Below are 117,808 nucleotides of genomic sequence, written 5' to 3'. Positions count from 1 at the left end.
TCTTCCTCCTCATGTGGCTTCGCGTCCTCAAGCCGGAGATGAAGAGCTGGTGTGGGACCCGGGGACCAGGGCCAGCCCCTCCCACCGTGTCTCAGCTCGGTCCCTCTGCTCTTCATTTTGGCTCTGATGCCTTACTTTGAAATTCTCCCTTGGTGCGGTCTTTGCGGCGGCGGTTAGCGAGTGAGCTCTGCATACAGAACGCGCCTGTGCATTCGGCACCGGAAGAAAGTGCAGAGTCCACGCGGGGCCAGAGACAGAGGCTGGACTCGGTTCTGGTCCTCAGGAGCCCGGTGGCTTTGCATCTCCAGGCTCTCCCTCACCACTTCCCCTTCCCTGTGAGGTTTAGGCAGGAGCTCGCACTCCGAACATCCCAGACAATCAGAGGCTTCCTTCCCTGTGACTCCCCCTGGGACTACGTGAACTCCAAGTTGGGCCTCTCGCTCCACCCAGGCTCCCCATCCTGCCCCCAGCCCCCAGCCCACCAGGCAGAGGCAGGTGGTTTCCTGGGGTTTTGTCTTGATTCTTGGAACTTACACCGGCTGCACGCCTGGTGGCCAAGCCGGGGTCAGGAATGCAGGTCGGGGACCTCAGGAGACACCTGGGCTGATTCAGGACATACAGGGGAGCGCTGGCTCCTCGGACCTTACCTACCCCAGGGGCCGTCCAGGATGAGAGAGCAGGAGTTCAGGCAGGACCACATGATATAAAAGGGAAGGAGAGCAAACACGTCGAAATGACGTCAACCCAAGCGATGAGCAGCAATGAAAGATGTGAGCAACCTCCCAACTGGGTGCGGAATCCAGCCACTTCTCACCGCTGTGGTCCACGACCGCCAGGGTTGTTTGCAAAAGCGACAGCAGCAGTGTCTTTGCAGCTCTCCATGCTGCAGCCCTGCCACCCAGCAGCGGGATGATCCTGTCAAAACACCAGCAGGCGAGTAGGCCACATGCCTCCTCCTCCACATGCCATGAGGCTGGCATCCAGAAGAGTGGCATCGGGTCACTTGCATGGTCCACACGGGGGCCTGCCACTCGCTCCCCATTGCAGCCCCCCTGCCCCCTCCCCTCCCCCCCCCCCAGCTACATCGGGCACCCCCCCACCCCCCGGCCCATGCATGAAAGTTCTTCACCCTTTGCTAGAAGGTTCTTTCCTCCTGGACTCCTGGCTCCCCGACTCCTGTGCACTGTGCCTGGCTCACTCTTTAATACGTCAAGTCCCCACGTGCCACATTTGGAATCTCCTTCCTCGAGTGACTTTTCTCCTTTGCACTCATGACGATCCAACACGCGACATGCTCCATTTATTTGTCCCACCTTGTGTGTCTCGCAGTGAAACGCCAGCTCCTCCAGCCCGAGATTTTAGTGTATTCCCTCCCGAACGCCGGCACCAGCACCAGGGGAGGCGCGGCCGCACAGCGGTGCTGATGCACGCTGGAACCACTGCCCCACGCGGGCATGAGGCAAAGGCAAGGACTCCTCTCGGGGGCGACAGCTAAGTCTCTCTGAACGGGGACCCACGGCATCCTAGCTCCTCACATGCTGACGAGAGAGATCATTATTCTGGCTACAGACCAGGCAGCCAGGAGGCCCCGGCGCCCCACGGGATGCCGGACGGAGATGTGCACGCTCCTCAGAGCCGCACACGGCATTCGGACACCCGTCCTTCCAGGGCACCAGAAGGAGATGACTGGAGAGGGTCAGGTCAGGTGACCAGGACACATGGGGAATAAATAAGTATCGGGCTAATGAGCCATCTGCTGGGCGGTGAGGTCTCCACGCCAGGCGGCACACCGGCCCACAGGTCCATCACTGGATTAGCCCAAATAACATCCGACCGTTCAACGACAAAACTGAACTATAATAATCGCGCTCGTTCCAATTTTCTGGGGACACGTTATCCTGAACATGAGTCAGGTGGCCAACTCTAACCAGCCAAGCGAGGCTACCCCCAGCTCAAAGGTCTCCCACGGCCCCGATCTCTCCCTTCTAGCCACTTCTAAAGCAAGTCTCATGGTGCCCGGGCTCCGATGCGGTCCCTTCACTGGGCTGGAGGCAAGGCCAAAGCCATCATCATTCTTTGACAGCCAGCAAGGGACACGAAGTGACACCTGCGAGACTGTCCAAAGGCTGGGGAAGAATGCTTCCTTAAAGGGCACGAGCCCCGCCGCCCCCAGGGCTCCACCTGGCCAGTGTTCCGGGTGGAGGCCGGAGGGCCAGACAAGGGAAAGGCAATGACCGCGGGCCGGGTCGCACGCTGGAGCAGGCCCCGAGGGCGGCAGGAGCCCGTGGGCACCAGGCGCTCTCTCAATAAGCAAAACCCAGACATTCAACAGATGGAAGGCAGTGGCTTGGAATCCACATAGAATGGAACAATAAGTGCATTCTCTGGCTGCTTTGACACCCGCTTCCAAAAGCAACAGGCACTTGGAGCCGCTCAGCACTCACCAGCCCTCCCCCCACTGGTTCCCACTGGGAGCTCTCAGAGACTTGGGAGCCAGGAGGAAGCCCCCAGTGTGATCTCCAGGTCACTAACTGCCTGAAATCCCTCCTGCCTTTCCCACGCTCCCCCGTAGCAATTAGGGAGGTGGGGGGGGCGGTGGCGGTGGGCAGAGCAGCGCTGAATCGAGCAAGAGCCCGTGGCTGGGTAATCCTCTCTCTGGCTCCATTAAGGACAGAAATAAAATTGCCATTTCAGCTCTGGGTGCAGCTGGAAGAGGCTGTCACTCCCAAGAATGTACAGAGAACTTAGGAGAAGGATGCGCATGAATGAGAAGCAACTTTTCCCATTTCCTAGGCGAATTACAGGAGGGTGGCAGCCACGGCAGGGAGAGGCTGAGCCTCGGGGAGTTGCCTGATGCTAAGCGTTGCCAGGATGACAGTAATGACCGCCGAGGCTCAGGGCCCCAGGTCCCTAATGTGCTTGATTAGCCACCTGGGGCAAAGGAATCGCTAAGGGCAACTGTCCATGTGGGGAGCTGCCCAGCCTGCAGCCAGAGGGGGTCGCTCTGGGAATTTCTGGAATAGGGGAGGTGACCAGGCTGCAGCCAGAGGGGGTCGCTCTGGGAATTTCTGGAACCTGGGAGGTGACCAGGCTGCAGCCAGAGGGGGTCGCTCTGGGAATTTCTGGCACACGGGAGGTGGCCAGCACCGCAGCCAGAGGGGTCACTCACTATGGGCACCTGTCCAGAGGTCACCTGGAGAGAGTCTTCCCGTTTGGCCCTGTCCCCAAGGCAGCCAGAGTCAAACGGAAGAAGAGGGGGTGTGCCTTAATATGGGAAGGGAGGGAAGGGGGAGGAGGGAAGGGAAGGGAAAGGGGAGGAGGGAAGGGAAGGGGAGGAGAGAAGGGAAGGGGAGGAGGGATGGGGAGGAAGGGGGAGGAGGAGGAGAAGGAGGAGGAGGGCAGGAGGGGGCGGGAGGGAAATGAGGGAAGGAGGAGGGGGGAGGCAGGCAGAGGGAGGAGGAGGGAGGCCGGGCCGGAGGCGGAGCAGAGCCTAGACGCGGCCCGAGGCGGCTGCCGACCCGCACCGGTGGCGGTGGCGGCGCCCTGGTTGGCTGGTCCCCGCCGTCCTCCCGCCGCCGCCCCCTCCTCCCTCCCACTCCCGCCCTCCCCGCGGCGGCTGGCGTCGAGAAAGTACAGTCAAAAGTCCCAGTGCCGCCGCTGGGCGCAAGATGGGATCCGGCTCCTCCAGCTACCGGCCCAAGGCCATCTACTTGGACATTGATGGGCGCATTCAGAAGGTAGCCCCCCTCCCCCGTGCTCACCCCCCGCCCCCGTGGAGACCCCTTCCCTGGGGCAGCTCCGGGGTCCCACGGTCGCGGGGTCCAGGCTCAGCCTCCGACAACTTGGGCTGGGGGCGGGCGCTGCGGGGCTGCTGTGCACCCCCCTCTGGGTCTCATCGCGCTGAGTTTGTAGGTTCAGGGGCTGGTGCAGGAAGTGCGCCCCGTCCCTCCCAAGGACCCCAGAGCGGCCGAGCCCCTGGGCTGCCCTGCGGGACACGGTCCGGGTGCAGGGGTGGCGACTGGGGCGGGAGGGTGACCCGGGACCCGCGACCCCCCCAACCCCACCCCAGGCAGTGGAGGGGAGCAGGTGCGGGGGGCGGGGCTTGCGGGGAGCAGGGGCTGCTCCTGCCCCCCACCCGGACCCGCAGATGGACAGCTCTGACAGCAGAGGGGCTCCTTGAGGCTGGCCCTGCCCCTGGGCCCAGGGAGAGGCCGGGTGCCAGGCTGGACCAACCCTGTGGTCCCTCTGCCCTTCCCCAGATACCCAAAGCCCTCCCAGGGTCCAGCGGCCCTAACCGGCTCCACTGTCCAGAGCAGACCCCCTTTGTTCCCGGCGCCTCCCTTTCTAAGCCCCTGGCCTGAGTCCAGAGCCCTGGGCCCCTGCTTCTGATTGGCAGAGAGGAACAATAAGAGAGCTGGCTTGGAGGGGGGATCTTTAGCTCCTCCTGAAGCCCCCCCAACCCCAGGGGTGGGGGGAAGCCACGTGAGGAATCACTCCCAAACTTCAGCTGGACGGTTCAGGGAAGCCCTGCAGCTGCCACCTCTCACCTTGCTCTTCTCAAGGACCAACCCCCCCCCCCCGGGGGCAGGGCCCCCCAGCCAGTCGGCCAGTAGGCGTGGGCAGAACGGGGGGTCTCTCCGGAGGTCTCCGGAGTGCCTCTGCCAGCTGACGGACTGGCCGGCAAGCCACCCGCACCCTCGCCATCCCCATCTCCATCCCAGGGAAGTGGAACTCCCCTTCCCCCACCACCACCCGCTTTAATAGAATCAGAGAGCCGGGAACAGGAAGCCTCCGCAAGGCCAGGTTGTCAACACTCTCACTTCATCGGTGCTGGGCAGTCGGGCAGTGGCGGGGGCAGGACCGCACCCCGGCCCCCCGGCTTCCAGGACTAGGCCCCTGGGACTGAACCGGGATTTAACAGCCCCCTCAAAGGAAGACAGGCCCCTCGGCTGAATACTTCTCTGCTTCAGTGTACACACGCACGCACAAGCATGCCCACGCGTGCACATACACATGTGCACATGCGTGTCCACGCACAACATGCACACAGGCGTACACGGATATGCACGCCCGCGCACGAACCGCACACACGCCCCTACCCCACCAGATGAGAATTCTCAAAGACTGGCCCTTTTTATCTTTTGTAAGAGAGGAGATGAGATGTTGTCACCAGGTCAGAAGTGGCAGCTTGCTCCCCAGAACTTCCCAAAGGCCTCCCCGGAAGCTCGATTGGAAGTGGCTAAAAAGTGGAAGCGAGGTGCCGGAGGGTGGGAGGTGAGCGTGGTCTGGCGAGCTCTGCCGGCATCGCGGGCTGGCTGGTTTTCGGAAGTTGACACACCTGAGGTTGGGGTGACCTGCGGGAAGAACCGCCGTGTGGGCGCACCTGCATTCAGGAGGGAGGCTGTGCCTTGGGAGGGGCCGCACCTGCTGCTCAGTGCTCGCCCCACCACGCCCCGTGGCCCGGAGCAAGTCCCTGGGCAGCTGTGAGCCACCTGCTCCCGTGTCCGCTTGATGGACGGTCGTGAGAAGCCCCCCCGACGGTGCGAGCGGAGAGGCTGGGGCCCTGTGGGAACAGGAGGCCCCACGCACGAGTGTCTCTGTCCACAAGTGGCCTTCGCTGATCCAACAGGGGAGGGGGCAGCCCAGGTGGCTGTGCCCCTTGCACCTCTCCCGTGTCCCCAACGTCCCTTACTGGCTCTTGACCTTGCTCTGCGCCCTCTGCCTTTGCTGTTGACGCCGTTGAAGGGTCATCGCTGGGCTTCTAGGCCTGGCTGAGAGCTGAGACCTGAAGCATTTGGGGTTTTCATGCTTGTGCTGCAAAATGACACTGGGCCCCTCACCTCACACCCTGCGGTATCATGGGGACCTCAGACGTCTCCGCTGAGAGTGTTTGCAGCAAACGCTCTTTCCTTAAGGCCCCAAGCACTGGATTGGGGGGGTGCTCTGTCTCCCTTTTATCCTTCAGAGCTCTTCCCCCCCCCACCCGGAAGGTCATGGACACAGACCCCTACCCCCACCGGTGAGTCCTCGGGGAGGGCATGCTGGGGGGGTTGCTTGCTGGGTCTGCGCTGCTGTGCGCCCCCCAGTCCTGTGGCCCCGCCTCATTTCTGCCCTCTGCTGCTCCAGTCACCCAGCTCTTGGGCACCCCACGCTCCCTGCCGAGAGGGCACAAACGTGGGGGGAGAGCCGTCACAGCAGTGACTCCTGCCGGTGCAACCTGCCCCAGCAAAGCTGAGGGGGACCGGTCTCCAGTTGTCTGAGGGGAGGCCGCCTGCCTTGTCTGAGGATGCACCTGGGGTGATGACACTGCAGGCGTTTCGGGCACTTGAAGAAACCCTGCAGCCCTCGCTCAGACAGCTGGTTCAGAGCTTTCTGACATGTAGAGAATTCTAGACGCACAGCTCCCCCACCAGCCCGGGGTGATACAGCATGAGACCAGCAGTGGGAATCTGGGGGTCTGGGTGGCCTTGGGGGGACCGATCTTCCATCTTTGGCCCTTCCTCAGCGGCTGTGCGGAGGGGGCTCGGAGGGCAGGGGTGGCTGGTGAGGGTGGCAGGGAGCTGTGCAGGCTGCTCCCAGGGCCTCGCCTCCCTCCCCGCGGCCAGGTGAGGTCCTCAACCTCTGCATCAGGTGGGGATACCCGTCGTGGAATCGGCCTGACGAGGCCAGTCCCTTAGCCCGCTCTGCAGACTATCAATCAGCCACCCTGAGCCGAGGCCTGGGTCCTGTGTGAACGTGACGCCCGCGACTTGGTTCCACCAGGCCATGGCCTCACAGAGAGTAAACCACAGCTGTCGCAGGGCGCCCAGGGACGGACGGGAGGACACAGCGGGCCCCGCCGGTGAGGCAGGGCTGTGGTGCCAGCAGTGGGGGGGCCTGATGAACAGGCTCCCTCCCTTGGTGAAGACTGGCTTGGGGGGGCCCTGCAGGTGGGGGTGGTTTGCAGACTGGGAAGCCTTAGGGAGACCCAGGTTAGGAACAGCTGGATGGCCGAGGGAACAGCCTCACTCCATGCACCTGTCCCCTACATCCCTCCTCCTCTGCTCCTGTTGGAGGTGAGAGCTGGGAGCCAGGGTCCCCAGACCTGCATAGCTGGGGACCCCGTCTCCAGAGGACTCTTCTCTAGAAGCTGCTGTTTCTCTGCTTTGCTCAGAGGGTTTGCTTTTTTCTTTCGTCTGCTGCCCCTGTTCCTTTCTCGCCCACGGTACATCCAGAGAGGGTGTGCTCAGCTGGGATGTCCTGGGGGTGCCAGGATGATGCCCTTGGCGTTGGGGAAGGGGGGGGGGCCGCCTGGTAGCAGGTCCAAGCGTGAGTTCCATGATCTCATGCATGAAGAGGAGTGAGGCGTCCGTGCGACCCTGGGGCCTGGCTTTGGGCTGCGGCTGCTGAGAACCCTCCTCTGGGCCCGAATGGCCATTCCGGAGCTCCTACCGCCTCTGGAAGGGACACCTCCGTTGGTGCATTGCCCTGGCCTGGTGGCTCCCTCAGGAACAGTGCCCCGGTCATGGCACTCAGCCCGGACCACCCTCGGCCACGCGGAGCCCTTGTGTCCTCGTCCCGGCCTCACTGCCGCGGGGACCCCAGCCTCATTCTGCAGCTGGAACCCATGTCGGAAAAAAAAACAAAGAGCCACTTGACTTTGGTAAGTGGTTTCTGCTCTGAAACAAGGAAACAAATGAGAAAAAACCCAAAGGGAAGAGTAGCCTTGGAAGGCTGTTAAAATATCTACAGAAGACGGTTCCCGGCTCACCGTTTGCGGGTGGGCCCCGTGGCGGACTGCTGTCCCCTCCCCGGGCCCAGTGCGCTCGGCTGTCCCGCCTCCTCCCAGGGAGCCAGCGTCCACACAGCCCAGGGCCCGCTGTGCAGGGGTTCCGGGATCCCAGGAGGTGCAAGGTTCCTCCCCCGGGAACCTGCAGGGCCCTAACCCGGTTTTCCTCGTGGCCAGGCCCTCCTCCCTGCCCTTGGAGTTGAGGCCTCCGCAGCCCGGCCAGCCCCCCCCCTCCCTGTGCCCCCCAAGGGGCTTCAGGCTCCTCCACTCTTGTTTCTGGCCTTGGTGCAAACGCGGGCCGGCCTCGCTCCTTCAGAGCCGTCCCCTCTTCTCTTCTTTGAAGGGTGCAGCTGAGCCGCCCCCGCCTTGTCCCGTGTGGTCAGCACGGCAGGGCCCTCCGGGCCCCGGGCTCCTGGGCACCTTTCCCCCTCCTGGAAAGCACGTCTGTCCTGCCACCTGGCAAAGCCCAGCGAACACTTCCTTTCACTTTAAGATGTGCGACCTGCTCTGCCCTCGCTCAGGGCCAGCGGGGCCCGGCCGCAGAGGGGCCGCTCTCGGTTGGCGCAGGGCTGTGTGCACCGGCCGGGCAGACGAGTCCTCCGGGCGCGGGCGCTGCTCTTGGTTCGCCCCGCACCCCCGCCGGGTGACGGGGACTCCCCTCGGCCACCCTCGGCGCCTCGAGCACCGTCTGTGTACCTTCCGTTGAGTGTTTATGGCTCAGGATATTTCTGCAGACACTGAAATGGTGACAGAAGCGAATTGCAACGCGGGGATGTTTGGAGACTCCAAGCTGGGAGATGGGGGTCGTCCCACACCGTCTTGGTTTGCAGCGTAGAACGGAGATGGTCTGGCAGCGATGGGGGCCACGTTTTGCCTCCAGGCCTGCCCCCCAGCTGGCGATGACCCCTCTGTCTCCAGCTGCGTCACAGCTGGGAGGTGGGACTGAACAAGAACACCGTGTGTGTTGAGCCTCTTCCTCAACGAGTAGATGGGCCTGCCGGCCCGCGGTGCCCCCACGGGCATTGTGCAAACGGAAACTCTTAGAAACGCAGCGTCTCTGAATTCTATCCAGCCAGGGGGGTGGGGGGACCGAGGGCAGTCACCTTCTCCTTGGAAAAGTGGGCACAGCAGTGGTGGCCCCGTTGGGTGGCCACAGATGGTGCTAAGCAGTAAGCGAAGGGCCTAGGGCGAGCCGGCCACGCGGGGAGGCTCAGTGAGCACGTCCTGCATGAAGACCCAGGCTCCCGCCTCCCCCAGGACGCTCCTGTCACTGGTTCGTATCCCCACGAGCCCACTGTGAGCCTGAGCCAAGGCCCCGGGCCCCCTGCATCCCCCTGTCCGGGACACCTTCAACTCCAACTTGCTGGAAACAGAGCCGGGAGGGCCGGCAGCCTGGGCTCAGGCCCGCCTGGCCTCAGAAACGTGCAGAGCACAGCTCCAGCCGTCAGGGAGGAGAAGCAAGAGCAGACCAAGGGCATGGTGTCCCCGTCAGACAGCTCACGTGAACTGACGTGCAGATGAAAGATGAAACAGGGACTGGGCCGAGCAGCTGATGCAGAGCCACGGGGAGCCCAGGACACGGCCCCGCGGTCAGACAGCGGGACTGGGTGCACAGGTAGCCTTGGTCACGGGAGCCCCTGTCCTGGCTCTGCAGGCTGGGGGTGGTGGGCATGCCCCCGACGCCCTTCCCACAGCGGAGGGCACAGGCTGAGCCATCCACACCCAGTCACCTGCCCCCGAGCTGCTGATGACCGAGCAGACCTCGCTTACTGGGAGCTGACGGAGGTCTTTGGCTGGAAGGATTAAGAAGGTACCCGGCAGATGCAAAGGGACCCCCAGGTATCCTCCTCGACAAGACAGCAGCAGCCCACCAGCTGGCCCCACCCCAGGGAAGGAGGCCCCCTGCGTCTGAACTTCCCCGTCGGCCACTAGGACGCTAAGGTGAAAGGTGACCACCGGGCTGGCACGTGCCGGCCCAGCATTACCTGCCATCCTCCCCGGAAGCACGAGCCCCAGCCTGGGGACCCGGCTCCAAGCCCGGTGCAGTTTGCAAGCTCGTGGCCCTGCTTCGAACGGCTCGAGATAGAACCACAGCCTCTTGCTCAGCTCGTGGGGCTGTTTCCTCCCCATTTTGAGTTGAGTTTAGCGTGTGCACTTCCAGCGTTCTGAATCCTTATTAGAAAAAAATCTTCTGGGACGCCCGGGTGGCTCGGCGGTTGGGCGCCTGCCTGCGGCCCAGGGCGTGATCCTGGAGTCCCGGAATTGAATCCCGCATCAGGCTCTGTGCAGGGAGCCTGCTTCTCCCTCTGCCTGTGTCTCTACCTCTCTCTGTGTGTCTCTCATGAATAAATAAATAAAATCTTAAAAAAAAAATCTTCTAAGAATGCATGCGTAAAGACGCACCTGCAGGAATAAAAGAGGCTCATGCACTGTCCTGTCCTGTCCAAGCGCCCTGTCCCCGGCACATTCGCTGTGTGGTCACCTGGGGGGCCCACTGCACAAACGGCGCTCAGCTCTTTGGAGATGGCCCCGGACATTTGCAACCTCAAAAAAATCTCTGTAGTTGACAGCGTGGTTTATTTGCCTTGACTGCACCCACCCCTGTACACCCGTCCCCCCTCACCTCCAGCACGGTGCCACATCTGCTCCCCGGGTCCCCGAGCTGATCCCCTGGTGGGACCATTTGCCAGAAGTGAAGCTCACGGCACCCCCCAAAGCCCGGTCTAGAAGGTTAACCGAGAGCCGGGACGTCTCAGGAGCGCGTTTGCTTTACACGCCCTGCAGGACTTTTCTTTTTTTTAAGTGATAGCAAACTACGGATCTAAAATTTACCATCCTAACCGTTGCCGGGTGCACAGCTCTGTGGCGTGGTGCGCACTCACGTCCTTGTGCGGCTGTGCCCGCCACCCGTCGTGAACTTTTCCGTCTTCCCGGACTGGAGCTCCGTCCCCAACTAACTCCCCGAGCCGCTGGTGCCCACCTTCTCCCCCTGGATCCCACTGCTCCGGGTCCCCCGGGACCATCCCTCCATGCCTGGCTCGTTTCCCTGAGCGCGGCGTCCTCCAGGCCCGTCCACGTCGTGGCACAGGTCGGCTCTCTTCCCTTCCTAAGACTATGTGTCCCTCGTTCCGCTTATCGGTTCCACCCCCAGTGAACCCGCCTGGTGACCGTCAACGGTCTCATTTCCTCAGTGTGCAAAGCCTAGGTCTATTGCAATGGGCGTATTACTGTGTTTTCTGGAAAATGCCATTCTACTGAAAGCCCTCCCCCCAGTCGTGTTCATCGGTGTTGCATGCGGCGTGGTCCGTGAGGGGTGACATGTAAGAGGCGGGGAAGGAAACCACTCGGGGAAGGTGGGTGCCTCCCAGATGCAGTGACATCCCGTCCGTCTCTTGGCCGCGTGGTGTCGGGGTCGAGAGCGAGGGTTCTGGGGCGAGTGCGTCCGCCTTGGACCTGGCTCCTGCCAGAGCCCTGGGCACGTGAGTGACTTCCATGCCTCGGTGACTCCACCTGTGAAGTGGGGTGAAGGGAGCATCTGCCGCACGCGGTTGCTCTGATGAAAGGGGTAAATGTGTGTCAGGCGCTAAAGCACGGCCGAGCGCCACAGAAAAGGCCTTGTCCTTTGTATCTATTTGTTCTATTTATTCGCGTTGTGGATGGAAGGCAGTCAGATCTCCGTGTCTAGTTGGGAGAGTCTAACCGAGACCCCCGGCTTCGGGCTCCAGGGTTGGCAGATGGCCCCCGTCCCTGTGTGCATGGGGTCCGTGTCCAGGCGCGCTCGGTGACATGCGGGGCCCGTCCAGCCCCGAGGTCCTTCCAGCTCGGTGGTACCATGCTTCCTGACCACAGATGCCTTTGGTTTACCCTCCCACCATGCCTGCTCGGAGGTGGAGCTGCAGGGCCTGCAGTGAGGGGGCCGGGCGCGCGGGTGAGCACTCAGGCAGGCGGGCCCAGATGAACTAGGACAACCAGCCCTGAGTGCACGCCAGCTCTCCAGTTGCATTAGGGTTCCAGGCTTCAGCTGCATTTATTTTGCTGGAGGGGGTGGTTGTGATGCCCACAGCACTTAACAGTAAGTAATTCTGCTGCTGAAAGGAGCTGTGCTGGCAGAGTGTGTGGCTGGGCGCTGGCCGTGGCGGCCCCGGGGTTGCTCCGCCAGCTTTGCCACCACTGGGCTGCTGGCCTCGCCTCCCCCACAGGCCCTCGGCCCCCCACCCCGCACCGTGTGCAGCCTGGGGCAGCTGCTCAGCCCTGGGGGAGACGAGGCGCAGGTGCTTTGGGGAAACAAAGTCAGAGCCCACCGTGGAATGGCAGGAGTTGGCAGGATTTGGCACGACGTCTCTCCGTTTAGCCCAGAACACCGCCATAAGGAAAAGCCGCCACCCTGTCCCGCAATCAACACCACCAAAGAGCGGCGTAGGGTGGCCAGGAGGGCGTCCAGATGGCGTCCGGTCATTCTGGGGGTCAGCTGCACACCGGATTGATTTATTTTGCAAACAGAACAGTTAACGGAGCCCAGTGATTCAGGCTCTTTATCCTCACAGCTTCTGCCTTTAGAGAATTGTTGTGGTTTTGTTTTTTGTTTTTTGTTTTTTTTTTTAACTTTTATAGCCTTACAAATAACAGAAAAAGAGGCAGTGCGGTTGACATTATCATCTAGAGATCTTTAATAATGTTGAATTTGCATCTGCCAGAGCAGATGGGAGAGCTGGCGGTGGATGGAAGCCGCAGGGCGAGGCGGGCAAGCCAGGCTGTCACTGGGCCATCCCCAGAGCGCGTGGGGAGCGGCCCCCAAAGTGATTCTGCTCAGAGTGGAGCTCTGTAAACTTCACGCGGGGCAAAGTTGAGATGTGAGCAGTGGTTCGAGGCTCATGCACACCCTGAAATCTCTCAGTGAAGCCCCTCAAGCCCCCCGACCTCATCTTGCCGGCGCCACGGATCACAGAGCATCCGGGGCTCAGAACAGACCCCAGAAGGGCTGGAAAATGTGACCCCAGGGATGGCCAATGAGGCCTGGCCATTTGGAGTCCCTAGAGCTGAAGATTCCTCCCGCCCCCAAACCTCCTGGAGCTGCCCAGATGCATGGCTGTGGTCCCAGCACACATTTGAACTCATTTTGCATGTGTTGTTTGGAAGGCTGTGCCCCAAGTAGCAGAGGTGGGAGATGGCATCCGTGTCCCGCTGGCAAAGCCGGCCCCAGGTATTCCAAGGAGCCCGGGGTCCAGAGAGGAGCTCCCCGTAGCAAAGGAGTGCATGGGAGAAGTGTAGGAGCGATGGATTTCCCCCCACAGATGTTTCTTGAAGCTGTGCTGGTGGCACCGTGCAGAACAGGTGAAGGAAAAGGGTGCCAGGCTCAGGGAGCTGCGTGGACGCAGGTGCAGGTAGTGTCTGGAGGCCGGCGGGACGGGCGGCCCTTGCAGGGGAGGCGCTGAGAAGTGACGGGTCTCCAGGGATGGGGGACCCTGGGTCCCCCCCGGGTATTAGTGCAGGAGCAGCTGAGGCCACAGGCTGCATGCCAGGCCTCCTGGGACACTCGGCCCCTCCCGGCCCCCCCCACCCCGCCCCACCGGTCTGGATTTCTGATTCGGCCTCAGCCCCTGTGGCGAGCCCTCTGCACGTCCTCCAGAGAGAGAGAGCAGACAGCCTGAGAGGCCACCCCGGAGCCGACGGGGGTCCGGCCACCAACGGGGCCCCTCGAGGTGCCTCCACCCCCCACCTGCCCCTCCTAAGGGCCGAGGCTTGGCTTCCGGAAGAAAGAGCCGGGGGGCTGGCGGCTCTCAGCCACTGCGAGCTCCAGGCATCAAACGGAAGAGGGAGCCCGCACGCAGGTCTTTGGCCCACATGGCTGGGGAGACACAGGCCGCAGCTGAGGTCACATCACGGTGACACGCCACCCCCAGAAGTCCAGCGGCACTGAGCAGAAACCCTAACCTTGGAGCGAGGTGTGGCAGCTCCGCAGGAGGCCCGAGGCTTCAGCCGGCAGGTGGAGGCCAGCAGCCTCTGAAGGACAAGGAAGGGCCGGGGGAGGCCTGAGACCCCTTCGCACACACGCTCAGACACGCTTCCCTTCGGGACGCAAAGCCGCGTGCAGTTTTCCTAATGAAATTTCAAGGCCATATAAAGAAAAGGGGACCGAGGAGGCCCAGAGGCAGACAGGAAAGACCTCTCTTCCACGCCCCGAGGCCGCTGAGCTTCCCACTTTGCCCCACGTCTCGGATTTCCATGCCCCTGGCCTCGGCTCGCACCCGTCCCCAGCTCACGCGACTGTCGACTGTTGCAGGATGAGGTGTCCCCGCCCTCACCGCCCTCACCGCCCCGCCGTCCTTCTGGGGGGTTTACAATTATTTCAAAGGTGATGTGAAGTGGTTTTATTTGAGGAGCATCACGAAAAAGAACTTTGAATAAAAACAGACCCCTCCTTCCGTGCGCCTGCCTCATGCACTTGAAACAACGTGGCCTTGTAACGGGAGGAGGGTCCCCGTGGTTCCCGTGGGGTCTCTAAGTGGAGGGACTGGGCTTTGCTTCCCAGGCCAGCCAAGCGGGGGTGGACGGAAGGACGTGAGAACTTGACCCGCTTCTGCCTCTCGTCCTGGGCTGTCTCTGCTCTGGATTCTGGGTTTCAAGCAAATGCAGAGCCCAGCATGGGTCTCGGGAAGGTCGGGGGTGGTGAATGATTACTGGAGAATACTTGGGTGAGGTCGCGGTCCCCCGTGTACCTCCCGGGAAGGAGGCTGGAGCAGGAAGATGCGTCAGCCCTCCTCCCAAAGCCTTCACAGGTTCCCCTGAAAAGGCCCCAAGGCCTGGGCCGCCTGGAGTTCTCAGGGTTTGCGCCCCACTCCTAACAGCGGCCAAGGCTCTGCGGCCACCTGTCACCCACCACAAGGACACCCAGGCAGGGCCAGCTCCCGCGCCAGCAGCCCCTCTGCCGCACACTCCTGGCGCCCCTACGTCCTCCCTGCTGGGAAAGAGGGTGGGAGCCAGGATGCTCACCCTCCCAGGTGCCCGAGCTCGGGGTCCCAGGTGAGGAGGGTTTTCCTGCCTCCCAGGCTAGGTCTCCCCGTGTCTTTTCATCCTGCCCCGCTGCCACTGCCACCCCCTTAGCCCTGCCCGACGCAGCTGAGGGCTGCATGCTGGGGGTGTCCCATGGGTGATCCTCCCCAGCGCCCCGGAGCATGAAGGAGCCCAGACCCTGGGGTGGGTCGCACTGTCCCACACTCGGCACCCTGAGACAGCAGAGCTGGACAGAGACCCTGGAAGGAGGGGTGCAGATTAGACGGGCAAGCGGGTGGGGGCCCAGTGCAGGGGGGTGTGGGGAATGCAAGGGTCGGGCCCCAAGAGCCGCCTCCTATTCGAACGGGAACTCAGGAAGTAAAGCAAACTGAAAGCAGAGAGACACCTTCCGAAACGTCCTGGCTGAAAGCAGTCCTTGGGGGGGCGCCATCTCCGCACAGCTCTTAGCCTTTCGGCTCTCTGCTTTTTGCACCTCCAGTCCCCTGTGATCCATTATTTATAACCGGGGAGACTGACCTCAGATGCCAGAAGTAGAAAAGCAAGAGAGCGACCCAGAAGAGTGACAGAAGCCATGAACGGATGGGCCGTGACAGACGGGTTCGGTGCAGAGGGGGTCTCGGCCCCTGGTGGACGCAGGCGCGGGGACACGGGCCCTGAGACGCCCCGGGAGCCCGAGCCGGAGGGGTGTTCAGACGGCCTGCCAGCTGTGTCCTGCTCATGGACATCGCCAGCCCGGGCAGGAGCTGCCCCGCCTTGCCAGGCCGTTCCTCTCCCGCCCGCCCCTGCTCCAGCTGAGCCTACAGCAGCTCTTCTGGGCGGCAAGGGGACAGGCCTCCCCCTGGAACCCGCACCCCACCCCCGGGCTCTCCAGGGGTTTGCTCCCACTTGTCATAGGCAGGCTCCGCTCCTCCCACAGCTGCAGGGGCTCCTGTCCCCAGTGCAGCCTGAGAGCAGAGGCCGGGGGCCGGGGGCACCAGCTCCTAGGGCTGCTGCGGCCCCCTCCCACTCATCGGCAGAACCGAGACAGCACAGATTTATGGTCTCGCGGTTCTGGAGGCCGGAGTCCGGGCTCCGCATCCCCGGCCCCGAAATCAGGGCCCTGCGGGGCTCCAGCGGGAAGCCAGTCCTTGCTTCCCCCACCTCCGGGGGCTGTCAGCACATCCCCGGCCCCAGCGTCTTCGGGACTCTTATCCCATCTTCACACCACCCGTCGTCTTGTGTGTCACCTCCCCCTCTGCCGCCTTACCAGTTTGTGACTTCATTTAAGCCCCCGCCCCCCTCCATAATCTGGGCTAATCTCCTCCCGGGATCCTTCATCTGATCCTGTCTGCAGAGACTTTCCCACGTAAGGTGGGGAAGGGGGCTACAGGGCCTGAGACACGCAGATCTGTGGGTTTCTGGCCTCTGGGCCTCACTCCCTGTCCCCAAGGCTCCTCGCGTAGTGGCTGTCCCCTCGCGGTGTCATGGGTCTGGAGGTGGCAAGGGGTGCAGAGAGCCCATCGCGCCGTCCCTTCACCTGCAGCCCCGTGCACCTTGCTGCTGGCCTCCGGTGGCCCAGTGCGTGTTGACGTCACCGCGTCCCCTGCCTGCCGGCTGGCTGCACACAAACCAAAGCTTCCATGTCTCTCGACTCCCACACCAAGTTTTGCTTCATCTCATTGGAGTTAAGTCATGCCGTGCTGAGCAACGGTGCCCCCCAAGGCCTTTCCCCTCATAGACGTTTCCTGAGGGCCTCCCGCGTGCCCGAGCAGAGAGAGGATGCTTGATAAAGGGACGGGTCTTGGGAGGCCGTGGCGTGCCGCAGGTCACTAGCTGAACCCCCTGCCCCCCACTCCCTCCTCCGCCATCGCCCTGGTTGCTTACCCAGCAGCCCTAGGCCAGGCAGACCAGGGTTTGCATCTGGCACTGCTGTAGGGCCAGCTGCATGATCCTGACGCCCAGATTCCACATCTAAAATGGGGGCGGCACCTGCCTAGCAGACACCTGTACAGCGCCCACAACATAGCACACACCTTTGTAAGGACTCTATAGAGCCGCCCGGCGTCTGCCGCACGTTGCGGATGCGGGGAGTGTGCAATACAGAATTGCCCGCGGCCCCAGGGTGCGCGAGTACCAGAGCTGGGGGTGGGGCCAGGAAGGCTGGCTTTGGGTTCCGTGCCCCACAGCGCAGACTTCAGGGGAAGGGGGGTGTGATGGTCACTCCAGCCGCTCGGGCTCAGTGCAGACACCGCCCCGTGGGGGCTCACGGTGCCTCCAAGCAGGTGGGGCTGACATTACCCCCAGCTTGAGGAGGGATGGGCTCTGCAAGGGCCTCCCCCCGCCTTGTGTTTGCCCCCAAACTAACTCTCCTACAATTCCAGGAGGCTTTGTACGTGTGCTGCATCCGAGCTCCGCACGGTGGCCTCCACGTCTCACGGCGGTCACCCCCCGCCGTCAGTTCCTCCCTGCTCCCTCGCTGACCATCAATCACCTCCCTGCTGGATGCTCACGCGCACGCTCCCTGCTCATCGCCGTCACTCGCTGTGTGACTTTGGAAACCCTCTGAGCCTTAACATCTGCAGAATGGGAAGAATGATACCCACCTTCACGGCATGCTTTGACGTTCAAAGATCGTGTGCGTCCTTCACCAAATGATGGCCAAGAAAGGAAAGGGGAATATCACACACACACACACACACACACACACACGTGCGTGCGTTTTCAAGTCAGGATCCAACGCAGGCCCAGGCACCGTGTGTGTTTGTTGTCTTCTTAAGTCTCTTTCTACCCACGTGTTTCGTCCCCTTTCCATTCCTTCCATTTATTTGGTGAAGCATACGTACTATTTCTGATCCTCAAAGCATGCCCTGGAGACCCCGATACAGACATACGGAGATAGAGAGATGATCCAGGGATAGAGAGGTGTGGGTGTACACGTAGAAGGGTGGGGGGAGCTGGGATGCAGACCCGCTTCTGGGTGGGCAGGTGGGAGGTGTGGCTCTGCTGTTGCTGACGCTCGAGCATTTCCAACATATGGGACTTCTCTTCTTGAAGATTCTGTTTATTTATCTATTTGAGAGAGAGAGAGCGAGAGAGAGAGATTGCATGCACCTGCTGTGGGGAGGGGCAGAGTGAGAGAGAGAGAGAGACTCCTCAAGCAGGCTCCACGCCCAGTGTGGAGCCCAACGTGGGCCTCGGTGTTACAACCCTGACATCATGACCTGAGCCAGAGTCATGAGTCAGGAGCTTAACAGCCTGAGCCACCCAGGCGCCCCTGGCACCTCTCTTCTTTAGAAGAATGTATGCAGCGAGTCTGGCCCATGGTAATAAAGGGTACTTTCTGCTATTATTTCATATTCTTTGCAAACGCAATGACCAGAAAAATACCTCCTGACTCGGAAGGGGAAATGAGGCCTAATGCAGAGTTTATTTTAGCGATTGCCTGCCTGGCGATTAACTGTAATCCATTCTGACTGTGACGTTTTCCTTAAGTGTTCCTAAAACAAGGAGCAAAACAGGGTGATTAATGTGCTCAAGTTTGTGTGTCTCTGAAATTTATAATTAGAGGTGAATTGCAGATGGATTGCAGTTGCACGTAGACGGAGAGGTAGATAGCCTAGAATCTTTTCCTCAGTGTCACGCATTTATTTCTTGAGTATTTAAAAACATAAAATGTGGGATGTTGGTCTCGGTCCCTTTTTAGCCTGTCTTCTATATTAAACATTTGTGATTCTTGGGCACTAATAAGCCAATGGAAATTTCCCTTTTAACTTCCCCTAAGATAGAAAAGTTGCAATTCCACAGATGGGTTGTAATTTGACTGTTCTCTGGGCTGGTCGGGTGAAGTTCTAACTCCTGGAGCTGGGGCGTGAGATCCAGACTGAAATGCTCTGGTTTGCTTCGAGGGCAGACAAAGCCTTATAAGAGTTTATAGAAGTGTATGTAAAACCCTGGTAGATTATAAAAGCCAGAGAAAATGAATCACGGCTTGATAGACGAAAGATAAGGAATTTGAATTGGCTTATTTTCCTCTGGGAGGGGAGCCTAAGTCAATATTTGTTCCAAGCATGCCATCGGAAATACCAGCGATTGGAAAACAAGGCAAACAGAGAATGCACATGCCATTACGGGCCAGTGACGGCAGCAGAGAGGCCTAGAGACCACCCCTGCCACCCTTGCAGACCTCCACCAGGGCTCTCCTGCCAGCCCGTCTCTGGGCTTAGACCGGGGGGGGGGGGGGGGGGGGCGAGGGTCTGAGTTTGCATATGCGGGACCACACTGGCCAGGCCAGCTTCTTCTCTCTGTGGCTTAGAGTCCTCATCCATGACAGGGTGATGATGACACCAAGCTTATGCGGTTCTTATGAGGAACCGGGCTCACAGGGCTTATAAGGCACCTGGCTTAGGTTCTGGCCCAGGCATAGGCCCAATCCTATTAGGTGGTGGTGATGACAGAAGTGGTGGTGCTGTGGTGATGTTGGTGATGGTGGAGATGGTGGTGGAGGTGGTGGTGGTGTATTGGTGTTGATGATGGTAGAGGTGATGGTGGTGGTGGAGGTGGTGGTGGAGGTGGTGGTGGTGTATTGGTGTTGATGATGGTAGAGGTGGTGGTGGTGGAGGTGGTGGTGGAGGTGGTGGTGGTGTATTGGTGTTGATGATGGTAGAGGTGATGATGGTGGTGGAGGTGGTGGTGGAGGTGGTGGTGGTGTATTGGTGTTGATGATGGTAGAGGTGATGGTGGTGGTGGAGGAGGTCATGGTGGAGGTTGTGGTAGAGATGGTGGTGACAGTGTATTGGTGTTGATGATGGCGGAGGTGATGCTGGTGGTGGAGGAGGTTGTGGTGGAGGTTGTGGTGGAGATGGTGGTGATGTGATGGTGGTGGTGGAGGTGGTGGTGGAGGTGGTGGTGGTGTATTGGTGTTGATGATGGTAGAGGTGATGGTGGTGGTGGAGGTGGTAGTGGTGTATTGGTGTTGATGATGGTAGAGGTGATGGTGGTGGTGGAGGAGGTCATGGTGGAGGTTGTGGTAGAGATGGTGGTGACAGTGTATTGGTGTTGATGATGGCGGAGGTGATGCTGGTGGTGGAGGAGGTTGTGGTGGAGGTGGTGGTGGAGATGGTGGTGATGTGATGGTGGTGGTGGAGGTGGTGGTGGTGTATTGGTGTTGATGATGGTAGAGGTGATGGTGGTGGTGGAGGTGGTGGTGGTGTATTGGTGTTGATGATGGTAGAGGTGATGGTGGTGGTGGAGGAGGTCATGGTGGAGGTGGTGGTGGAGATGGTGGTGACAGTGTATTGGTGTTGATGATGGCGGAGGTGATGCTGGTGGTGGAGGAGGTTGTGGTGGAGGTGGTGGTGGAGATGGTGGTGATGTGGTGGTGGTGGAGGAGGTTGTGGTGGAGGTGGTGGTGGAGATGGTGGTGATGTGGTGGTGGTGGTGGAGGTGGTGGTGGAGGTGGTGACAGTGTATTGGTGTTGATGGTAGAGGTGATGGTGGTGGTGGAGGAGGTCATGGTGGAGGTGGTGGTGGAGATGGTGGTGATGTGTTGATGCTGGTGATGGTAGAGGCCATGGTGGGTGTGGTGGTAGAGGTGATGACAGAGGTGACAGTGGTGTGGTGACACTGTGTAGTGGAGGAGATCATGGTGGAGGCGGTGTGGTGGCCCTGGCATCGGTAGTGGTGTAATATAAACCAGCAGATGCAAATTTCAGCCTCAGCTCCTCTGGACAGGAGGATGGTTGGGCACTGGTGCTCCCCTGATGGGCACATCCTGTGCCCAGTGGGATGAGAAGGTTCTGCCCATGGGGACCTCATCTTCCAGAGACCGCATGTTCACTGGAAGAGAAAATGAACACTAAACAAGAGCGAGGTCCAGCTGATCATTGAGTCTATCAAAGTTTTGTTTTGTTTTGAACTCCTACCTGGTGATTCTATTAACGAATCAACACATACTTGAGTTGATGTGGCCCCAGTTTGTGTCACAGCTTGGATAGAGTTGAATGTGATTGACAATTGGTACGGGGCTAGCAGAGCAATAGAGTGTGCGTTGTGACAGATTCCCAAGATAACTCGTCCTTCCGGCCCACGCTCTACTGAAACGGGAACGCCGACACGTGGACGTCAAAGCTGGTGCCCTCGATGCACCACTCTGGTTAGTGAAAACGGCCTTAGAGGGGGTCGAGAGAAGCCTCCCCATCCCCAGCCCAGGAAGGGGCTTCAGGGGGCCCCTCCTGTAATCACAGGAGCCACAGGACTTAGCACTTAGCGTGTAGCGGGCCCTCTGTGTGTCCTGATGACCCCTCCTAACATTGCCCCCGTAGGCAAAGGAGAATTGCCCTCATCCTGCAGGAGAGTCAGAGCCTCGGAGCAGCTAAGAAATGGGCTCTGAGTTGAGCTGGTAAGGGGAGAGGCTGGAACTGAACTCACATCTCTGATTCCTCCCATCCTGCATGCGCCTAGAGCAGTGCACAACACCAGCGGCCGGCCAGGGGTGATCCAGGGGACGTGAGACAGCTGGAATGGCACAGGCTCCGGACAGACTGGGACCTGCTGGTTCAGACAGAGCCAGCTCGGAGCAGCGGCTCACTCAGCTGACGGTCCTCGTTGCCAGCCCTCCTCTGCCCTCAGGGCCGAAGAGGCAGTGCTGCGATTTGCACAATGTTAGCAGCCAAACGCCTCCCCGCCTCACCCAAATCTCACACGCAGCCCTAACATGTGAAGGTTATATGAAGAGTTCAGCGACGTGTGTCAGTACCCGTTTGTTCTACAGGTTCAGATCCATAGTGCCCACTGCAGAATTAATGGGAACAGAATAGGGTCCTTGCGTGGACACCACAGTTGGAACCTGGGAGCTCGGGGTGGCTCCTGCGGGCTCCCAGCCTGAGCCTCAGTTAGGTTCACTGCATTTTCTTGGCCCCCAAGAACGCTGCCTGAGGAGCGCGGCCTGCGTGGACAGGCCCGCATGCCTGGGCTGTGGGGCCCTACAAATCGGGGGCCAGGACTGGGTCTTAGGACAGTGGTCCTGGGCAGCCTCTCCGGTACCACCCAAGTGGGCCTGACCCCAAAGCTAACGTGTCCCCCCTCAAATCATTGATATTTAGGTCATTAGAGCCGAGGGTTTGCTCTGTAATTATGTCTAAAGGAATTTAAGCCGATCTACTCACAAAAAGGAAATCTGAGCCTGGGGCTGCACCCCCAGGTCCCAGCACAGCTCTGGTCGACCAGGATGCCCCCCTTCGGAAGTCGGCCGTGGCTCCCCCACCTGAGCAGCGCTCAGCCGGCCTGCTGGCCCCGACCCCCCGGGGCCCCTGCCCAGCCTCCTGACAAACAGGCCCGGGCCCCCACACCCTTCCTGGTCCCCAGAAACCCCACATCAGCAGGGTCTGAGGGGTGCTCAGATAAGCTCTGGAGCTGAGAAACTCTTTACCTGGAAAGCCTGGCCCGTGGGGAGCGAGGCCTGGCTTGGTCTCAGGCACTCAGAACACCTGCCGAGGGCAGGAGCACCTCCCGGCCAGTCCCCCCCAGCCCCCGGGAATGGGGAGCTGCATGGGGTCACTCCAGGCCTTGAGTTTCTTTCATTTGCTGGGCCCGTGTACCCGTGGCCAGCTCAGAGGCACGGACCCCCTCCTTGCTCCATCCCCGGAGGCACCTGGCCTCGTTCTCTGCTCTGGATTCCTCGTCTGCCACCCCCTGGCTGTCTCTGCGACCCCCCACTTCTCCTATGCTCTCCTGAGGCCACCCCCTCACCACCCTGTCCCCCCTCCCCTTGCTGGGAGCTATTTAAATCCTGGGTTTTGTCCTCTGGTTAATTTCCTCATCTGCTTGGCTTGATGCCAAAGAATATTCTTTCCAAATAAAAAAACGGCGAAGACTGTTTTCTCCCTCATAAGAATTCCATGGACATGCCGTGCAGCGTGCTACCGGGAGGGGAGGTTCGGAAGCGAGTTCTGTTATCAATTATGAACCTCGGCTTCTAGATCTGGATCTCTCTCTTCTTGCTTATAAAAGTCCTGCATATTCATCATCGAATATTTGAGAAATGTGGAACGTATAAAAAGAAAATAAAAGAATCCATCATCACGCCCGCAGACGTTTCGGAACCTCTCCTGGTTTCTCGTGTGTGTGTGTGTGTGTGTGTGTGTGTGTGTGTGTGTGTGTGTTTTACATAATTTATTTTATCCTGATCACTTCACTCAGCATCACATCAGCAGTACTTTCCCATGTAGCATTAGGGAGTCTTCAAAAAACACGATTTTAATGCCAGGATAATGTTCCGTCATGGAGATGTCCTAAAATGCAACCGTTCTATCGTCGATGGGATGTTTAGCTTAATTTTATTTCTGGGCGAACAGTCATGCAAGGGGACCCGTCCCCCCGTGGCCGTGCATCTTTGCTTATGGAGCAGCAGCGTGGTCCAGGGGTTTGGCTCGCTGCAAACAAGAGCTCACTGGTGGAAAGTGCCCGAATGGAGCCCGGCACTTGGTAAATGCTCTTATTATTATGTTTGCTCTTATTATTTCCTGAAGAGCGATTCCTGGAAAAGGGATTCTGGTTCAGAGGCCTTGCACCGGGGCCGTGTGGACGAGCATTCTGGGCGGCGCACCCCCTCGCCTCCCCCACCCCGCCACCCAGAGCTATATCACGTAAACGCTTGGAGATAATTATAGATTCCCGTGGGGTTGTAAGAAATAACGGAGACAGAACAACGTACCCTTTGCTCAGTGTAACGTCTTGCAAAATTATGGTATCTTGACAGCGAGACAAGCCACCAGCTTACTCAGATCTCACCCGCTGGACTGTGCGTGTCTGAGTGTGGATATCATCACACGAACGGGGCCCCGCAGCCCCCACCACAGTCACAGGATGGAACAGTCCTTGCCCATCTGGAACCCTCCCACCTGCTTCCCCCACCCTCCTGCCCTCACTCACCCCGTCCCTGACCCCCGGCTAGCGCTAACCTCCATTTCTCCAGTTTTGTCATTTCGGGAATGTCATTATAAATGGCATCGCCCGGTATGGAACGTTTTGGGGTCAGTCAGCATTTATTCACGTGGCGTCGATCCCTTGAGAGCCATCGGTTGTCGTGCGGATCGATCATTTCTCTCCCTTTCCCTTGCTGAGTGGTGTTCTGGGACGTGCACAGACCCCCGCGTGTTTGACACTCCCCCGTTGAAGGGCATCGGTTGCTTCCAGATTTGGGCCGCCCATCACTTTTCCACTACTGTCCCTTTGCTTTCCTCCTCCCGTCTTCTGAGAGGCCCGAATGGCTGTTTGCAGAAGTCGTACCCTGGTTTTGGTTGGGCGGAGATTTCCGACGTCAGCGCGACATTCGTAACTAACAGCGTCATCATCCATGACAAGAGCAAACGCACGTATGGTGAAGCGTTCACGCCGAGGCGGGAGACGTCGGGGGCGGGGGGCTGAGATCAGGAGCCGGGGTGGACAGAGCAAGGAGGGGGCCGGCAGGGAACATCCTGGAAGCGTCCGGTTCTGATGGACCAGAGGAAGGAGCACGGGGCGGGGTCCCCGCGTGGCGGAGCAGAGCTCGCCGGTCGCCCTGCGGGAAGGGCAGCTTGATGCACGGGACAGCACCCTCTTCCCTTCTTCCCTTCCGTCCCCAGCAGTGTGGTGTCTACAGACCTGGCTCCGCTTCCTCAGCGGGAGCCACGTAAAATCACTCGGTGGGGGCCACGCTACGGAAGAATTATAACGAGGACAATTTTGCTTGAGATTCGTCACTCCGAGCGCCAAGCAGCCCTGTGAAAATTGTTGCTAAGGCAATTGAGTGAGGAGCTCGCAGGCGGCGAGCCCAGTAACGGCGAGACAATGAACGTGAGTCTTGTTTTACAACAGCCGGCCCCAAACGCGCCACCCGTCTGACACAGCTGGTTTCCTGATGATTTTGAGAGCTGCGGCAGACGAGCCCTGTGATTTCCGAAGATAACCGGTGCCATCCCGGGCCGCCGGCTTCGTGAGATGGTCCCCGTGGTGGTGAAGGTGGTGGCCGGCCTCGCGGAGGAGGTGCCCGGGACGCCTGCACGGAGCCCCCCACCCCCTGCCCGGTCCCTAGTCCCCTCCTGGCATTTTCGTCTTCCTCAGCTTGCACAACGCGACCCGAACCTCAATTACCACTTGGTTATTCGTCCAGGGAGCAGCGGGTGTCTTTCCCCCTGGGGCTCCAAGGTGGCCCTTCCCAGCGGAGTCGCGGGCTGGCCCGTAGCTGGTGGCAGAGGCTCAGGCAGGTGTCCGGGGCGAACAGAGCCCTCTGTCCCCGTTCCTGCCTGTTCCACAGAAGAGCAGCTTGAAACAGAAAGAAGCTTGCCTGGGGTCGTGGAGGCGAGAGGCAGAGCGTCGGGGGCCCCCAGGCCCCGGGTCCCACACAGTCACCCCAACTGCTACAGCTGAGAGCCTGCACCCTGGAGCAGGCCTCCTGCCATCAGGCCTCCCAGAGCCGCGGGGAAGCCGCGGTGCCCGAAGACACTGGAGAGTAATAACCTCAGAGGTGACCGCCCCCCATGGCCACCGCAAGCTGGCACAGGACCCCCACTAGCCGTGGGGAGCCGCTGGGCACGCGAGCCCCTCAGGAGCAGCGACCTCTATAAGCCGGGGTGCCCCCTCTCCTGGTGCGAGCGGGCCCACCCAGGGGCAGGACCGAGAGGGACCTTCTGCGGCCAGGCAGGGAGGAGCTCGGTGCTCGCCACAGCCACCCCGCTCTGCTGGGGGGACCCCACACCTCTCAGTGCCAGCTGCTAACCGGGGAGCCTGGGAAACACCGGATGCAGGTTCCCAGGCCCCAGCCCAGGCTCTCGGCATCCCCGAGCCGGGTCCGGAAGTCGGCCTTCTTGCACCCAGACCCACACTCCGGCCTTCTTGCACCCAGACCCACACTCCAAGGAGCGTCCTCTCAGCAGGGCTCCTGGAGACTCCACTCCCCCCTGCAAACCCTCTGCCTCCACCCGCCGCCGCCCTTCCCTGGGGTCGGCAAGGAGCCCAGTCAACCTGCACTATGTGGAAATGAGCTTCCCAGAGGCTCAGGAGGAGAAAGTCCAAAGCAGAGCCATGCGGGGGTGGGGGTGAACGGCCAAGACCCCAGACCCAGCCCGCCCGCCCCTCCCCTCCCCCAGTGCAGCCAGAGAAGCCGAGGCACCAACTACGGCGCTCAGGCCTGCACCGGGCCCCTGGGGAGGCGCCGTCCTCAGTACACGGGCCAGGCACATGGTTAGGGGAAAGCGGGGCTCTGGGCGCCCGCCCTCCCCAGGCCTGCTGCTCACCCACGCAGGGACGAGGGTGGGCAGTCAGCCAGGGAAACGTGAAAGGCAGCCGTCTCCCAGGGTGGAAACGGGGGGCCTTGGTGTGGACTGCCCAGGCCCCGTCAGAGGGGAGATCAGATCCCTCACTGCACGTGAGGCCCCTCCCAGGGAGGGATCCCGAGCAGAGATGCACGGTCGGGACCCCTGGACGGAAGACGCTGACGTAGTCGCATTTCTCTTGCGTCCCCCGCGCTGGATCCCCAGGCGCCGTGCACCTGCCCCCCCAAGGTTGCTTTACTGTGGATACCACCGGCCACTTCGGGCTTTCCCATTGTGATGCGTCCTGGATTTAGTCCTACAGCCTCAGCCCGGCCCCCCCAAGCCCAAAACGGCGATCTTTCCTCTTAAACCAATGATCTTTGAAGAGATTTGGGTGGGGGGAGGGGCCTGGGCGGCTCAATCAGTCCAACTCTGGATTTCGGCTCAGGTCGTGATCTCGGGGTCGTGGGGCTCTGCGCTCCCGGGGAGTCTGCTTGGGATTCTCTCTCTCTCCCTCTGCCCCTCGCCCCACTTGCACACTCGCTCTCTCACTCTCTCTCTAAAGTAAATAAAGATACATCTTTAAAATAAATAAATAAAAAGATTTTGTTGTTGTTGTTTTTTCACATAACGGCCCCCAAGAGTCATTAGAGACTCTCCGTGATGGGGGGTCATGAAGCCAAGGGTGTCGATCTGTGCGTCAGACGCCTCCGATGTGGCTCTGCGGCAGCACCGTCACGGGCAGGTGTGTTTCCTGGAGTCTCCGCGAATGGACTAAATGAAAAGATGGACATAAAATTTTTAAAAAAAGATGGACATGTGGCATTCCTGTGCCCACAGCTACGTCGTCTCCTTTTTATGATAAACCTACAGGTTGGGCTGGAGAGAAAGCTCGCAGACCCTGACGTCCCCATGGAAACCACATACCCCCTCTCGCCCGCCCCTCACCGCCCTTCGCGCGTGTCTTGCAGGTGGTCTTCAGCAAGTACTGCAACTCCAGTGACATCATGGACCTGTTCTGCATCGCCACCGGCCTGCCTCGGTGAGTGGGCCAGCAGGGCACCCCCGTCCCCGCCCCCGCCGCCGCCGCTGCCGGGCCTCCAGGGCCGGTTCCCCTGGAGGGGAAGGTGCCAGGGAAGGCAGGGGGAGCCCCGGGTCGGAGGGATGACGGGTGTGCCAGGGCGCGGTGGGCTCCCCTCGCACGTGGGAGCCCTTTCCCATCAGTGAACGAGAGCCCGCAGGTTTGTGCCCCAGCCGTCCCCCTACCTGCCGACAGGTACCGCTCTGTGCGTGCGGGAATCCCAGGGGCGGAATTAGGCAGAAACCACCGTCTTAAAAGCATTCCCCCCCGCCCTTGTATTAATTTTTTTTACTTTTGAAGAAAAGGCCAAAGGAGGGTGGTTGTGTTTTGGCTTTGGACCCCCCCCCCCCCAGGCCCAAACGATCCAGCAGGTGAGATTTTCTATCTCAGGAGCGTGGTGGGGGAGGGGGCCCCGCAGAGCAACGTCTGGGAAGACGGACGTTCAGAAAGTAGTTGAAAAGGCCCGTAACCCCCTCACAGAATCGTCACGATTCCAGAAGAGTTATTTCCCCAAATCAGTAGCCTGTTCGAGTGCGGGATTCGGGGGTCACCCCCAGTGCACGCCGCCGGAGACCTGACAGGCTTCAGTGATGTGGCCAAGGCCGCCCTGCTCAGCGGAGGCCCTGGGGATGAGAGGCCGGGGGAGACTCAGTTTCCCTGCTCGAAACTGCTTCCTAGGAGACGTCCCCGCTTCCCAGGCTCCCACGGGCAGCAAGCCCAGGGCAGGCCCAGCTCACCGCTGGCCGTTGGCCGACATCAGCCCTCCTCCGTCCATCCCAACTCCGCAGCTTGACTTCCTCCGATTTCCATTTTAAACTACTTGAAAATGGACAAATCCCTTGGCATGACGCACGGCCACCTGTGTGCGTGCGCATGCGGTGCCGGGTCCTGGGGCTGGCGGGCCCGGTACCGGTGCTGTGGTCCCCTCGGGCGCAGGGACGCTGACGCCGTGTGTCTTCCAGGAACACGACCATCTCCCTGCTGACCGCGGACGATGCCATGGTGTCCATCGACCCTACCATGCCCGCCAATTCCGAACGGTAAGGGGGGCCTCGCCGACACCTTTCTGCACACGCGGGACGGGCTCCTCTCGGTTTACTGCTGTAGGGAAATCTGAATTTAAACCAAAGGTGGGGGGAGGGTGGGAGAGGCCGTGAGGGAGGCTTGTTCCTCCGTGACCGGTCACTTCCCAAGAGAATCACAAGTGCAGGTGTGCTCGGGGGCCCCTCTGAGGGCTCGCTCTCAACAAGAGTCCTCTGGGGAGGGACGGAGGGGAAACTGAGGCCCAGGAGGCCAGTGAGGAGCAGTGGAGCAAGGCCCCAGGGCCGCACGCTGACTGCCCTGCTGCCCTCGCCGGGAGGCTCCCTGACCACAGCCCGGGGGTGGTGTGCTGAGCACTGGGCCAGGGCCCCCTCCCCAGGTCACGTCCTAGCGGCCCCCAGCAAGGCCTCATCTGCTCTGACCTCTCCAATCCTACTGCCTGAGGTTGTCCGTTCCAGTACAATCAGTCCCTCTAACCCAGCGACTTCCAGCGCCACCTCGGATTAAAACCACCAGTTCAAGGAGTTTCCGGGAGAGTTTAGAGCTCACCAGGTGATGATTCCAGTGTGCAGCCGGGGCGAGGGCCACTGATGGAAGGTGTAGAAACTATAAGGAAATGCTCTTGCCCCCGGGCTGGTGCTCACCAGAAGGTCATGTCCACCAAACATGGGGTATTTCCTTCTTGGGAGGTGCCGGATAAATCTTGTTTCTTCCCAGCAAACAGCAGCCAAGTCGCCGCCCATGCGTGCGGTCAGCCTGTCTCTCCAGCCTCCACTTCTGGAGGAGACGTTCGTGGCCTCAGCAGGGCCTCGTGCCCTGCTTGTCTCCCTGGCCGCAGACTTGGGAGCCAGCTCACGGGAAGGGGGTGGTGCTGGTATCCTCTGCCACACACTCACAGGAGAGGCTCTCAGGGTCCCTGCTCCAAATTCCAAGGGCTCATGCCTGAGCCCCTGGGTGCTGATCGGAGGCGGGGTCCCAGGGGCCCATCTCTGAGGCCTGTACTTCTGGGCTCATTTCAAACCAAGTGTCATGACCTCCTGATTCTCCCTTCAAAATACTTCTCCCCCACCCCCACCCCTTTTTTTAAAAAAGATTTTGTTTATTTATTCATGAGAGACCCAGAAAGAGAGGCAGAGACACAGGCAGAGGGAGAAGCAGGCTCCATGCAGGGGGCCCGATGTGGGACTCGATCCCGGGGATCACGACCTGAGCTGAAGGCAGACGCTCAACCCCTGAGCCACCCAGGTGTCCCAAAACACTTCTCCCCTTCACGCCTTCTCAGATGGTCCCAGCCAGCGTCTAGTTCAGACCGTATCTTCTTGTCTGGGCTTCTTGGTGCCCTCCTGGTTTGACTCTAGGTGCCCCCCGGCCTCCAGCACAGCTTCAGCCCAGGGCTCCCCGGCACAGCGTTCTTCAGGGGCCCAGTGGCCATGAGATGTTGTCCAGACTCCCCCCCCCCCCCCCCCCCGCCCAGAACATCTGGCCCCAATCCACCTTAACACACGTCTCCAAGTCCCCACACCAGTCCAAGCGCTCCCCACTGCCATGCACCGTCTGAATTTCTATCCTTTTCCGTCAGAGGGGCTCTCGTCAAGCCACCTGCCAGATGGCTTCTGCTCTTTCGGAGCTGGTAGGAAAGCTGTGATTGCTGCCCAACCCTGAGCCCTTGTGACCGACAAATATGCAGAGACACGGCCCACCCGTGTTCAGGGAATGCCAGCTGGAACCCTGAGCTGCTGGTCCGAGTGCCTCTTTCTGGGCGGGGGAACATTCTGGATCCCACGGTGTCCACCCTGTGACAGTCCTATCCCTTCCATTTCCACCACGACTGCGTCAAAACTCTCCTCTAAGGAGACAAACAGACGTTTCAAGGAGACAAACAGATGCTTCAATAGCGTGAGAAAGCGTCAGGAGCTCAGCAAGTTGATGAGGCTGACGTGCTGGGAGGACTTCCCTGCTCGGCACTCAGCACTGCGCTTGGGGCTGTGAGAACTGCTGCTCGCCGACTGCCTTCCCTCAACCCCCACAGGCCCTCTGCTCCAGCCCAGGCCGGTGACGCCACCGTGCGTCCCCTGCTCTCCACGTAGGGCCACACTTCAAACCCACACAGATTCGAAATAAGGTGTTGCTGGATCTGCCAGTGTGACAAAGTCTCCAGGGGGAGGAACCCCTACTTCCAAATAACCAACTTCCAGAAGACCTTTGGAAGCAGGGCCTTTTTCCTGAGGGGCAGCAGGGTCCTCACAGGTGTGGACTCACTGCTGGACACTATGCCAGGGGGGAAATCCCTGGGGGGACTTGTGTACCCATCACCCAGGATCACCAGGCCATCACCCAGATCACCAAGCCATCACCCGGGATCATCAGGCCATCACCCGGGATCACCAAGACATCACCCGGGATCACCAAGACATCACCCGGGATCACCAGGCCATCACCCGGATCACCAAGCCATCACCCAGGATCACCAGGCCATCACCCGGGATCACCAAGCCATCACCCGGATCACCAAGACATCACCCAGGATCACCAAGACATCACCCGGGATCACCGGGCCATCACCCAGGATCACCGGGCTGTGTGTTTCTTACTCTACACTTTCCTAGCGTTTGCAGCTGTCAGAGTTTTCCCCGTGCCCAAGCCTGTTACAGCACAGGTATCCCATGGATCCCTGTGAACAGTCTGGTATGTACCGGCCTCTCCGGACTTTCTGTGCTCGTCCTCTCGGTGTCACTTAGACTGTAACTTGCACTGTCTGCCTACCGGGGGGGTCGTGGGCATCGCCTCAGGCCAATACTTGCACGTCGATCTCGTCTTTGACAACCGAGTGACCATCCGTGGCACAGCTGATTGATCCTCAGCACCCAGTTGAGGGGGCCAGGGAAATTCTAGAGCTCCGCTGCTCAACCACTGCACCTGTACCCGCCCTTTCATTGCGTATTTGAACGTGGAATGTCAGTTCCGTGAGGACAGGAGCACTTTTGTCTTGTTTGATCACCTGAACCTAGTTCCGCTCAGTGACCAATTTATTGAATGAATGAACAAATGGATGACGAGGACACATGGCAGCGTGAGGGCATCTCCGTGTGCCAGCGTTTCATCCGATAGCTTGGTTCGTAAGTTCGTGTGCTGAGTCAAAGCACTGTGTGTCTTCATTTTTTTCAACTACTTTTTTTTAAGATTTTATTTATTTATTTGAGGGAGAGAGATGGTGAGAGAGAAAACACGAGTAGGGGGCAGAAGGAGAAGCAGGCTCCCCGCTGAGCAGGGAGCCCGACGTGGGGCTGGGTCCCAGGACCCTGAGCCGAAGGCAGACGCTTCCCCGATGGAGTCCCCCCTCACCAGGCACCCCGGATTATGCATCTTCACGTTAACTAGTCCTGCCGAGATGACTTTCCCCAAGACCGATGCCGTAGCATCGCCGTCTCCCTGTGAGCAGTCTTCGAAATTTGGCTGAACTGCTTGGGGAAAAAAAAAGGGATTTCTCTTGAGGCACCTTTCTTTGAACCTGTCACCAACAATTGCGTATTCTGTTCTTTGCCCACTTTCCATGGGCCCCACTGTCTCTCCCCCACCTCTGGTCCCTGGTGTGCCGGGGGGGGGGCAGACATTCCCTCCCCATCCCCTCCAGGCCTCGGATTCCTGTGATGGCATCACCAAGATGCCAGTGCGTCCTCAGCTGAGCGGCCCCCTCTTCTCTCGTGCGCTCGGGAGATGCGGTTGCCATGAGTTCGAACCAGGCCGGGGCAGGAGCCTCCTCCATCAGTCGGGTATTGGGTCGGACGTGGGCGGCTCTGGCGCTCTTTGCCATTCCACACCGGAGGGGCCGCAGTACTGATCACAAAATTTGTCCAATTCACCCACTATGAAACATGATAAAGGAAGTTCATCCTTTAAATGATATATTTAAAGTCTTTGGAATGCTTCTGAATGAGGAAGCTCCGAACAGCCAAAGAAACTAATTTCAGGGGGAAAAAAAAAAACCCTAATCCACTGAATTCTAATTTATCCCGAGCGGCTTATCTCTCGAAGCAGACGCACCAAGAACACCTTTGACGGCATCTCACGGTGGGACCCTCTTCTCTCTTGCAGCACTCCCTACAAAGTGAGACCCGTGGCCGTCAAGCAACTGTCTGGTAAGGCCCTGCTATCATTTTTAAAATTAAAAGAAAAAAAGAAGGCTCCAGGCTGCCCCTGTGATTGAATATATATTAGGTAAGCATTTGAACCTAAAACCCTGTGCTATTACGGAATCCATGGCCCCGTCTGACACTCTACCCTTGACGATCCCTCGAGGGGCCTCCCCCCGTGCTGTCCCTACCGACTTAGACACTGGGTGACATTGTCCTTATCTTCCCGGGCGCGGTGCCTGCACCGCTCACCCAGACCATGAGCTGCAAAGGTGGGCCGTCTGCAGTCCCCCAGCCTCCCTGGATGCTTCCTGCAGTCACTGGTGTTGTTTTGGTAAAATCCCATTTCCTTTTGGATCTTCTCTCCCTCTTATTTATGTACAATTCATGCTTCATAAAATATACTCCCATCTTAGTGTATATTTTGATGAGCTTTGAAAAAAACGTATGCCCCCTTGTAGCCGTTAACCAAAATCAAGGCCCAGAACATTTATACTCCCTGAAAAAGTCCTCCTGTGCCCCTTGCCGGTTAACGCCCGCCCTCGACCCCTACTGTCTTATCAGCCACTGACCTGCTTCCTGACACCGTAGATTTGTCTTTTCTAGAGCTTTGTATGAAAGAAACCACACGGTGTGCACGCTCCTTTAGGACTCAGCCTCACGCATTTGAGGCTCGTCCGTGGGTTGGGTGTCACTCCATGGTGTGGCGGGACCTCAGCGTGACTACCCCGTCCACCTGTTGAAGGACACCCGGGTCATTTCCAGTCTGGGGGCTTTTACGAACACAGCTGCTAGGAGCATTCAAGTGCATGGTTTTGTGGGGACACGTGTTCTCATTTCTCATGGACCAAACCGGATTATATTGGTTTCACCGTTTTTTGTTTTTGTTTTTGTTTTTTGTTTTTTTTGAGAAACCATCAATCCGCTTTTCCAAAGGGGCAGCACCGTTTTGCAGTCCCACCCACAGTGCGCGAGCTTTCCCACCTGCACTTGGAATTGTCGGCGCTTTCCGTGCTAACCATTCTCCTGGGTGTGCGGCGATATTGCATTAGTTTGAGTTCATGCTTCCCTAGTGGCCCATGACGGGGAAAGTATTTACTAACCGGTCATAAATCTTCTTCCGGAATCTGCTGCAGTAGTTGAGACTTGCTTCCCGTAACCGTGGGGTAGTGAGCCCTCCTGATCCGTCAGACGCACCCCGTTCGTCAGATATGTCTTGTGAACAATTTCTCCCCGCCCGCGACTCGCTGTTTCATTTTCTTGTTATGCCTTTCAGGGAGTAGAAGTATTAAATTCTGATGAGGCCCGGATTACGAATTTTGTTCTTTTATGGTTTGTACTTTGGATGCCCTGAGAAACCTCAGCTCATCCCCTATCTGTGGGGTCTTCTGCTGGGCTTTCTTCTCAAATTTTATTTTATTTTTTGAGCTTCTACGTTGAGGTCTGTGATCCGTGTCTCAGGGTGACTTTCGTGTATGGCCTGAGACAGAAGTTGAGGCTGATTTCCCTTTTTAAACTCTGCAGTTCATTTAATTTTTGATTTTTTTGGTAAGATTGAAGGCTACAGAACAGAATTCTGAAGCCACCTGTCAGGTGCTGGGCGGTGTGTGATGAGACACTGGTGTGTCTGGGCCTTTCCTCCTCTTGGAAGTGACAGCGTTTACACATAGATACTGATTGCTTTAAATCTTCTTTAATGCTTTTGTAGCTCTTCAAAAACCCTTAACTCAATCCTCTTGATGGGAGATGTTAGAATAAAGTAGGAGTTCTAACTTTTTCTAGGATAAAATTCCTTTTTAACATAGAAGATAATTGAGCCCTTGACTTGGTAATAAATGTGATTTTTTTTTACACCGTTATTAACTAAACCCCATATTTTATTCCGATTTCACCTGTTTTTCTCCTGATGTCATTTTTCTGCTCCAGCATCCGAGCCGTGGTGCAGTCCATGGTCCATTCATCACGGGGGCTCCTCCTCTGTCGGCCCTGGTCTCACAGGTGCTCACGCTCTCCGTGCTTGTGACAACCAACCATGGGGGCCTCGGAGCATCTATAGAACGTCCCCCAGGCTGGGTTTGTCTGATGTTTTCCTCAGGGTCAGCCCAGGGGTATGGATTTGGGGAAAGAATGGGGGGGTCCATGATATCCTCTTGATTCACTGGCTTCTCCGCTGGGAAATTACTGTTTTTCCCCTTCCTTACTCTGTTCTTTGGAAGGAATAGCTCAGTCTAGCCCATCTTCAAGAGGGAGAGAAAAGGGCTGACGTTCATTCTCTCTATATGGATATCCACTTGCTCTAGAATGTTTGCTAAAAACATTTCCCCCAGTAAATTATCATGACATCCCTGTCAAAAATCAGTTGACCAAGTTTGCAACTCGCCGTCCTGTTGCATCAACATACCTGCCCGTCCTTCAATCGCTGCCTCGCTGTCTTGATTACCGCGCATTTACAGTAAGTCATGAAGCCGGGAAGTACAAGTCCTCTGATTTCTTTTTTTTCAAAAATGTTTTACTTGTCCCAGGTCCCTTTTATTTTCAGATAAATTTTAGAATCAGTCTGTCAGTTGCTACCAAAAAAAAAAAAAAAAAGTGTCTGCTGAGACACTGAACTTATACTAAGTACATAGAACAACTTGAAAAAAATTATTATCTATAATGTTGACTATAATGTTGAGTCTTCTGATTCGTGAATGTGGTATCTCTCAATTTATTTGGGTTCCTCTTAATATCTTTCAATATATCGTAGTTGTCAGGGTAGAGTTGTTGAATAGATGTTGATAAATTTATCATTAAGTATTTAATATTTGTGATGCTATTGTCAATGGATTTTTTAGGTCAATTTCCAATTATAAAAATATAATCGGTTTTGTGTACTGACTTAGCTAAATTCATTTAGTAGACCTAGTGCCTTTTTGTGGATTTCCTGTGCTTTTCTACATCTGCGAATAGAGACTTGCTACTTCCTTTTAGGTCTGGATGTCTTTGGGTTCTTTTATTTCTTTTTCTTGACTTGTCGCGCTACCTAGGGTATCTAATACAAGAGAAGTGCGAGATTTTTGTGAGAGTGTGAGAATCCAGATTTTTGCTCTGTTCTCATCTTAGAGAGAACGTGAAGTTTTGCACCATCAGTTATGATGTTACCTGTAGGGTTTTTTTTATAGATACCCTTTATCAGGTTGAAAGTCTTCTTTTCTTAATTGCTAATTGGTTGAAAGTTTTAATTATAAATTCGTGTTGGACTTTGTCAAATCTGTATCCTGCCTCTATTGAGATGATCATGTTTTTTACTCCTCTGTTCTACTAATGGTGGATTTATTAGTTGTTTTTAAAACTTTAACCTTGAATTCCTAGTGCATTTAGGGCACTTCTGGCCTCATGAGATGAGTGGGGAAGTACTCCACCCTCCTGCTTTCTGAAAGAGTTTGTATACAGGTGGCACTATTTCTACCTTAAATGTTTCATAGAATTCACCAGTGAATGCTCTGTGTTTGGAGTTTCTTTATGGGAAGTTTTTAAACTATGAGTTCAGTGTCTTTAAGAGATAAGCATGTCAAGGTTTTCTGTGTACTTGCGATTGACCTTGGGAAGGTGCCCATTCCAATGAAGATTCATCTGAGAATTTGCTGGCATGATGGAGTTTGGAAAGTCCTTGCCATCCCTTTTATTTATGTCTCTGGGATTGGAGTGAGACCCCACTCTTTCATTCAAGATACTAGTAATGTATATCTTCTCCCTTTCTAAGCTAATCAGCCTGATTTATATTTTTTATTGATTTCTTTTTTCTAAGAGCCAGCTTTGAGCTTCATTGGTTTTCTCCATTGTGTGGTTTCTATTTCGATAATTTCTCCTCTTATCCTTTTATTTCCTTCCTTCTACCCACCTCACCTCTAGTTTGCTCCTCTTTTTCTGGCTCCCGAAGATGGAAAATTCGATCATTAATTTTAGATCTTTCTCTTTTTCATATAACAATTTAAAGCTAAAGATATCCCTCTAAGTATAATTGTGTTGCATCTGGAAGGTTTTGATGTGTCGTGTTTTCATTTTCATCCAGCTCAAAATATTTTCTGATTTACCTTGTGGTTCCTGCTTGGACCCACTTGTTATTTAGAAGTGTACTGTTTAATTTTCAAATGGTTGCATATTTTCCTGCTATCTTTCAGTTATGGATTTCTAAGTTAGTTCCACTGTGCTTTGAAGTGGACCTTGTATGACCTCTGTCTTTTTTAATTTATTGAGAGACATAGTATATCTTAGTGACTGTTCCAGATACACTTGGAAAGAATGTGTATTCTGCTGTTATTGGGTGGACTATTCCACCCATATCAATTAGGTCAAGCTGGTTGATAGTGTAGTATGAGTTTCCTATATCTTTATTTTTCTGTCTACTTGTTCTATCAATTACTAGATGATGCATGTTGAAATCCCCAAGTCCCTTGTGACGTGTTCCTTGCTTCTCAGTTTGTCAGGTTATGCTTTGCGCATTTTCAATTCTTGTTATTGGGTGCATACTTATTTAGATTGTTGTACCTTCTGATGAATCAATCCCTTTAGCCTTAAGAAAATGTGGCCTTTATCCTTGGTTCCATTCTTTGTTTGAATGTCTTCCTTATCTCTCTCGCATTAATACAGCTACCCAGACTTTCTTAGGCTTAGTGCTCACATGTTATGCTCTTCCCATCCTTTAACTTTTAATGTATCTGTGTCTCTATATTTGAAGCAGGTTTGTCATTGGCAATATTTATCAATTTTGGCAATTTCGGCCTTTCAACTAGTGCTGTTAAGCCATTTACAATAAACATCATCATAGATACAGTTGGGTTAAATCTACTACTCATTTTGTTTTTTGTTTGTTTGTTTGTTTGTTTGTTTTTGTTGTTGTTGTTGTTTTTTATTTTTATTTATTTATGATAGTCACAGAGAGATAGAGAGAGAGGCAGAGACACAGGCAGAGGGAGAAGCAGGCTCCATGCACCGGGAGCCCGATGTGGGATTCGATCCCGGGTCTCCAGGATCACGCCCTGGGCCAAAGGCAGGCGCCAAACCGTTGCGCCACCCAGGGATCCCTCTACTACTCATTTTGTTTATTTCATTCATTCTTTTTTACTTTTTTTCTCTCCTTTCCTATGTCTTTTGGATACTGACCATTATTTCTCCACTCTCAGTCTCAGAGCTGTCCTTCTCTGTTTTATTTCTTCTGGGCTGCTCTGGGTTTCACACTCTGTATCATTGACATATCACAAATTATATTATGCTACCTCTTGATGATGTGGGTCTGAGAGCAGTGCACGTGCATTTCCCCCATCCTGTGTTCTATGTCATACTTTGTACTTCTATGCTGCATATGTTTTAAGTCCCATAATCCACTGTTAGTCATTTTTTGCTTTGAATAATTGTATTTCTTCTACATTTCTTTGTAAAGATCCATGTGTGCATTTTTTACTATACTGTTGATCATCTGGATTTTGTTTTCTCCCGTTAGAGTGTGGGCTCTGTGCTGGCAGGCAGTTAACTTACAAATCAGCTCAACATCTTTGAGACCCGTTTTTAGGCTTTGCTATGACCGTTGTAGAGGACACTAACTCCAGGGATAGTTCAGTCCTGTTGCTAGGGCGTGATGTGATGCCTCTGGAGTCCCCCTTGACTGGAGATGAGGTTGGGAGCTCTCAGAGGTTCATCACGTGGGACCTTGAAGGCCCACCAGGGAGCTGCTGCTCTAATTCAGGAGGCAAAGGGGAGTGTAGAGGATGTGGGGGTGGTAAGGAGTGGTCAGATTCTGGCATATTCTGAGGGAAGAGCCCAGCTTATTTCCTCACTGAGCGGATGTGGCATATGAAAGAAAGGGGAGTCAGAGCAGAAGCCTCCAGGGTCACTGCGAGGGTGGAACAGCACCTCCCACAAGGGAACAAGCCGAGGGTATCTCAGCTTCTGGAAGGACGCGGGAGCTTGCTTTGGGACGTATCAGTGCGTATGGCCGTGGGCGCCAATGCTGAGTAGATGTGTCTGGAGGAGGCCGAGGCTCCCTCTGAGCTGCAGACGTGCCCTGGAACTGGTGGCGGTGATGGATGACGGGAGTGTTTGCAGCCAGGGCTTGGTGAGCTCCCAGGGGAAAGAGGGAGCCCTGTGACCCAGCGCTCGGGCACAGGATTCCATCAGAAGGCCTCTCATCAGCCTCTGGAACAGAAGGGCCAGAATAACGAAGCCTTTGAGGAGCAGAGAAGCAAAAGCAGGCTGAGTGTGGGACAGACCGGGCAGGACGGAGCTCCAGGAAGGGAGACTGGGGACAGGGCAACTGGGCACAGCTGTGTACCAGACCGTCTCTGGGGGAAGAACGGGCGGGATTTTTGTGTGACTTCGGGGCCCAGCTTGGACCAGCAGAAGTGGGTTTGTGCTGCTCAAGGGAAAGAATGTAGCAAAAGCTAGAGCCGCGGGGAGCGCACCTGGCTGCCTGCAGCACTCGGCCTCCTGCTCCAGAGACTCACGTTCCCTGCAGTGTAAGAAGTGGATCTCCTCCCAAGGGTGCATCCCCCTGCACCTGAACCGCCACCTAGGGCAGCCCCACTCCGGTCAGCCCAGCCCTGCCTCTCCCTGGCTCTGGTGCACACAGACCCCTGGCATTCTAGGTTTTTCCTTCAAGGACAGACCCCCATGGCCTGAGCCTTCCTGAGAAAAGTAAGAAAATGGAGCTCCGTCTTTCCACCTGGAACTTTTTCTCCACATGTGAACTCCCGGCTCTCTGCGGGGAAATGCCCCTTCCTCGCCCGTGCATCAGCGCCCAGCCCCACCCAGCCTAGCCCGGGAGCCTCGGAGCCTTTCCCCAGGTCGGTAACCAGCCCGGGCCCTGCAGCCCTGAGTGTGGCGGAAAGAGGCACCCCCGCGGCCCGTGAGTCAACAGGCCACACGTGCCACGGCAGGAAAAAGCAGCTCAGCAAAGGAAGCAGGTGCCTGGGGTCCAGACTTGCACGCAGCTGCCGAGGTCCCTGGCCCTGGCCTTTCCTGGGGCCCCCGTCCTTCCCGCTGACCCCACGTTTCAATAAATGCTCCAGACTCGTCCTGGCAGAGATACCCAGGGTCTGGCTGTCCCGTGACTTAACTATTTGGAAACAGGAAAGTGAAGAGTAGTGTGGAAAACATGACTTTTCATAGAAAATAATGGTCAAGATGTCCTGGCCTGGGCCCCACACCTGTGACAGCTGTGGGGACATGCTTCAAAGGAAGGAACAGCCGCGGTGGACAAGGGCCTCGGAACAGGAATCCTAATGTCCCCGTGAATGGGGAGGTTCTGTGTTTACCAAGCACCTTGTTAGAAAAATACCCTTTGCTGGGACACCTGGGCGGCTCATCGCTTTAGCGCCTGCCTTCGGCTCAGGGCGTGACCCAGGGGTCCCAGGATCGAGTCCCGCCTCGGGCTCCCCGCAGGGAGCCTGCTTCTCCCTCTGCCTGTGTCTTTGCCTCTCTCTCTGGGTCTCTCAGGAATAAATAAATTTTTAAAATCTTTAAAAAAGAAAGAAAGAAAAATACTCTTTGCCTCAGCAAGGGAGACAACCACGTGGATAGCCTGGTTTCCTCTTTTACGGCTGAAAGGAAATTAACAGCAACTGCGAAGACCACAGGATGGATTTTACTCATCTTCTGAGAACAGTGGTGTGGAGTCTTGAACACCCAGTGATCGTGTGCCCGCCCCCGTGCCCTCTGCCCGCAGGAGCCCATGGAGGAGAACAAGGGAGGAACAGCCTCACCCTTGGTTAACCACCGTGACCGGAGCTGGAGGGGAAGGGGGGTCCTTGGAGCTGAAGGCGGGACCCCACCTGGGCTGAGCCTCCCCAAGCCCGGCAGGTGGTGTGAGGCTCCGTCTGGGGCACTTTGGTGTCAAGGATCACTTGTGCCCCCTCACCTCGCCGTACTTCGGGGGGTCGTGCAGAAGCGCCCAGGGCCAGCGGGCACCGGCCCCCTCCGCAGCTAGGCCCCGCGTTACCCTTCTCCAACAGAGCGAATTCAGCTTTAGGATGGACACAGGCCCTGCTGTAGGGACACAGGTGCTGCCGATTTCCCTCCGTTCCTGCCCGTCCCTGGGACCACGACACGGCACGCTGCCCGGACGCCTCTGCTGGCCGCTCGTCCAGCAGGCCGGTGGGGAGGCCCCGTGGAGGCTGCGGCCCAGCCTGGCTCTAGCTTCGGTCACCCTGGGCAGAGATCATGGGTGACTCGAGGACTTCCTGCCGCCAACAGCATCTTTGTCCTCGTTCCCAAGGACAGAAAATGAAAGTGAATCATAAACACACCAGGAGCCACCGTGGAGCAGAGACGGGTGGCTGGACGGGAGTGACGGACGAGCAGGCCTCAAGCAGCCCCATCCGTGGGGCACACACCTGCCTCGTTCCCCACGGGGAGGCTCGCAGCTTTAGTGCTGGTGTTTCCATCTCGAGACACGGGGAGGCCAGGCCAGAAGGGCCCGCCTGGAGGGGCCACGCGCGCTTGTCTGCTTGGGTGTCTTAGAGAAACTGAGCCCCCCAAACTGGGTCTCCGGAGCTTACAAAACAGGAGTCACAGTTAATGACCGGGACTCGCCAAGTCTCAATGCTACAGAGCCGGGCGGCCGACGAGGCTCCTTCTGAGCCGTCGCACCAGGAGGGGACCCAGCGTATCGAAGGGTCACCACGTGTGGTGCGTGTGGAATACGCACCAGACTGCAAAGACTCTGCACATATAAAAGGATGCAAAATACCTCGTTGATCGTTTTCAGATTGATTTCGTGTTTTCTTAGTGACATAACTCACAAACATAAAATGCACCATCTTAACGTGACAGTTCCGTGGCTTTCAATATATTCACTTTGTTATGCAACCACCACCACCACCGTCTAAATCCAGAGCATTTCCATCACACAACCCCCCACCCCCCCGAAAAAAAATCCCACACCTATTGGCATTTACTCCCCTTGCCTTCCTGCCCTGGTCCTTGGCAACCACTGTCGCTATGGAGATGCCTGTTCTGGATGTCTCCCGTGATGGAGTATGTGGCCTTGTGTGTCTGGCCTCGTTCACGGAGCACAGCGTTTACAGGGCTCCTCTGTGAGGCAGCGTGTTCAGTGCTTCATTCCTGTTTGTGACCAAACCATGTCCCATCAAGAGGACAAGTCACATTTTGTCTAAGCACACATCGGCTGATGACATTTGGGTGGCTTCCTCTCTGGCCTCTACGAGGGATGCAGTGGTGACCGAGGGTCTGCACATTTTCATGTGATACGTGTTGAAACGAAGTGTTTGGAGATATATTGGGTCAAATAAAATATTAAAATGTTTTCAAAGTCTGGCACGTGCTCGGCAGCGCAGACCAGAGGTTGCAGGTGCCACCAGCTGGACAGTCTCCTCTGACCCGAGTCCCAGGCCCTCCCACCCCACAGCCTGCAGACCTCCCAAGTGCAAAGTCACCGGAGGTGTTGAGGGCTCACCGCCCTGGGAATAATCCCAGAGAGAGAGAGAGAGAGAGAGAGAGAGAGAAGGAGCGCCAAGGGACAAATGCACGGCATCCTTGCCGGTGCTGGGCAGGTGTCTGAGGTCGCCAGCACCCAGCACCGTTGCTCAGGGGAGCCCCCGCCCCATGATGGGCTGCCCGCCCCTGTGCACTGACCTGAGCTCCATGGGTCCATCTCTTCCCTCGCTCACTTCAGGCCCACAGCACGCGCCCCAGGGTCTCCAGGGTCACAGCTGCACGCAGCTCCCCGTCCATGGGTCTGCTTTCAAGCGCCAGCCTGACAGCTGCCTCCAGGCACTTGTCAGCTGGCGAAGCAGCTCGGGACAGCTTCCCACCACACTGCCCTTCAACTTCCCTACAGAACAGGAAGCAGAAAACACACCCACCCGGTGGGGTCCTCACCGAGACAAATGATGCAATTCGTGCAAAATGCTTCGGCCAGAGCCTGCCAAGTGGTAAGAGCTCAGTAAACCGTAGCCGTCATGGGTAACGACCCAGAGCGTGGCTGAGCGGCTGAAGTCATGGCTCTGTGGCACTGCTGGCTTTAACAGGACGGGGACGGCCCTGAGCTGACCACGCGGGGTTCTGCCTGCAGTCACTCGCCGGTCAGGGGCGCGCTTGCAATGTGAGCACGAATGTTTCGCTTACAAGAGAAAATAATGCTCCTTAATAGTGTTTTCTAGTCTCAGTACAGCTTCCTGGGGAAGAGCTTCATGATCAGCCTCAGTCGTCCTGACTCTCGTGATTTTTGAAACAGAAGGGAGGCGGCGGGGCCGTGAAAATGAACCCTGGTGCTGGGTTGCCTCGAGGGGCTTACCCCTTCCCGCTGTCTTGTCTCTGGGGGATCGCGCATCCTGCTCCCTCCGGGGTGGTCCCGCCAACGACGGCTGCGGCGGCACCTCGCTGTGCTGGCCGACACCCGGGTGGTGCACAGTCGTTCAAGGCCTTGGGAATCTTCGTCCTGACCACAGACTTTGGTGACACGGAAATGGTAGTGCCCAAACATGACTGGGGGGACCTCAGCTGGAGCCACCGTCTGCCTCTGGGCACCTGGAGGGCTGGGCAGAGCCACACGCGCCCGCGACCCCTCCAGCCTCCTGGGACCTGTGCACATTTTGATGAAAGCTCCCACGTGTGTAACCACCTCTCCATCAAGGTGGAGAGCGGTTGTGTCACCCTGAAACATCCCCCCGGCCCTCCTTCCCCGTGCATCCCCACATACCCTATGAAGCCACGGCTCCGACTTGCCTGTCCTGGAACCTCCCGCAAGTGCAGGGTCTGGATTCCATCAGCATCGTGACTTTAAGATGCATGCGTGTAGCTTATTCACTTCCACGTGCAGTTCCATCGCACAAGTTCCATCGCACAAGTACTCGGTGCCGGTTCACCGCTGCTCCTGTCAGGCCTCCATGGGTGGTCTCAGCGTAAGGCACTGTGAACTGCGCACAGATCTTCCCGTGACAGTATCCGTCGGTTATCTTGGGTCATGACCCTGGGGTGATGTCACTGGTTCAAATGATAAATGTAAGCTTAATTCTCTAAGAATCTGCCCGCTGTTTTCCCAAGTGGTTGTGCGGTTTTACAGTCCCACCAGCCATGTGGGAGTGACCGGGTGCTCCACAAACAACCCAGTGTGACCTTCTCAGTGTTTTAAATTTTTAGAACTCCATAAGGTGTAAAACTGTATTTCCTTATCGCCTTAATTTCTATTTCTTAGATCACATAATGATTGTTGAGCATGTTTTTATGTGCTTGTTGACTATTTGAATGTCTTATTTTGTGAAGTGTCTGTTCTATGTGTTTCGCTCATTTTGTAAGTGGGTGTGTTTTTTTTTAAATCACTAGTTTGTAGGAAATTCCATATATTCTGGATATAATTCATCTGCCAGATATATGTATAACAAGTGTTTTTTCCTATTTCATGGCTTATCTTTTTCATTTTCTTTTTTTGTTTTTTCTTTTTTAAAGATTTATTTATTTATTCATGAGAGACACAGAGAGAGAGAGGCAGAGACACAGGCAGAAGGGGAAGTAGTCTCCCTGTTGGGGAGCCTGATGTGGGACTCGATCCTGGGACCCCGAGGTCACACCCTGAGCCAAAGGCAGACACTCAATCACTGTGCTACCCAGGAAACCCCTTTTTTTATTATCTTAATGAGGGCATTTAATGAACAAAAGTTTCTAATTTGATAAAGTCTAAATTAACAAGTTACTCTTTTATGAATTGTATTTTCTGTGTCTTCTCTAAGAATCCTTTTTCTGCCCCCCAGGTAGAAAGATAACATACATTTTTAGAAGATTTGGAGTTATAGCTGTTATGTTTTAGTCTAGGATGCAATTATCCAATTTAAATTGATGTTTGTCTGTGGTGTGAGGTAGGGGTTGACCATCTTTTTTCTTTTTGATACATCTTTTTTCTTATTCGATTGTTATAACACAATGTGTTAAAAAGACTTCCCTTGTTCCATTGAATCACTTAGACGCCTTTCTTGAAAATTACTTGTCGGGATCCCTGGGTGGCGCAGCAGTTTAGCACCTGCCTTTGGCCCAGGGTGCGATCCTGGAGACCCGGGATCGAGTCCCATGTCAGGCTCCCGGTGCATGGAGCCTGCTTCTCCCTCTGCCTGTGTCTCTGCCTCTCTCTCTCTCTCTCTCTCTGTGACTATCATAAATTAAAAAAAAAAAAAAAAGAAAATTACTTGTCTTTCTAAGTGTGGGCCTCTTTGTAGTGTTTCTGTTCTGTTTCTCTGATCTCTGTGTCTGTCTTGACACCAATAATACACTGGCTTAATTGCTAGAACTTGAAATCAGGAAGTTTTCCATATTTGTGCTTTTTTTTTTGCAGTTACACGGATCTTTTCTTTTCCCTATAAATTTCAGAATTAAGAATCAGCACATCAATTTCTTTTTAAAAAGCCATCTATGACTTCAATTGGGAATGCATCCTATTAGAGATTGATTTGGGAACGTTAACATCTTAATTACATTGAGTGTCCCAGCCCATGGACGCGATACATCCCTTCACTTACTCAGATCTTCCTTAACTTCTCTCAACAAAGTCTTATAGCGTTCAAGATAAAGGTCCTGCATATCTTTTGTTAAATTTATTCCTTGGCATTTTCCGTTTTCTGGTGTTATTGTCAAGGGGATCTGAATTTAATTTTCCATTTGTCTGCTGCTAGTTTATAAAAATACAGCAGATTTATGTATATTGACATAGTCTCTTCTGACATTGCTTATTAATTCATTTATTATTTCGGGTACTTATTTTCTAGATTCCTAGGATTTCCTATAGAGGCAGTCATATCTTCTGATAATAAAGAGACTTTTGCTTCTAGCATTCCAGTCTTTTTGGTTTTTATCTCTTTCACTTGTCTGTTGCCCTGGTTGAAACTCCAATACTGCTAAGTAAAAGTGAGAGCTTATCCCTGGCTCAGGGAGATGCATTCTCTCACTGCTAAGCATGACATGAGCCACAGGTGTGTTGTACGTGCCCCTTATTGGGTTGAGGGAGTCTTCTCCTAGTTTGCTAAAATTTCTTTGTCAAATGTTCTTTGACACAATTCTCTGTTGAATTGCATCAGGTGTTTATCTGCATCTGTTGAGATGGGTTGATGCAATCTCCTTTTATTCCTGGGTTTCTAGTGGCTTTTATCATAAACAGGTGTTGGATGCTGTCACTCTCTTCATTTAGAGATGATCATATGATTTTTCTCCTTTTGTCTGCTCAGATAGTGAGTTATGTTGACTGATTTCCAGATGTTAAAACCACTCTGCTTTTCCAGAATAACCCCACTTGTATTCCTAGAAAAATACTTAGGAATGAGTTTTTAAAAGGGGGCATAGGCCCTCTGCCCTGATGTAAGATGTATTCTCTTTTATATACTGCTGAATTTTATTTGCTAATAATATTAGGAATTTGTAAGAATTTTTGTGTCAGTGTTCAAGTGGGATATTGGTTCATAACCTATTTCTCATAATGTCTTTGTTATGTTTGTATGGTGAGGTGTTGGTGGCCTTATGGAACATGTTGCGAGGTTTGCTTCCTTCTCTCTATTTTCTGAAAGATTGTATGTGATTTTGCCATTATTTCTTCCTCTGTCCATTTATATGTAATGTATTTATTGATATGGTTGAGGTTAGGTTTACCATGTTGCTATTTGCCTTTTATTGATCTTGGGCTTCATCTCCGGTTCCTCTTCTTCTGCCTTTTTTGGCTTAATTGGATTAATTTTTGCATTCCATTTTATTCCTTCTATTGGCTCGTTAGCCAATACTATGCTTTTTAGCATTATTTTCAGTTGATTGTTCTAGGTATTACACTATGCACCCTTAGCTTTTTAAACTGTAGACTCTTTTTAATTTTTTTAAAGGTTTTATTTGTTTATTTATTTGAGAGAGAGAAAGAGCTCACAAGCAGGGGGACTGACAGAGGAAGAGGGAGAAGTAGACTTCCCTGCCGAGCAGGGAGACTGACACAGGCCTCAAAACCACCCCAAGATCATGACCTAAGTGGAAGGCAGATGCTTAACCAACCAAGCCACCTAGGCACCCCTAGACTTTATTTTTTAGAGAAGTTTTAGATTCATAGCAAAATGGAATAAAAGGTATGGAGAGTTCCCGTGTAGTCCTTCTCCACCCACACACTCAGCCTCTCCCACCACTGACACCCCTGCATTAGAGCTCTAAAGGAGCCAACAATGACATGTCATTACCAGCCAAAGTCCATAGTGTACTTTAGGGTTCACTCTTGGTGTCATACGTAGTGTGGTTTTGACGGAGGCATAATGACATGTACCCCTGTTACAGTCATGACATTTCTCTGCCTTAAAAATCCTCTGTGCTCCACTTGTTCATCCATCCCTCCCCCCAAAATCTTGGCAAACACTGATCTTCTTACTATCTCCACAGCTCCACCTTTTCTAGAATGTCCATAGTTGGCACATACACTATGCAACCTTTCCAGGTTGGTTTCTTTCACTTAGTGGTATGCAGGTAAGGTACCTCTATGTCTTTTAATGGCTTGATAGCTCATTTCTTTTTAGTGCTGAATAATATTTCATCGTATGGATGCTCTGGAGTTTATCCATTCATCATCATGGTTGCCTCAAAGTTTTGGTGATTATGAACAGAGTGGCCATAAATATCTGTGTGAAGGTATCGTGTGGAAGTAAGTTTGCAATGCCTTTGGGTAGACTCCCAGGAGCGCAACTGCTGGATCATTTGGTAAGAGTACCTTTACCTTTGTGACCATCAAACTGTCTTCCAAAGTACCTGCATCATCCTTCCTTCCTGCCAGCAGTGAATGGGAGCTCCTGTTGCTCCACACCCTTGCCTAGCATTTGGTGTTTCTCGGATTTTCACCATTCTAATAGTTGTACAGTGGTATATCTCATTGTTATTTTGGTTTTCAATTCCCTAACATATGATGTTGGGTATCTTTTCATATATTTATTTGCCATCTGTATATCCTCATTTCTTGAAGTGTCTTTTCAGATCTTTTGCCTATTTTTAAATCATCCTTAACTTTTTAGTCTATTTAAAATTAATGTCATACTACTTCACATAAAAAGTAAGAACTCTGTAGCAGTTTAATTCCTCCCCTGCAGTGTTTGCCATATATTTTACATCTATGCTATAGACATTCCTCCAAAATTCATATGTTGAAATTCATCCCAATGTGATGGTGTTAGGAGGTGCAGCTTTTTTTTAAAGATTTTATTTATTTATTCATTAGAGACATGGAGAGAGAGGCAGAGACACAGGCAAAGGGAGAAGCAGGCTCCCTGTGGGGACTCCAATGTGGGACTCGATCCCAGGACCCCAGGATCATGACCTGAGCCAAAGGCAGATGCTCAATCACTGAGCCACCCAGGCATCCCAGAGAAGGTGGGGCCTTTGGGATGTGATTAGGTCATGAGGGCAGAACCCTCATGAAGGGGATTAGTGTCCTTATATAAGGGTCCCCAGAGAACTCCCTTGCCCCTTCTACCACCTGAGGACAAAACAAGGAGACAGCCGTCCATGAACCAAGAAGCAGGCCCTCACCAAACACCAAATCTGCTAGCACCTTGATCTTGGAATTCCAGCTTCCAGAGCTATGAGAAATAAATTAAAACCAGTCTGTAGCATTCTGTTCAAGCAGACCAAACAGACTAAGACAATCTATGTAATACAATATTATCATTTTTGTTTTCAAGAGCCAGTTGTCTTTTCAGGAAATTATGAAAAGAAATGTAAAGATCATTTTTTAGAAGTCTTTATTTAGCCACCTGGGTGGCTCAGTCATTTGGGTGTCTGCCATCAGCTCAGGTCATGATCCCAGGGTCCTGGTATCAAGCCCCACTTTGGGCTCCTGCTCAGCAAGGAGCCTGCTTCTCCCTCTCCCTCTGTCTGCCACTCCTCCTGATTGTGCTCTCTCTCTCTCTAGTGCTCTATCTCTCTCTCTTTCTCAAATAAATAAATAAAATCTTTTTTTAAGTTTTTATTTAAGTAATCTCTACACTCAACATAGGGTTCAAACTCATAATCCTGAGATCAAGAGTCACGTATTCCTCCAACTGAGCCAGCCAGTTCCCCCTAAAGATAATTTTTTATAGTTAATTACATATGTGTCATCCCTGGTGCTTTTACTTACTCCTGTAGATTCCAACCTCTAACTGGTGTTATAGCCCTTCAGCCTGATGAATTTCTTTTTTCTTTTAACATTTCTTGCTATGCAGAACCGCTAATGACTAATTCCCCCAGCTTTTGCTTACCCGAACATGTTTTTTTATTTTGCCTTCATGTTGAAAGATGGTTTCTCAGGGTATAGAATTCTGCATTTGTGGTTTGGTTTGTTTTTGTAATTTGAAAGAAGCTTAAAGATGTTGAATCATTTTTTCTGCCTTCATCATTTCTGATGAGAAATCAGCTTTCACTCTATCATTATTCTCTATAAAAATTGTGCCTTCCCTCCCCCCACCCTGCCTCCTCTGGCTGCTTTCAAGGTGCTTGTCCTTTATCTTTGGGTTGCAGCAGTTTGATTATGATGTACCTGGCTCTGGTGTTCTTTTTGTTTGTCCTACCTGGTATTTATTGAGTTTCTGTGATCTATAAACTCTTGTTTTCACCAAATTTGTGAATTTTTCAGCTTTATTTCTTTAAATGTATTTTATGCATCATTCTATCCCAACTTTCCTTCTGAGATCCAATTACATGTATGTTAGAAGTTTGCTATTGTCCCTCAAGTGGTTGGCTCTGTTATTTTTTTAATCTCTTTTCTTTCTGGTCTACAGATTGCATAATTTCTGTTGATCTGTCCTCAATTTTTCCTGACTCTTCTGCTTACTCAAAACTGCTATAAGCCCATCCACGAATGTTTTGAAGTACAGTTTTAAATTCTACCATTTTTGTTTGATTCTTACTCATAGATTCCCATCTTGTGATCCTCCATCTGCTTACTATTTACTGACATCCTTTCCTTTAGGTCCTTAGACATAACTATAATTGCTTCATTAAGGTTTGGTCTGCTAATTTCGCCATCTGAGTCATCTAGGGTTTCTGTTGGGTGACTTTTTTCTTGCTGCATGTCACATTTTCCTGATTCTTTGCATCTCACTTTTTTAGTGTAGACTTATGAATATTACATTGCAGAGATCCTGGATTTTGTTATCTTCCTCTGAAGAGTGTTGATTTTTTGTTGTTCTTGTTCTAGCTGGCAATTAAATTACTAAGTGATCACTTTGAACTGTGGAGGTCTGGTTTTATGCTTTGTTACGATACACCTGTAGAAAAAAAAAATACGTCTCTAAATGTGGCCCCTCTGACGCTTCAACAGGAAGCCTGAGGTGTTTGTCAAGAGCCCTCTAAGTTAACTGGACTCAGACTCCAAGCTTTGTCTTCCATGTGGTGGGCAACACTGAAATCTGTGTTAAGCTCTCTTGTCCTCCCAGGAGCACATGCATGTGCAATTCAGGGAAGGATTAGGGGAGGAATAGGAAAGTTCTTACAGAACTTCCTCCTTTGGGAATTCCCCCTTTCATTTCTACCCTCTCTGACAACCCTGGACCCTGCTCTCTGAACCCTTGAAACCCAGTGACCCTGTAGCTTTCGGCCTAAGTTCTAGCCAGCTCCCATTGTAAGCTCACACCACACGAGAACATAGAAATCTTCCTTTCTTCTCTAGCAGCACAGCTAGAGAACTATGTACCATAGCTTATCCAATTAGTCCCCCTTAAGTGGATATCTATGTTGCTTCTCATCTTTGGTTATTACAAATGATCAGTTAGCCAATTTTTATTCCTCTTACCATAGCCTCTACAGGTGTGTGCAACATGCTAAAAAGTCTGTAGATGGAGTAAAACCTTTAATTTGCAAAAGACTCAATCTTCATTTTCTTTTTAATTTTATTTATTTATTCATGAGAGACACAGAGAGAGAGAGAGAGAAGCAGAGACACCGGTAGAGGGAAAAGCAGGCTCCATGCAGGGAGCCTAATGTGGGACTTGATCCCCGGACCCCAGGATCACACCCTGGGCTGAAGGTGTCGCTAAACCACTGGGCCCCTGGGGCTGCCCAAAGACTCTGTCTTTAATAGATTTTTGCAAAAGTCCTGTCCCTTGTACCATAACCCATTCATTGATTAGATCAGAGTTTCTCCTCACAGAATTCTTCCAGAAACTAGTCTTATGGCATCATCCTGACATACGCATATAGTGGACAGAGTCCCACCAACAGGTACAATCCACTGCTCATGGTCAAATTCAAATGCGTCCAGGGCATTCTCACTAAAATATCATACCCGCACCCTTTTCCCTCAAAAGTACACCACACCTCATCAACCGTAGGGGGGTTGTTTCTGAGAGAGGAGGAACATGTGCAGAACATTCTTCCCCCGTGGGTAAGTGCCACAGTGCCTGATTTTTGCAGCACTGAATGGGAACATGACTGGGGTAGAGGGCAGGATGAGTTTGGCCTTGTCATGACTAAACCTCTTATATCACACAGCCACATCAGGTCACTAGGAGGGTTAAATGACCAATTTGTACAAACCACTTAGAACAGTGCCTAGAACATAGTAAGCACTCAATAAAGATGGCTATGGTTGCTGCGATCTATAAAACAATAAAGGAAATGTGCATTGCTAGCTGTCCCAGAGGCCACTCCCCTTATAGGCATTTGTCTTGCAAAGCGAACCTAAGGAGAAGGGCCGAGGGAGAAATCGTACCCAGACACCCAGGATCGAATTAAACTCTGCAGACTATGAAATCACCCTCTCCAAGACCGGAAGAGGTAAACCTCCACCCTATTCCTGCCTCTGAGGTGCCACGAGTCCATAATGATCCTGCTCATCACCTGGCCGAGACAGTCGCAAGACACACACACCAGAATTTCAGATGTGGTTATCAGGGCCCTGATAACCTTGGTCCACCTTGCTTTCTGTTTCATCCGAAGGTTAACAGGAGGCGAAAGCGTTCGCCGAGGTCACCACCAGCCATAGGGAAGCATCCCTTTGGCCGCTGATAAATGTGAGTGATTTCCCGGTAAGCCAGGCCCCGGAAAGGGCACCTGTGCCTTTAAATAACAAGGTGAAGTCACTGTTAATCATATAACTTTATTGTGCTCCTGGGTTATCAGGGAAACATCCTCGTTCTGCACGTCTGTTTTATGACATCCATAAACACTGAATTGCCGATGACTGTGCCCTGGGCCAGAATGTCCTCTGTCAGGCTAGAGGGGCCAGGAGAGCAAAAGTGGGACAGAGGTGAGTTCACCCCTCCTGCTTCCCTGGAGAAGGGTGGTGACACCCCGAGAAGGAGGGTAGACAGGAGGCCCCCTCCCCATCCCCCTAGGCAGAGCCCTGGACAAGAGTGGTAACAAATAAATGCGCCACCCCCCACCCCGCCCAGTCTTCAGGGTCCCGGGGGTGTCCCTTGGGCGCTCGATAATGTGGATTATTTTCCCAAATGCAACGTAAGATGCCCTTCTCTGGAGTCATAGCCGTGTTTGTTCTGTAAGTGCTTTGGGAGAATGTCTGTCACATAAACGTCTCTGGAAGGATGCTCAGCATCTCACCCCAGGCTTCCGGGTGAGACTGGTAAGGGGAAACCCCGCTGGCTCCCCGCCTCAGGTAACAGCCGGAGCTCCACAGTGGGGTTGCGCAACCCTGCCCCCCCCCAACCCGAGAGGCGGACCAGTCGTGGCTCCCGCATTCCCCGGGGGGTCAAGTGCCCGGCCTGAGTCCCCATGCCCCCTGCCCTCCGAGTGCAGGTTCGGGGCCCAGCGTGTTACTAGGGCCCGGCTTGCATTCACTGGCTCCGGGGGAGAAGGGTGCACGCCCAGCCCAGCTCAGGTGAGCGGAGAGACGTAAGCGTGGCTGTCACTGTGATCCTCCTGCCCAGCACCCGATGAGGAGATATGCCGCCAGCTGGTTGGCCAATCGAGTTAGTGCATCATGTCAACTGCTGTTTAGAGTAGAAATTATACGTTAGGCTGTCCTATTGATCAGTTAAACCAGATTTCCATGCCACTCGGTGTGGGGGAGACTCGGGATTTGTCTGAAACGAGTAAACAATTCCTGGAAGGGCCTGGAGAGGCGGAGGCAGGTTCCTTGAAGCGTCTGCAGCGGCCAAGGACCCCCAGCAGCGGTGAGTGCGCGGCTCCCCCATCACCTGCGAGAGCAGCTGGGGGAGCACGGCGGGGAGGGCGCCCCACTCCCCCGTCCTGCCCCTGAGCCCCGAACTCCCCGTGGCTCTGTGCCAGGGGCCTGGGCCGGGGCCTCGCGCGTGCAGCTCTGCAGCCCACAGCCGGTAGGTTGGTGCAGTGGCGTCCTACCAGCTGGACCAGCCTCCGCCAAACTCTGGGATGGCCCTGGAACTAAAGGAACCTCTGTCCTGTGAGTGTCTGCCAGCAGCGGCCTATGCACAGGTGCCTGTCACCTGAGAAGCCAGCAGACTGGCGTCTCCGACGCCGGCGTGCAGGCCAGGGCAGGGGTGAGAGGCGGATGACGGGCCTGCTGATGCCTCCGTCCTCAGGCCTGGTCGTGTGGGCGCCCAGATCTTTCACCGGTATTGGAGCCCTGGGTGCTGAGGACTGAGTCCCAGGGAGCTCAGAGCTGCACCTGTGAAGCCCCCCGCCATGCCCAGGTGGGGACCCTCCCAGACGGTCCGGCAGCTGCTCCGCTGGAACAGGTGTCTCTGCAGAGCGTGTGGGTTGCCCGTGGACACCTCCTGGCTGTCCCCCGCCTCCATCACGTGGGGCAGCGGTGGTCCTTCCCGACTCCCCGTGCCCGCCGGGCCTGCTTCCAACCCTCCCCGTCTCCTGACCCCAAGGACCCAGCGTTTCCAGCACTGAGCCGCTGTCATTCCTTGTCACCGCTGGCTGGTCTCAAAGTGATGAGGAAATTCTCAAAGCAAGATGCAGGAATGTGCATTACTTTTTATTTTTTTATTTTTATTTTTTTTGCATCAGTTTTTAAAATGCAATATATGCCACGCTGCACTGAGGGGAAAGAGATGGGTTTCCTACTAATGTCACATCTTTCTGGTAGGGTTTGCCAGGAAGGCTGGGAAATGACTAACATTGCAATTGGACACTGCTCGTTGCCCCACATCCAGGGCTTCAGGGCCCTCTGAGGGTTCCAGAGGCAGGAGCAGAGTACAGAGCACACACTCGGTGGGGCGCAAGCAGGACGCACCCCCCAGAGTCCAACCTGTGCCCCCCGTGGGCTGAGACTCACCGGGACAAGCCCCGCAAGGAGGGAAGGGTGTCCCGGAGGACGCGTGGCCGTCCAGGCCAGCCGCAGCAATGGCCAACAGGGGCTGCGCTCGTGCATACGGAATCACAATTCATCTCAAGTTCTGAAATCCGCTGGGAGGAAGCGGTGGAGGCCGCAGGAATTCCAGGGAGCCGGGCTGGGGAGGGGGAGGCACCCATTTCCTGATCAGGGCTCTGTTTATGGATGTGTGGGTGTGGTTGGCCTTTGTGCACACAGGCATTTTTGCCTCCGTCCCCTTGCAAAAGAATGCAGATTGTGCTGTATCGAAAGCACTCAGGGGCTGCGGCGTTGCTCCGGGTAGGGCATCGGGGACAGCACGGTGACCCAGGTGACAGCGCCCAGGGGCTGATCTCACGGGGAGCCCAGCCTCCCGCCCGGGCCCTTTCTGGGAACCGAGCCCTTTCTGAGAACCTGGGACGTGCTGGCTGGAGTTGGGCCGAGGCATAGCTGTCCCGTGGAGCAGAGCACGAACGGCCACCCGTGGACTGAGCCGGGGGCAGAGGAAGTACAGGGTGAAGGAGGAAAAGCAGTAGGGGCGCATGCGCTGGAAAGTAAATGTGGGCATTAAAATGCTGAGATGCGCAAAGGAACCCACCTCAGGAGTCCAATGGGAAATTGCTCCTTAACTTTTTGAATCCATCCTGTGTATAAAAAGGTTTATTAAGCTTTTCATTTTAAGATAATTGTAGAAGAGCACACGGTTGTAAAGAAAACTACATCGAGAGTCTGCGTGCCCCTTCCCCTCTCCGCCCCCATGGTAGCATCTTTCCACACGTGGTAGGATGTGCCCAGCCGGGCAGCGGACGTGAATATGGTCCTGGTGCAGAGTGCTCATCCCCACGGAGATACTTCCTCCGTGACCCCTGACAATCACTCTGTTCTCTGTTTCTGTCACTTGGCCGCTTCAAGAGCCTTCTATGAATGTGCCTCAGTAGGGAACTTTGGGGACTGGCTTCTTTTACTCACCGTGTGTCCTGGAAATCCTTCCAGGCTGCCGTGTGGCCTGCTAACTAGCTCGGTTCTTTCTGGAAGTGAGTAGCGTTCCCTGCGGTGGACGGACCACAGCCCATCTAGCCCGTCGCCCATCCAAGGGCTTCTGAGTTGTTTCAGTTTGGGGCTGTCGCAAATAAAGGTGCTCTGAGCATCCTGTGCAGGTTTTCGTGTGACCCTAAATTTTCATCTCTCTGTCCTGGGGTGCACTTGCTAAGCCATGCACGTTCCCACCAGCAACGTGTGAGTAGTCAGTCCAGTTTCTCCACATCATTACCAGCCTTTGGGGTTGTCATTGTTTTGGGGGGGGGAGGGAGTTGTCGTTTAATTTTAGCCTTTCTGACAAGTCCGCCGCGATCATTCACTGTGGTTTTAATTTGCGTCTCCTGATGGCCCGCGATGCTCAGCATCTCTTCACGCACTTGCTCTCCCTCTGCGTGTTTTCTTCAAAAAAATGTCTGCTAGTGTCTCTTGCCCGTTTTCAAATTGGGCTGTTTTGTTTTTTACCACTGAGGGACTTTTTTTGGTGTTTGTTTTCTTTTAATCTGCAGAATGTATTTCATGGAGCTTACTGTTGAGTTTTGACAGCTCTTTTCATGCCCTATATTCAAGTCGTCAGATGCAGTTTGCGAGGATCTGCTTGCAAGACCATAGCTCATCCTCTTATCCTCTCGCTGGCCTTTCTCAGAGCAAGAGCTTTACTTCCCATGGAATTCGGTTTATCCATTTTCCCTCTTATGACTTGCATTCATGATGTCAAGCCTAGGAACTCTGCTTAGCCCAAGAACCTGGAGATTTTCTCCTATTTTTTTCTCCTAAAAGCTTTATAGTTTTGTATTTTACATCCATGGTCCATTTGGCATTAATTTTCACATGAGTTGTGAGGTTTAGGTCAAGTTTCATTGTCCTGCCAGGAGTATTTGGCCCATATTTACTGAAAAGACTCCTGCGTTGAGTTACCTTAACGCGCTGGCCGAAATCAGCTGGGCATATATGTATGGATACCATTCCGGTTCTCTGTTCTGTTCCTTGAGACCCGTGTCTACCCCTCCAGTCACATCACACAGGCCTCAATACTGTAGCTGTGTACAAGCCTACCATGGTGTATTGGGCTTTGCAGATATTGGGGTTTTTTTTTACCAATTGAAGGTTTGTGCTAAACCTGCACCAAGCAAATCTGTTGGCACTATTTTCCCAACAGCCTTTGCTTACTGCCCGCCTCTGTGTCACACTTTGGTAATTCTTGGAATAGCCCAAACTTTTTCATTATTATTATATTTGAATGGCTGCAATCTCATAACATTTTAACAGATGAGGAGTTGCTTCTTATGAATGAGCAAAGAAAGTGGTTTCTTGAGATGACATCTACTCTCGGTAAAGATGCTGTGAAGATCGTTGCAATGGCAACAAAGGATTTAGAATATGACGTAAACTTCGTTGAGAAAGCAGAGGCAGGATTTGAGAGGGTTGACTCCAGTTTTGAAAGAAGTTCTACTTGTGCGCAAAATGGTGCCGAAGTGCATTGTATGCTACAGAGAAATCCTTCATGAAAGGAGGAGCCCGTGGATGTTGCTGACTTCACTGTGGATTTTAAGAAATTGCCAACCATCCCAGCCTTCAACATCCACAGCCTGATTTGTCCATAGCTATCAGTATGGAGGCAGGACTCTCCACCAGCAAAAAGATCAGGACTCATTGAGAGCTCAAAGCATTTCTTAGCATTTCTTAGCATTTCTTAGCAATTCTTAGCATTTCTTAGAAATAAAGTATCTTTTTAAATTAGAGTATGTACATTTTTTAGACATTATGTTACTGTACACTTAATGCCCTGCAGTATAGTATAAACATAACTTTTATATACACTGGGAGACCAAACAATTCATTTTGACTCAGTTTTTTGTGATATTCGAATTCATTAAAGTGGTCTGAACTCAAATCTTTGGTATCACCTGCCTATAAAAGGTCTTAAAATCAGAGAGACTGATTCAACACCTTTTATCTTATTTTTTTTAATTGTTTTAACTATTCTAATTCCTTTGCATTTCCATATAAACGCTAGAATAATTGTATCTGTTTCCATGAGAATCCTGCTGGAGTTTTACTAGGAATTATGTTAAAACCATATATCACTTTGGGGAGAATTGACATCTTTACTATGTGAAGTCTCCCAAACCATGAACATGGTATGTCTTTTTATTTCCAGCTTTTTTTTCTTCCATCAGTGTTTTGTAGTTCTGTTATGTTCTGTTGTATTTATATCTTAGTTTTGAAGGTTTTTGTTTTTTTTTTTTTAGTGTTTGTACAGTGGTATTGTAATTTTAATTTCAGTATCTGGTCATTGCTAGTATATGTAAATACAATCAATTTTGTATATGTGCCCTGTATCCTGTGGCCTGCTAAACTCGTTTATTGGTTCTAGGAGAGTTTTTTGTAAGTGCCTTGGAATTTTTTATGTAGACAATAATGTCATTGATACACAGGGACCATTTTATTTCTTCCTTTATGATCTGCTTTCTTTTCTTTTTTTCTTTTTTTTTTTTCTTCTTGCTTTCTTTTTCTTGCCTTGTTGCACTGGCTAGAACTTCTAGCACAATGTTTAAAGAGAATAGTGAGAGCAGACATCCCTGCCTCATCACAGTTTAGGCAAGATGCATTTAGTCTTTCACTATGAAGTATAATGTGAGCTGCAGGTTTTTGGTAGATGTTCTTTATCTACTTGAAGAAGTTCTCCTCTATTCTTGCTTTTCTGAGAGTTTACCAAATGAACAGATGTTAAATATTTTTTCAAATATTTTAATGAATTGATATGATTGTGTTTTTTTCTTTAGCTGTTAATATAGTAGATTACATTCCTTGATTTTCAAGTATCGAGCCAGCCTCGAATCCTTCAAATTAACCCCACTTAATCTTGATGTATAATCATTTTTATATTTTGCTGAATTCTAATATTGTGTTAAGGATTTTTGCATCTGCATTCATGAGGAATAAAGATTTGTCCTTTTTTTATCATCTTTGTCTGGATTTGGTATCAAGTTAATACTGGCTTCATAAAATGAATTGGAAAGTGTTCCCTCCTCTTCTATTTTCTGGAAGGAATTGTTTAGAAATGTGTTAATTCTACTTTAAATTAGTGGAATTTGGTGGAATTCTCCAAATGGTACAGTGAAACCATCTGTACCTGGAAATTTCTTTGGGGGGAGCTTTAAAATGACAAATTCGATTTCCCTAATAGTTTTAGGCTGTTCAAATTACCTATTTCAGGGACTCCTGGGTGGCTTAGTGATTGAGCATCTGCCTTTGGCTCAGGTCATGATCCTGGGGTCCAGGGATCAAGTCCCACAACGGGCTCCCCACAGGGAGCCTGCTTCTCCCTCTGCCTGTGTCTCTGCCTCTCTCTCTCTATGTCTCTATGTCTATGCCTCTCTCTAACAAATAAATAAATAAAATATTTTTTAAAAATTACCTACTTCTGGGATCCCTGGGTGGCGCAGTGGTTTGGCGCCTGCCTTTGGCCCAGGGCGCGATCCTGGAGACCCGGGATCGAATCCCACATCAGGCTCCCAGTGCATGGAGCCTGCTTCTCCCTCTGCCTGTGTCTCTGCCTCTTTCTCTCTATCTCTGTGTGTGTGACTATCATGAATAAATAAATAAAATCTTTAAAAAAAAAAAAAAAAAATTACCTACTTCTGGGATCCCTGGGTGGCGCAGTGGTTTGGCGCCTGCCTTTGGCCCAGGGCGCGATCCTGGAGACCCGGGATCGAATCCCACATCAGGCTCCCAGTGCATGGAGCCTGCTTCTCCCTCCGCCTGTGTCTCTGCCTCTCTCTCTCTCTCTCTGTGACTATCATAAATAAATAAAAAATTTAAAAAAATTAAAAAAAAAATTACCTACTTCTTATTGGGTGAATGTGGTAGTTCATGCTTTTCCAGAAATTGCTCTATTTTTCCCCAAGATTTCAAATTTATGTGTGTAAAATTGTGTGCAGTGACCCTTATTATCCTTCGGTGTTTGTAGTCCTATCCCCCCTTCATTCCAAATATTGCAAATCTGTGTCTTCTCCCTGTGGTATTTTTGCCAATCTTGCTAGAGATTTATCAATTTATAAATATTTTTAAATAACCAGCTTTTGGCTTCATTGATTTTCTGCATTGTTTTACTGTTTTCTTTCTTACTTATTTCTGGTTTTATTACTTCCTCCCCTTCTTTTGCTCTTTTTGTGGATTTACTTTGCTCTTCTTTTTCTAGGCTCTTAGATTATGGAGTTGAGTTTCTCCTCCCTCTTAATGTAGGCATTTACTGCTATAAATGTCCCTCTCAGCACTGCATTAGCTATGTCTCACAGCTAAGTTTGGGTGTATTCTATTTTCATTTTCATTCAGTTCAATGTCCATTTTTATTTATTTTGAAACTTCCTCTTTGACCCATGAATTACTCAGAGGTGTATTGTTTAATTTCCAAGATTCTCCTATGATCTGTTACTGATTTCCAATTGGATTCTCTTATGGTCCGAGACCATACTCTGCATGGTTTTCTTTTAAATTTGTTGAGGTTTTCTGTGTGGTCCAGGATATCTCTGTCTTGGTCTATGCTTCCTAGGCATCTGAAAAGAATATGTGTTCTGCTGTTGTTAGGGGGGGTGGTCTGTTGATTGTTTGATGGACTTCTCAACGTATGTCAAGTCTTTAAGATCATTAGCTCTCAATGGTTATGTGATACATTATTTCTCCTAAGATTCAGAATAAGTGATCTAAAATCCTGCTGAGTTCACCAAGGAGGACGGTGAAACTTTCTCACTGGTGGCTCTTGTCAGTGGAGTCACTGTTTCTCTTCTCTGGTATGGGTGCAGGTCCCCTTGAAGGACAGGGCCTTGGATTGGATCAGCCAGCAGCTCCACAACGGGCTCTGTGATAGATTTACTCTTATAGTTTCAGGAGCCATCATTTTCCTTCTTCTCACCCAGTCCTCAGATGCTAAAGCCAGAGAGGACGTTGAGTCATCACTGGTCCATTTGGCAAGTGAAAGGATGAGAGGTCTCCAGAAGCTAATTTAGATGGATTGGTTTTTAAATATGTTTCATGAAATTAACATATGTTCATTATGAAAATGTGTTAGATGTAGAGAAACTAAAAAATGTGTATATGATCTTACAACCAAAAAATAATTACTGTCATTATTTTGGAGTGCATCTTCCCAATGTCTTCATAAATGAGATCATGCTGTTATTACAGTTTTACAATCTCTTTTTTTTTTTAGTTTAACAAAAGACATAAATATTTTCCAAAATATTATTTCTAAAAAAAAAGGGGGGGGGGGATCCCTGGGTGGCACAGCAGTTTAGCGCCTGCCTTTGGCCCAGGTCACAACCCCGGAGACCCGGGATCGAATCCCACGTCGGGCTCCCGGTGCATGGAGCCTGCTTCTCCCTCTGCCTATGTCTCTGCCTCTCTCTCTCTCTCTCACTCTCTCTCTGTGTGACTATCCTAAATAAATAAAAATTCTAAAATATATATTTTTTTTTCTGATTGCAGAATATATTTCCACAGGCCAAATACACAATCATTTATTTAAGGTCACTTAGGCTGTTGCAGCTTTCACCAGGTTAAATAACACCCTGACCAACATCTTCTATGTGCATGCATTCGTTCCTTCCTAGAATTTGAGGCACTAGATCAGAACGTGGGAACATTTTTTTTTTTTTTTTTTGCCCTTGAGCCCTATCGCCAAACTGGATAACTGAGATTTCTTGTTTGTTTGGGCAGGTTTGGTTTGGTTTGGTTTTCATTTGTTTGAGTTTTCACAGAAGGCTAGGCACACAGCCAGCAGAGATTACGTGACTCAGGAGTAGGTCCTGTGTAGATTCTCCAGGTTTTGGGGTGTGAACTAACAGCCACCTGGAGCCAGAGCAAGCTCTCTCCCTTCCCAGGAGCAGGCAGTGCTGTAAAGAACAGTGCCGTGAGCGTCTGTACCTTCCTATGAGGCCTCTGGCACCAGGCCCAGTCAGAAAACAGGAAAACTGGCAGGTTATATTCAGCCTGGGACCTGAACCTTGTGAAGCCACTACCCAGCCCAGGTTGACGTGCCAGGCCACAAAGAGACAAACGGGCTCACCCCAGCCTGCTTCCTCTCTCCGGGACCTGCCATGAGAACATTGTGTTTTACATGTGAAATATGCCTTGAACTCGCCTTGTCCTAGTAATTACCCCCATAAAATAGAGCAGGGCACTAAGTGAAAACTTCCCGTATTTAGAGACCCAGTCCTGCCTGCTTTTTATGGCTGGTGCAGACTACGGGAGGACCAGAGTTGGGTCACTCTGCCGAGAGACCACTGAGAGACGGGTTGGTGGGAGCAGGCCAGGAAGGAAAGAGCCTCTGAAGGCGGACAGGAAGCTCCGGGCCCTGGCGAGGCCTTGGCGTGCTGACGGTGGGCCAGAGCGTCCCTCCAGGTAACCCGGGCCGCTCCCTGCTGCCCCATGGGTGCCACCTGCCCACAACATTCCGATTCGGGCCACGGTGATCCACAGACTTTTCCCCTACTGCATCTGTCTTTCTTTTTTTGGTTTATAGAGAAAGAAGAATTAATCCAGAGCGTGCTGACCCAGGTGGCAGAGCAGTTCTCAAGGTACAGAATCTTCTAGACACATAGTCCCAGGAGGGGTGCATCTCTGTGCGTGGCCATGGTGGGCCCTTGCTGGGAGGCTGTGTTGGGTGGCAGGCTTGGCACATCACTCACCTGGAGGAGCGGCCTTCCAGGTGGAGTCTTTTCATGGCTTCAGTAACTAAGCCAGTTCGGACGGGGTCCGGGAAGCACTCACCTTCTACACGGCGACTGGGCACTTTTTAGCAGGGGAGCTTGTATCACCCAGATTTTTTTCTCCACTCACTCTTCTGGGACTCAGATTCAATCTATGAGAATTGACACCATTTTTTCAATGGGCTTTAGAAGAAGTGTTGCCGTGGAGATCCTGTGTAGACGTGGGGCTTCTTGCTGTTACGAGTTATCCTGCCAGTTCCAAAGTAATGAATTGTACTGTGGCATCTCACTGCCCCGGGGCAGATGGGTGACCCACCCTTAAAGCCCAGGAGTGGCCGCAGCGAAGGGACTAGAGCCCGGAGAGGGCACACTGGGGCCCCTGCAGGGTCTGTGCCCAACAGGGCAGGGTGCCGGGACTGGGCCGTCCCTGCGGTGAGCGGAGGCCCCGGGGCGGCCGCCGAGAGCAGGTGCTCAGCGCCCAGGGGTGGGGAGGTAAACACACCCGCCAGCATGGTGCTGCTGTGCCTTCTATGGAAAATAGACCCTGGAGATCATTGGAGGCCGTGAGCTCCTTAAAAGCAACCCCTGGCATCTGTGCCCCCCACAGGGGTGAGCCCACGGAGGGTGGGGTGCGGGGGGTGAGCCCACCGGGAGGCCTCGCCCAGGGCAGGGGTGTCGCAGAGGTTTGCCAAGCCCACTGCACCTTGAGAATTTTAAGAGTCACGACTTGACTTTTTTTCCCATGCCCAGAGCATTTAAAATCAACGAACTGAAAGCTGAAGTCGCAAATCACCTGGCCGTGCTAGAGAAGCGAGTCGAATGTGAGTGAGTTTTCCATTTCCTTCTCGCTTGTCTTTTAACTCCTGTTTAAATGAACCGCTTCGCCTGGTGGTGGGTGGCGAGGGGAGCGAGGGGAGGCTGGAGGGAAGCGTGAATGTCTTCTCTTTGTGAAATGCTTGGAAATGACCTTGGATGCTGACGGAGGCGCCAACAGCGAGCATCTGTTTTACTGTGAGTCGCTTGGTGACAGGTGACAGGTCAGGAGACCGCCACGGCTCAGGCCACCGCACCTGCTCGGTAGGAGCACGTGGAAGCCTTGGGTGCAGGAGCTCCCACTCCCAGACCAGCCCCCTTGGGAAAGGAACTTGTGCTGAACATCTTCGTGTTTCTTTTCCCATAAACGAGGCAATCGCAGGCACTCGGTGTCTTCACGATTGGTTTCGGAATACGCCTGCCGAATCATCAGCTCGTTCCCAGTCTCCGCCAAGGCAACTGGAAAAACTTCCAGCAAGGCCGGGAGAGTCAGTTCGGATCTTGACTCAGGGGCCAAACAGCTAAAACTGGGAGGGGGACAGCCTTAGTGTCTCACCCTCTGTGTCCTCGTCCGGAAAATAAGGAGCAACGCTCGAATTCTCACGCCTCGTGATTCCCCACCGGACTCACACATCTTTGTCAATGCCAAGGCAAAGGGCAGCGAATTTATTAAGCTCAGGGATGACGAGACGAAATTCAAACCCGAGGCCAGCAGAGCCGTGGCATCCCCAGACACCTCCTGGCTGATTCGTATTCACAGGACGTACTGAATGTCACCTCCCATATCTTGTACGAATTGCCTGGATTTTTTTTTTCAAGAAGAATATTCAGGATCATGCAAAAACCCCATTCACCTTAATAACTGGAAGCATGACTTACATAGTCCTACCTCTCAGTAGGCTGACATTTAGAAAACCCATTTTGTATTCCGTCTTCAAAACCGATTGATTTTCCCCAGTGATGATGAAGAAGCCAGAAAGAGATTAAGTGACCTGCTCAAGCTCATCCAGCAAATTGGAAAAGTAAAGACTGGGACCAGCACTCGAGGTCCGGGTGGCACCGCTCCAGCTGTGCAGGACCCCGGGCACCTGGGAGGGCAGGGTAGGAGGCCCACACGTGGCGGCTGTGGCTGCATTCAGCAGACAAGGAGCTTCTTCCTAAGGGATTTTGGGGAGCCCCCAGGGGGCTGGGAGGTCTCAGGAGCAGGGCTTGCTCACTGGCTATGCAGCAGGAGCAAGGTCCCAAATCCCATGGAAAGCCGACGCCTTGAAGATACCGTACCTGAGCCCCAGGTGCCTGCTGTCTCCCCAGCACCCAGAGCTCTGTGCTCGGGCCCCCCAGCCCCCATGCTGTGGACATCGGGCTGCTCCTCTTAAACTGGCCACAGACCCAAAGTCTGGATGGATCAGGACCATGTACCCACACCCTGGCTGCAGGGGAGGGTGGTAGTTGCCCGTGGCCGTCGTGACGGAGTACCACAAACTGGAGGGGTGTAAAGTAACAGAAGAGGATTGTCTCACAGCACTAGAGGCCAGAAGTCCCAGACCAGGAGGTTGGGGCGCAGGGGGGTGGGGGGCAGGTCCTTCTGGAGGCTCTGAGGGAGCATCTGCTCCTGCATCTTCCAGCTGCCGGCGGCTCAGCATCCTTGGCTTGTGGCCACATCCCCTGGACCACCCCATCCTCACACGGCCCCTCCTCGCATCTCCATGTCTCCGGACCCCTCTGCCTGTCTCCTGGAAGGACCGTCTCATCCGGAGAGCCATAATCTGTTGTATCCACAGGAACCTTGCTCTAAGTAAGGTCACACTCACGGGTTCTGGGGGTCGGGATGTGAGCATATCCTTTTGGGGACACAAGTCAACCCACCATAGAGCATGTGGTTGACACAAGTCAACCCACCATAGAGCATGTTTGCAGTGGAAGCAAGCTCAGCTTCCCACCGAGCCCCATCAAGTCGGGGATTGTCCAGACGCCGTGGGAAGGGGTTCGGCGAAAGGACACAAAGGGCATTTGCTGCTGATTCCCCATCTCCGTTACAGAAGCGCAGAGGCGCCCAGACGCACCCGGAGGCGGCAGGTGGCCGCCGGCCCAGCGCGCCGGCCTCTCCCCACCCCGCTTCTCCCCCAGAAGCCAGCCCCGGCTCCTGCGGCCTCTTGCAAACAGGAGAGTCCGAGAGGCCATTAATGAATTTTCGAAACTCCTCCCGAATGCTGTGTGGACCTCAGCTGGCGAGGCTCCCAGCATCCGGCCACCGAGACGCTGCTCAGCACAGGAGGGTTTTGATTTTGCCTTCGGGCGGTGTGTGCACTGAGGACGGCGGGGCCAGGCGCCCGTGACCTTCTCCCCTGCCAGGGCCGCCCCGAATCCTCCCGAGCTCGCTCGCTCCTCGGAGGGATGGCATCTCCCTGCACGCCCACGTGCACATCACAGGTCACCTGGAGAGTGCATTAGGCCCCTCCCCCGGGGTGCAGGTTCGGCCGCCTCCGCTGGGATCAGCTTGTTACTAACTGTGCTGGCCTCTGGCACCGGACACCCAGGCACAGCAGGAATGGGATCGGTGGGGCGTCCCACAGCCGACATCCCCACCTCCTGGCTGCCCCGTCCTCGCGGGAGCACACCCACCAGGACTTGTGCATGATTCCGACAGGCTCTCGGCCATCCACCAGGCTTCCGGACACCCGTCCCCAGCCTCCAAGGCCCCTGCGCCACAGCACAGAGGGGCAGGCTGCCTCACCTGAGCCGAGCCCCAGTGGCGCGAGCTCCAAAACCTGCCCCAACACTGCGGTTCCTTAACCCCGAATGTGTGAATGTCCAGGACACAGCAGGGACCTCGGATGGGGAAGCGAAGTCCAGAGGCCTGGACTCTCACACGCACGCTCACATGCATGCACACACATTACACTCTCATGCTCGCACACGTAAGCGCGTGTGTGAACATGCAGGGACATGGGCATGCAGCTGCTTGCACACGTGTAAACACATACATGCAGATGTAGAGGCAGGCACACACACACGTGCACACCTCCCGGGCATGCGGGTGTAAGCACAGTGACACATGCACATAGGCACGCACCCTTGCTTTAGCTGGCATACGTGAGCTGTTGTACGTGTCCTTGAGTTCCAGGAGGCGCGGCTAACCTGGCCGTCTGTACCCCACATTACGCTGGGTTGACTAGTTTTGAGTGGAATCTCCTGGGTTGTTTGTTTTGTTTTGTTTTTTTAACCTTCTCAAACCTAATTCTTCTGAATCAGATATAAGCATCTGAATTTCTCTTAATTCACTTTAGAAGCTTTCCTTCCTTCTTACATAAGCCGTTTTCCTTCATTAAAGGGAGTCTGAGGTCCTGCTTAGGTTAGAAATGATGTCATGGGCACGGGACACCCAGGTCCTCAGCCGCCTCCCAGCTGGAGATGAAACCCCAGGTTGGGGGGAGGGACTCCCTCCCTTGTTTGTGGGACGTGGCTGCGGCGCCAGGCATCCTGCTCCCGCGCCCAGGCCTGGACCAGAACCGAAAGGCCGGGACAGCTGGCCGGCGGGGCAGGGTTCAATGCCAGGACACACAAACAATCCGGGAGACTCGAGGCTGAAACCCAAGCTTTCCTCTGTGCCGCTCGGGACGTGTGGTTTATGCACATGCTTTGCCGAAGCCCTTGGAGGAAGTGTTGAGGTTGTGCACTAGCCAGGCGGGACTTGAACCAACTTCCTTAGCTCCGCCGCTGAAGGGGGGTCTTGGCGGCTGAGGCGGCCTCTCAGGAGAGCCCTGCGAGCCGCTGGGCAGGACGAGGGCAGAGCGGCCTCCCTGGCTGCGCTGTGGCCTCCGCCCCCTGAGGCCCCTTCCCCAGAGCCGGCGCCCCTCCTCGAGAATCATCCCAGAGGTTCTCCTTCGGGGTGACTTGCAGAGCCCTCCCGCGCCCCCACGACTCCTGAAGTCCTGGAGGGGACCCCCCGGGCTCGCAGGGGGTGCTCCTCGTGGGTGGTCTCCAGCAGCCCTCCAGCGCTCTAGTTCGGGGTTCCGCTCTGTGCCCACCTGTTTAAAGCTTGCGGGTGGACGGTAGGGACCCGACACTCAGCCTCACTCGGGGCCGTTGCCGGGGTCTATGCAGGACTTCCCCGGGGTGGGCCCCCGCTCTTGGGCCGGACCCTCTCCCTCCTGGGGGACGGGGGGCAGAGCGGGGCTGGCGCGGGCCAAAGGCGAGCCGTGGAACCTTCCGGAGGCGGCCTGGACAGGACGGGAGCGGCGGCCACGGTGTGCGGTGCTCTGGCTCCTGCCCCCGGGCTCCCCCGCCCCAGGCCCGCCTCTAATCCTGTGACCTGCTTTTTCTCTCCACTGATTAATGCGCAACTTTGTGTCTTGTTACTCGCTATCAATTTCCTTGGCAACCAGGCTCTTCAGAAGCGGAGTCCTCATAGACCCTGAATCCCTGGGATTCGAACTAGCGATATTGTACTGTGTCGCCCAAAAGGCCTACTTTGAACGTCAACCCCAGTAGACGGCCTGGAAATCTGACCTACGTGAACCAATATCGAATAATCGAACATGACGCCCCCACCGCAAGCCGTGAGCCAGGAGGCGGCTGCTAACCCGGGGCGTGTCCTTAAGGTCCTGATAACGGTGAAAAAGCCACTGAGGAAACCCAGCAAGCAGCAGGATCCCCATTTTGTCTTTTTAAAACCCCGGATGGACAGACGGCTGTTTGGCGTGCATGGAGGGCGGGGCGGTGGGAGAGAAACACCTGGAAAGATCCACACGGTATGTACGGAATAAATGGGTTGTTCTCTGGGCCGCTGGGACCACAGATAAATGTTAAAACGTTCTTCTTTGAGGCGTTCTGTGTCTCCTCCATCGTCTACAACGATCAGATGTATTCGGGAGAAACGATGTTTAAAACGCAGTAAAGGCAACCGTGGACTTCGGCCGCCAGGACGCGGCCACCCTGTTTGGACTCTACGCTGCGTGTCTCTTGGCTGTGGGGATCAAAGTCTATCCCACGTATCCGGACTCCTCCAGAGCCGCCCGCTTTCCGGACGTTTCTGCCGTTTCCGTGTCAACAAGGCCGAGCTCCTTCCCAGGGACGCGGCCCCTGCCCCGCGCTGAGGACAGAGGACAGCGTCCCCGTGGCCGACAGCCGCCTGCGGTGTGGCCCGGGCTCGGCGCTCCGGGAGGTCCAGACGCAAACCAGACGGGGTGCGAGCCGCTGCGCTCTTCTCGGAGGAGGACCCGTGGCTTCCAGCCGCCTCCTAATGGGGTCTGCGAGGCAAGGAAGCGCGGAGAGCGCGTCGCCCCCAAAGGATGCTGTGGGCTCTTGGTGAGGGAGCGACGTCCCCGACATCAGATTCCCTGCGCTGCTGCACCTGGCTGGTCCCAGCCCCTTGCACCGACGGCCCCACGCTCTGGTCCCGTGTCCTGGTGGAGGGGCCCCTGCACAACATCCCCCGCGGGGGCCCAGAAGCGAGTCGCCAGGACCACATCAGAACTATCAGACCCTCCAGATTCCCATCACTTTGGTTAGAAAGAAGCAGTCTCTTCACGGAGCCCTGTCCCTGCCTGGGCCCTGCCCCTGGAGACGCTTACAGAACTGCCCTGGGGGCTCAGGGTTCCGGCAGGCACCTGCCGGGTGTTCCTCTCTCCCGACACTTGCCGTGGGAGGGGACTGTTTTTCCTCGAGAAGCAAGCGTTCACGTTGTATTTTTAGGTATTCAGGCCACGCTTGAGGGAAAGGGGAATAGAGGAGCATCGTGGGTAGCATCTTTTTGCATAAAAATTGAGGTGTGGTTCCGGAGCATCAACAACAACAACAACAACAACAAAAACCCGACTCTAACCTAAAAGCTTTTCCAAAGCCACTTGCTTCGTGGCCCTATTTCTCAGGCTCCGTGTGCACCTGCCAGAGTGAACGCCTTGAAGGTGAACACTCGCTGGGAGGCATGAGCTCCGGTGCGTTTTTTGGTCAACAGTAGTGTCTGGGGCTGCAGGAAGGTGAGCAAGCCCGGGCTCTGCTCCCCGTTGACCTGGCCAGTTCGCGTCTCCCCGAAGTCCACAGCTTCTCCTGGTTAGGTGCTCCAGCGGGACCTTAACATTTTGAAGGGTTTATATTAACGTGAGTTCGTCGTTGCCAGGAAGGCTGGGGTTTTGCCCATTGAGCTTCTCGTCGTGTTTTAACACACGGCGGCCACATTTCCTCCTTTTCTTCCTGGGATAAGAGATTTCTTTGTCCTCTGTCCTCCGCCGGTGCTTAGGGGCCTGGAGAGAGAGAGCGGGAAGTGGGTACAGGAAGCCTCAGCAGTGTGGGGAGGGAAGCAGGGGCTCGGCCCTGCAGAAACCGCACGGAGGGGTGCGGCGCTGCGTCCAGGCCCAGGACATGCCGGGGCCCTCGTCCCTGAGCCGCGAGCAGCCCTCCGCAGCGGGCACCGTGGCCGGAGCCAGAGCCAGGTTTTCTCGCAGGGCCGCCCCCGGTGACCAGCCTGGAGAGGGCTTCTGCGTGTTTCCATGGTAACCCCCTTGTTTCTCTTTGTCCCAGTGGAAGGCCTGAAAGTGGTGGAGATTGAGAAATGCAAGAGTGACATCAAGAAGATGCGAGAGGAGCTGGCGGCCAGAAGCAGCAGGTAAGGCCGGGCCTGGGAAGAGCTCCCCGGACACGGGTCCCGGGAGGGGGCTCTGGGCTCTGTTTTGGGACCCAGCCCTGGCTGGGGGGAGCACGGCACGGAGGCAGCCGGGCCCCGGGCTGGGATGTGCTTGTCAACGACACGGCCTTCCTAGCATAAGAGGGAGTGTCCGGCAGGTAGAGGCGAGGAGGATGGCTTCATGTCACGGGGGAACAATCCTCCCGCAGATCGAAGTGTTAGGATCAACTTATCCAGCTTGAGAGAAGTTGGCATCGATGCGTAAAGAAGGGGCCCCATGAGAGGGAAAGGGCTTTGGCTTGTGGTGTCCGGAGGCCGAGCTCCTGCGTGGACGTCCCCACAGCACGGAGCAGCAGGTCACAGGAAAGATGCCACAGGCCTCTGGCCATCTCGATGCCGAGATCACTTACTGTGCAGAACGAGGGGTGCTCCCCAGGGGAGCCTAAATCAGGGAAGAACACGGGGGGCTTCGTTATGTGTCCCCTCCCCCCCAAAAGCAAGTGCTTGTACGAGCAGGCCCCTCCACCGGAACGGTGGTCACAGCACGCATTCGGGTTGACGGCGGAGAGGATGAGGGAGGAGCACGTGCATCCAGCGCTTGCAGGGGGAGGGGCTGACACCTGCTGCTGGCCGGATTCCCACCCCACCCCCAACCCACCGCTACCCACCCAGGAGGACCCACGGGACAACGTGGCCTCCTCCCTCCCAGGATGGGGCACCGCCAGGCACCACTGAGGGCCCAGCCGGGCCTCAGCGGGGTTTGCTGGGGACCAGGAACCTAGGAAGAGCCCTGCGCACACCCTGCCGGTGGTCTCTGAAAGCTCACCTGCCAGTGAGACCATTCCCTGACTTAAAGCGTTGAGGGCAAGCAGCTCGGGGTGGAGGGGGAGGCTGGCTGCACCTGCAGGGGGTGAGGGGGGAGCTGTGGAGCTGCCCCCGCTGGGCTCGGAGGGCAGCCTGATTAGTAGGGCCTTACAGGGACCGCAGCACGTTTATGTCACATCCACTTGGCACCTGACGTGGATCTGGGGATGTCTCATCCCATTTGACTTGAGGACATCGGGGTGAAGGGGTCTGTGGAAACTCGCAGAAAACTGGGAGTGAGTAGTTCACCCCGGACATCCCGAGTGAGAGGCTCTTTAGGGGCTGGAGGCAGAGTCGCTCGCGGGACCAGGGAAGAGCCCTGGGGTTGGCTGGGGCAGGCGGCTGGCAAGGAGGTCAGGCTGTGGTCACAGAGGCACCCCCGGGCGCCTCCCTCCTGTGGCCAGTCCCCATGCCCGAGTACGAGGAGCCAGTGAGCCAGGCCCAGCGCTTAGCCCAAGCCCGTGACCGGGGGCCGCCCGTGGCCGCTGCTCTGAGGGCCTGTGGCCCCGTGCCCGGGAGCCGCCCTCTTCCCCGGGGCCCGGCGTGGGCAGACCTCTGGGCAGAGGATGGGCCTCCAGCCCCGCCAGCGTGACCGGCCTCCTCGGGCAGCTTCGGGGCAGGGGCTCCAACTGGCGCTTGTCTTCAGCCTGAGACAAAAGGCTCCGTGCACAGGCCTCAGTTCCCCCGTCTGCACAACGGGCCGAGGGGGTGTCTCTGGGGCGGGATGGTGCCCCGAGGTCCCCTCCTGCCTCTGTGGACATCACCTCTGTCAGAAATGTGCTGCGCCCACAGAGCCCACGGAGCACCTGCGGGAGGCATTTTTAGAAAGTGGCCTTTGGTCCCTCCTCAGATGGCCGAGTCCTGCCGCCCCCCGCCCCGAGAGCAGCAGGGGGTGGGGGTGAGTCACAGGCCCTGCCCTGGCCGGTCCCCACCCGGCGGCATCCCAGGCTCCCTGCGGCTCCCCCGTGGAAGGGGGCGTGTGCCGTCCCTGCTGCCACCACTCGGGCCACAGGCGGAGAGAACTCGCTTGGTCCAGGTCGTACCGGTTTCCCGCCGCTGCCCCAACAGCACCACGTTCCGGATGCCTGAACCACCACCAACGTGTTCCGTCTCGGTTCTGATGGCCAGAGGTCAGAGGCCACGCTGTCCACAAGGCCACGCTCCCCCGACGGCTCCAGGGAGGATCTATCATCCCAGCCTCGCTCTGAAGCTTCTGGAGGTTGTCGGCAGGCCCTGGGGCTCCCGGCGGCCCCTGCACGACTACAGCCCCCGCTTCACGCGGCCCGCTCCCCGTGAAGCCTCACCCCGTTGAAGGTGCCCAACGTCCGCCTTTAAAAGGACACCAGTCCTCTTGGATGCGGGCCCACGCCCCCGCAGGTTGGCCACATCTGAAGTAACGACGCCCGTGATGACCCTGTTTCCAAAGGTCCCAGGGGCTAGGACTCCCCTTCTCACCTTTGGGGGGCATAAGTCGAACAGCCCACGTGGAGGACGCACCCAATTTTAGAGCGCACGGGGAGAGGCCCACCCGGCGAGCCGAGCGGCGACGCGTGACCCTCGGGCGCCCACCTGGCCGTGTGGGCTGAGCCGAGGCGCCCGGGCTCCACCGAGGACTGGGGGGCCCTTCCTTGCCGCCCAGAAAGTACATTTTTAGAGCCCACAATGCCATGATCCAAAGCGAAGACTTCCCGGTGCCCTAACTGCTTGCAGAGGCGATATTCTCAGCAGACGGTTTTCGCAGCATCCCACGTAGGTGAGAGACGGGGAAATGTGACTCTTCTTCAGTCAAAACCAGAGTGGGGTAAAAATCCCGAACGTTGCTGATACATTTGGGAGAAAGAAACCCAGCGGCCTGGGCTCAAGCCTAACCCACAGCCACGCCGGCCACCTGGAGCCTGGTGCAGGAGCCCGGCGGCCCTTCCGTGACCCCCACAAACAGCCCTTTGCTTCGCTTTACGCAGAAGTGAACTCCGACGGCCAAGGATACACCGCGTGCGCGCCCCAACACAGACGTGTTGTCCGGAGGGGTCCACCGGAGTCGTTTCGGCGTCCCTGGCCCACGGGGACACACGGGCACCCCTGGCAGCCCCATCGAGCCGCTGGGTGGTGCTGAGCCTCTCCGGGAGGACGCATGGAACCAGGGAGGCAGCCCCGTCCCCACCCGGAAGGCCGATGAGCCTGAAGTCCTGCCCCACGTGGGCCCCCACGCAAGACCACCCCGCGGGGCCTCCAGGCGGTGGGAGCAGCAGCCGAGGGGAGGTCGCAGGCAGCCTCCCAGCGCCCCCCGAACAGGCTGCGCTCCTCTGAGACACACGCCTGGGGGTTCTCCGCCCGCCCTCCTGCTCCCCCCAGGGCCGGGCCTCGCTGGGCGCACCGGGAGCTGGCCACCGTCCCCGGCGGGGAGGGCTGGGGTCTGTGGTCTCCACGTTCATCCCAAATGGCCTTGTCCACCGGATGAGCCACAGGGAACGGGGGGCTGGGAGCCCAGGAAATGAAAGCAAACATAAGCCCCAAATAGAATGAAAAGAAAAGGCGCCGTGCCAGCTGCTCTGTCGCTGGAAGATGCCGTTCCCGTGGCAACGGGGCACGGAGGGAGCTGTCAGGGCCGCCCGGCCCAGGTGAGGGGGTGGGGGTGCTGGTGAGGGTCGCAGGGCACCCGGCGGACGCCCCGGACCCTGGGATTCCAGCAGGCAAACCGTCTAGCTTTGTGCCCGCATCCCTGGGCAATGTGCACGGCTCTGCACGCGGCGCGGCGGGTGTGGGTGTCTGCAGGGGAGGGGCTGAGCGCAGGGAGGGGGCGAGGGCGACCGTGGGGTCTCCTCTCTCAAGCGCGCGTCACTGCTCGTGAACGTGCGGGGCGCGACTCCTCCTTTACAGGGCGGCAGTGGGGGTCACCCAGCTGGTCCCCTTCCACGGCGCGTTGGTCGCCGTTTTGCTGGACCCGCGTTAAAAATCCCCCCACCCCCGCCCACGGAGCCCGGTGCGGCACCGCGTTGAGGGGAGACAGAGGGACCCCGAAGGCTAAGCGGGAGGCTCCTTTTCTCAGGAAGGAAACAGACTTGGTATTACTCCGAGTTTGCCAGCGGCCTAGCCCGAGCCCGGGGAAAACCTCCAGATGGGCCGGATGCCGGGGCGCCCCCCACCCCGAGATCTGGACACCAAGCTGCCCGGTGTGCTGCGGGTGTGGAGCCCTCCTTCTGGAAAGAAGCACTGTGCTGCGACCTTTCTTCGCTTGCAACACTGTGAGCAACAAACGAATCAAAATCTGGACCAACACCAGCTGCTGTGCTCTCCCGGGAGGCCACGGTCCACGCTCTCCTCAGCCCACCCGAGGCCTTCTTTTCTCCTCGAACCTTGGTAGATTTTTCTCGGTCCGTGCGGCGAGCAGCGCATCCGTCCCCCCTTTCCCCTGAAGCCTCCTTACTCCGCGTGACACTCGTCATCATCTTACAACGATCGGCCGTCCCGTTGGTGCCACAATGGTTTAGAGAATGTCCCGTCCTGCAACATTTAGGCGGCTTCTGGTTCGACGTGTTCTGATAACAGCAGATGACGCCGCAGCAAATGGACCGATTTGCTCGCATCTAATTCTTTCCTTGAAATAAATTCCCCGGCGTAGACGCCACAGGCTTAGAGGATATGGATTTCTCTGTGGCTCCCGGGCGATGGGACTTGACCCGCAAAGTTGGTAACGTGTGAGGATAGGGAGCACGTCCACTTCCGGGGAGGTAGGGTCCCATGCGCATCAGCCCCCCGCATGCCACCAGGTCAGCACCCCCCCACCCCCGGATGCCGGAAGGCGGGTTCCCTCCAAAACACCCCTGGCGCTGTTGGTTCTGTCCTTGTGGGGCAATTCCTCGAGACTAACAAGGGAAGGAAAACAGAGTCAGGAGTCAGGTAGCAACGTTCATCCCTCAAAGGTAGGTACCGGGGGAAACTGGAAAGGTCCTAGGAGTCGGCGGTGGGAGCCTGGATCAGCCACCCCAGGAGCACCGCCGAGGGACGTGCCTTGTACCGAAGCTGCAGGCAGGAGCGTTCGCCGTATGCTAGGTTGGGGTGGGGGGGGAGGGTAGCAAAAGAGTAAGTTTGGTACAATTCCATTTTTATCCAAAAAAAAAAAAAGAAAAAAAAAAAGCACAAGACACTGTCCCTGGGTGTCCGCGCCTAGGAACGTTCTGGAAGGATACCCCACACTTAACAGAAGGTATTTCCAGGGTGTGAGATTGAGAGAAGTAGGTAACGTGGGGGCTCGCTTTCTTCTTTTTTAACTTTGCCCACTTCCTTCTTGTTTGAATTTTTTTTTTAGCAGTGTTTTACTTGCGTCCTGGAAAGGTTTTAAGGAATGAGAGCCCCACCGTCACCGTCACAGGCACAGGCAGGGTCCCTGGGGGGTGAGCAATGAGAGGTCACCGGCTTGACGTCTTACTCTCCCGTAACAAATAAGAGAGGTGGCCCGTGGGGCGCGGGTTTGGTTTGGGCGTCTGGGGTGCTGCTCGGAGGAGGGGCCCCCGCGGGCACCACGTCCGACGTGGCCGCACCAGAACTAATCCCGACTGTTCCCCCTCAGGACCAGCTGTCCCTGCAAGTACAGTTTTGTGGATAACAACAGGAGGTTGACGCCTCGGCGTGATGTCCCCACGTATCCCAAGGTAAGAGCGAGTTCTGGCCGGCGGGGGGGCGGGGGGAGAGAGCAGGGCTGTGCACCCCCAGCCCAGCCGTCGTCCAGAATGAAAGGTGTCCATCGCCCACTGCAGTTGCTTATAGGAAACCAAACAGGGGCGCCTGGGTGAGCGTCCGACTCTCGATCTCAGCTCAGGTCTGGATCTCAGGGATCGAGCCCCGCGTGGGGCTCTGCGCTCAGCTCGGAATCTGCTTGAGACTCTCTCCCTCCGCTCCTCCTCCTGCTCTCTCGCTCTCTCTAAAATAATAATAATAATAATAAATAAGTAAATGTAAAACTAAACAAACCAAAAGACCCCCCGGGAAGATGACCTCTCATCCCAGAGCATCGTGCGGGTCTTACATGTGGGACCACAGCCCATGTCCTGTGACACTTTGACCATCCCCCCATCCACACCCCTGCTTTGACCATCCCCCATGCACACCCCCATTTTGACCGTCCCCCCATCCACACCCCACTTTGACCGTCCCCCACCCACACCCCCGCTTTGACCGTCCCCCATCCACACCCCCACTTTGACCATCCCCCCATCCACACCCCAACTTTGACCATTGCCCCAACCACACCCCCACTTTGACCATCCCCCATCCACACCCCCACTTTGACCATCCCCCCATCCACACCCCTGCTTTGACCGTCCCCCCATCCACACCCCTGCTTTGAACGTCCCCCCAACCACACCCCCACTTTGACCATCCCCCATCCACACCCCGACTTTGACCGTCCCCCCGTCCACACCCCAGCAAGCTGCGCCACGTTAGCCTGGGCCCAAGGCAGAAGCGCCGAGAGCTCTGGGCCGTGTGGGCCCTCAGGCCAGGTTACTTCTCTTCCCTTGACTTCGCTGACACTAGTGCTCCCCGCCGTCGGGGCGGGAGGTGGCTCGCAGCCCGGTGGAGCCCCGCGGAGCACAGCGCTGTCGGCGGGTGCGAGTCAGGCTCCACGAGCCCCGGGGCCCCCACCGGCCACTGCGGGCTGTCAGCACCCAAGGTCAGCCGGGCGCAGAACCCGTGTGGCGTGGTGGCCCTGGAGTGTGAGCGCGGGTGTCCTTGACACGGGGCCCGAGGACGTGCGGCCGCCTTGCCCCGGCGCCCCTGACCGGCCTCTGTGCTTTCAGTACCTGCTCTCTCCAGAGACCATAGACGCCCTCCGGAAGCCCACCTTTGACGTCTGGCTCTGGGAGCCCAACGAGGTGAGTGAGGGGCCCCCGGTGCCAGCGTCACGGGGACCTGTCGGGGCCTTGCCTCCGCTCTGACCCGGAGACAGGGCCCGGGAAGGGGGAGTCGGGGCGGAGGCACGGGCGGTCAAGGGCAGGGAGGCCGGCCCCCCATGCCCCTCCGCACACCCTCTGGGGCCGGCGAAAGGAGAGAGCCCGGGGGGTGCTGTCCGCAGCCAGGGGACTGGGGCGCAGGAGTCCCACCACAAGACCGTCCTTCCAGTTTCCCCTTTGGCTGAGAAAACACTAAAATGGACATTTTGGGGTTTGTTCAGTGTAATCTAGTAATACCAGTTGTACCTCTCCCTTCCTGAACCCCAAGAAAGCAAAAGTCCCTCATCACGGCCCTGAGACCCACCAAATCCACGACTTCTCCAGCTTTCCAGTAGCACAGACGTGCGGCAAGGGCACCTGGCCCCAGGAAGCTCCCCGCAGGTTGCAGCCACCGGCTGGCACGCCGGGGCCTGGGGTCTCTGAAGTGCCCGACTCTCCTGCTTCCGCCCCTGCACAGGAGAAGCCCCAGCCCCACCTCCGCCCCCCTGTGTGCTCTGTGTGACCATCCCAGGGACGGTCCCATAGCAAACACCAGGCCGGACGACACGTGTGCCCCAAATCCTCCAGCGCCCCAGGAGCGTGCAGGACGGGAGCGTGGGTTCGGCCAGGCAGGAGGCCAGTGACCCGGGGGGTGGGAGGCCGCGTGGCCGGGAGAAACACCGGTTAGGTCCTTGAAGACAACTATTAGGACCAGGGTGTGAACGTCGTTCAACGGTGAGAGTCTGAAGACGCGGGCTCTGCTTTCTGGGAAGTGGGTCCCGGATCCAGCGCCCAGGGTGATGGGAGACCCGCGAGGCAGGGACCGTTAGGCACAGGCTGGTGGCACGGGGCGGGACACCAGACAGCGCTCCCCGGCCCCGGGGCCACACACCTGGGCGCCACCCCATCCCATCTGCCAGCTACCTGGGGGCTGCACAGCCCGCTCCCGGGCTGCCTCGGTCACCATGTGACCTTCCCTTCCCACAAACGGGTGTTATGGACTGAACCGTGGCCCGGTATGTCGAAGCTCTCGCCCCCGACATGACTGTGAGGACAGAGCCCCTTTAGAGAACCATAGGGGTTAAGTGAGGTCGCTGGGGTGGCCGTGATCCACTAGGACCGCGTCGTCAGACTCTCACCGTTGAACGATCCCTCGCTCTCTCTTCCCCGGCTCACTCAGCTCCGCGGCTCCGAGCTGTATTTAAATAGACCGCGCCAGTGACAATCAATCCTCTTTGGGACTGAAAACAAAATCTATTTTAACCGGAGCAATATTTCCGTAGAAGACAGCTCGGTGACGGGAAGCTCACCCGGCACGCGGCTTACCTTCCAGACCCCACGATGAACGATGAACGCATTACAGTGGGTGTCTGGTCCCAGCGGGCCCCACGGGGTGAACGACGACACGTGCTGGGGACACGGGCCATCGGGTCTCAGCTAGCACAGGGCGCTCACCTGTGTCGGCGACAGCACCTGCTCTCAGGCACATCCCGTGGCGCCGTGTCCCAGCACCTCAGCCTGGCCTCTCGTGTGTCCGTGTTCGCCGAGTCTGACGTGGTCGTTTGGGGGCGCTGCCTCTCACCAATCGCTGTCCCTTCTCCAGGGAACTCTCTTGACTTCTGACCCCAACTGCTCTTTCTTTTTTTTTTTTTTTAATTTTTATTTATTTATGATAGTCACAGAGAGAGAGAGAGAGAGGCAGAGACGCAGGCAGAGGGAGAAGCAGGCTCCATGCACCTGGAGTCTGACGTGGGATTCGATCCCGGGTCTCCAGGATCACGCCCTGGGCCAAAGGCAGGCGCTAAACCGCTGCGCCACCCAGGGATTCCCCCCCAACTGCTCTTTCAAGCACCCCTTCCCTTCTAGGGGTCCCAAGGCCCCCGGGGCGGGGGGGGCAGGCTCAACCCCCAGGGAGTGGCCTGGTGAAGCTGCCGGCTGGCTCTGCAGGCATCTCCCGGGATGCCCCTGCCACCGACCACCCTCTGCTCCTCTGCCCGCAGATGCTGAGCTGCTTGGAGCACATGTACCACGACCTGGGCCTGGTCAGAGATTTCTCCATCAACCCCATCACGCTCAGGAGATGGCTGGTAAGAGCAGGCCCCTCACGTCCCTCTGCAGCGTTCCTGGGGAACGGACCAGCCAGGCCCTTCCTGGTGGCCCGGGCCTTCCTGCAGCCACGGGTGACGTTCCCTCGAGCATTCTGGGAGGACATGAGGCCTGCCTCTGCCCGTCTCCCACGGAAACACTGGGTGCCCTGAAGCGCCTGTGCGAGAAAATAGGAAGAACCGGGTCGGGGCCAAGGTTGCAGTCTGGGAGTGTGTGTGCGGGTGTGTGCACGCTTATGGGTGTGTGTGGATTTGTGTGCACGTGTGCAGGCGTGTGCGTGAGTTTGTGTGGGTGTGAGCGTGGGGGGGAGGGGACACGTGTAGGGGTATGTGCGTGTGAGGGTGTGTCTAGCGACAAATTATTTTAAGTAAAATAATGCTCAGAACCAGGGAGTAAAAGCCGACATGTTAAATATTAAAATATGGAAAGGTGTGGTGATGACCGGGAGCTGCTCCGACGTCCCCCCACCCACCTCAGTCCATGAGCCCAGGTGGAGGCCTGTCCCCCACCTGCCCTCGGGGCACAGGGTGGCCAGTGGGACGTCCTCGGGCCACCTGGGCCACCTGGCCCGCCCCTCCAGCAAGCACAGGCCCGCAGTTGGCCTCTGGCTCAGCGGAGGGTCATGCACAGCACCCGCAGCGCTGGCAGCCGGCTGGCACGGTGGGGAGGGAGGAGGGCCCGGGCGGCCTGGCAGGGAGGGCGCGCGGCGGACGTGGCAGCTGGGACCCTCTGCCCCCCGCAGCTCTGCGTCCACGACAACTACAGAAACAACCCTTTTCACAACTTCCGGCACTGCTTCTGCGTGACCCAGATGATGTACAGCATGATCTGGCTCTGCAGGCTCCAGGTGGGTCTCTGGGGGGCTCCGCCGGGGGGGGGGGCAGTGCCTCACCCAGAGACGCAGCCCCCAGTACAGGCTCCCCCACCCTCCTGGGAAGACAGCCCACCCCACCCTGCGGGGGGCACCCACCCTGCTGACCCCACCCCAGAGAGTGGGCAGGTCCCCCCCACCCCCCGTACCCCCCGGGCTGCTGCTGGGGAGCTTCCTCCTGCCGGCATCACTTCTCTCCCGCCGCGCTCCGACCCCTCCTCACCCCATCCTCACCCCCTCCCACCCTCTGTCTCATCCAGGAGAAATTTTCCCAAATGGACATCCTGATTCTAATGACGGCGGCCATCTGCCATGACTTGGACCATCCAGGCTACAACAACACGTACGTACATGATTTGTCTCTCGTTTCCCCTTCCTTTTTTTTTTTTAAGATTTTATTTATTTATTCATGAAAGACACAGAGAGAGAGAGGCAGAGACCCAGGCAGAGGGAGAAGCAGGCTCCAGGCAGGGAGCCCGATATGGGACTCGATCCTAGGACCCCGGGGTCACGCCCCGGGCCAGGGGCAGGTGCTCAACCGCTGAGCCCCCCGGGCACCCCTCGCTTCCCCTTCCAAGGGCTCCCTGGTTACCAGAGGTGACCTTCAGCCTAACACAGAGACCAGTTCTGAGTTGGGGCTGTCAGCCAGGGCCTCGCCAGCCCCCAGCTCGCCCCCGTGGGACACAGCTCCCACTCTGGGCCTTGGGCCTCCCGGGGCAGAGCCTTTGGGGTTACCTTTGGGGTCCTGGCTCCAGACCCGCATCTGCGATCTGCACAGACAGAGCAGAGCCCGGTGGTGGCCAGAATCTCCCCTCGGCCTGAAGCAGGAGCGATGCCGCACAAGATGCCCCGTCCTCGGGATCCCACTCCCAGCCTGTGCCCGACGGGAGCAAGGCAGGGGGCCGGCCAAGGGAGAGAAGGAGCGCAGACAGGCAGGGTGGGAGGGGTGCACAGTCCGCTGGGGGACAGGCCTGGCTTCCCCGGAACAGTGACCCTCTCCCACATCTGCGGGGGCAAGGCCCAGATCCACCCCGCGTAACCAGGTCCAGGCCGTGCAGCCCTGGTTTGCGTCCCCAGTGATGCGCCTATTCTAGCAGATGTCTTTGTGCGGCAACGTCCGAGGTGGCCGAGACCTCACCGTCGTGTTTGGTGGCGGGCCTCCATCCAGACGGGAGTGGACCCCATGGTGTGGCCGCCCACGCTCGTCCCAGGAGGCGGGTGCCACGGGCCTCCCTCTCCCCCTTTCACACCGAGGGGTGGCAGCCACAGCTCTCACGGGAAACACACCTGGTGCTCCTCCCACGTGCCTGCCTTGTGCACATGCTGATGTTTGCAAGGGGACACAACGGAGGCCTGGTCACCTTCGGGGCGCCGTCCCCGGGAGAAGCTGAGGTGTACTGGTGGTGTCTAGCCAGTGGGATTAAAGAACCTCGAGGGCGTCTAGTTAAAGGGGCAGCAGAGAGTCAGGAGACTGCAGGGGCGCCAGGCTGGCCTCCCCGGCGGGCACCCGAGGCTCCGTGTGCTCTCTCCGTCGATGCCAGGTACCAGATCAACGCGCGCACGGAGCTGGCCGTCCGGTACAACGACATCTCGCCCCTGGAGAACCACCACTGCGCCGTGGCCTTCCAGATTCTCGCCCAGCCCGAGTGCAACATCTTCGCCAACGTGCAGCCGGACGGGTTCAAGCAGATCAGACAGGTGTGCAGGGGCAAGGGCCCTCTGACGGCGCAGAGGGGGGCGATGAGCACGCCGCGGGGTGGAGCCCTGCTCTCCAGGGGCTGAGGCCCCCGGTCACCCCTCTGTCACCAAGGCCAGTGGCGCCCCAAGGGGAGGCGTGCCCTCGGCACAGGTCCAGGGGACTCTATGGGCCTGCACTTCGTCCAGCATCTCACCGGATCCCTTGAGACCCGTCCCTCCTCCAGCGCGGGTTCTGGGGGTGGGTCGTTCACCAGAGGCGCGCGGTGAGCGTATGCAGGCCCCGGGCAGACGCACCTGCCGCATCCACCCTAGCAGACCCCAGCTGTTCCCTGGCCCCACCACCCACCTCACATAAGGGCCGCTGAGGAGGTGGGGACAGAGCCCTCGTGCCCTGAGACACACACCACCAACTCACCAGCAGCAGGGCTGCTTCCAGGCAGGATGGCTGAGCTCTGGGTGCCACCCTCCGGGGTTTTCAGGGGAGGGGAGAGACCAGGGTGACCTCTCGGAGGAGTCGCTGGGTTGAATGGTAGCCCCCTCTGCCAAAGAAATTGTGTGTTTCCTTCCTCCTGACCCCAGAAGCTGTGGGTGTGACTTCACCCGCCAGTACTTGGGGTCTCTGGGCAACATCAGCTTGGATTGTCCAGGTGGGCCCTAAACCCAACGACAAGTGTCCTTAGAAGACACAGAAAGGGAGACAGGAGGAGAAAGCCGCATAAAGCGGAGGCAGAGGTGGGAGCGATGGGGACAGGAGTCCAAGAGTGCCTGGGGTGGCCGGGAGCCCGAGCAGCCGGGAAGGACGTGTCCCCGGAGCCTTGGGAGGGAGCGCGGCCCTGCCCACACCTTCCCTCCAGGCCCCTAGAGGCGTCCTGACCGTAAGAAGGTGCCTTTCTGGGCTTCCCCGTCACCCGCGTGTGGCACTTGTCCGGCAGCCTGGGGACCCGTGTGCGTGCATTGGGGGAGCCACACTCCGCCACGCCACGGACGACAACCCCGTGTCCTCGCTGCCTGCCTCCGGGCGCACCTGGTAAGCACGCGGGATTCCGGGGCCTCCGTCCTGGAGGTCTGATAAGCTTCACTTTATCAGAGGACAACAGCCTCATAAACCGTGTCACCCATCACCTCCCGTGCTTCCAGGAAGCTCAGAGCCCAGGGCAGGCTGAAGGTCGGTCGCCACCGAGTCATGATTCCTGGCACAACCGCGTCCTCCCGTCCGTGGGCTTTCCCACTGCTCTTCCATGGTGCGGAGCCGCCCGGCCGGGGCGCCCCGTGCTGTCGGGAGGAGGTGGGACAGGGCATGAGTCACGAAGAGCCCCCGGGGGCCGCCCTGGGAGAGGCTCCCGCGGGGGGGGGGGGTCCACCTGGAGGAGCAGAGCAGCAGGGTCCCCTTGATGCGTGACCCGTCCCTGCCCGCCACAGGGACACACGAGGCTTGTCCTGCCTCGAACACTTGCTGAGGCTAAAATGAGACTTTCTGAGCATAAAACCAGTCGTCCCAATTTTTTTTTAAAGATTTTATTTATTTATTTTAGAGATAGAGAGGAACCGTGAGCAGGGGGAGGAGCAGAGGGAGAGGGAGAAGCAGACTCTGCACCAAGCACGGAGCCTGACGCGGGACTCGATCCCAGGACCCCGAGACCGTGGCCTGAGCCCAAGGCGGACGCTTCACCGACGGGGTCCCCCAGGCGTCCTTGCTGCCCCACTTTTTAATGATATTTTGTCACCGAGGATCACTCCTCACACGGGAGGATCCTTCACCAATAACACAATTAAACCTTTACGGAGAAACCGCATAATTCGAAATGCCAGTGACGCTCCCCTCCCCCGCAACACGTGGGACGTGGGACGTGCTGTGAATCGACTGACTTCAGTCCTGTGCCCGAGGCTGTCGTGCTGTTTTCTTGGAAAGGACCACACTCTGCAGCGGAGCTGTGTTCTCATAAATGCGTTCGGGGTGGACGGACGGATGCTCACAGTTTCAAATTATGTTGTTTCTCCTGACCCGATGTTTGGTGAACGAGGTAATAATGTGTATTTTAAAGACCCCTGCATCCTCGGGCACCTGGGGGCTCCATCAGTTGAGTGTTCGGCTCTTGATCTCAGCTCAGGCCACGATCCCAGAGTCGTGAGTTCAGGGTCCTGAGTCCAAGCCCCGCGTTGGGCTCCACGCTGAGTCTACTTGAAAAAAAAAAAAAGAATTTTTTTTTAAAAAATCACAGCCTTCTCATTTACAAACGTGTTAGTAGGACAGTGCTGTCCAGTGTAACCTGACTTTGGCTGCCCCCAAGCATTATACGCACAGAGTCACGTACAGATGAGATAACGGGGGCGGGGGGCTCGGGGGACAGTCTCCTGGAAAATCGGTGATTGACCTCCAACAACGTGACGTGAAAGATCAGCCATATGCCTGGATTGCTGGATTCAGGGGGAAGCATCTGTCCGTGGCCGACGCCAGCCGTCACCAGGAAGCGCGGTGCTGCGCCTGTCGTCAGCACGCGAGTGGGCCTGGCGGGCCTGGCGGGGCGGCCTCCTCCTGGACTCGGCATTCGAGGCTTGCTCCCAGCGCATGCGTGGGCTTGGACGTCCAGCCTCCACTCGCCAGCGGCGGCCTGCGAGGCTCCCGGCCTCCTCCTCGGTCCTGAAGATGAGGCCGGGGACCCTCAGACACACGCAGAGCCGGCGCCAGGAGCGAGCGGGGTCCGCCGTGCGCGGTGGGGGCGCTGGGCACACAGCCGGCGCTCGCTGCGTAACGTGGGGGCCGTGCCCGGGGTCAACGCTTTGCTTTCACCTTTCAGGGGATGATCACATTGATCTTAGCCACCGACATGGCGAGACACGCAGAAATTATGGATTCTTTCAAAGAAACAATGGAGAATTTTGACTACAGCAATGAGGAGCACGTGACCCTTGTAAGTAGCTTGTTCCTCGTCGTTTGGGGGCTGGTGCTTGGGCCCCCACCCCCAGCCCCACCCCCAGCCCAGACTGGAAGCCGCTGGATCGGCCCAAACCCTCAGCCTGGCCTGGGAGCGAGGCCTGGTTCAGGCGGGTGCAGTCACAGCACCTACCTGGAGAGCCCCGAGCGGGCGCATCTCCCATCTCCCCGCTGGAGGCGGCCCCTCCACTCCTCGCTCTGACCTGGAGGTGGGGAGTGGGTGAGGCAGCCCATCTTGCTCTGGTTTCCTGAGAACAAAGCTGGCCGTCCCGGGGAGGCACTGCCCCAGAAAACACCCTGAACGCCAGCTCCGGGGCGGGCACGTCAGGGGGCCGCAGGGCCGCTCCCGGGCTCGCCCCTCTAGGAGCAGGGGGGACACAGAAGCCCACCAGCGAGGAGAGCCCGCCCCACCCGGGCTGCACCGGGCCTGCCCTTTAAAGAGGAAGACGCAAGGGAACGTCCTCCCGGGTCTGTGTCAAAAGGGGTGACGCTGAGCCTGGTCTGGGTGTTAGGCCCGCTTTCTGGCATTTCTCTCTCTCTCTCTCTCTTTAATTTATGAGAGGCACAGAGAGAGAGGCAGAGACACAGGCAGTGCCCAACGTGAGACTCGATCCCAGGACCCCGGGATCACGCCCTGTGCCGAAGGCAGATGCTCAATCGTTGAGCCACCCAGGGGCCCCTCTCTCTCTCCCTCTCTCTTTTTTTTTTTTTTTAAGATTTTATTTATTTATTAGTGAGAGACACACAGAGAGAGAGGCAGAGACACAGGCAGAGGGAGAAGCAGGCTCCCTGCAGGGAGCCCGACGTGGGACTCGATCCCAGGACTTAGGATCACACCCTGGGCCAAAGGCAGACACTCAATTGCTGAGCCACCCAGGCATCCGCCCTCTCTCTCTTTTTAAAACTGCTGGTCACCTTCCCTCCCTAGAAGCTGATTAACAAGGACAGCCCTCTGAGATCTGGTTGACCTTGTGACCATCCCGTCCCCGATAGCTAACACGCTATGCAGGGAAGGACCTGGCGTTTTCCCTAAGTGACCAGCAGGAGAAAACATCCCCGTGAGCCAGCCCTCCCGAGCCCTCCCTTCATGGGCCAGGACACGGGGAGATGCGGTCATGTTGGAGGGACGGGCCTGGCTCCTGAAAGCCAACAGGGTGTGGGACGCGCCACTGCCCCCCACGGCAGGACGAGGAGGACGGACAAGTGGACTGTGCCCCCTCGGAGCGTCTGTGTTCCCTCTGACACATAAGGAGAGGCCCTTGGGGGCAGGAGGCCTGGGCTGCCGGGACTCGAGCGGTCAGGAAGATGAGCCACACAGAGTGACCATCACACCGTTACCCCCTCCTTCCAACTGTCCACGAAAGTGGGAGAAAGAGGCGCCAGGTCCCCAGGGTTCCGTCCACCCCCAACACAATGCGAGGGTCAGTGGCCTGCAGCACAGACCGGAGGATCGTGCCTCGGCCAGAGGCTCCCACGTCTCTGTGGACACGGGCTGGAGGAGGTAGAGGGGAAAGCCCGTGCACGTGAAGGTTCTGGGTCAAGATGGATTCTTGGGCCTCCGCCGAGGCCCCCAGCAGGAGGCCTGGATGCTGTGCCCCGCGTGGCCAGGGCCTGAGATCCTGGCGCAACTCCCTGCAGCACGGCCCTGCCCAGGCTGTGCCCCCGGCCGTGTTGGGACAGCCTCCCCCAGAGGCCTGGATGGCCTCCCGGGCACTGATAAGGAAGGGTGGTGACCAGGGACAGGGACAGGGCAGCCGAGGCACCCCGAGGTCCAGCTGGGGCTGTGCCAGACGCTGGGCTGAAGGCAGATGTGCCAGGTCACGCCACCCACCCCCGTCCTGAAAGACCCGGTGCAAACAGTCCAGGCCCCTTCAGGGCCCACGGCCCGCGTTGGAGTGCCCGGATGGACTCCCGTGGGGTCACCTCCAGACCCTGAGCAGTGGCCCACACATTGGCCCGGGACGCCGGTGACTCCCAGGGACAGTGGTGTGCTGGAGGGAGGCCAGGCCACACGGGGCCAACCTTCCAGCTGGTCCCTTCAGCCCAGGTGGGAACACTCCAGCTGTGGGGTCGGCCTGACCCGTCTCATCCTAAAGCGGCCACTTCGGGCCCACAGCCCAGCAGGCTCGGAGGCTAGTCTCCTGGGGCCGCTGCCTGGCGCTGAGGTGGCCAGGAAGGCTGGACAGAGGGGCCAGAGCAGGAGGAGGCGAGGCGTCTGCAGGTGGTGGCTTGAGCAGAAGGTGCCTGGGCCCCAGGGGCAGAGAGCCCTGGTTCACAGGCGAGTCGCGGGCCCCGGGCACAGGGCAGGAGCCCACACCGCCTTCCACCTCCGTGTGGTTCGCCTGACTCCAGGCTGGAGGGGCTGGTGGGATTGGGTCTCTCCCATCACCCCTTTCTTTTTTTTTTTTTTAAAGATTTTATGTATTTATTCATGAGAGACACAGAGAGAGGCAGAGACACAGGCAGAGGGAGAAGCAGGCTCCACGCAGGGAGCCCGATGCGGGACTCGATCCCGGGACCCCAGGACCCACAACCTGGGCCGAAAGCAGGCTCTAAACCGCTGAGCCACCCAGGCGTCCCTCTCCCATCACCCTTTTAACCTCCACGTGCTAACGGTGACTTCTTTCTGTATTTGGCTGTGTGTCCTCAACAGGATACTTTTAAACTTTATAATTTAAGTTTTACGAAACTCATCTGTGTCAAGCGGACTCTCGTATACTGAAGCCCCCCAAACACATTCGGGCCCCTCGGGGGTGCGGTGGTGGCCCTGTGCTCGGGGTGGAGCTGGGGGTCAGATGCAGACTGCCAGCGGCACCGCCCTCCGTCCCCCGGGACGGCAAGCGCACACCCAGACGTGGCAGCGGGACGCGCCCTGTGCCCCAGGCCTGATCCCAAATCTCTTTTCCAGCTGAAGATGATTTTGATAAAATGCTGTGACATCTCCAATGAGGTCCGTCCGATGGAAGTCGCGGAGCCTTGGGTGGACTGCCTGTTAGAAGAGTATTTCATGCAGGTAAGAGTGTCCCAAAGCCACCAGCCCCTGCTGCTCACCTCAGCCCCTTTACGGGCTCCGGGTTGGAAAGGTGATGGGTGTGCCCAGGGTGCTAGTGGCCTGGGTCACTGGCCTCCGGCCTCCGGAAAGCCCTCGCAGCAGGTGCACATCCACGATGAGCGGGTACGACGTGCCGTAGGAGAGCCAGTGACAGCCTGGGAAAGCCAACGTTGAAAACTGCTGCCTCGACCATTAGTTGAGCAGCTGGGGGGGTGGACGCGTCGGGCAAAGGGCCTGAAAGAGAAGCGACAGAGGCAGGAGGGGTCCAAGCGGGGGGGCTGGCACGTCCAGCCCCCGGTGGGGGGGCCCTAGACAGACACCGGCCAGCCTGTGTGCAAAAATGCTGGGCCGGCCAGCAAGGGACTCACGACAGCAGCGTGGGGGACCACGGGCAGGCCGCCTGCCCCCGCGCCCCGGCTTCACGGCTCGGCCGCACACACCCACTGCACGCTCCAGTGGCCACGTGACATGTCCCTATGTCCGAGTGGCCTGGTTGGCACATGAACGTGCCTTCTGCCCTCAGACCCTCAGGGGTCCCCACGGGTATTTCTGACGTTGTGGGCCCCTGCATCCCCGCAGAGCGACCGCGAGAAGTCGGAGGGCCTCCCCGTGGCCCCCTTCATGGACCGGGACAAAGTGACCAAAGCCACGGCCCAAATTGGGTTCATCAAGTTTGTCCTGATCCCGATGTTCGAAACGGTGACCAAGGTGAGTGGCCATCACCACGAGCCAGAAGACACGGCATTGAGAAGCACACCCATGTGCACACGCACGCCAGTGTGCGGTGGCCGCCTGCCAGGCCCCGTAAGGTGCCCCCGCCAGCAGGCCCGAAGCACTCGCCCTCTCGCCTCCGGGCCCCCAGGAGCCACCCCAGGCCCTCCAGAAGCACCTCCTAACCTGCCCCTCTCTACCCGGTGCACAGCCACCCCAGGCTGACTCTGCCTGTCTCCTGAACCTTCCATGGCTCCCGTGCCCCCCTCGTTGCACCCAGTCCCCCACCCTCCCCAGCGCTCCTGTCCTGCAGGATGGCCCACAGCCCCTGGTCCTCACCTCTCTTCACGCCCCCACCTCGGAGTGCACCCGTTCAGCTGGCCTCGGCCCCGTGCCACCCACCAGCCTTCCGGAACCCCCTCAGCACGTCCTTCCGTAAAATCCAATCACCGCAGCTTCTCTGGGGACTTGCCTTCCCATACATTCCTGCCACGGACTTCCGGGCCTTTATCACGGCCAGCAGGGGCAGGGGCGCAGCGGGCCCGGGATGTGAGAGGGGAAGCACGGAGGGCGTCACCGGGCGAGGGCTGCGTGCGCAGAGTTCCGGGGGCAGGGGTGGCAGGATGGCGTGAGCGGAGGAGGTGGGGAACCGTCTGGTTCCTCCGGCCACAGGGGCTGTCAGGAGACTAGAGGCGAGGCTGGCATTTGGACGATGGACATTCGGGGACAGGCAGGTGGGGGACAGGTGCGTGTGCAGTGAGAGGACCCGGAGGCGGGTGGGCAGGTGGTGGGCGTGAGGGTGTCCAGGAGCCGCTGACCAGCCAGCCTCAGACCCGGGGTGTCCGTGGACCCCGCCGTGGGTGGCAGCCCAGGGGCTCCGAGAACACTTGCCGCGTGCTCCGCGGACGCCTGGGTCTGCTGCTCCCAGAACGATGGACCGTCTGAGTGAGCTGCTGTCTCCCCAGCTCTTCCCCGTGGTGGAGGAGATCATGCTGCAGCCCCTTTGGGAATCCAGGGATCGTTACGAGGAGCTGAAGCAAATCGATGATGCCATGAAAGAGGTAACGCGTGCCGCGTGGGAAACGCGCTCTTCCTCGCCGTGAGGCTCCGCGCTCCAGGCACGGCAGCGGGCACCCCTGCAGCAGGGCCCTCTGGACCAGAGCTCACTTGCGTCCCCCCGAAATCCCAAGAAACCAAACTGCCCCGGGGAGGGTGACGCTGTCCCCCGTAGTCGTGCTGTGGTCGGGTGTGCTAGGGTCTCTCTGCAGCTCAGACCCCCTCAGAGCAGCGCCCTGGCCCCACGGGGGTCCCTGTCCTCCTCCCGGGTCAGCTCCAGGCCCAGATGCACCCCTGAGCCCTCGCGCACGGCAGCTCGGCCCCTCGGGGTCCGGGAGACCGGGCCTGGCTCCAGGTGGCAGTTGGGTCTGGTAGGGTTTCCAGGGAAGGCCCAGCTCACGCTCAGAGCGGCGTAGAGGCTTTGTGCAAAGCCCGTGAGCCGCTCTGGCCTCGCCAGGGCCTCTGTGCGTGCTCATGTCCCTTCGGGGATCCTTGCCTCCCAGACCCACGCAGGCCACCCCCGCCTGGCGACCAGCGGCCCCGGGTGAGCCTCTCTTGCCCCGCCGCTGCCCTCTGGCAGGGGCCCTGGTGGAGCTAGAGCAGCGTCTCTGCCGCCCACACCTGGTCCTTGGCAGGAGCCACACACCCGCCCTGGGCCGTCCTTTCTCCACCGCTCACTGGAGTCAGGGCTCCCCAGTGATGGGCCCCCCACCCCCGCCTTGCCAGTGGGAACCCCAGGCCCCGCTGAGCGCCGAGTGATTTCCCAGGCGCCCCGTGTCCCTTCGTCCCCCCAAACTGCTCTGTGTGCAACACAGGCTCGTCGTCAGTGCTCAGGAACTGCCTGCTGGTCGGTGGGATCCCTCTCCCGGGGCACAGAGAGGTCCTGAGACCCCAAAGCCTACAAGCAAATGGTACAGGGAGCGATGTCCGAGCAGGTGTCCTGTGGGGCCCCCGGCAGGATTGCTAAAGCGCCCTGGCGCTCCTGGGCCACCTGAGAGCCACCACTAGAAAGGCCCCAGGCCCAGCCGCCCCGTGGGGGCCCCCCCAGGATGCTTTCCTCCGCCCCAGAAAGGCCAGACCCACCAAAGAGAAAGGGCCACGGGCTCCGTGCTCAGCCCGGCCGGCCCACTGGGCTCTGCAGCCAGGGTGAGCTGGTTGTCCCAGCTCCACAGTGGCCGAGGGGGCCTCCCAGAGCAGGGAAGGGGGCTCATGCGCAGCCACGTGGTTCGGCACAGGGCGCGTGGGCAGCTGTCAGCCAACAGCAGTGCTCTAGCAGGCACTCACGGGCTCCTGGAACCTGATTGTCGCCTTCTGTATACCCTGTCCCCGTTACAGAAGACTGAGAGCCTGACGTCCTCCGGGGAAACCGACACATCGAGAGAGGGAAGGGGAGATGCGACAAAAAGCGAAGATAATGCCATTCTGAATTGACGTCTCGACTCGTATGGTAATTCAGACGAAAACCGGGGCGACGGGGAAGGTCTGTGGGGGCGGCGGGGAGGATCAGAGGAGGGGAGGGCGGAGAATCCAAATGACGGCCGGGTTTTAAGTGAGACTTTTATTCCTTGCCGGTGAGTCACACACAGGCTCGGAGGGAAGGGGGACGCGCTTTGGTTGACGGCACAAGATGGACAGTGAGCACGAGGGCGGCCTACAAGGACACGCAGGTTGTAAAAACCTACTTCTGGGAAATGCCGAATCGGTTACGCTGCCGTGAGCATTTCCCGTGCACCTGACACGAGCGGGTCATGTGGTCCGTGTCAAAGGCGAACCAGCCCCTTTGAGCCAAAGCACCACGGGGGAGATTCTCTTACGAAGCGCGCCAGGCGCAGGGGTGGGAGCCACGAGCTAGCTGAGGACGCGCTGAGTGAGCCGCACGAGGGTCTCAACCTCTCTGGGCCTCAGAGCCCCAGTCGCTCAACTAGTGGGACTACTACCGTTCATATGACTGTTTTTGTCCCGTTAAGTGAGCGGAACGCTGGGAGCCCCAAGCGCTTGTAAACACCAGCCTTTCGTTTTTCAGTTATGGCGTATTTTTTTGACAGCTCCGAAGAGGGATCTAAATTGTTGTATTTGGCCCCAATGTGATCCACAGTGTGTGTGGTTTTCCAGCACAGTCTGCGTGTCATCCTGTGACGTCCTGAACGCGCCTGCACGTTTTCAATCACGACAGAAGCAAACCAGTGGTCTCTTTCCTTTTCCAAGCAGACGGAGCCCGAAGCCGGCAGGACAGTCACGGGCCGCGGTCCTGGACCAGGCGGGCCGAGCCTCGGGGGAGCCATCCACGCAGGGAGGTTGACTCCGCGCCTGACTCCACAAAACCGCGTTTTCTAAGAACTGTTTTGTTCACTGATACAAAAAAAAAAAAAAAAGGAATTCATGATGCTGTACAGAATTTTTATTTTTAAACTGTCTTTTAAATAATATATTCTTATACAGAAACGGGTACTGTACTTCTTCTTTGGTAGTGATGTGTATCCTGGGGCTGCTCCTGAGGGTCCCCAGAGTCCCCCGGAGCTCTCGCGGGGAGACAAGGAACTGTGCTTTGCTCGCAGATGTATCGAGAACGGTTGCCCGGTGTGATGTGATGCCCCATCCCGTGTAAATTCGGAATTAAATCTCAGGCGGTGCCCGGAGCACAAGGACGTGCCCGTGTCCTGTTTGTGAGCAGCGAGGGGAGGTGGTGGCGGTGTGCCGGGAGGTGTGGGGCCGGAGGCGGCTCGCTCAGACGCAGGTGTGAACGCAGCACCAGGCTGGCCCCCGTTTGCAGGGAGGTGGGCATTGGCCACCTCAGCAGGCAGACTGTGCTCGGCACGTTGGAGGGCGTCTGTCCCAGGGGAGGACAGCTGGCCTTTCTTCCTGCCCTTGTTTTAGGGACAAGGCCCTGTGCCCATAAAGGGAGAGTCAACCCCGGCTGGCGGACATCAAGCTCTGAATGGCAGCACACACCCCAGCCCCCCGACGCCCCACGTGCATCCAGACCCCAGATCCGGGCAGCACACACCCGAGCCCCCCGGCGCCCCGCGTGCATCCAGACCCCTCCATGCTCCCCGGGGCCGCACATACTTCCTCTGCCCCCTCTCGGGACGAAAGAGGCTCCGCTCTGAGGAAGCCTGCTAAAAAGGCCGCCGCATAATCTGCGCTCCGCGGGCCCTTCATCTGGTGCTGATTAGTGTCCTTCCAGCATTCAGTCCGTCTCGGCAAATTCCAGAATTTCCACCCTTGAATACTTTCCATCCTTGAATAATTCATTTCGTGCTGTGACATTTTCCATCACTTTTTGAATCCATTTCCGTATGAACGCGGGCCTTGGGTTCTACATCCCTCCGTGGTCTTGTTTTTCATTTCAATCCGGCTAAAGCCAGTACGGTGGCAGCTTCAGCTACAGTAACCCCAAACTCAGTCGGGGTCTGGAGGGCGATGTGCTTCAGTCCACACGCTGGTCCGCACACTCGCCTGCACACCGGCCCGCACACTCGCCTGCCCGCACAACGCCTGCATAGCAGCCCGCACGCCAGCCCGCACACCGGCCCACACACCTGGCAGGAAACTTCTGTGACCTGCCCCCCCAGCGGAAGAGCTGTGACCAGCACCTCCCACCTGCTAACTTGGTCCGAATGCCACCTCATCACACTCCGCCCGGTCAGACTTCACACCGGGCTTACTGAATTCACTGCTGCTGCACCCACACACACACATATCCACGCCACCACACCTCTGTGCACATATACCACAATGACGGGTACACCCGTGTACACACGCACGTATACACACTCTAACACCCTTTACGTTACTGGGTTGAGGTTACATCAAGTCCTGGAACAAGGAAACCAACATCCAGGGGGGCTGTGAGGAGAGAACCTCTGTGACAGCCCCCGCCGTCGTGTGGCAGCCTGGTTTCCATCAGCGGAAACCTTACCAACGGGCCCAAGAGCATCAGATCCCCGAAAAATGCCTCCTCCAACCTTCTGCCCCCAGAATGTTTATGTATTGGGGTAACTTGCACCCTGTTAGCTGAGCCCAAGGGGTTGACGAGGCCCTGGCCTGAGTCCCCTTCCACGTGGGCACATCTCCTCCCTTACAGACCAGCCCCTGAAGCCGTGGACAGGGGGCCCCCCCCCCAGAGCCTGGATCACCCCTGCCCCAGGAGAGGCAACCCAGGCGGGCACAGGGCAGTGACCGCATCAGCACTGGAAGCTGGGGGGAAACGTGGCCACCGTGCAACCGTCAGTGCTAAGTCAGCGTGAAGGGTAGGACGCTCAGGGCCACCTGCCCATCCAGGGACACACACAATGCGCTGCACGTCCCAGAACACGACGGAGCTGGCTGCTGCTTCCTGCGCACCAGCCACGTCTCCGTCACCTGCTGTTCACACGAGGGGCACAAGAGCATGCTTTACAGACTCCGCACATCTCGGTCCTAAATGCCGTGCGCCCGCTGGGCATGGGAGCGGGGCCGCCCTGGGAACGCAGCGCCCGGTCCCCGCTCCTCCCCTCGCCGGGCAGCAGGCCAGCGCAGCCTCCGTGGCTCCGTCCTGACCTCCAGGGTCGGGAGACACAAAGGAGAGACGTCCAGACTCCCACCCGGGAGGTGACCCCAGGTCCAGCGCCCCACGCCGTCCTGGCTCAGACCACGGGCACCGTCTGCGGCTGCCTCCACTCACACTGTCCAAAGCCAACGCGACAGCCTCCGCTGGCTGTGACCTTCAACCAAGTCACATGGGAAAATCCACTCTGCATGAACAGTAAACACACACAATACTTCATCCCAGACAGCCACTGGCTTCCGGTTGCTCCGCTGGGCCGGGGCCACAGAGCGGCCCCGCCGCGTCCCCCCGCCGCAGGAAATGCCCTGCTGTGTTGTCACCCCAAGGGTAGCTGCAGCCCCCGCCCCGGGAAGGGCAGAAGAGGGACGCGGCCGGGCAGGTGCATGGCACGGGAGGCCTTGCTCCGGCCTACTGCTCCTCCGATACCGCCACAGGAGAGTGTTTAACGTTTAAGTCAAAAGAATTGAACCGTAGTCTCTGGAAGGGGAGGATAAAATGGTCGCTCTGGATTTGGGGGGGAGCTGTTCTTCTTCAGTGGCCAAGAGGAGCTGGGTGAGGGTGCCAGGGACTCACAGTGAATTCCCACAGCGTCCCCTGTGTCCTCGGCGAGTTTTCCCAGCCTCACTACCAGCCTGGGGTCCTGTGGGGCGATGAACGCAGTGAGCCAGGCGGAGACCTGGCGAGGCTGCATCCGTGTCGGGGCTCAGGGTGACTGAGGCCCCGAGCCAGGACGAGCGGTGGGCTTGTGGACTCGGGGTGTGCGGACGGGGCCACCAGGTGGAGCGGCAAGATGGGGACGAGGTGGGGCCTGGGCTAGAGTGAGGCTGTGCAGAATGACCACACGGAGAGGCCAGAGGCCAGTGAGGGCAACACCCCGGGTCATCCAGGAGGAGAGGGAGGTGGGGTCTGAGGGGCCACTGAGGCTGTAAGTCCAGCTGGACTTGGGGGTCAGCTGTGAGGACAAGAGGAGGGGAGGTCCACCTGTGGTCACCACCGAATGGGCTTGACCCGTGGTGCCTGGGCCCTGCTGTGTTCAGGCCGTCCCGGCTCGATGCCACGGGGGGAGGCCTGGCTCCCAGTGAAGCCCCAACAGCCCAAAGGCTGGTTTGGAGTGATTTGAACTGTTTATAAAGACACACACCCTGGCGCCCCCGGGTGGCTCAGTGGTTGGGTGTCTGCCTTCAGCTCAGGGCGTGACCCCGGGGTCCTGGGATCGAGTCCCGCGTCGGGCTCCCCGCAGGGAGCCTGCTTCTCCCTCTGCCTGTGGCTCTGCCTCTCTCTGTGTCTCTCATGAATAAATAAATAAAATCTTAAAAAAAAAAAAAAGACACACATCTACACAAAACGATCTCCCAGGACCCCACACGCCTTAGGGACACTGCTGGTGATCTACGTACTCAGAACTCAGACATTTGTCAACTCAATGAGTGAGTCGGTCTGTGATCACTAATCTAAAGAATCATGCAAGAGGGTAAAAATCGTCCTGTAAAACGCGTGTGTGCGTGTGTGCCCGTGAAGTCAGGGACACTCTTGCAGGCGTGCGTATCCGCAGTAGGGGGCTGTGTGCGGGCACGTCCATAAGCCTCTGTGCGCCTATTACTCACCTATTACTCACCTGGCCTCGCTCCCAGCTGAGGGTAGGCGACGAGCTTTCGGGCCCCGCTCCGTTTGCAGACCTGATGGCAAACTGGGCGAAAACAAGGAGCATTTGGGCTTCGTTAAGGGAAAAGGGGGATAGGGGTGAAGGAGACGGGCGGAGCAGCGACACGGGGCACGGAAGCGTCCGGCGGCACCCAGCAATTATTCATGGCAGTGACAACTCTGGACTGATTTCTGCTGTTTTCCTTAAAAAGTTATTTTGCAGAAAACTCAAAATGCACTGGACGTGCCAACTGGAATGAAACAGAAGGAAACACCAAACAACCGCGCTGGCTGACCGGCCTGCGTGTGCTCAGCGCCGTGCTGGATCCCAGAGACGCCGCCAAGGAACGCGTGTGCCCGCTGGGTGCGGGCGGCCGCCTCGGGGGAGGCTTGGCAGATGCGTGCCCACCGCAGTTCTCGGTCGGGAAGGAACCGCACAGAAATGTTCCTTCTGTTTATACATCGCCCGCCCCCCAGGGCGGCCCATCCCTCCCGAAGGGAACCCGGGCGACGCCTGCCAAGCCCGCGTCCCCCCCCCCCGCAGCCCAGCCGCCCACATCCCGCCAAGGCAGCGCCTGCCCTCCTGGCCCAGCATCTGCTACCTCCACGGAGGGTCATCCAGAGGCCACCTGTTCTGCCAAGAGTCTGGCCAGAGCGAGCCTGAGCCCTTCTGGATTTCTCTGCCCACCACCCGCCTTCCACGCGAGTGTCCTCTGGCGGCCACCACAAAGCACCACAAGCTTGGTGGCCTAACGGGAATTCTTTCACGGTTCAGGAGGCAAAAGATCCAGAACCAAGGTGTGGGCAGGGCTGCACTCTGGGTCCTTCCTCTCCTCTTCCTGATTCTGGTGGCTACCCATGGTCCTTGGCTTGTGGCCACATTGCCTCTGCTGTCACATGGCCCCTCTCTGTGTGTCTGTGCATCCAAATGTCCTCTGTGGGGACACCAGTCACTGGATCCGGGTCCAGCCTGCCTGCAGGCGGCCTCATCCTAACTCCATTATATCTGCAAAGACCCGGTTTCCAAACAAGTTCACATTCACAGGTGCAAGTGGTCATGACCTTTTCATGGGTGGGGGGGGACACAGGCCAACCCCCTACTCCCTCCCAGTCACTGTGTGTCGATCCCTGCCTCTCCCGTCGTATAGTCATACACATGTGTGCCGAGCACTTGGCATGATGTCTGGCTCTCAGCTCTCTTATCAACAGCAGCCCCCCTGGAGCCTGCCTCTCTCCCCAGGGGTCAAGGTGTCACTGCTCCGGGGCCACTGCTGCCATGCACCTGCTGCCCAGGGCAGGGTCGGGGCTCAGTCTCGGGGGCATGTTTCCATGAGGCGGGAGGACAGCAGACTTAAACCAGCAGGGTGTCTGGGAGGACCAGGCCCCAGGGAGCAGAGGGATTCACAGGGGACAGATGACAGAAGGAAAGGGTGACAGGAAGGTTCAGGTCCCAGAAGACAAGCTGGGACCATGTGCTCAGGCAAACTCAATCCCACAGTGGCTGCCTCCTTCCAGCATCTGCCTCTGAATGCGGAGTGTCTCAGCTCCTGCTGCGTAACAAACCACCCTACAATTTAGCGACTTGGAACAACGTTGCTTACTATTTCCCATGGGTTTGCAGGTTAGCAGGTCTGGCCCAGGTCAGCTGGAGCTGGTTGGCCTAAATGGCCTTGGCCACACATCTGGAGTTGTTTGATGTCAGCTGGAATTTCAGCCAGGTGTCTGTCACCATCACCGTGCAGCAGACTAGCTAACATGGTCCACGCTCATGGTGACGAATGGTCCCAACAGCCAGAGAGGGTAAGCCCCAGTGCTCAAGCACTTTCCATGCCTTGGCATGCACTCAGCTCTTACATTATGTCCCATCGGCCACAGCAGGTCACCTGGTCAAGCCCAGATTTAAGGGGGGCAGGGACAGACTCCACTTCATGACAGAAGGATGTGCATCCTGCCATCTACCGGAGTGAGGACACCCACCATCTAAACACACAACTGGCAACCTTGCCCCAGGCCCTCTGGCTGCCCCGTTTTAACCTCCCTCTTCTACCCACGCGATTTCAGGAGTGAAGGCCCACACAGCAAACCCCAGGAGGAGCAGCCAGAGAGTCACTTTGCCATTCTGATGCTGTGATCCTCCAACTCCCATTGAAGGGGCTCAGCTCTGAAGCTCCTGAAAGCTTCCATGTGGTCCTTGGAGGGCTGCCCAGACGTACCTCATGGTCTCTGTTATCAGCTCTCCCGCCAGCTCTGAGCTGAGCGGCATCAGTCCCAACCTTGGGAAGTCACGGACAGCATCACACCGGCGCTAGGGGCGCCACATTGTTCATCAGGGGTAGGGCAAGGGACTGCAGAGTTGGCATGGCCAGAGTCCTCTGAGGTAAGGTGGCTGCGGAGGTGACAATAGGGCCCCTGGGTGCAGGAGGCCCAAGGGTGTGCTAGCAGGGCCCAAGGTCAAGTTCTGGGTGGAGGCCCCACAGGCTGAGATCACAGGACAGGACTCACACCCACTTGCCTCGTGGAAGAAGGCCTCTGCCTTGGCCCGGTGAGGGTTGGGCACAGCCCCACTTTCGCCCAGATCGGCCTCCTGGGACTTGGGTGCAGGCAGTGAGGTGGAAGATGCTGGGCTCTGTAGAAGCGCTCATGGTATCACACCGTGAACATGCACATGGGTGCCCATGGTCATCTGGCCAGAGGACCTGTCAGAGATGAAGCGCTCAGTGATCTTAGACTTGGTGGCTACAGCTACTCCCTGACCTTGGGTCCCCCCACCCCTGGCCTGGCCAGCTCCGCAGGGGGCACCCTGCTGTTTGGTACTTTGCTCTACCAGGAGATGCTGACACAGTAACCGCTGTTGCGGCCCACAGCACAGGAGAGAAGTGTGGGTCTCTCCTTCCTTTTCTTCCCTGATTGTCCTTCGAGAATACCCAAAACCACGCTGAACAACAGTGGTGAGAAAAGACAACCTTGCCTTTCTCTGGATCTTAGGGGGCAAAGCATGAATGTAACTTCTGTAGATGCTCTTTATCGGCTTGAGAGAGTTCCGCTCATTCCTGTTTCTCTGAGAGCTCTTCTCAAGAATGGTCGCTGTATTTCATCAAATGCTTCTTCTGCGTCAATTAATTTGATCTTATGGTTTTTTTCTTCTTCAGTCTGTTAAAGTAGTGGATTATATTGATTAGTTTTTGAATATTACACCAGCCTTGCATCCCTGAAATAAACTCCGCTTGGTCGCAGTAATTCTTTTTATACATAATTCCTGAATTACAGTTGCTAAACTTTGTTCAGAGCTTTTGCATCTATATCCCTAAGGAGTACTGGTCTAGTTTTCCTGTTTTGTGCTGTCTGGTTTTTGTTGTCAGGGTGACACTAACTTCATAAAATGAATTGGGAAGGGCTTCCTTCTTGTCTTTTTTCTGCTGGAGATTGTGTAGAACTGGTCATCGTCCTTCTTTAAAAGCCTGAAAGAAGTCTTCAATGGGAACATCTAGATCTGGAATTTGGGTGCAGGGCAGGGGGGTAGATTTTAATGACTGATTCAATGTCCTTAATAGTTACAGAGCTATTCAAAGTATATATTTCATAATAGGTGAGGTTGCTAGTTTGTGCTTTTCAAAGAAGTGGTCCGTTTCATACGAGTCATAAAACTTTTGTGTGGAGGGTTTGTTTAAAGTGTTCCCTTACTATCCGTCTGACGTCCGTGGGGTCTGTGGTGATGTCCCCACTTCTGCTCCTGGTTTTGTTATCTGTCTCTTCTCTCCTTGTGTCTTTGTCAATCCTGCTAGAGGTTCAGTGATCTTTTCAAAGAACCAGCTTTGTTTTGTTGACCTTCTCTATTGTTTCTGTCTTCAGTTTCATTGATTTCATCTCTTATCTTTATTGTCTCCTTCCTTATGCTTGTTCTGGGTTTATTTTCCTCTTCTTTTTGTTAAGGGCGGAGCCCAGACTGCTGATTTGAGATTTTTCCCTCTTTTCTATTATAAGGATTTAGTGCTAAAAATTTCTCACCCCTGCTTTGATGTGTTGTATTTGCACTTTCATTCAATCCAATGTTTTGTTTTTGTTTTTGTTTTTGTTTTAATTTCCATTGAGACTTCTTTGATCCATGGGTTCTTTGGCAGTGCGCTCATTAGTTCCAAGTGTTTGGAGATTTTCCTGTTGGCTTCCTGTTACTGATACCTGGTTCGACTGTGCTGTGGCCCAAGAATGTACTCTGCATGATTTCAATTCTAACCTGTTGAAGTGTGTTTTATGGCTCATGATGTCATCTACATCTACCTTGGGGTATGTTCCATGAACATTCGAGAAGCTTGTGTTCTGGGCAGCCCGGGTGGCTTAGTGGTTTAGCGCCGCCTTCAGCCCAGGGCCTGACGTCGGGCTCTGCTTCTCCCTCTGCCTGTGTCTCTGCCTCTCTCTCTCTCTCTCTCTGTGTCTCTCATGAATAAATAAATAAAAATTTTAAAAAGAGAGAGAGAGAGAGAAAGCGTGTGTTCTGTGCTGTGGTTGGGGGAAGCAGTCCGTGAATGCTGATTAGGTCCTCTTGGTTGGTAACAGTGTTAAGTTCTCCTATATCCTCCTTTGTCTTATGTCTAGCCACAAACTGGCTGAGACCTTTCACTGATGGACACAGCTGCTGCCAGTCCTCTCCATGTGGCCACCCTCTCTGGACCCCAGAAATTTTCCTCCCTCGCCCTTGCAGACCTTACCCTTCCAGATGCCACAGCACCTGTTCCTGTGAGCCCTAGGACACTGGGTTCTCTGGCCCTGCCTTCCCCTCATTGTCACTTTCCTAGGTGACCCAGTTTTCTGTACCATCTGTTTCCTGCTGTGGCCTCATGATAGGATACATATCTCAGGGGATACTGCTATTACCCTGGACTCCTACAGTGGAAATTCTCACCAAAAGATGAACTCACAGAGTGAAATAGTTAGCTTTGGGCTGCAATAAAATACCTAAGAGACTTGCATTTCCACTCAGAATGCCAAAAGCTGCACAGAACATCCCTCCCACGCTAGCAACGGTGAAAGTCAGATGATGAGTCACAAAGGAACAAAGTAAACTGAATTCCAAAAAGGAATGAGACCCTTCAAGGAGAGAGAGAGAGAGAGAGAAAGGGCACAAACTGTTTCATCTTTGATGGGACACAGAAGAAAGATGTGACCACCGCACAGATGGACAGAGAGAGGTTCAGGTAAATCTTAAGTTTTTAAAGGCTGATCAGTATGACAGTTGGGAACAGATGGAGTCCCATACGGAGAGCCCTCTGGGTGACACAGGTGTGCATGGGGTGACCAGTGGTTCCTCAGGATCCACGTGCTTCCTAGACTCTCATAAGCAAAGCCTCTGGCTGAGGGAAAGGCATCAGACAGTCTCACCCCTGGGGCAGAAGCAGACCCAGCGGTCTCAGGAGGCGTGAGGACCTGAAGAGGGACCCCCTCCATGGGGCCGTCCTATAGGGACAGCTGAAGCCGAAAAGGCCCAAGGAAGCCTGAGAAAGACCCTCCCCTCCAGCACGGCACCCCGCTCCGCGAGGCCACTGCAGCCTGCAGTCAGAGGGGCTTCACGTCTGCACAGAGGTGACCATGGCAACAACAAACCCAAACAGGCCGGGCAGCCAGCTCCTGAGCAGAGGCGGCTCAACCCCACGAAGGCCCGCAGATGAGGCAGGCACGCCCCTCCCCAGGCCCAGGGCCTTCCGTTCTCTTGTTCTATTGATTACTGAGAAGGTGGCGCAGAAGTCTACAGCCGTGACTGTGGGTGTGTTTGCTTCAAGACTCAGTTCTTTCAGGACTTTCTTCATGTATTTTGAAGCTCTGATGCTAGGACATACGCATTTAGGATTCTGGTATCTCCGATCACTTGACCCCCTCATCTCTATCCCTGGCGACAGTCCTCCCACTGAAATTGGCTTTGATATTTGACCACTATCACTACTGCCACTCCAGCTACAGTTTTCATTTATGCCTACACAATGTATCCTTTACACCTTTAAGTATGTATGTACGTCTTTGTATTTGAAGAGGCTTCCTTTAAGCATATGGATGAGGGATAGCATTTGACGCATAAACAGGGAATCATTTTTTTTTTTTAAGAAGCAGAACTTTTAAAAAAGAAAACAAAAATGTGAGCTACACCTATTATCATTAATTTAAAATACAACACTTAACATAAGGATTATATAGAGGAGGAAGAGAGAATTAAAGAACCGGACGCCAGATGTGCGGTACAGGGAGATAAAGGCTGAGCAGCATTGAGAGAAAACTTTAGATGAGGAAGATAGAATGAGAGCTTCGGAGGACAGAACAAAGAGGGTGGCAAGGCGCCTGGGTGGCTCAGTGGTTGAGCATCTGCCTTTGGCTCAGGCCATGATCCTGGGGTCCTGGGATGGAGTCCCGCATCGGGCTCCCTGCAGGGCAGGGAGCCTGCTTCTCCCCCTGCCTCTCTCTGTGTGTGTCTCATGGATAAATACATAAAATCTTAAAACAACAACAACAAAGAGAGTGGCAATCAATATTCAAGGTAAAAGAATTGTCCAGACTTGGGGGAAAAAACACTAAACTGTGTTTTCATTGGATATTATGTTTAGCTACTAATTATTTAAAAAAAAAATCAAGATGAGAGTGGCTTACGCATGATAAAGGCTTATTTTCTTTTGTGTTGAGAAGGCTGGAGACAGGCACTGTAGATTGAAAGCGAAACAAGCCTCTTGCAGGCCTCACTCCTCATGGGCCCAGGAGAGTGCCTCTGAAGTATGACCATCAGGGAAGGCAATGCCCCATCTCCCTGACCCTGGGAGGAGAAGGTATAATTTCAGCTGGCACCTGACTCCAAATGCAAACAAACCTCTGCTCATAAAGTTATGAGAAATGCGGTAGTTCCATCGTGGACGCACAACGATAATGGGCCATATCTACATAGCTTCATACAAGAGTAAGAGCCCTTTCTGTCTGCAGTCTCTTTAGTTGATTGCCTGTGATGCACGCCACATTCTAGCTAAATGCTTGTTCAGTAATAAAAGTGCTTTCTCTCTCCTCTGCCTCTGTGGAGAAGTGTTCTGGATCGGGAGGACATTTTGCTCTCAACCACACAGTCCTGGGCGAGTAGACCACCTGCCCTTTGATCAGAGTTCCATGTCCTTTCATGGTTCTGCTTCACCATCCTCAACACCTGGCAGCATGGAAATAAATGAAACCCAAATGAGAAAAGCAAAGGCTATGTATTCAGAGCTTGCTACCGCAGGGGGTCATCTGCCTTTGGTGGAAACTCCCAGGCAGGCAGAAGAGTGGGGAAGCCTCCTTGCAGAGAGCAGGAAGGCTCCGGGCATGCCCTGAGTGGAGGTTGTGGCCCAAGGAAGCTGTGGGCAGGTAACTAGAAGTGGGTCATCCTACATGATTCATTAGCAATGCATGTGTGGTTTCCTCTGGTTGGTCCAAGGTTAGGGCAGGGGAAAAAAATTAGAGAAGGGGTCAGTTATTAATCAAGTCATAGACATTTGGGGCCAATTGTGACAGGAGTTATCATTTGGCTTCCTGAACTGGTTATTGGAGATAGTAGTCTGAATCCCTACACATCTGCCTCGTAACATGCTGGCTGGCTTCCTGGGCTGGTTACTGCAGATAATGGGCTGGCTTCCTGGGCTGGAGCCTGTAGGGTTAGAGGTCTACTTTTACACATGGTCTGGCCACTGTCCATTTGTATATTTGGTTTCTGAGCATTCATCACCGGAGTCACCTCATGGTCTCACTGCAGAATCCATCATTGCGAGCACATTCCAGGTAGAGAGGAAGTCAAGCAGACAGGCAAAGAGCATGCCTCCCAGGTGAGACCTTTTACAGGACTTATAAAATGAGGATCCCATCCAGACACAGTTGCTTACATCTCTCTAGACCTCCCTGCCTTTTTAGGCAGGGAGATGTGATTTGTTTACTGGGCACAGTGATGCCCCCACAAAAGAAGGGGCTTCTGTTAAAGGCAAAAGGGAGTATAGACATTGGCCAGGCAACCAGCAACCTCTTCCTCAGATGGAAAGATTCTTCATGTGGAAAAAGTGAAGGAATAAATCCATAAGAATACAGGCTTGAATCCGTTTTTCAATATGAAAGTTGTTTATGATAATTACTTTAATAAAGAACTGGCTGATTAGTCAAAGTTATATGCATAAAATGTGCTCCCCGGTGCCTTCTGAGCCCCCTCTCTGTCCATCTGCACAGCACTGAGGCAGAGACAAGAGAGCAATGGGAATATACTGATAGGAACACAAATTGAAAACTGCTCAGCCAAAGCGAATTAGTTCAAAGAGACAATAAATTCCGGGAGTTGGTCACTTGGCAAATTGGCTCTTCGGAGAACTGGCTTTAAGCGACTGCCCAAGTACAAAGAGTGACTGCAGCCGAAGCCCACCTTGATGGGGTGGAGATGTCCATCAGGGACTCCTGGGGGCTTCCGTGCGGGGCTCATGGGTTCTCCACCAAACTCAGGAGAGATCCCCAGGGCTGGAGCACTACCTCTGCTGCAGAATATTCACGCCTTCTGATGTGTAGAGTTTATGTGCTCTGGAAAAGAAGAAATGAAACCCAAGCGAGATCACGAGAGAGCCCGTGTTCTCCAGAAATGCATGGAAACGGGTCCTCTGCACATTGGAGACTGAATGTGCTGTCAGGACAGGGCCCACCGGGAGCTGGGACAGCAGGAGGAGTGCTGCTGGAGAAGACACGCGGCAGAAAGGAGCAAGCGCAGAGGCTTCGAAGCCTTCCCAACAGCCTCTGGGGCAAAGTTCTCAGGAACTAAGAGTGACCGTTGTGTGCATTTCCTTCCCCAGCAAAGGGTCCAGACCCTGCAAACACGCACGTATGCATGCACACGTGCACACTCATGCACATGTGCGGGCACACAGGCACGTGTGCGCACACATGCACATTCTCACTCCACTCGCCTTTCCTCCCCTGGGGCTCTCAATTTTCTCTGCTGTCAACACTGGATGAGAAGGTGCTTTCTAGTTCTGCTCTGGATGATTTGCTCTGCACTTTCCGGCAGCTGCATCTGTGTAGCCTGCCCCCCAGAAACGAAGTGCAACTCCCCCTCTGACCTAAGGATCACATGTGGGGTCTGCCTGCCACTAAGTCTCCCCACGGAAATTTCTTTTTTTTTTTTCTCATTCCTCCATCAGAAACCCATTTAAGGAAGTGCCCGTTATTCAAATACAAAATGAGAGGAAGGAAGAGGCTTCCAGTGGCAAATCTCAATCCATGAAGAAAAAACTGAAAGCACCTCTAATCCCTTCCAGGAGATGGAAATTAAAAACCCTCGGGAGGGAAAAAGAGCATTATCTGATCCTGCTTTGATCGCACAGTTAGAAGCAAGAGTAATTGAAAGGCAGAATAAGAAATTATCGGATTAGAAACTTTTTCATGGCTAAAAAGAAGTGGTGAGTTGATGCATCATTGACAATTTAATGGGCATTAGTTCTCTGATCACGTCTGACTGCTGCTGACAGAGAGAGGGCTTCTCAGGAGACACAGATCCAATCATCCCACCGCCTCGGGAAGGGCCTGGAAGTGCATTTCTTCACATGCCCTTGAAGTGACCTCCTTGGGACAGACACTGCGGGCTCTGAGTGGGAGGTGAGGGGGGTGAAGATAGGCTCCCAGGCGCAGCCACAGGGCACTGCCCCGGGCCAGCAGGGACTCTGGGCTTTGCCTCTGAAGCCAAATAGCTGGATCCAAATTTAAGACCTATCCTTTGCTAACAACCTTCTGGGCTTCGGCTGCCAGGCTTGAAAGAGGAGTAAGATTCATATCCAGCCGTCCTTGAGGACTTAGAGAATTAGTTACCGACAGCCAATGATTTAATCAATAGTGCTTATGTACTGAGGCTTCCATTAAAATCCTAGTTGAAAAATAAAATAAAATAAAATAAAATAAAATAAGATCCTAGTTGAAGTTCAGAGAGCTTCCAGGTTGGTAAACACACCCACCTGCCAGGAGGGTGGCATACCGCAACACCATAGGACAGAAGCTCCTGTGCTCGGGGCTTCTGGGCCTGGCCCTGGTACCTCTTCATCTGGCTGCTTATCAGCATCACTTAAAATAAACTGAGTTCTGAGAACCATTCTAGCAAATGACCAAACACAAGGAGGTTGCTGAGGGAACCCCCAGTTTGTAGCCAAGTCAGACAAAGTGTGGGAACCCGGAACTGACTCCTTGCCCCCAGCACCTGGGGAGGGTGGTTGGTGGGGCTGAGCCTGGCTTAGTGCCGGATTGAACTGAACTGCAGGATGCCCCATGGTGTCAGAGGAATGGAGATCTGTTCGGTGTGGAAACCCCACATATTTGGTGCCAGAAGTGAAGAACAGTGAGTCAGACAGAAACTTATCTTCACACAGAAAGCAGACTGGTGGGAGCCTAGGGCTGGGAGAGGGGATGGGGGTGACTGTTTAGTGGGTGTGGGTTTCCTTTTGGGGTGATGGAAATATTCTGGAATTAGCAGTAAGGGCTATACAACAAAATGAATATACTAAAAATTGCCGAATTTATACATTTTAAGATGGTGAGTTTTACATTATGTAAATGGTATCTCGATAAGAAAACATAACATCCATATAAAAATTGTTCATGACCATTCACATTCTTTTTTCCAACTAAGTTTTCAAAACCCATTGTGTCCTTTTACACTCACCACACACTTACTGTGCTTGCAAAACAGTGAATACACTAAATGTCACTCAAGGGCATTCTTTGAAGAATGATTTATATAAATACACTTTTTTTAATATATCACAGTCTCTGCCTTCACGACTCAATTTAGCTGAGAAGAAAACACATATGCTCCTGACACACCTTATGTCATTGCAGGAAGCAGAGAGGATAAACGCCACTCCTGCTACATTTCCAGCTACGGCGTCAGTGTCCTCCATGTAGCCAGACACTGGTGGAGAACAGAGCATCCACTGGCCCCCACCCCGACAGACCCCCATCACTAGGACCAAGACAGGAGGTGAACAGAGCATCTGCTGGACCCGGTGCCCACAGACCCCCATCACTAGTGCTAAGACTGGAGAAGAACATAGTATCCATTGGATCTGGTGCCCATGAACCCCCATCACTAGTCCCAAGCCTGGATTACAACAGAGCAACCACTGGGCCTTGTGCCCATGGACCCCCATCACTAGTCCTGAGTCTACAGAGGAACAGAGTATCCACTGGACCTGGTGCTCATGAACCCTCCTCACTTGTACTAAGTCTGCAGGAAAACAGACCCTCCACTGGGTCCTGTGGAAACAGACCCCTGTCACTAGTCCTAAGTGTGGAAGAAAACACAGCATCCACTGGACCTGAAACCCATGGACCCCCATCACTAGTCCTAAGTCTAGATGAGTACAGAGCAACCACTAGCCCCAGGACTGATGGACTCCCATCACTAGTCCTAAGTCTGGATGAGCACAGAATATCCACTACACCTGGTGCGCCAGCAGCCCCATCACTAGTCCCAAGTCTGGAGATCGGAGCATCCACTGGGCCTGATGACCAGGGATCTGCATCTCTAGTCCCAAGACTGGATGAGAACAGAGCATCCGATGGACCTGGTGAACACGGACCCTTACCATTAGTCCTAAGTCAACAAGAGAATAGAACATCCATTGGACCTGGTGCCCATGGACACTTGTCACTAGTCCTAAGACTGGATGAGAATAGAGCAACCACTAGCCCCAGCACCGATGGATCCCCATCACTAGTCCTAAATCTAGAGGAGAAGAGAGTATTTGCTGCACCTGCTGCCCATGGACCCTCATCACTTATCCTAAGTCTGCAGGAGAATAGAGCATCCGCTGGGCCCTGTGGAAACACACCCCTGTCACTAGTCCTAAGTGTGGAGGAGAACAGAGCATCTACTAGACCTGATACTCATGGACCCCCAATGCTAATCCTAAACCTGGAGGAATACAGAATATCCACTGGACCTGGTGCCCCAGGACCCCCATCACCAGTCCCAAGCCTGGAGGATAGAAGAGCATCTGCTGGATCTGGTGCCCCAGGACCCCCATCACCAGTCCCAAGCCTGGAGGATAGAAGAGCATCTGCTGGATCTGGTGCCCCAGGACCTCCATCACCAGTCCCAAGCCTGGAGGAGAGAAGAGCATCTGCTGGATCGGGCGCCCAGGGACCCCTATCACCAGTCCCAAGCCTGGAAGAGAGAAGAGCATCTGCTGGATCTGGCACCCAGGGATCCCCATCACCAGTCCCAAGCCTGGAGGATAGAAGAGCATCTACTGAATCTGGCGCCCGGGGACCCCCATCACCAGTCCCAAGCCTGGAGGAGAGAAGAGCATCTGCTGAATCTGGTGCCCGGGGACCCCCATCACCAGTCCCAAGCCTGGAGGAGAGAAGAGCATCTGCTGGATCGGGTGCCCAGGGACCCCCATCACCAGTCCCAAGTCTGGAGGAGAGAAAAGCATCTGCTGGATCGGGTGCCCAGGGATCCCCATCACCAGTCCCAAGCCTGGAGGAGAGAAGAGCATCTGCTGGATCGGGCACCCAGGGACCCCCATCACCAGTCCCAAGTCTGGAAGAGAGAAGAGCATCTGCTGAATCTGGCACCCAGGGATCCTCATCACCAGTCCCAAGCCTGGAGGAGAGAAGAGCATCTACTGAATCTGGCGCCCGGGGATCTCCATCACAAGTCCCAAGTCTGGAGGAGAGAAGAGCATCTGCTGGATCGGGCGCCCAGGGACCCCCATCACCAGTCCCAAACCTGGAGGAGAGAAGAGCATCTGCTGGATCGGGCGCCCGGGGACCCCCATCACCAGTCCCAAGTCTGGAGGAGAGAAGAGCATCTGCTGGATGGGGCACCCAAGGACTTCCATCACCAATCCCAAGTCTGGAGGAGATCAGAGCATCTACTGGACCCTGTGCCCAAAGATCCCCATCACCAGTCCCAAGACTGGAGGAAATCAGAGCACCTACTGGGCCCTGCGCCCAAAGATCCCCATCACTAGTCCCAAGACTAGAGGAGATCAGAGCATTCGCTAGACCCTGCACCCAAAGATCCCCATCACTAGTCCCAAGACTGGAGGAGATCAGAGCATCTACTGGACCCTGCGCCCAAAGATCCCCATCACTAGTCCCAAGTCTGGAGGAGATCAGAGCATCCTCTAGGCCCTGCACCCAAAGATCCCCATCACTAGTCCCAAGACTGAAGGAGATCAGAGCATCTACTGGGCCCTGTGCCCAAAGATCCCCATCACTAGTCTCAAGACTAGAGGAGATCAGAGCATCTGCTAGGCCCTGCACCCAAAGATCCCCATCACTAGTCCCAAGACTAGAGGAGATCAGAGCATCTGCTTGGCCCTGTGCCCGAAGATCCCCATCACTAAACCCAAAACTGAAGGAGATCAGAGCATCCACTGGGCCCTGGGCCCAAAGATCCCCATCATTAGTCCCAAATCTGGAGGAGAGAAGATCATCTGCTGGATCTGGTGCCCAGGGACCCCCACCACAAGTCCCAAATCTGGAGGAGAGAAAAGCATCTGTTGGATCTCACACCCAGGGATCCCCATCACCAGTCCCAAGTCTGGAGGAGAGAAGAGCATCGGCTGGATCTGGTGCCCAGGGATCCCCATCACCAGTCCCAAGTCTGGAGGAGAGAAGAGCATCGGCTGGATCTGGTGCCCAAGGATCCCCATCACCAGTCCCAAGTCTGGAGGAGAGAAGAGCATCGGCTGGATCTGGTGCCCAAGGATCCCCATCACCAGTCCCAAGTCTGGAGGAGACAAGAGCATCTGCTGGATCTGGCGCCCAGGGATCCCCATCACCAGTCCCAAGTCTGGAGGAGAGAAGAGCATCGGCTGGATCTGGTGCCCAGGGATCCCCATCACCAGTCCCAAGTCTGGAGGAGAGAAGAGCATCGGCTGGATCTGGCGCCCAGGGATCCCCATCACCAGTCCCAAGTCTGGAGGAGACAAGAGCATCTGCTGGATCTGGTGCCCAGGGATCCCCATCACCAGTCCCAAGTCTGGAGGAGACAAGAGCATCTGCTGGATCTGGCGCCCAGGGATCCCCATCACCAGTCCCAAGTCTGGAGGAGACAAGAGCATCTGCTGGATCTGGCGCCCAAGGATCCCCATCTCCAGTCCCAAGTCTGGAGGAGATCAGAGCATCCACTTGGCCCTGTGCCCAGGGACCCCCATCACTAGTCCCAAGTCTGGAGGAGACAAGAGCATCTGTTGTATCTGGTGCCCAGGAATCCCCATCACTAGTCCCAAGTCTGGAGGAGAGAAGAACATCTGCTGGATCTGGTGCCCAGGGACCCCCATCACTAGTCTCAAGTCTGGAGGAAAGAGCATCCACTGGGCCTGGCAGCCACGGACTTCTGTCACTAGTCCTAAGTCTGCAGGAGAACAGAGAATCCACTGAACCTGGTGCCCACGGACCCATGTCACTAGTGTTAAGTCTGGAGGAGGACAGAGAATCCATTGGACCTGCTGCCCATGGACCCCCGTCACTAGTTCTAAGTCTGCAGGAAAACAGAGCATCCACTGGCCCCAGTGCCCACAGATCCCTGTCACTAGTCTTAAGTCTGCAAGAGAACAGAGCATCAGCTGGCCCGGAGCCCAAGGACCCCCATCACTAGTCCCAAGATGAGCACAGAACATCCACTGTTCCAGCACCCCTGGACCCTCAAACCTCTTCCCACCACCTGCTGGCAGGGGGATTTCTCTCTACGTTCTTTCCTCATTTTCTGGATTAAAATTTTTCTCTTCCATTTCTCTACTGTTTGAGAGTCATACACTTATTCTCCTTTCAGTTTTCCAGTGGGGCCACTCGCATTTTTAACTGTCTGCCTAGATCGAGCCCATCTGAAGGTTCCAGCTCTGCCGTCCTACAGCATGCACACCGCGTGGGTCCTCCCCCGACTGCCCTTGCTGTTTGCCTCACTGTGGCCTGGGCTGCGGGGTCTACTCTTGCTGTTCCAACAACTCACATGAGTCTCCCTCACCTTTATTTTCATTTTACAGCCAACACGTTCCTATTCACCCACATCTCCCACTCTGTAAACCTTCCCCTTGGCATCATCGCTTTCTCGCTCTGGCTTTACATCTCCTGTCTTGGGTAAGCCCCCTTTGCCATTGCTTGTTCAAAAATGTCTGTATTTCACTTATGAACAATAACTTAGCCACGTTTACCAGTCCTCAGTGTGCAGCCTGATTATTCCACTACGCTCCAGCTGTCTTCGCTGCTATTGAGATGTCAGCTGTTAGCCCATAGCTGCCACAGAGAACATTTAGCTTTTTTCTCTGCGTGCCTTTGAGGTTTTATTTTTGTCTCTCAACTGGTAAATGGAAGAAGTGGGCAAGCGGCAAAGAGGAGCTTCAGGCAGAGATCAGGCAAGAGGAGAAATGTAAGATGAACCTAAGTATCAATGAACTTAAATTTCACATCTGGAGGTGAGCTGCAGCGGACAAGATGAAGACAGAAGGTGGTAGGGGACAGACCATGTGATGGAGGGCGCGGGCCTGGTGGGAGAGGCTTGTTGAGGCTGAGCCTGGCCACACGTGCCGTCCCGTCTTCGCAGAGCTTCCGGGTGGCTGTTGTCCCTCCTTATCAAGTGCAAGCCCAGGCCCGGGGTGACTAATGATCACTCACTGCCAGGACGAGGTCGTTATCCCGTGACTGTCTATGACAAATGTCCTTCGTTTGATCAGATTATGGCCCTGAGAAGAGAAGCCTAATGTATGAGCAGAGCACGGGGGTGGGGGAGTACCGGTCCACCAGAGAGAAGGGGGTGGGAGGAGGCCCCGGAGGCACGGGGTGCGGTAAACTGAAAACACAGGATGGCTCAACTTGGGGCTGATGTATCAGTAATTACAGCTCATAGAACCATATTCGGCTGAATATGGTTCCTAATATATGAATAAATAAAACAGGGGAGGAGGGCGGGGGGTTGGGGGTGAATGGGTGATGGGCACTGAGGGGGACACTTGACGGGATGAGCACTGGGTGTTATTCTGTATGTTGGTAAATTGAACACCAATAAAAAATAAATTTATAAATAAATAAATAAATAAATAAATAAATAAATAAATAAATAACTGATTTTTAAAAAATTTTTAAAGATTTTATTTATTTATTTTATTAAAGATGGAGAGCACATGAGCTGGGGGTGGGGGCAGAGGGAGACACGGACGCCCCGCTGAGCACGACTCCATCCCAGGACCTGGAGATCACCACCCGAGCCGAAGGCAGACGCTTCACCGACAGTCACCCAGACGCCCCCACAAGGCAGATTTCTTAGAGAAGAAAAAAATCCAGCCACCTGCTATTTACAGGAAGTATAAATATTCCTAAAATGTAAAGAAGCAAAAAGGAGTCGGGAAGGGGGTGGGGCAAGCACACGAGAGGGTGATGCTGCAATCTGGACACCAAGGCAAGCTGCCTTTGAGGCCAAGAGCATGGCCAGGGATAATATGAATGTCCCTTGGCCAGTAACAAAAGGAACAGTTCCCTAGGAACCGGGAGACAAAGTTTGAGCCTATGAACCGCTAAATAACACTTTCAAAAAAAAATGTAAAACCAAACCACAAGAAGGAATTAACAGACCCTGGCCTTATTTCCTTCCCTTCCTGTAACAGCGCATCCGGAAGCTGGTAGCTGGGCAGGGCTGTGGCTTAGCTCAGGCGTGCTGCTGCAGGACCGTGGATCTCGGAGGACAGGTGGCAGGGGTGCAAAGGCAGCAGACCTCTCGCGGGATGCAGGGGCTGGGCCCAGGGAGAGCAGGGGTCTGTGCCGGTGAGCCCACTGTGTCCACTGCCTGGCGAAGCTCAGAAGACGAGGGGGCAGCCACAGGTTCTGGCCCCAGCGCGGCCCGGTGCAGAGTTCCAGGCCCCACAGGGTGGGGAGGGCTCACTAGTGGGGAGGAGCAGCCAGGGTGGTGGCCACCGGGCATCACAGCCAGAGTGAGTGGGCAGGGCCTCCACACTAGCAGTGGTGCCATCCATGGGATTGGTCGGGGCCAGGGGACTGATCCGGTTCTTGCCGTTGGAAAGGGGAATAGCGAATGCGGAAAAGGAGAAAACAGAATGAACTCTGTGGCGTTGCACTGGAGGGCTCCGTGGGTGCTCCTGGTCTCCAGTGCCTGCAGGTGGACATAGAAATGCATCCACGTGGAAGCCATGTGCTCAGGCGCGTGGGCTCCTGCTGTCCCCTGGGAGGGGCTCAGGCAGCAACAGCCACAAGTGCAACCAGCACCCAGGCCCTGGTTTCCAAATGCCCATCCCCAACCTATAGAACCAGCCTCCCTGGAGAGATGCTGACCCTAGCTAGGGCTTGGGCAGGGAAGGTACCAGATGAACCTGAAATCTCCTTGTTTAGAAACTACCAGAGCACTCGGCACAATGGGACATGTCCAAAGAAGTGAATCAGTAGAGAGCCAGGCTGATCGCACCCCCTGCAGCCTTCCTAAGGGGCGTGAGATGATAGCTTTTTGTGGGTTTGATTTGCATTCCCCTAATGAGTGATAGGGAGCATTTTTCACATGCTTATGGCCACATGTATGTCTTCTTTGGAGAAATAGCTATTCAAGTCCTTTGTCCAATTTTTAATTGGGTTGTTTTGTATTAATCCCTTATCAGATAAAGGATTTGCAAATATTTTCTCCCATCCTAGCAGTTGCCTTTTTACTCTTTTGATGGTGTCTTTTGACATGCAATTTTTAAAAATGTTCGTGAGCTGCAATCTGCCTGTTTCTCCTTTTGTTGTCTATGCCTTTGGCGGCATATCCAAGAAACCACTGCCAAGTCCAAGGTCGTGAAATCTTACTCCTAATGTTCTCTTCTAAGAGCATTATTGTTTTAAGTCTAACATCTTGGTCTTTGATTCATTTTGAATGAATTTTTGGACACAGTGTGAGACAGGGGTCCAACTTCATTCTGTTGCATGTGGATGTCCAGTTTTCCAGCACCATTTGATAAAAAGACTGTCCTTTACCCCCATCAGATGGTCTCGACACCCTCATCAGAAATCATCTGACCATAAATGCAAAGGTCATTTCTGGCCAAGGTCATTTCTGGGCTCTTCATTCTATTCCATTGGTCTATGTGTCTTGTCTTTATGCCAATACCACAGTGTTTTGATTACTGTAGCTTTATAATAAGTTTTGAAATCGGGGAGTGTGAGTCCCCTGGCTCTGTTCTTTCTCAAGAGCGTTTTGGCTATAAAAGGTCCCCTGAGATTCCATTTGAACTTTACAGTTTTTCCACTTCTGCAAAAAATGTCCTTGGGATTTTGATACTTATGGCACTGCATCTGTAGATGGCTCTGGGTAGTACTGACATGCTAACAATGTTCATGTTCCAACCCATGAGCATGGAAAGTATTCCCATTTGTATCTTTTTTTTTTTTTTTTTAAGATTTTATTTATTTATGAGAGACACAGAGAATGAGGCAGAGACACAGGCAGAGGGAGAAGCAGGCTCCATGCACCGGGAGCCCGACGCGGGACTTGATCCTGGGTCTCCAGGATCGCGCCCTGGGCCAAAGGCAGGCGCCAAACCGCTGCGCCACCCAGGGATCCCTTGGGGGCTTTTTTAAAATGGAAATTTAAGGGTTTTCTACATATAAGACCATATATCTGTGAACTGAAATAATTTTACTTCTTTTCCAATTCTTATTCCAATGCTTATTTCTCTTGCCTAATTGCTCCAGCTAGAACTTCCAGTACTAGTTGAATAAAAGTGGCAAAAACGAGTCTTCTTACCTGTTCTTGGTCTCAGAGGGAAAGCTTTACGTCTTTCCCCATAAAGTATAATGTTCAGTGTGGGTTTTTCACAGATGGCCTTTACTGCATTGAGGGAGGGCCCTTCTATACCTAGTTTGTCAAGTGTTTTATTACAAAAGAGTGTTGAATTTTGCCACATGCTTTTTCCACACTTAGTTAATCATGTGGGGGTTTTTTTCCCTTCATTCAATGGTTTATGACATTGATCAATTTTCATGTTAGAGCATCTTGCATCCCAGGAATAAATCACACTTGGTCATGGTGTATTCATCCTTTTACTCTGCTGCTGAATTTGGTTTGCCAGTGTTTTGTTGAAGATTTTTGCATCTATGTTCACAAAGGATATTGGTCTGTAGTTTTTTTCTTATAGTGTCTGACTTTGGTATCGGGAATACTGGCCTCACAGAATTGCGTTAAGACGTGTTCTCTCTTCAATTTTTTGAAGAAGTCTCAGCAGGATTAACACTGGTTCTTCTCTAAATTCTTATAGAACTCACCAGTAAAGACTTCAGGTCCAGGTTTTTCTGTGTTGGAAGATTTTTTATTATTATTACTGCTTCAATATCCTTATGAGTTAATCGGTCTGTACAGATTTTCTATTTCTTTGTGATTTTGTCTTAGGAGGTTTTGTGTATCTAGAAAGTTGTCCATCCCATCTAAGTGACCCAGTGTGTTGGTGTACAAACTGTTCACGGCACTCTCTTATAATCCCTCTTATTTCCATAGACTCAATAAAGCCCCCACTTCCGTGAAAGGGAATATAAGGGAAGGGAGAAGAAATGTGGGGGAAATATCAGAAAGGGAGACAGAACATAAAGACTCCTAACTCTGGGAAACGAACTAGGGGTGGTGGAAGGGGCGGAGGGCGGGGGGGTGGGGGTGAATGGGTGACGGGCACTGAGGGGGGCACTTGACTGGATGAGCACTGGGTGTTATTCTGTACGTTGGTAAACTGAACACCAATAAAAAATAAATTTATTATAAAAATAAACAAATAAAAATAAAATAAAGCCCCCACTTCCATTTCTGATTTTAACAATTTGAGTCTTTTTTTTTCCTTAGTCTGCTCAGCTACAAGTTTATCTATTTTTTTATCTTTTCTCTACTGTTTTTCTATTCCCTATTTCACTTACCACTGCTCTAATCTTTATTACTTTCTTCTCTCTGCTAGCTTTGCATCTCACTTGTTCTTCTTCCAGAAACTTAGATTGTTGAGTTGAGATCTTTGGTTTTTAATGTGGGCATTGATAGACATAAACTCTCCCTTTAGCGCCACTCTTGCTGCATCCTGTGAGCTTTGGTATGTTTTCATTTTCATCTGTCCCTAATTATTTTCTAATTTCCCTTGTCATTTCTTCTTTGATCCACTGGTTGATTGGGAGTGTTGTTCTGTGAGTCTTCCAGCTCTTGTGTTAGGAACTTCTATCTTCATCCCACTGCAGAGAAAAGCCCTCGCATCACATCTATCTTTTTACATCCACTGAGACTTGTGTCCTGACAGGTGGTTCATCCTGGAGAAGGTCCATGTCCACTGGAGAAGCTCATGTGCGTGGCTGCAGGGTGGAGCGTCCTGCACACGTTGGCAGGAATAGTCACTTTATTGTGTCTGAGTCCTTCTGCCCGGGGTCGTATCCATCACTGCAAGCGCGTACTGAGTCTCCTACCTCCTTCAGTTCTCTGTTTTTGCTTTATGTATTTTGATTCTTTATCGTTTGGTGGGTAAATGTTTACAATTGCTTACATCTTTTTGCTGTACTGAACTTTTCATTAATATATAACATCCTTCTCATGTCTTATAGCCTTTTAAGTTTATTTTGTCTGATATTAGCAGCCACTCCTACTCTCTTTTGAATACTATAGAATCAAAAAAATATCTTGGAATATCTCTGTGTCTTTGGAGGTAAGTCTCTTATGGACAGCATGTTGTTGGGTCACGTGTTTCTTCTTTGTTTTAAAGATTTTATTTTATTTATTTATTTATTTATTTATTTATTTATTTATTTGAGAGAGAGCAAGAGAATTGGGGGGGGGGAGCATGGGAGAGGGAGAAGCAGACTCCCCACTGAGCAGGGAGCCCAACATGAGGCTCGAGGCTCGATCCCAGGACCCCGAGATCATGATCTGAGCAGAGTGGAGGGCCAACGCTTCACTGACTAAGCCACCCAGGCGCCCCTCGGTCATGTTTTTATCTGTTCTGCCAATCTCTGTCTTTTGGAGAGTTTAATCCATTTACATTTAAAGCATTTACTGATAAGGAGGGACTTCCAGTCATTCTGCTACTATTTTCCATATGCCTTACAGCTTTTTGCTCATTTCCTACAATACTTTCTTCTCTTGTGTTTGACTTTTTTTTTTTTTTATCATGACATGTTTAAATTCCTCTCTCATTTTCTTTTGGTGTATTCTATAGCTATTTTCGTTGTGGTTATCATGGAGATCACACTTCCCATCCTAAAGTTATAGCCCTCTAATCTGAATGCATAACAGGTTAACTTCCAGTCACACACAAAAATGGCTCTGTGACTGCCCAGATGTCACAAAACTGTATTTGATACCTTCCGTGGCCCACGTCCCACAGGCTCCGTTCACTTTTCTTCAATCTTCTTTCCTTCTGTTCCTCAGACTGGATCATTTCAATGGTCTTATCTATAAGTGTGCTGATTCTTTCTTCTGCCCCAAATCTGCCTCTGATTCCACTTGGTGCATTTTTCACTTCAGTTTTTAATGTGAAGTCCCAGAATTTCTTTTTGGTTTCTAGTTCTCTTTGTTGGTATTTCTGTTTTGTTCGCAATTCATTTTCTTGACTCTCTCTCCATCTCTTTTCAATTTTTTTTTAATTTTTTTTTAATTTTTATTTATTTATGATAGTCACAGAGAGAGAGAGAGAGAGAGAGAGAGAGAGACAGGCAGAGGGAGAAGCAGGCTCCATGCACCGGGAGCCCGACGTGGGATTCGATCCCGGGTCTCCAGGATCGCGCCCTGGGCCAAAGGCAGGCGCTAAACCGCTGCGCCACCCAGGGATCCCTCTTTTCAATTTTTTAAGCATGTTTAAGACCCTTGTTTTAAAGTCTTCCTCTAATAAGTCTGCCATCGAGTTTCTTCAGGGAGAGTTTTTCTTCAGGGAGAGTTTCTATTGATTTATTTTCTTCAGGGAGAGTTTCTATTGATTTATTTTTTTCCCTTTGAATAGACCACACTTTATTGTTTGTGATTTTTTTTGTTGAAAACTGGATGTCTGAATCTAATCACACAGTTAACTGTGAAAATCAGATTATCCCCCCTTCCCCAAGGTTTGCTCTATTGATTTTGTTAAGGTTTCATTATTGTCTATCGGTTTTATTTTTCTGATTGATGTAGGCTGTCTCTGGGCCAAGGATCAACCTGAGGTATAAACTTAAAACCTCAGATCTTTTCTGACCCTTATCTTGACGTACACAGTCACTTTCTAATTTCCCCCACGTGTGCAGTTGTTTTGGAATGTCAGAATCCTGGACGCCTGGGTGGCTCAGCAGTTGAGCCTCTGCCTCTGCCCTAGGGCGTGATCCTGGAGACCAGGGATTGAGTCCCACATTGGGCTCCCTGAATGGAGCCTGCTTCTCCCTCTGCCTGTGTCTCTGCCTCTCGCGCGCTCGCTCTCTCTCTCTCTCTCTCTCGTCTCTCATGAATGAATAAATAAAATATATATTTTTTAAAGTCCAAGTCCTTAATTTCTGGCTTCTGAAAGGGGCAAAACAAAGTGAAAAATGAAGGGGAAAAAAAAGGGCTACGAGCTGAAAGTCATCAAAATTAACCACAGTTTACAATCCAAGCCCTCTCCTGGAAGGTGCAAGTCTTCAGTGACTCCAGAGTTCCAAAATGGTCACATCAGATTGTGCCAGGGCAATAGTTGTCCAGATGGGGAGACTGATTCCTGGTGCTTCCTGCTCCACCATCTTCCCAGGATCCTCCCATGTAATTCTGAGTGCCTCTTATGTGTTGGGGAGAGCTGCACGAGGCTCAGGTGTATAAAGACAAAGAAAAGAGTGTCTTATTTCAAGGGGACCATGACTCATCACATAGGCAAGGCTGGACTTTGGAGGTGGTCAAACCAGTTCAGCCCCTGGCTCTGGTACCTGCGGCTGTGTGCACTCCTGAGCAGCAACAGCCTGGCCTCCCCCAACTCCTCTGTGGGGCCCCTCACTTGGAGACATGCACTGGCAATGGTGATGCACAGGAGGTCAGTCAGGGCAGCACAAGGGAACGAGGGAAACTGTAAGGCAAGGCCTACTCCCAACAATGAGGGTGACCCTCACACCTCGATGTAAAACAGAAAAGCCAGACACAGAAAGGAACATAGTGATTCTACCGATATCAAGTTCAAACACAGGCAAAACCAGGGGCGCCTGGGTGGCTCAGTCAGTTAAGTGTCTGACTTTGATTTCAGCTCAGGTCATGATCTCAGGGTAGTGAGACTGAGCCCTGCAACAGGCTCCGTGCCCAGCGGGGCGTCTGCTTGTGATTCTCTCTCTGCCCTTTCCCTCTGCTCCTCCCTTCCACTTACACTCACTCTAAATAAATAAATAAAATCTCTGAATTAAAAAAAAGAAATCAAACATAGGCAAAACCGATATGCAGTGATAGCAATCAGAGTATGGCTACCAGGGAGCACAAGAAGGCTCCAGAGGAAGGGGCTTCCACAGGCTGCTGCTGCTCTGTCCCCTGACTTGAGAGCAGCAGACACAAGCAGTCAGGACAGGGAGAAACGCAGCTGTGGTGTCCACACACAAAGGCATGTGCTGTGCACTTACAATCTGTGCACGCTGGCTGACAGTCTCCCCAACAGGCTGGTAAACTAACATGTTCAGGTTAGAAAATAAAAATAGAAAATGTTGGTGAGCAGGGTTTGATCGGCACAAGCTGTTCTGAACCAGAAGCCAAGAGCATTTTGCCTGCAC

At 55.0% G+C, this 117,808-nt stretch overlaps 1 protein-coding gene across 5 annotated transcripts; it reads left to right on the top strand.

Annotated features, from left to right (window-relative positions):
- The first annotated feature begins 3,451 nt into the window (after positions 1–3,451).
- PDE9A (phosphodiesterase 9A) lies at positions 3,452–90,563 on the top strand. 5 transcript variants are annotated; one of them, XM_025983341.2, is made up of 19 exons: positions 3,452–3,737; positions 27,018–27,088; positions 28,090–28,167; positions 32,261–32,304; positions 61,083–61,137; positions 62,020–62,090; positions 68,602–68,686; positions 74,136–74,217; positions 75,364–75,438; positions 77,496–77,582; positions 78,344–78,448; positions 78,733–78,815; positions 80,014–80,170; positions 82,966–83,079; positions 86,011–86,115; positions 86,734–86,862; positions 87,831–87,926; positions 89,257–89,368; positions 90,130–90,563. In XM_025983341.2, exons 1-18 carry the CDS (start codon positions 3,669–3,671, stop codon positions 89,350–89,352), a joined length of 1,602 nt encoding a protein of 533 aa, XP_025839126.2. In that variant the 5' UTR covers positions 3,452–3,668; the 3' UTR covers positions 89,353–89,368; positions 90,130–90,563. The 5 variants fall into 5 exon arrangements, with proteins under 5 accessions (XP_025839126.2, XP_025839128.2, XP_025839127.2 ...); XM_025983343.2 differs by having other exon boundaries at positions 3,462–3,737; positions 90,127–90,563; XM_025983342.2 differs by having other exon boundaries at positions 3,462–3,737; positions 90,034–90,563.
- The last annotated feature ends 27,245 nt before the right edge of the window (positions 90,564–117,808 follow it).

Source organism: Vulpes vulpes, chromosome 15 (assembly GCF_048418805.1).
Source record: "Vulpes vulpes isolate BD-2025 chromosome 15, VulVul3, whole genome shotgun sequence".
NCBI lineage: Eukaryota > Metazoa > Chordata > Mammalia > Carnivora > Canidae > Vulpes > Vulpes vulpes.
Note: the sequence above shows the minus strand (reverse complement) of the source record. Positions and strands in the feature narration are given on the sequence as shown.

What these genes read in the sequence shown, in the direction of transcription:
- PDE9A (XM_025983341.2), top strand. Translation starts at nt 3,669, where the DNA reads ATGGGATCCGGCTCCTCCAGCTACCGGCCCAAGGCCATCTACTTGGAC. An exon ending in GGCCGTCAAGCAACTGTCTG is followed by an intron (nt 32,305 to 61,082) that starts GTAAGGCCCTGC and finishes TTTGGTTTATAG; the next exon opens with AGAAAGAAGAATTAATCCAG. An exon ending in GTGGCAGAGCAGTTCTCAAG is followed by an intron (nt 61,138 to 62,019) that starts GTACAGAATCTT and finishes TCCCATGCCCAG; the next exon opens with AGCATTTAAAATCAACGAAC.